The sequence below is a fragment of the Artemia sp. Qi Xiang Cuo genome, chromosome 2 (genome assembly GCF_049724085.1).
Source record: "Artemia sp. Qi Xiang Cuo chromosome 2, ASM4972408v1, whole genome shotgun sequence".
In the NCBI taxonomy this organism is placed as follows: Eukaryota; Metazoa; Arthropoda; class Branchiopoda; order Anostraca; family Artemiidae; genus Artemia; species Artemia sp. Qi Xiang Cuo.
The window spans coordinates 61897655-62019550 of NC_142795.1; the positions used below are offsets into that span (position 1 = coordinate 61897655).

At 36.1% G+C, this 121896-nt stretch overlaps 1 protein-coding gene across 2 annotated transcripts; it reads left to right on the plus strand.

Moving 5' to 3' along the window:
• The first annotated feature begins 60549 nt into the window (after nucleotides 1–60549).
• On the plus strand, nucleotides 60550–121171 carry LOC148955474 (peptidyl-prolyl cis-trans isomerase FKBP4-like). Of its 2 annotated transcripts, XM_089102375.1 has the most exons (9): nucleotides 60550–60615; nucleotides 84006–84289; nucleotides 89782–90045; nucleotides 95523–95637; nucleotides 99283–99566; nucleotides 106569–106738; nucleotides 109540–109728; nucleotides 111313–111688; nucleotides 120937–121171. In XM_089102375.1, exons 2-8 carry the CDS (start codon nucleotides 84016–84018, stop codon nucleotides 111679–111681), a joined length of 1665 nt encoding a protein of 554 aa, XP_088958501.1. In that variant the 5' UTR covers nucleotides 60550–60615; nucleotides 84006–84015; the 3' UTR covers nucleotides 111682–111688; nucleotides 120937–121171. The 2 variants fall into 2 exon arrangements, with proteins under 2 accessions (XP_088958501.1, XP_088958506.1); XM_089102380.1 differs by lacking the exon at nucleotides 111313–111688.
• Nucleotides 121172–121896: the final 725 nt, after the last annotated feature.

Genomic DNA, 121896 nt, shown 5'->3' on the forward strand with positions numbered 1-121896 from the left:
AAAAATTGAAATTTTATGGTGACCCCAAATATATGAAAACCATCAAGTTTAAATTTACTTATCAAAAGCAAAGTGACTGAGAAAATTTGCCCTATTTCCGAAAAAGGGGGCAAACGGCTCCAAAAAGGCAATTGATCCCGATGAAAACTATCACATCAAATTAATTACATCAAGAAATTCTGTCGTACATGTTTCAAGCTCCTATCTACAGAAATTGAAAATTTTCAATTTTTTTTCAAGAAGGAAGACCACGGATACATGTGTATTTTTTTTTTCCTTCTTCCCAGGGGTTACTGCATCGAGCCTGGTGGTTCAATAAAATTCAGAGAGGGACATTTGAACTGAAATAAAAAGTTCTAGTGCTCTTTTTAAGTAGCCAAAAAGATTTTGCAAAAGTAAAATGACGTTTTCTGCCAATCTACGGCACAAACTACACTTTCGACTGGAAGAGGGCCAAGTTACTTTTCATTGAACATTCTGAAATAATCTGATCCTGGCTCTATTCAGGATCTTTTTTCGGGGGTTTTTTACTAAAGCATTTTCTTTCGAGGAGGGGGGGGTGGGTGCAAAAGAACTTCAAAACACACAAAAAAATGTTTATATATTCATTTTTGTTATGTTTTAAACGAGTCAGGCAAAATTTCAGGAGGGGGGAGGTTCAACCACCCCCCCTGGATACGGCCTTGAACCTGATTTAAATCATCTAAAAACTAAATATTGAAGTCTCAGTTTCACAGACAGTAATGAGGCACGATAGCACATTCTTTCCTAAACAGCAGCTTTGTCAACGCTTGCTAAACGGTTAATAAAGAAATTAGCTTCATTTAACCCAGGTTATTCACTTGATGGCTGATAAAATCATGCGCAGTAATGCATAGTGGTGTATCTGATATTGTGGAGGAGGGCCACTGAGTCATTTTTTAGGTGGGGATGGTGTTTGCCTGATGTCTCAGAAATTCCATCTCTATGCCCATTTTGTTAACTTTCCATGAGCATTCAGATAAATACAGAAGAAGGTCTAAAGAGTGAAAGGGTGGTGGGAGTGATGCAAAAGCTATTCTTTAATCTCTCTCCGTTTGGACTAAGCCTAAATATAGGTTCTTCAAGGTGAAAGCTCACCTGTTATGCAGAGAAGGGTTTTCTTTCTAGCGTAAAAGATCACATTCATACTCATATCGGCACAGAAACTGGAGAGGTGGGGAGGATCGTGAGTTCCGTCTGAGAATTTTGCCGGAGGGATGTGACAAGTTTTACCAGGAAATTTATATTTATCGACTTTTAAATAGAAACGTTGGATTTTATGGTTATATTTTATGTATTTAACAGTTCGTGGTAAAAAACTGTAAGTAAGTAGACTTTTTGTAGCAGTAACCAGAACTCTAAATTAAAGAGTTTCAAAGGGGCAAAAGCTCCTCTCGTATTGTGGAGATGATAGTTTATTTCGGATAATTATAGTTTTTGACGAAAAGCAGGCACGTTTAATAGGTCTGGTTTAAGATGGTAGCAGAGGTAGCCCTCCTCGCATTTAGGGCTACCCTAAGAACACCATTAAAATTGAATAGAAGTTGAGTAAAAAAGGCTATTTTTTCAATTGTAAGCAAAGACTGACATTAAAACCTAAAACTAACATCAACTATTCTATAAATGAGGTGTGCTGTCCCTCCACAACCTTCTTTTGTTCATGCTACAGCCTCACTTTTTGTTCTGTTTCTTTAAGAGTGACTCCTCAAACACAAGAGCCGTTGAATTAGATTAAGAAGCATTTTCTAAGGCACAATAAAACTTTAGAGCTAGGGGCTAAGGAAGGGCAGCACCCCCCCCCCCCACCGCATACGGAATAATTTTTATTCATTTTAAGTATTGATGTCGATATTTATTCTGATTTAAAATATTTTAATTTTTATATATAATATTGAATATGATCCTTCTAAGACTTGCTTAGATACGGAAGGTATAAATAATAGAATCCTAGTACCCCTCTTTATAATCAAAATGTTTTAGATACCAGCAATAGTGACATATGCCCCTGTAGAACCAACTAACGGGGACAGTAGTGACACAGACAAATTTTAAATCATGGTTGTAGCTGTGTCTGCAATCTAATAAAGAGAAAACCATAGCCCATAATCAGCAGAAGATTCAAAAGACTTTTTGAAAACAATGAAAAATTGTCGCTTGAAGCTGATTCAGGAATGATAACTGTTACTTTGCCTAGTCTTAATGGTGAAAGTCAAATGTGGGAACAAGTTCATTCAAATTCCGAAAAAGAGCTTGAAGTCCCTCAATGATGGTTTAGGATAAAAAAAAAACTGCACGGTTGGAACTACCATGGCCAAAGACTCATATAGGAGAATTACAATCCCTCATCTTGAACAACAAGGACAATCACTTTTTTATGGACAACAAGGACAATCACTTTTTTATGGACAACAAGGACAATCACTTTTTATGGACAACAAGGGCGATCACTTTTTTATGGACAACAAGGACAATCACTTTTTTATGGACAACAAGGACAATCACTTTTTTATGGACAACAAGGACAATCACTTTTTTATGGACAACAAGGACAATCACTTTTTTATGGACAACAAGGACAATCACTTTTTTAAAGGAGAGACACTGATGTCTCTCCTTTTTTTCCAATAAAAACGAAAATTAATGAACAAAAACGAAAATTAATCAATTAGGACATACTCCTGTGAGTCAAAGTCTAATGAAAATAACAGCTAGAGCAGATTTGTAGGTAGCCTGTGAATCTGTAGCTGCCTATGGACTATCTTTTCAGATAATCACAGATCATGCTATCGAAGGATTGTGCTAAGAAGAGAACAGAAAAATAGTTGCCAATGCAAAGGATGTCAAAATTACTAATTTTGAGACTCAAAAGTGTAAAATTATGCATGACCTCACGGACACATGATTTGTTATTGTCATGGAGAAAATACAAATTTGCCGCATTCACTCTAATATAACATATAAATCATGTCAAACAGAAAAATAGCGTACGAAAGATCTAAAAAAAACATCATTTAAGAAAGGGCTAGTCATGTCTGGCCCTTGTCAAGATTAAATAAAAAAACATGTTTTTTAAACTGAAAGTAAGGAGCGGCATTAAAACTTAAAACGAACAGAAATTATTCCGTATATGAAAGGGGCTGTCCCCTCCTCAACGCCTCGCTCTTTACGCTAAAGTTTGTTATTGTTTAAAAAAATAAAGTTGTGAGACAGAGTCAAACATTAGCGTAAAGAGCGAGGCGTTGAGGAGGAGACAGCCCCTTTCATATACGGAATAATTTATGTTCGTTTTAAGTTTTAATGTCGCTCCTTACTTTCAGCTTAAAAAACTTGTTTTTTTATTTAATTTCTGATCGTTTTTTTAGTTAGTGCAGCTTTTATTTTGGCTCACCATCATTGAATAAGTAAACAAAATTTGCATAAAAATTTTACTCTTCTTTTGCTAAATGGCTATTTCTAAATTTGGTTCTGACGTAATTTACAAATTAACTTACGTAACGAACTTCTATATTCGTATATTTTTCTTCTGGCAAAAATACAAAGTTGCAGATTTTTGCAGATATTAGCTTGAAACCTATGTAATAGGGTTTTCTGATACGCTGAATCTGGCGGTGTGATTTTCATTAAAATTCTTTCACTTGTAGGGGATGTTTCCCCCCTCTTTCAAAAATCTGGTAAATTTTTTTAGGCTCGTAGCCTTTGATGAGTAATACTAAACTTAATATAATATATATATTTAGAATTAGCTTTATAAGTCTATTCTTTTGATACATTTATTGACATCAAAACTCAGTTTTTAAAAGTTTCAGTTACTATTGAGCCGTATCGCTCGTTTTTTTTTTATTACGCATATGCTATTACGTATATAAGGGGATTCTCCCCCTAGTCAATACCACGCTCTTTACGTTAAAAGTTAAAAAAAAATTAATTCACAAACCCCTGAATCACAAAGGCCGTTTAATTAGAATAGATAGCTCTTTTGAAAGCACTAAAAAAAACTGTAGCGTAAACAGCGAGGTATTGAATTGGGGGAGAACCCCCTCATATACGTAATAATTTCTGTTCGTTTTAAGTTCTAACGTTGCTTCTTACTTTCAGTTGAAAAAACGTGTTTTTTTAAAATTTAATTTCTGATCGTTTTATAAATAATTCTTGGAAATCCGGCGCCCCCTTCAAAGAAATGTCCCTTACCCCAAAAAAACATCCTCCACGGAAAGATTTTCCCGAATAACCCCCTCCTCCAGCCCCCCCCCCAACAGAAAAAAAATCCTTCCTGAAAATGTCTGTATACTTCCCAATAACCAATACAATATGTAAGCAATGGGCAAAGTTCATAACTTGCAGCCCTTCCCCTGGGAACTGTGGGGGATTAAGTCATCCTAAAAGACATATTTATTAAATTTTCGACTATGCTGAACAAAATGGCAATCTCGACATTTTAATTGGGTGATTTTGAGAAAAATATGAGCGTGGGAGGGGGCCTAGTTGCCCTCAACTTTTTTGGTCACTAAAAAAGGGCACTAGAACTTTTAACTTCCGTTCCAATGAGCTCTCCTACGATATTTTAGGATCACTAGGTCAATATGATTACCCCTGGGAAAAAGAAAAAAAAAACAAATAAACACGCATTCGTGATCTTTCTTCAGGCAAAAAATGGAAAATTCCACATTTTTGTCGATAGGAGCTTGAAATCTGTACAGCAGGGTTCTCTGATACGCTGAATATGATGGTGTAATTTTCATTAAGGTTTTATGTTTTTTAGGGGGTCTTTCCCCATTTTTTCGAAAATCAGCCAAATTTTATCAGGCGCGTAACTTTTGATGGGTAAGATTAAACTTGATTAAACTTACATATTTGAAATCAGAATAAAAATTCGATTCTTTTGATGTATCTATTGGTATCAAAATTCCGTTTTTTAGAGTTTTGGTTACCATAGAGCCGGGTTGCTCCTTACTTACAGTTCGTTACCACGAACTGTTTGAAACTATTAATAAGCAGATATATTGCCTCAAACATCAAAAATTCTCTAAAAATGCATTAGTCTGCTATTCTTCTGTTCCTTTTCGTTTTTTAAGGAAGAAGAAATTATTTCGAAGTTGAAGCATAAACACCATGTTTTAAAGCTTAAAAACGTTGGAGGAGTTTTAGTTATAAAGTAATAAAAAGAAAATTTCAAATACAAACTCTATATTTTGAAACAATGAAAAACATGTGTTTATAAAACTATGGCTAGAATTTTAAAAAGTGGAAAACAATTTTCTTTTCAAGGCTGAAGCGCCGACAACACATTTAAAGCTAAAGGAAATCGAAAAAAAATTTAAGTTTCAAGAAAAATACGGTGGATGTGGTCAATTTCGGAGGAAAAAGCAATCGAAAATAAATCGAATTTTAATCGAAAATAAATAAAGTTTTCCTCAAGGGTAGGCTTCGGAGGTCCCTCGACAACCTTATTTACGTTCTTCTTAGCTTTTATTATTGCTCTTCGTTTTCTTTTGAATTCTGAGCTCAATATAATCTATAAATTTAGTTTAACATCATCGTCCAACGCCCCCTAGAAGTTCAGGCTCTATATCTCTAGTCAATCTCGGAAAATCAAATATTTACCTAATCACCCTTAGTCTCTTCCTTCCAAGTCATATCTTCCATATCTAATAATGCTTAAATACTTAACTCAAGAGTCTTAGAAACCTTATGAAAATAACACGACTGTCAATTAAAATAATAACGATCTTGTATAACGAATCAAAACTATTGCGGCTCCAGAGATAGTTCATATCTTGCCTATAATCAACCAAATCGAACTTTGAATTTCTATTTTCTATTGGAAGTTATATGGTCACAGCTGAACGAAGTTGGTCACAGCTAAACGAATGTTGGTTCAATGTGAAGACCCATGAAAAAAATCTATCCGCGACCATCGTTATCGGTGTAAACACGGAATTTTGTAGTTCTTAGATAGAGCTTAAAAAATCCGTTCCAGGATCCTCAGAAATAGCAAACTTAGAAATACTTGGTGAATCTTCATCGAAATCACACTGCTGTTTTTGGCTATATTATAAACCATACGCATTTTCTTATACTGATCACTTATGTGGCTAACTTTAATCTTTAAGAAATTTATATATTTGAGAAAAAAGGAGATATTCGATCCTTCTCCCTTCTGTACAGGCAGCAGTATAAATCTCACCTTTAAAACTTCACTCAAATATTTCCATAATAAGAAAGAAGCTGTCCCTTTATAACACCCGTATTGTACGCTGCGTCCAATGGTGTTCATCCAAGTTCAAGGAGGTTGAGCAAAATATTTCCCAATCCCTTCCACATCGATCTAAAGGACCTCTCATGAAAAATTAGAGAGCTGGGGTACAAAACTAAACTTAGAGGTTTCAGACCCCCACCCCCCAAACGTGCTGGTGCTCAATCATAAGATACGGCGCATAAATTAAGGGGATTCAATGTCTTAAAGGATTGCCCTATCTCGTCCATTACAAATTTTTTTAGTTTGTGTGGCCAAACTATTTAGAATTGATTGGGCGGTTTTTTCAGAACTTGTGGTACTTGGATAAGAAATCTGAGTAAACGACAGGAAATTAAAAGCCGACATCTACTTTCCCGGATACCTTAGAAAAAACGAAAATAATTTAACTTGTCCCGTTTCGTGACGGAGGTGGCGTTAATCATATTTAATGATACTTACATCATTAGAAAGTATATATTTTGCTTTTTTTTGGTTATCTGGAGCAGAATTTTCTCTTTAAAATTCAGGAAAGGGCAGTCCCTAAAAATATTCAATCATATTTTGTTGGTAAACATTGAAAATAAGCTCAAAAGAAGTATCATTTAAGTAATTTGACAGCTTTAGGAGTTCCATAATGTTCTAACCACCTTGAATGCAAAGTTTGCCGACACAGGATGTATATTATTTGTATCGTATTTACATTGAATAGACAGCGCTTTGCTTAACAATTAGTAACGTTTTCTTTATTTTAAACTAGACTATCATTACTACTACTACTACTACTAAAAACTTACCGCAGCACCAAGCTGCCTGAGGCCAACACAGCCACGCTCGCTCCTCCTCCATCCCAATCTATTCAAAGTCTCCCTTTTTACACCCTCACATGAAGTTCTCATTTCCTTTAAAACTTTCTTTATGGCGTCCTCCCACCCCAGACGAGGACGACCTGCTTTCCGTTTAGCCCTAGACGGTTGGCCGAAAAGAAAATCTTCGGTAATCTGTCATCCTTCATCCGCAAAACGTGCCCTAGCCACCTCAACCTTTCTTTCAGTATAGTCCTAGAGATCGGTATTGAACTACATTTTTCGTACAGCCTATTGTTTGAAATACGGTCAGTCAGCCGGGTACTCAGAACAATCCTTAAGCAATTTCTCTGGAAAACGTCTAGCAAATCTTCATCCGCTTTTCAGAGCGCCCATGCTTCAGTGCCGTGTTTGACCACTGTCTTCACTGTAGCTTCTAATATTCTAATCTTGATTTGCAAACTTATCTTCCTATTCTTCCAAACTTTTTAACTGTGAAAAAAACACCATGAGCCTTGGCTATTCTACTTTTAACATCTTCACCGCTCCCACCATCTTTACTAATAATACTACCAAGGTAAGTGAAGATGCCCACCTGATCAATGTTTTCATTACCCAACGTCACCTTTTCATCTTCACTTATTCCTAGCCTTAGTGACTTTGGTCACTTAGCCTTAGTAGCTTTGGATTTAAAAATATTGGTACCGTTAAGAGGAGAGGAGATAAAAAAATAAAGGACATCTCCCCCTCCAAAAAAAAACCATAGTGAAATTTTCCTAATACCGAGGAAATGATATAATGGATCAAATTTCAAAACTGTTTAAATTGTGCTGATGTTTTGAAAAAAGACATTTTGAATTCAAAATTCAGATATATTTTGGAAGAAATTTTTCTTTCGAAGATTTGGAAGCTATTAAAAGCGTTATGCGTACAGACCAGTCAGTGCTTAATATTTTAGTGTGGCAGTACCAAAGGAACCCTAAAAGTAATTTTAATCAATTGTTAACAGAAAACCTAGTCATTTTAATAGATTTAGGTGTCATTTTTTCTCCAACATCTCCCGAATAAAGAATAATTAAACTGTGTTTTACTTGGCTTTATTCGTTTCATTTTTTTAAAGAACCGACCCAAGGGAATGTATTACAGTATAACGTCTATGGGTCGTTTATGACGCACTCGCGTGTCAGTGGATTCCCCAACCGAATTGCCAATTAATCACTGCTTTGAACATCATTCATGTAGGACGATTTCCAGAGCATGTATCCACGGAGACTAGAGTAGAGAGGGAGGTGCTACTCCCAGCGGGAGTCCATATATGGGCATAGAGCCACGTGGTTAATGGTTTTCTCACTGAGAATGAAAAAACAGAATTTTTATCACTTGAAAAAACATGAATCTTCTCACTTTTTTGGATGTTTTCTTGGACGATTATGTGTGTTGGTCAATTTATTTGATGTTTTTCATGGATGTCAACATCAATTTATGTCCGTTTTATGGTTTTTGTCAGTGAGAATGAAAAAACAGCGACGAGTACATCAATTTATGGATGTTTTATTGTTTTTGTCAGTGAGAATGAAAAAACAGGAATTTTCTCACATTGATGGTTGTTTCAAGGTCGATTTATTTGTTGTTGTTTGTCCAGGTGTAATGACAATGGGGTGATTTACATAATCGAGGGGAATTATTGATTCACGAAAGGGGAATTAAGAAACAAACATGGCTTCTTTGTTGTTTGGCTAACCTAACCTGCGAAATTGATTTACATAATCGGCGGGGGGAATTATTGATTCACGAAAGGGGAATTAAGAAACAAACATGGCTTCTTTGATCTTTAGGCTAACCTAACCTGAGAAATTGATTTACATAATCGGCGGGGAAATATTGATTCACGAAAGGGGAATTAAGAAACAAACATGGCTTCTTTGATCTTTTGGCTAACCTAACCTGAGAAATTGATTTACATAATCGCTACAATTTATGAATGTTTTTATGGTTTTTGTCAGTGAGAATGAAAAAACAGTAATTTTCTCACTTTGATGGATGTTTTCAGGATTATTGAGTCTAATGGGGAACCGGGTCAATGACACTTCGTTCAAGATCAATTGATTTGTTGTTTGGTGAATGTTAAGGTGTCCAGAAATAGGAAACAGTTAGATCACGTGTTTCCTTCTCAGCCAATCAGCGAGTCAGATACATCGTCCTTCTCAGCCAATCAGAGGGCTGGTTACATATTAGCGGCGGAGGGAATATGAGGAAAGGATTTTTGCTATAGTTTTTATTAGTCTCTGAATAGAATTCAAAGGAGTGAGAACAGTTTTGACTTTACTCATTTGGATATATATATATATATATATATTTGTGATGGCGATGAGTGGAATGTTTACCCTCTTAGAAGTTGATAGTGGAGTTGATGGTAATAATACAAGAGCGCCAAACATTGCGGTGGAAATCACGAGAGGATCACGACTATGTCTGGAATGGGATGAAGTATATGCAAGATATGTGATATCCTTGAGCAAATTTAAAATGGAGGATCAATTATGTTTCGCTGCAAAAGTTGATATAGCACATGTGAGTAGACTTCAACGTGCTTTAAGTGCATTAGTGAAACATATCGAAGACAATAAACTGTATCGCTAATTGTACATGCTTAGTATTATAGTTGTTGTAATTATTCAATAAAATTGTTTTGAAATCGAAAATGTTCCCTTTCTTTTCTGGTTAGGTTAGGTTAGGGCTAACGAATCAGGGTCAGTCTAGAGTCAGCAGTCAGAGTGAAAGGATTAAAAAATGAATAAATTTGAGAAAGAGAGAATTAGATCAAATCTAGTGTTTATGGAAAAACATTTGATTTTGGGTGACGATTTTCTCGAGTTATCTCTTCAACGCTGGATATTCTCTCGGGGAACACTTGACAATATAATGAAAACTGATTCTCCCCCATTGGACTATTGTATGAAACTTTTAAGATGTGACTCAAGTGCTTATACTCAATTTATTGATATATTAATTGGAACAAAGCAGAATAATATCGTGGATATACTTTTGAAAACATTGCCAATGGATTCAGTGTAGATGGCTCCACCATTTGAAAGAGATAACGTCACAGAGTTACTCCTCTCTCCATTCCCCTCACTGAATTTATCGAACGAGGATCAGTTTCGTTTTAGTTGTGAGAGAGTTGACATCGGAAACCAAAAAAAATGTTCTATACATGTCCACTGTGCATGTACACTCTTGGCAGTTATACTCGATATGAGAATTTCACAATTACTGAAGGCTTTAGTGAAAAGAGCAAATTATGGAATTCTTGTAAATTACAAAGCGGCTATGCATTACGAATTAAAGGATTCAATTCATGTAATTAATATATTTATGACTTTCACTCTATGGGGAACCTCTGCTCCAATTGCCACTATGATAAATGTGATCAGTGGGAGAATACTTACCCTGCTATGATTGGAAAGAGTCCCAAAAGTGATTTTAGTTTATTTCTACGAGATTGGTATCGTTGTGGATTTAAAATATTCTGGGAGGAGGAATCTGGTCTACGATTCAACTGTTGGGCTAACAAGACAATTTGTTTTCTACGTCATCGTTGTGATGACACTGCCTACTATTACTATAAACCAAGTGCTTTTTATTTGGCAGTTACCAAATGTGATTCTCCATTTGAAAACACTGTATGTGATATTGCTTCAAATAGACAGATTGAAACTCACGAATTTCATAATATGAATGCAAATAGTATCATTGACTATACAAAGAGATATGACAAGAGTGAAGTTACATTGTACTGTAGAAAATGTGACCCTGACTTTGCAGTCAATCAAGATCAATATACAGTGAATCCAAATGATTTACCGGCATTAGTGGTTCACGACAGTTGCCTATACATCGAAGAAGAAGAAATCTAAAGTGAAGATTTAAAGACATTGTTGTATATATATGCATTTTATTAATAAACAAATTCTCAAACATTTTTTAAGCACTTTACTCGTAGGGCACTGAAATCAATACTAAATAGGTCTGAGAGGATATTTTCCCTAGAAATCCGTTCAGACGTGGATTGTCACTATATATGTGGAGAAACTGCTTGTAAGTATAGTTGTAGCATCGAAATACAAAATATTGTAGTGCATGGAAACCGAAGCTTTTAGTCGTTACATCGTCCACCCTATTTAGATTTTAAATAATAGTTATCTCACTGCTTTCGATATAGTTGCTGATGTGTTACTTGTAAAAGTTATAGGATAGACCAAGAGGATAAAAAAATTCAATTGTCTTCATTGTTTGAAAGATGGACAGCCAATGACCCGTCAGCACAGTCGACGGACTGCTATTAACAATAATCACGCTATTGTTCACACTTTGAATTTTTCCAAGAAAGTCTGAGGGCAGACAATAGGATTTGTACTGGGACATGTAGGGATCCATATTAAATACATTGATTATTTGACTGGCGTTCATGGCGCCAAGTCTAGTAGAACACTGCCTTCGGGAGTTATTTCCCAATAGGTTTCATATTTATTTAGTGAGATTAGTGCGATACTCTCAGCTAATGGATCAGCGAATGTACACTCTAAACGTACACTCCCCGTTCGTACTATACCCATATCTTGTGGGCCAGACAAGTCCAGTACAATGATACAATGGGTTTTAGCAAACATATGTTCGGTTATACCATTTTCAAATAGTTGTGAGTCATGATATAGGGTTTGCATGGTCAACTCATACAATGTTCTATAGGGTTTATCAAAGGATAGAGTGTAGAGTGGGATACCAATTACTTTGTACACAACAGATGAAAGTCCAAAAATTTCGAATTTATTTGGACATCCAGTCCACGATCCTGTTGCACTGGCACTGTTAACAAATGCCAAAGCAAGTTTTGACGGGATTTCACCATTGATAAAGGATGAATCGGTGAAGGTGCGTGAGCCCATTGCAATATGACGTTGAATGGTGATTGTATGAGGAACAAGTAGTTTAATATCATTTACATTGGCTCTCAGTTTTTCCACTGCCAAAGCAACAGAACTCATGACCTGTTGTTTGCGTACATGAAGTATTGCCGAGGTGAGGGAGAGACTTACATCAGGATTGGCAGCAAGTTCTTTTCTTAATATGAAATTGGATGGTGCAAGCGTAAGTTTTATATCCACTTTAACATTGGGCGGAAGCCATTGGGGTATATTAAATATTTCATGATATATTTTTCCAACTAGATGTAATTCACTAGTTGTAGCATTTATAAGTGCAGCTGTACTATCAGTATTAGTAATATATTCATATCCATTGGAGGTGCCTCTCAATTCCTTGTATGACTTGGGTGTCATCAATATGAATTGCATATAGCTTGTATAATTTGAGAGATTATTGCTTGTGCTCACCAGTGTGCCATTGATGTAGACACTGATTTGACGAAATAAATTATGTAATATACAATTTTCATAGGATATTCCATTGTCCCGAATTGGCATTGTATTATCGGATTTCCGGACTTTCATTTGTAAATCTATAAATGTTGAAGACATATTCATAAAGTAGTCTTCATTGGAATAAATTTGAAAGTGAATATTATCGGAGAGGGGTTGTTGAGGATAAAATTGTTCATAATATCCATGCTCGACAAACACATCAACATATTCAGTATTGAATAGATTCAATGAGGCGGTGCTCGATGGTTGAGAATCCTTATGCGGCAGGCATGAAATCTTAGGAAAATAAATCTAGTTTCGATCTAACAATTCGCTTCCTGGGGATTCTTCTTCTCCTGTTTACACTACGTTTCGGCTTTTTCCTTCTTTTCTTTGACAAGAGGGACGATGTCTTTCGTTTCCAACCTGAGTGGAGACTGATGAGTGATGCATTGTTACTCGACCTTTTTAAACCATTTCCATTTTTTTTTAATCTCTCGCCAAGGATTCGCGTACTGCATCTAAGATTTTCCGAAGCACTTTTTTTTAAAATCCTTGCCAGAACGCCAATTGTATAGTGTAGAGGTTGTTAAATCTGTCTCAGCCGGTACAAGATATTTTCTAGCCAGTGGTAGTGAAGAGCGAAACAGCTTAGCAAACCAACTGCCAAGACCATAGCCAGACATTGACGAGCGACCTTTGTAATAGTCCATTCCATTGCCCTGTTGTCTTGGACTAAGAGTATTAACATAGCAGTCAATATCAGGACAAGTGAATACCACTTTTTTACTAGACATCTTGTTGTTGAACGATGGGACGAAAATGGCATGTAATCACAGCCAAACCTTTTGAAATTGCTATGGGATCACCTAATTCAGTTCTTAGTGTTAACTGACAGAGTTCCAAATAGGAAGTGTTTACGGGAATATACTGAAGATGCTTTATATTGTAGTGGTGAATATGTTCTTGATTGGTTTTTCGTTCAAGAACATGTAGGAGGGGAACATTTAAATTACCAAAACGAGATTTTTACACAAACGAGGCGTAGAGAAATATGCATGTTTCCGTGGAGAAGTCAGGTGGAAAGTCAGCAAAAATGAAATTAGTTTTTCCGTCACTTTTACCATTGATTATATTGAGCTTAAAGCCAAGAACATCCTTTAGGTTATCATTAAGAATAACCTTTTCGCTGGCATTAGGTGAACTAATGTAGACCTTGCCCTCCTCCTTTGAATAGTTGAAATGAAAAGCTACTTTTTTACGAGCGGAAATTCTTTTATTAATAGAACGACATAAATCATTCATACAGGTGAGTTCCTCGTAGGGTAATTCAATATATGGATAAGCCATCCAATTGATTTTTTGAATTAGTTCTTGATCACTTGAGGATGATGGTGGCGGCCAATCATATGGTCTAATTTTTATTTCATATTTACTATCCTTTCTCAGGATGTCGTAGGTATTTTTGAGAATACAGTCGACAAGAGCCACTTCATACTTTCCATTGTCGTCGAATTTGATGGTGGAGGAGAGTTTCGTCCAAAAATCACTTGTTCTATTCAAGTTATTGTAGAGAGGATCAGAAACATTGGACATGAAAGTCACAAGGAAATAATTGGGCATTGTTAATATCTTCAGCACTGACCCAAGAATCAAAATCAGAGGTTTATCCTAGCCAGCGAACAAGCAACTGTCTCTTGCCCCTACGAGTACGACTCTTTAATACCTTTTCAATTTGATAAATTGCACTAGTGTTTCTAACTTTTTGCAGTTCATATTCATAAAAACCGCTGAGAATCTCATCATCTTTGGTGTCTCGCAGTCGATATATTGTGGGTTCGGCGTCCATGATTTGGGAAACTGTATAAATTTCAGTGCTTTATAGATAATTATCCTATCCAAAAGTATTGACGGTTCTGTGAATTTTAACAGTGTCGTACGCATAGAGTTTAGGATTCACATTTTTTTTTCTGGGTCTCCATTCGAGTATTGCTGTAGGACATCTTCAAAAGTGTTTTTGCTAAGACAAACTTTCTGAGGGCATGTGTAAGGAAGAGATTGATGGGGCTAATGATTATGTATTCGCATAATCTTATCTAAATCATGAATAAAAGCAGATGTATTTTTCAGTGTACAATATCTTGAAATTAATAGACGAATCGTTCTTATTAATCGTTCAGCCAATGCAGCCTTTATCGGGCTGTGACTATGATAAAGTGTTGTTTTCAACAGAACCTTTTGCACATGGGGATTAACAAATTCACTGCCTCGATCCGATTGAATTTTTCTATAGCAATCTTGTTCAAGAATACTTTCAATGGCCCGAGCAACTTTAACACCTCACTTTGGACGTAATGGAATAGCATAGAATTAACAACCAAAAACACTGATGGACACCAGGCTACATTTGGTGGTTACATTGTGATGTTTCTGAACTGTGTCTAAAGTTAAAATATCAATTTGCATTATATGCAGAGGGAAAAAGGCTTTAGTTTGTCAATATTGTTTGCCACGAAGCCTGTGATTCCGATGCAGTGTGTAACTCGGTTCATTCTCTAGATACTCTTTTGTTTTTTTTAATGTGCTGCCGGAGACAACTTTAGAAAGCGTTTTGGGAGAATTTAAACTTCCCGCTTCACCAATATTTTCATAAACACATTTCAGAACTTCATCCATTTTGAACGTAAACACGTAGTGTAATGTCCACTCCCCTTTTGCTAACTGGAGGCTGAATCAATTCGTCTTCGCCTTTGACTAGCAGCCACAGGTGTTGTAAAATCAGTGCTGCTGCTACTGATAGTATTTTCAAATATTGAATCTTCTTCTTTTTTAAATGGTGGTGTTGGTGTTGTTGGAGGACTATATTCTCTTAGTTTCTTTAGAATTTGCTTGTTGCCAATAAGACTTTTGGGGAAGTTTGATACACTTAGAAAGGTGTATAGATTATTGTCAAAGGATAAAAGTCCTTTACGATTCGTTACCATATCACAAATTAAATCTACAAGATTATAAATTTTTCCCTGAAATATAATTCGTTTCCCTGTGCTGTCAACTTGAACTTGATTATCACCACCAGTTTCCAACATGAGATATGATAATACTCTTTTACTCTGTTCTCGATAGGTCAGTGGCAATAGGTTTCCAATTTTCAATACAATTGAATTCAATTCATTCTCCTTTGATGCTGCTGCAGTATCTTGAAGAGATGATTCCCGTTTAGAGGGATCGGTAACAGTGGCAGCGGCGGGTCTCTCACAATAAGGTTTATGATTGTCCACACGTCGCAATGCATCTTGAAGTAAAAGCAATTTTTTGTCATCGGCAATATTCTCATCATTAATGAATTTGCTTAGATTGTCTTCAAAATGTTCGACGGGTGAGAGGACAAGTTCAAATGGTGTCAATTTATAGGGTTTAGCCTTTCTCACTCTAGAGAAAACTGTTTACAAGTCCTGCAATTATTGGCAGTAAAAGTGTGAAAAAGCTACCGCCAGCTTAAAGGAGACGTTTTCTTTTGAAAATTTTTCCCGGGTTTCTACAAGCCAAGGCGCGTACAGTGGAACGATGTTGCTTTGTCTGTTGTCTAACACCTTCTGACAGTTGAATATTACCCTCGGTTAAAAATAAATAAAGTTCAGATATAAGATTAATGAAATCATTGTCAACACCATGTTTGAGTATGGCCTTCCTGAGTGGAGGTTTTGAAGTGCTTAAAACGGACAATATATTCCGTTGTTCGTGCAGTTTTTTCAATGTCATGATGACAACTAATAGCCTTTTCTATTGCTCAACGTATGATATACAGTAATTTCTCTGTCGAAAATGTCGGTTACTACACGTAGATCCTCGGGTATGCTCTGATTAAGATCCAGCAAAATGTAACCATAGGGCTTATTAGTCACCTGAATGTATGCTGACAACAGAAATTTAGGGGCGTCGGGATATATCTGTTTAATGAGAGTTATTAGAGACCTAGAATCACGAACAACTCGATAGATAATATAGATGGTGCAATTCAAAGCAAGGTTTCGCATACATTTGCTCTGATGAAACAGATTGTGTAGAACTAGGTTTATGGAAATGTGTTCATGGTGGGAGCGAACGGTGAACAGTTGTAGCATTTCCTGTGAGAACTGTTCAATGGATTCAGCCAAATAATCAATAATCAGCCACGAGTTCGGTTCAATACTATTGAAAACATCAAGTCCCCGTATGAATTGTATTGGTATGGTTGTGGCAATAGCTTTTATTTTATCGTAGGGCCAAATACTATAACAATAGTAGATTTTATTTGGTTTTTCCAAAAACATTTTCTGACAATTTTTAATTATTTGAGCTAAAAGTGTTGTTTTCCCCGACATTGAGGGACCACACAGAAACGATCTGAAGGGTGTTTTAAATTGATACATGCTGCTGCTGTTGTTGCTGATAACAGTCGGACTATAAATAACTGTAAATCACATGTGTCCAGTGAATAAGTAGTAGCAATAATTTAATCCCATAGATCTATCTACGTTAACAAGAACAACAACAAAAAACAATATTTCATGGTCATTTATTTGCAACATGAAAACTCTAATTGTTCAACATGAACAACATAAGAATAACACTTTATGTTCAACAAGAACCTGACAATATTTCATGGTCATTTATTTGCAATATGAAAACTCTATTTGTTCAACATGAACAACATAAAATGACACTTTATGTACAATATAAGAAAAAACACTTTTGTGCTTGAACATGAACAGCACTTACTGTCTTTAAACATTTTTTGTCCAGCAAGAACACTTTATGTACATTAGTAGAGTAACACACTTTTTGTACAGCAACAACACTTGAAAACAACAGAAAAAAAACACATGGAACATGAACTAGCACAGTTGAATATTATGAATTTAAAAGTGGGGTCCCCCCCACCCCCCTCTCGGGCTACAAGGCCGACGGCCAGCCATAGGTTGGACCCCCCAATCCCCGGGGCCGGCCGCGGGCCGGATCCCCCCCTCCGGGGCTGCAGCGGAAAAAACTGTATACGATAGTTGTCGTCACTGCTGCTACAGGTTAGGTTAAGGTGGTTAGATTGGGTTAGGTAATTTATGAACAGGTTGAGTGGTTAGTTAATTTATGAACGGGTTGGATGGTTAGGTTAGTTGGTTAGTTGGTTAGGTTAATTTATCCAGACCAAGTTGATTGCGATAGTCTATGCATTCAACTCGGTCTGAAATAAGGTAGTGGCCATGAGGCAGGACACTTACACCATTCTCGAGCACATAGACTTTGTCGGATATACACGAGATTGCATTCTTTTCCACTCTCAAAGTATAATCTTTATGCTGTAGAGAGCGAATTGCAAGCAATTATGATTCTGGCACTAGGCTACTTTCTACACAATCTTTGTGCACGCTCATTTCCAAGTTGCTCTTAACAAAATCTGTAGGTTCCCCTTTACCCACCTGATTTTCATCCCCATTATCTGTTTCAACGCAATAAAATTTGGGACCCGGGAACACCCCCTGAATATGAAATCACTCCCCGTCTCTGATTTTAACATTAATAGTTGGTTGAGGGCTTGACGTTTCACCAACTCGGGGTAGAGGGACGGATTCCAGTTGCTGAAATCCATCCGCGAGCTGATGTGTTCCCCCCTTTCTAGATCACCCAATAAATCCTCGGTTTTTACATTTAACAGCAGAGAATGTGTATCCCCATATTAAACTTGAACCTCCCCCTCCCGTGGCCATTGCACCTTGCACACCTTGTAAAAAAACGACAACATGAGCGTTTTGGAAATTTCAAGTACTGAACTACCTCCTGCTATATTCTTGTTCAGTACCACATTTAGCTTTTTCCTGTGTAGAAGAACCATGCCAGCCTCTATGCTCGTGAACGATGTAAAATTAGGGTCGGCAATAATTCGTGCACACTCTAGAGGGTCAGTCACGACATCGCAGTGAGATCTGTTACGTACGCTTACACACATTTTGCCAAACGCTGAATTTAGAATGAGTTTGTATAATTCCTTCTCTACTTTGGAGTTTGCCCTAGAGCGTTTATCAACAAAAGTGTCGATAAACGTCTTCAAATATGCTTTCTGATTGAACTGCAGGACCCTATGTATTTTGGTGATCTTGAAACCATTATTCACCATCCAGTGCAAAAGCACATGGTGAACAACGATATTCTCCTTAGGGTCCAAATCAGCAATCAGTTTTTGCTTAGAGGGAGTCCACTGCATCCCCATATCCTCAACCAATGATCGATTATAGGGGCTCAGTGAGTCCCTGCTCACGGGTCGATTGATACAGGGAAAAACAAAAACTCTGACTGAGTCGTGAAGCGCCAGTGGAATGTGCCCTTCAATTTCAAAGAACCATCCTTGTGGCCCATTGTCCTCGACGGTGGTAAAGTCGGGGAACTCACAAGGATTCCCAAGCCATTGATAAATACCACACGGCAAAGAGTAGTGAGACATTGCCGAGGGGTACAATGAGTTCATGTCCAAGAACACTGCATTTGACCTTGCACCGGTGCTGTTTTGTCCGCTCGGATCGGTTGACAAGACGCGATCCCCATGAAAAACATACCCTCCCCTCATTGAACGCTCTACAAAAAGGTGCTGATCTACATCGGTGACTAGGCCTATTTCCTCCCTACTAATTTTTAAAATTAAATCCATCACCAAATGTGGCGTTGAAAAATAATAACCTATATCTAGCCCGAACTCTGAATAGATTTGGTCTGTGTTCTTGCAGACTAAATCTAACAGAGTTAAAACGTCACTGGCCGAGTACAGTCTACAATAATCCCACCCATTTTTACAAGTACCCTTAGCCCAAACCTTCTTGGCAAACTCATAATCCTGGGCTGTGCATTCACTGTTGGTGAGTGCATTGTAAAAAGCTTCAATTAGAGGTAGTTTCACCTCGCTTAAGCTAGTGCCAGAACAGTAATAATCGTATGCATATACACCTTTGCAGGTCAATAGGTCATACATTTCACTGTCTGTAAAGTGCTGTTTAGGCAAGGGAAAGCTATCCAAATTTTCGATTTTCTGCACTTGAATCAATTGACTCAATGCCTTGGGGAAGAAACTCATCGGTATCTAGGGAACAGAGTATATTTCAGAATGTATCCTAATTACTGACTGCCTATTATTATAGTCCAATAAGCCTTAAAGTTGAAGCCAATACGGTACTAATGATATAGATAGAATGACTGAATTTCACCGATACGTTTACTCCCCCTCCCTCTTTGTGAATATGAGTTAGGGTTAATAAAATAAATTTTAAGTAGTCCTATGCAGTATGGCCACAAACAGGTATAAAAAACTGTTGTCTCACATTTAAGTTACACGATTGATGCGCTACCCCTCTAAAATTACTACCCCCAGAGGATATTTCCTGCCACAAGTGATTATGGTCTCTGACTTTCCCCCTCCCCCGCCTTTCTCTTTAGTCCCCTTATCCCCCTCTACAAACTCCCCCTTACAAACCCAACATATTTTTTGATTTTTAATCACGAGACGATCCTCTGCAGACAACACCATAGGATAATGTGTATTTCTTAAACTTGAAATAGCACCATTAGCTGTGCCAATTAATTTAGTCAGTGCCTTGATCATGCACTCCCCCTCATCCAATGTTTCTACTATTTCTAACAACCACATGGTGTTAGAATTGTCTCTTTGGGTATGGGCATAGGACACTGCAATAGCTTGATGTTCTTTGATTCGGTTTGGAAATCGAGGATCGTTCACCTCCACCAGTTTAGCTTCAAAATCCAACGAGATTTTGTTGCTCTGGAGGAGGATGATTTGAAAATTTTTAAAACTTGAAACAAACTTATCTACTGAGACTGCTTCCACTGTCCGATAACTATGTCGTGTAAAGTGCTTCATGTGATCCCATAGTTTGATATCACTACGAACTCGTGACAAACTTGTCGGACAGTAGAAACATTTCCCTAGATCCCTACCACCCCCCAGAACTCTACTGATGTTTGTAATTGGGTTACAATGGCCAATTGAATTGGCTAAGTCACTAGATGGTGGTGTGTACAACAACCAAACCCAGTGTTTAACTAAATCATTCCACGGACCCCTCACTGGGAAAACTACCCCCTTCTTTTTTTAACGAACCCCATCTTCAAATTCAGTTTCATACGGAACCTGAGTAACGCAGATATTAAAATGTGCATTAGCCCTTTCAAAAATATCAATGGATCTTAGCGTTAATGGGTATTTTCCCTCTAAACAAGAAAAACCTACAATGGGAAAGTTGGACCCCTCCTTCCCATGTACAGCCAAATCGTCTAAATTCGTCTTGATAGCGTCACGTGCTAGAGGCTCGAATGCTGATATGAGGAAAGCGTACTTGAAACATTTATGATCTGTTTCAAAACAGATCCGCTGGACACCACGACAACCTACTATATCTGGATTATAATTTAAAACTATTGCCCTTTCCCCACCACCTCTTAAAATAAAATCTTTCTTAAATTTACAAATATTCACACTTAAATTTTCAACATAAAGAACTACAGAGCCGCTCCCATTTTCGTTATAATTCTCGAGATGCGCAATAATATGACCTATCCACTCGGAATAAACACCCTCAAAATTCTCTAAATTCGGGTAGATCAAACACATCTCGGAGTGTATATAATGGTGGTAAACTTCTTTTTCCCCCCCATTTAAATAGAACACCTTTAAAACAATTGAAACCTTAACTGAATCCCTCCCCCCTCCCCATAATTGAATTTGGTTCTCCAGCAGTGCACGAATTTTATCTACATATTCATGCACAATTTTCACGGGGTCAAACACAAAATTTCCCCCATAAGTGAATTAAACCGATCCCCAAAAGTCGCAGTGTAAACAACTATTGCATTTAAAATTGTATTAGATAATTGAAATTCGGGAAAAGTCGTAAATTGGACATTACCCCACTCCCCTCCCCCTCTTTTATATTATCAAACCCCCCTCCCCCTCCTCCACTTTGTTTAATATTTCGGGTATGGGAATCCACTTCAGTTGTTTGAAGTGGAAGTAGGTTATCAGTGGGGGGAGGGTTCCTAGTTAATTCATTTGTAAAATCATCCGAAAGCTGTAAGGTGTTTGGACTTAGCAAAGGTAAGTCCCCCTGCTCAACTGCGCTATAATCTACATTTAAAAAATCAGTTAAAAAATCATCAATATTATCTGGAATTTCCAGTAAATTACCACTCCATGGTGAATTGCTGTAGAAGTCCACCGGTGCGTCCTCTCCTTCTCCAACTGATGAGGACGGCGACATGGAATATGGTACCAATGCAACCTATAAATGAAAAATAGCTTATTTTCAAAGTGTTCAAATCATCCCTACTGTTAAAATTTGGATTATTATTTAAAACGCGCTTAGTAGTAGTAGCAGTATGCACATAGTAGCATTTGGTTAATTCACTGTTCCCTCTCCATATATTCTGAAAGTTCCAATTTCCAACTTAATATAAGATATTTACAATCTAAAAATGGCATAGAAGGCAATTTGATTTTGTTCAAACAACTCCCCCCATCAATTTCCACTATTTAATGCCCCCCCCCTCCGAGCCGGCCCGGCGGGCCACCACGGCGCTTCCCGGGCCCCACAGCGCTTCCCAGGCCCATCGGCGCTTCCCGGGTCCCGCCGCGCAAAAAGCTATCTTTTTCTTAGAAATCCCAGCCCCATACTTTTCACGTGAAGAAACAGTTTTTTTTTCACTTTAGAATGATGGTGATAGAATTGAGGCATATCCCCCTCCCCCCTTTCAGCAATGTCCTAAAAAATATTGTTAGACCTTAATTTGAAAATAACTCGTTTCACTTCTCCAAATAGAGATTGCGTAGGCCTGCGCTTAATTATTGCAATTGTCTGAAAAACCGTTTAAATTTGATGGAGAAAAACAATCCCCCTCCGCCCCTTTTCAGCAATGTCATAAAAATATTGTAAGCAATTATTTTTGGAGAATAACTTGTTTCGCTCCTACATAGAATATAGAATTCCAATGTCTTAAATATCTATAGCTAATTTTGCAGACAATTCCGCTATTTTCAGACAAACACAGAATTACGTAAAAAGCATTTAAAACCTAGATTGCCTAACCTAACCGCTAAGGTAAACAAAACAGGAAAAGGGGCGACAAAACTATTTATAAGCTTGCGCGGAACTTTATGTCAAAAATTAAAACTATAATATTCTAACGAAAAATATCATTTTGAGATAAAAAGGCTCTCTTACAGTAATTGACTTGAAATTAGCTAAAAATATTATTAAGAGATAGCGAAGAGATAGCAACAGTTTATTGGCCTACAGTGGGGGGGGGCAAAGAAAATTGGAAAGATTATAAAAAGAGAGTGGTTTGACAAAGCAAAAAAACAAAAAAATTACATTATATTTAGATATCTCTGAGGGAGGGGGGAGCAGAGAAATTTAAAACAATGGTTGGGGGCGGGGGGTTAATATTTTAATGTCTTCGACAAGTTTATATTAGGTTGAAGATATTTCTATGATATTTTCTATGATATTTCTATGAGAAATATATTTCTAGATATAGATATTTCTATCTAGTTTTAGATATTTCTATGAGATAGGTAAGAAAAAATGCTCACATTTGCAAATTCTGGCTGTATTTGAGTGCCCGAAGGCCCAGGCGAAGCATGCTGTACCTCCTGACCTTGTGTTGGTGGGGCAGCTCTTGAAGGTCCATGGAGAGCGGATGGGCCGACGAAGTTACGTTCTAGTGCAGATTGGGATGCGGCTTGTGCAGCAGGACGAGTGACGGCACGGACTTGTGCAGTAGAGCCAGTGATGTCACGGGGTTGCGCAGATGAGTCTGCGGGGATCGCTTTATTATGACAAGCTGCCCACTCTCTCTTTAACGTTCTGCCAGGCTGCATTTGGGCTGCCTCATCCTCTCTCGCCCTCTTCGATGGAGGGGGCAGACATTCTTCATAATTGTCCTTAAAAGAAGAAAAAATTTAGTATGGAAATAATTTCCCCCTTTTTTAAAGAAGGAAAATTAGTATCCCCACCCCCACTAACCATAATTTTGTGTAGAAATCATTTATCACTAAGAAGCCCCCTAAGCCAAATGCAAAGCAAAAGGTAAAATTTGTGAGAACTGCCCCTATTTTTACATTTTTGAGAAAATTTTTTAAATGTTTCCCGTCTATAGGCTTTTAAAATAGAAAAAAGATTGTTAGCCTAGCAGGTTATAGGCCTAAATTATAATCTTGGATGTAAATGGTATCTATGCAATGCACATAATAAAGCTATCTTTTTTCTTAGAAACCCTCGGCCCTCTTACTGCCTAACGCGAAGAAACAGTTTTTTTTCACTTTACAATGATGCTGATAGAATTGAGGCATGGCCCCCTCCCCCCTTTCAGCAATGTCCTAAATATATTGTTAGACCTTAATTTGAAAATAACTCGTTTCACTCCTCCAAATACAGGTTGTATAGGCAACGCTTAATTAACAGTAATATCTTTCTGCATGAAACTGTTTTTAATTGACGGAGAAAAACAATCCCTTTGGCTAAGCCGCAATCGTAAATACACAGGAAAAGGGTGACAAATTATTTATAACCTCGCGCGGAGAGCTTTATGTCAAAACACAGCGGCATATTGCCTAAGAATTGACAGAAGTCAGTGGTCACTTTTAGCTAGGATATAGAATGCTTAAAATTGTATAAATTTAACAAAAAGAGAAGTATTTCCATTGGAAGAATTAGTCATAAACAGAGGGGGGAGAAATGGGTTTTAGGTGATAAAAAGAACATATTTTATGTTTTCTAGCGAGTATAAAGATAGCATAGTGGAGTTTGTATTGGGGGGGGGGAGGGATTTACCTATATATACAGGAGGATGATCAAGGAAAATAATTTTATTTTGAAAATAAAAAATGAAAATGTACTCACATTGTTAATCATTGTAGACGAAGTTTCTAGCTCATCAATAATTTCAGTTGTTCTATCCATTGTGTCACAATACTTTCTGATAATTTAATCACAATACATGTCCGTTATATACGAAATTCCCAAGGGCGAATTGTTATGCAAAGGGAAAATCATATGTAAGCGATCCTCTGATTGGTCTAGAAGGAGATGTAACCGAGTCTCTGATTGGTTTAGAAGGAGACACGTGATCCTGTTTCCTATTCCTGGATCTTAGGATTCTCCCCTAGCGTGCACTTGGCCAAACAACAACAACAAATAAATCGACCTTAGAAAAGGAGGTCATTGAACCACTTCGATTACGCAATCATTCTCCCTGGGGATTCCATGCCCTTATTTGGTGTGAGATTGAGTCTGACAGCAAAGGTGTTCTCCCTACGGACTCAATGCCCAAATATGGTGTGCTGTTTTTGCTGGTACCCCCTTTTCTACTAGTACCTTAAAGTACCTGTTTTGAGAGATTGGTCAAGCCTTAAGCTCTTGCTGGATTTTGTGCGTGAAACTTATATTCGTAAAGTATACTGGGTCTGCATGCCTAATGTGTTTGGTACAATCATTATGCATATTATATACTAAGAATTTTTTTCTAACTTCACAATTTCCAAATACTTAACCCCCCGTCCCTTAATCTGTAAATATATAGCCCAAATTATATTGTCCATCTATTCTGTCACTTCTCTTTGTCTTTTCTCACGCTAAGCTGAAAGAGACTAACTAAGAAAAGCGGTTCTATAATGCGTCAATGAATGCACAACTTGAGAGGTAGGGCGTATATAATACAAGTAAGTGCCTCTGTCTTTTTATTTTTCGAGAAAATCGTAAAAAACCAAATGGTTTTATATTTATTTTTGGAACGGAGAAATAGATGAAGATACGGAATTAGGTATCTTCAGGACATCAAAATAAAATCATATTTATTTACCTTTGGAGCCATCTTAGGTCTATTCATACCTAAAAACCAGGATTATTGTTTTCTTTCTTTATTCAACATTAGGAAGTTATTAGGGCAAAACCACGCTTTTGTCTGTGTTTTCACATCGGACCGTGAAAATAAATTAGCCAAACTGATTAATTAAATTTCACACAGCTTTTCGTGCGTAGAAATTCAAACTTTAACGAAACCACAATGTACATATTATCAATACTAGTAGTAGTTCTACTACTACTGCTTTTATTACTAATATTACTAAGGCTTATGGTATTAATGTGGAACTTTGAGGGACTGCTGAGGAGGGTGTTGGGCTAAATCAAAACATAATATAAGTACATCCAGATTGCTAAATTAGCATAAAAACAATTTTCTGGGAATGGTATTAAGTTTTATTTTTCAGAAAAACTTGATGATATGTGAAATGAAACTAAACAATACTATGTCTTTGCATATTTTCAAAACTACTTACTTTAAAAATTACTGAAAAATTTTCTCCAACATATAAATAGTAAGCTTAACTATGGATTCTTATAGAAAAAAAAAGATTTAAAATATTGTTTTCTTTTCCAATGGAAAAGACTATGTCAATAAAAAACAAACAGAAATTAATTTAAAATATGTTTTCCCTGAGGTAAGTTTTTCAAAGAAAAGTAAAAAGCTAAGTTAAACCAAAAACGAGCAGAAATATTGTCAAATAGTTTTCTAAGCGTAAAAATACCAAAAAGTAAAGATCAATAAATAAATGAAACCCAAAATGAATGGAAACTACAATAAATAACCGAGTCAAACTCAAAGCAAGCAGATCCTAAGGTGAGTGGGACTGACATCCCCCCCCCCATACCTTCTCGAGATCAGAACATAATTTGCACTTTACTGAAAATCAAATACACTTTAAATATTTAGCACTTTTTGAACTTTAAAAATCCAACATTATAAAGACTTTAAGTAATAAATATCTGTATAAACATATATTAAACTGTCAAGCAACATTCATTTGTTGTTTTGTTCAATAATCTTGGTTATGATTTTACTTTTCAATATTAATTAAAAAACTATAAATGAGTATAAATGTTAACTATAAAAATAATTATATAATGTTAACTATAAAAAAATATAAATGTTTTTACTTTTATAACTTTAATAAATCAAATAATTTTAACATTTTGATTACTAAATATCAGTATATGTATATTAAACTGACAATGTACATTTATTTGTATTTTTTAAGTAAAGTGCAAATTTTTTTCTGACCTTGGGAAGGCATAGGGGTTTTGCGCCCAATTTATGTTAATTTCTGCTCGTTTTGAGTTTGACTCGGTTATTTATTGTACTTTCTGTTCGTTTTGGGTTTCATTTATTTCTCGATGCTGATTTGTGGTAGTTTTGAGCTTGGTAGATTAGTTGATTTTATTTTTGCTCATTTTTTGTTTAATGGAGTTCTTTACTTTTCTTTGGAAAACTTATTTTGTGGAAAAAGTTTTTTTTAATTAATTTCTGTTCGTTTTATATTGACATAGTTTTTTCACGGAAAAAGAAAATAACACTTTAAATCTTTTCGTTTTTTAAGACTTTATAGTTTGGCTAGCCATCTGTATGCTGGAGAAAAATTTTCAGCAAATTTTAACAACACACACCCTTTTAAAAATCTGGACACAAATAGTGCTGTTTAACTTTTCATACCTCCTCTAGTTGACCTGAAATGGAAAGCTTAATACCACTCGCAAAAAGTCTGTTTAGTTTATTTGATAGCTTGGATATACTTACACTATTTTGATTTGGTTAAATTTTAAGAGCAAAAGTAGGCCTAAAAGTTTGAACATAATACCCTCAGTCGTTCTTGGGATACTGCTGAGATGCCTTATTGGGAATTAGCACTAACACAGTGCATTTTGATTTAATCTTAAGGCAACATTTAGTTTTTAAACATAATGGACAAATGGAAGGGTGGGAGAGGAAGAAGGATTAGTTGCACTCCAACCACTTTTGACTATTATAAAGGGCATCAGCTGTTTCTATTTTCAATCGAATGAGCCCCTTTCGAAGTTCCCACGACAACTCCTTCGGTACGAAGTGCCCTGTTCTAAACAACAACAACAAAAAAAAATATTACTAATCACTTTCGACTATTAAAAAGGACACTAGCCCTTTGAATTTCAAATCAAATGAGCCCTTTTCTGAGGTTTCAACCACAGCGCCTTCTATAAAACCTTATGTGCCCTCACGGCATAACCTAAAACCCTTTCCCTGAGGGCTTTGGCGGAGTATCCTCCTCAAAAACATATTTTTTATTTGTAAATCAACTACGCTGAACAAAATGGCTATCTCAAAATTTTTATTGGATGTGATTGGGGGAATTATGGGCGTGGGGGGGGGGGGGGTATTTGCCCACAAAACACGTTTGAATAATAAAAAGGGTACTAGCCCATTGAAATTACAATAGAATGATCTTGTTTTTACTTTTCTACGACAACGCCTTATATAAAAAACTTATATTCCCCCAGGCCATAACTTAAAACCCTTTCCCTGAGAGTTGGGGGGAGTGTTCTTCTCAAAAACGTATTTTCTATCTGGAAATCAACTAGCCTACGCTAAACAAAATGGCTATCTCAAAATTTTGATTGGATGTGTTTGGGTGAATGATGAACTTAGGGGGGGCTAGTTACCCTACAATCACTTTTGACTATTAAAAAGGGCACTAGCCCTTTGAATTTCCAATCAAATGAGCCATTTTTGAAGTTTATATGACAACGCCTTCTATAAAATCTTTATATACCCCAGGACATAACTTAAAACCCTTGCCGTGATGGTTGTTGGGGAGTGTCCTCCTCAAAAACATATTTTCTATCTGGAAATCAACTACGCTGAACAAAATGGCTATCTCAAAATTTTGATTGAATGTATTTGGAGGAATAATGGGCGTGGGGGCGGGGCTAGTTCCCCTTCAATCACTTTCGACTATTAAGAAGGGAACTAGCCCTTTGAATATCCAATCGAAAGAGCCTGTTTTGAAGTATCTACGACAACACCTTCTTATAAAAACCTTATATGCCCCCCAGGCATAACTTAAAACCCTTGCCTTGAGGGTTGTGGGGGAGTGTCCTCCTAAAAAATATATTTTCTATCTGGAAATCAACTAGCCTACGCTGAAAAAAATGGCTATCTCAAAATTTTGATTGGATGTGTTTGGGTGAATGATGGGCGTGGGGGCTAGTTGCCCTCCAATCACTTTCAACTATTAAAAAGAGAACTAGCCCTTTGAATTCCAATTCGAATGACCCTGTTTTGAAGTTTCTACGACAACGCCTTCTATAAAAACCTTATATGCCCCCAGGGCATAACTTAAAACCCTTACCCTGAGGGTTGGGGGGGAGTGTCCTCCTCAAAAAGATATTTTCTACCTGGAAATCAACTACGCTGAACTAAATGGCTATCTCATAATTTTGATTGGATGTGTTTGGGTTAATGATGAGCGTGGGGGATCTAGTTGCCCTCCAATCACTTTCGACTATTAAAAAGGGCACTAGCCCTTTGATTTTCCAATCGAATGAGCCTATTTTGAAGTGTCTACAACAAAGCCTTCTATAAAAACCTTATATGCCCCCAGGGCATAACTTAAAACCCATGCCCTGAGGGTTTTGGGGGAGTGTCCTCCTTAAAAAGATATTTTATATCTGGAAATCAGCTACGCTGACAAAATGCCTATCCCAAAATTTTGATTGGATATATTTGGGGGAATGATGGGCTCGGGGGGCTAGTTGCCCTCCAATCACTTTTGACAATGAAAAAGGGCATTATCCCCTTGAATTTCCAATCAAATGAGCCTGTTTTGAAGTTTCTACGACAATATCTTCTATAAAAGCCTTATATGCCTCCATGGCATAAATTAAAACCCTTGCCCTGAGGGTTGTGGGGGAGTCTCCTCCTCAAAAACACATTTTCTCTCTTGAAATCAACTACGCTGAACAAAATGGGCATCTCAAAATTTTATTGGATGCTTGGGAGAACGATGGGCGTGGGGGGGCTAGTTTCCCTCCAATCACTTTCGACTATTAAAAAGGGCACTAGTCCTTTAAATTTCCAATCGAATGAGCCTGTTTTGAAGTTTCTACGACAACGCCTTCTGTGAAAACCCTATATGCCCCCAGGGCATAACTTAAAACCCTTGCCCTGAGGGTTGTGGGGGAGTTTCCTCCTCAAAAACATATTTTCTATCTAGAAATCAACTACGCTGAACAAAATGGCTATCTCACAATTTTGATTGGATGTGATTGGGGGAACGGTGGGCGTGGGGGGGGGGGCTAGTTGCCCTCCAATCACTTTCGACTATTAAAATGGGCAATAACCCATTGAATTTCCAGTCGAATGAGCCTGTTTTGAAGTTTCTACGACAACGCCTTCTATAAAAACCTTATATGCCCCCAGGGTATAACATAAAACCCTTGCCCTGAGGGTTGTGGGGAATGTCCTCCTCAAAAACACATTTTCTGTCTTGAAATCAACTACGCTGGACAAAATGGCTATCTCAAAATTTCAATTGGATGTGTTTGGGAGACTGACTGGCGTGAAGGGGGGGGGCTAGTCGCCCTCCAATCATTTTCGACTATTAAAAAGGGCACTGGAACTCTCAATTTCCAATCGAATGAACCCCTTTTGAAGTCTCTACGACGACCCCTTCTATCTGAAGTGCCCTGCTTCAAAGAAAAAAAATGATAAACTGTACATTGTGTCAACATTGATCTTATATGCCCTCAGAGCTTTACTTAAAACCCTTTCCTCGAGGGTTGTGGGTGAGTGTCCTCCTCAAAAACAGATTTTCTATCTGGAAATCAACTACGCTGAACAAAGTGGCTATCTCAAAATTTTGATTCGATGTGTTTGGGTGAATGATGAGCTAGTTGCCCTCCAATCACTTTCGACTATTAAAAAGGGCACTAGCCACTCCAATTTCTAATCGAATGAGCCCTTTTAGAAGTTTCTACGACAACTCCTTCGATACGAAGTGCCCGGTTATGGAGAAAAAAAACACATTGTGCCCACATCGTTCTTTACTTAGGCAGCGCTAGCGCACTGCCTATGATAGGAGTATTCAGCTCGAAATAAGAATTGTTTTCGGTAAAGTGTAAATTATGTTCTGGTTTTTAGAAGGTATGGGGAGTGTCAGCCCCACTCATCTTTCTGCTTGATTTAAGTTTGAATGGGTTATTTATTGTATTAAATAAAAAAAACAAGTTTTTTAAACTGAAAGTAAGGAGCGACATTAAAACTTAAAACGAACAGAAATTATTCCGTATATGAAAGGAGCTGTCCCCTCCTCAACGCCTCGCTCCTTACGCTAAAGTTTTTATTGTTTTAAAAAATAAAGTTGTGAGACAGAGTCAAACTTTAGCGTAAAGAGCGAGGCGTTGAGGAATGTCAAGAGAGCACTACTGTAAAGGTTTCAAGCTCTTCTGTACAAAAACACGAAATTTTGTATTTTGCAAGAAGAAAGATCACGGATACGTTTTATTTTTTTCTTCGTTTGTTTTTGTTATCTTTCCCAAGGGTGATTATATCGAACCAATGGTCCTAGAAGATCGACAGATGGCTCATTCTAACAAAAATCAAAACTTCAACTGCCCTTTTTAAGTAACCAATAAGGATGGAGGGCATCTAGTCTTCCTTCTACAACCCTTTTTTCCCTGAAGACGCCCGATCAAAATTTCGAGAGATTCATTTGATTCAGCATATTTAAAGGTCCAATAACTATGGCTTTGAGGATGACATGATCCCCGAAAGCCCCCGGGGAAACGGCTGTAAGTTATGCAATTTGCCCATTATTTTTCAAGGTCAGCTTCTTTCAAAACTTATTGTTTCATTTCCACTTATTAAGGGAACTGGGATAGGGTGGTATTCAGAAGAGAGATTTTGAGAATTCGATCAATTTTTGGCAGTGAAGATTTCCCTAGTACAAGACACAAAAAGTCCCACGTTTTGTTCGCATATTCCACCTTACACTAGTGCTTTCAATAAAAATTTATGACAAGTATATGCATGTAAATATGAGCTATCAAACAGGCTCTTAGAAAGCTTTAATACGCATTTTCGGCACCCCATCGGCGTTGGAAAAATAAAAAAAAATATAAAAAAAAGAGTTACAGTTATTGTTGTACCAAGATCTGGCAATCAAATTGCTGGGTAACGTATATTATCTGCAAATCTTCGGATTTTTTTGTCGAGAGGGGTGACTATGGCAGAGCTAGGGCCTTAATTAGACATGAAAATTAGGTAACACCGTTAAGAGTTGTTAAGTTTCGAATTTATCTGATCAAACTTACAAGGCAAGCTGAAAAAAAAAGAAAGGTTTTAGCTTCGATATACCTTAGTCCTTAAGCCTCTAGTATCCAATAAAATGGCAAAATTTTTACCTTTAACCAAATATAGTCAGTTCTCACTAAGTAGTTAAGTTGAACTAATTTAGTTCACAAAAAACAGGTCAAATTTGCAAATTTCGCAAGTAAAATACCTTTACAATTAGCATATTGAAACCGATAATTTTATTTGACAAGCGGTTTCCTGCCAAATCAAAGAAAGCACCCGAAGTGCAACCGAAAGCATGGTTGCCACCGGTGACACTATTGGTACTTTTTTTGTAAAGTGGCACATTTTGGAAAATGTCACACTATTGTCACTTTTTAATAAAAGTGGTATTTTTCTTCAAAGTAGCACTTTTGTACCAAAAAGTATTAAAAAAAAACGGAAGGAAAACTGTCAATGTAGAAGCATTAATACCCTTTTTTCTTTCATTTTTCCATCTCTCTGTTTTCAGAATCAGAGACACTACTGCTATGTTTATGCTCCTACATATTAATCATAAATCTGATGCTTCATCATCATCACAGTGATCATGAATAACAGCCATTTTGGAAACCTGTTGATTAATCACCACCAAAAAATGGATTGGACGCACTTCCTCCTTTTAGCTATTACCTGGTCACGAAGTTTTTAATGTAATAAGTGATAATTTCCATAAGTTTTGTCTCTCATGTACCACACACGAAGGATATCCTAAAGTTTTTGCCAAATAAATTATTTGAAAGAGCTAGTGTCTGATCGACTATTAGTTTTATTTAACATAAAGTCATCAATAGCTGCGAACTATGTTCGCGGCATTCTGTTCAGTATTTTCAGAGAAAAGTTTCAAGTACCCAAACGTATTGTAATAATCCAGATAGTCCATTGTGTTGAAAAACTGGATGAACAAATCTCAATGTAGACGAGTATTGCTGTCCCTTTTTTCCGTTTTCATAGGCAGCGCAATAGGACTGCCTAAGGAAAGAACGATGTTGGCACAATGTATTATTTTTTTCGGACCAGGGCCTTTCGCATCTAAGAAGTTGTCATAAAAACTTCAAAAAGGGCTCATTCGATTGGAAATTGGAATGGCTAGTCCTTTTTAATAGTTGAAAATAATTGGAACGCAACTAACACCCCTTCCACGCCCACCATTTCCCCAAAGACATCCAATCAAAATTTTGAGATAGCCATTTTGTTCAGCGTAGTTAATTTCCAGATAGAAATTATTTATTGAGGAGGCCACTCCCCCCACAGTCCTCAGGGCAAGTGCTGTAAGTTATGCCCTGGGGGTATATAAGGTGTTTATAGAAAGCTTTGTCGTAGAAACTTCAAAAAGAGCTCCTTTGATTGAAAATTCAAAGGGCTAGTGTCCTTTTTAATAGTACAAAGTGATTGGACGCCAACTAACCCCCCTCTTACGCCCACCTTTTCCCCAAACACATCCAATCAAAATTTTTAGATAACCGTTTTGTTCAACGTAGTTGAAAGTTCTGGAAACTAGTTCTTTGAGGATGACATCGGAACACAAAATATAGTAGTACATGGAAGCCACAGCTTTTAGTAGTCAGATCCTGCACTCTCTTCCGATTTTGAATAATAGTTTTCCCACTTCTCTCAATGTAGTTGCTGATGTGTGGAGTGTAGCATGTATAGGATAAGCCAAGAGGATCAAAAAGTTCAATCGTCTTCATAGTTTGAAAGATGCACAACCAATGACCCGTCTGCACAGTTGATGGACTGCTATTAGCAATGATTAGGGTACTGTTGGCACTTTGAATTTTTCCAATAAAGTCAATAGGATTTGTATTTGGACATGTAGAGGTCCATATTAAATACATTGGTTATTTGACTGGTGTTCATGGTGCCAAGTCTAGTAGAACACTGCCTTTGGGAATGATTTACCAATATGTTTGAAATTGATTTAGCAAGATTAGTACAATGCTCTTAGCTAAGGGGTCAGCAAAATTACACTCAAAAAGTACACTCCCAAAATATACCATAATCATATCCTCGATGCCCGACAAATCCAATGCCATGGTACCATGTGTTTTAGTAAACATTTTTTCGGTTTGGTTATACGATTTTCAAATAGTTGTGAATCATGATCTAGGGTTTGCATGGTTAACTCATACAATGTTCTATAGGATTTATCAAAAGATAGATTGTAGAGTGGGATTCCATTTACTTTGCAGACAAGAGATGAAAGCCCAAACATTTCAAATTTATGTGGACATCCAGTCCACGATCCTATTGCACTAGCGCTTTTTACAAATGCTGAGGCCAGTTTCGAGGAAATTTCACCATTGATAAAGGATGATTCGGTGAAGGTGCGTGAGCCGGTGGCAATATGACGTTGATTGGTGATTGTATGAGGAACAAGTAGTTTAATATTATTTCCACTGGCTCTCAGTTTTTCCACTGCCAAAGCAACAGAACTCATAACCTGTTGTTTGCGTACATATAGTATTGCCGAGGTGATCGAGAGAGTTACATTAGGATTGACAGCAAGTTCTTTTCGTAAAATGAAATTGGATGGTGCAAGCGTTAATTTTATATCCACTTTAATATTGGGTGGTAGCCATTGGGGTATATTAAATATTTCATGATATATTTTTCCAACTAGATGTAATTCACTAGTTGTAGCATTTTGAAGTGCATCTGTACTATCAGTATTAGTAATATATTCATATCCATTGGAGGTGCCTCTCAATTCCTTGTATGACTTGGTTGTCATCAGCATGAATTGCATATAGCTTGTATAATTTGAGAGATTATTGCTTGTGCTCACCAGTGTGCCATTTATGTAGACACTGATTTGACGAAATAAATTATGTAATATACAATTTTCAATGGATATTCCATCGGCAAAAATTGTTAATGCATTATCGGATTTCCAGACTTTCATTCGTAAATCTATAAATGTCGAAGACATGTCCATAAAGTAGTCCTCATTGGAATAAGTTTGAAAGTAAATATTATTTTTAGAGGGGTTGTTGTGGATATAATTGTTCATAGTATCCATGTTTTACACTCACATCAACATTTTCTGCATTGAATAGATTCAATGAGGAGGTGATTGAAGGTTGGGAATCCTTATGCGGTAGATATGACATCTAAGGAAAAGAAATCTAGTTTCGATCTAACAATTCTCTTCCTGGGGCTTCTTCTTCTGTTTACAGTACATGTCGACTTTTTCTTTCTTTTCTTTCACAGGGGTGATGTCTTTCGTTTCTGTCCTGAGTAGAGACTGATGAGTGGTGCACTGTTCCTTGACCTTTTTAAACCTTTTCCATTTTTTTCTAATCCCTCACCAAGGGTTCACGCACTGGACCTAAGATTCTCCGAAGCACTTTTTTTTTTTTAAATCCTTGCCAGATCCCCAATCATATAGTGTAGACGATGCAAAATCTGTCACAGCCGGTACAATATATTTTCTTACCAGAGGTAGTGCAGAGCGAAACAGCTTAGCAAACCAACTTCCAAGACCATAACCAGACATAAATGTTCTTGGCTTAAAGCCAAGAACATCTTTTAGATTATCATTGAGAATAACCTTTTCATTGGCAATGGGTGAACTAATGTAGATCTTACCCTCCTCCTTTGAATAGTTGAAATGAAAAGCTCCTTTTTTACGATCGGAAATTCTTTTATTGACAGAACGACATAAATCATTCATACAGGTGAGTTCTTCGTAGGATAATTCAATATATGGATAATTCATCCAATTGATCTTTTGAATTTGTTCTTGATCACCTGGGGGTGGCGGCCAATCATAAGGTCCAATTTTAATATCATTTAGGCGATCCTTTCTCATAATATCATATTTACGAGTATTATGTATCATATGTACTCGTATTCTTTAAAATGAAGTCGACAGAAGCTACTTTATACGTACTGTCATATCTGATAGTGGGGGAGAATTTCGTCCAAAAATCACTTGTTTTATTCAAATAATTGTTGAGAACGTAGGAAAAATTGGACATGAATGCCCCAGAAAAGTCATTGAGCATTGTCAATATCTTCGATACTGACCCAAGAATCAAAATGAGAGTTGCATCCTAGCAAGTGAACAAGCAAATGTCTCTTGCCCCTGCAAGTACGACTCTTTAATATCCTTTAATGTGATACATTTAACTACTGTTTCTAACTTTTTGCTGTTGATATTCATAGAAAACCCCGAAGATCTCATGATCTTTGGTGTCTCGCAGTTGATATGTTGTGGGTGTAGTGTCTGAATTTTGGACAGTTTAAATAGTTCAATACTCCTTAAATAGTTCCCCTCAAAAATATTGGTGGTTCGATTAATTCGAACAGTATCATCAACATTGAATTTCTTCTTTTTCTTCTCATTGACACTACCACTGGAATATTGCTTTAGAAAAGCATCAAATGTATTTTCACTGCAATGAACTTCCCGAGGGCTTGAGTTGGACAGGGATCGATGTGGTCGATGGTTGTATATTTGCATGATTTTATCTATATCATGAATAAAAGGAGCAGTATTTTTCAGCGTACAATATCTTGAAATAAATAGACGAATCGTTCTTATCAATCGTTCAGCCAATGCAGCCTTTATCGGGCTGAGACTATGATAAAGTGTTCTATTATATTTCAATAGAACCTTTGTACATGAGGATTAACAAATTCGCTACTGAAATCTGATTGAATTTTTCTATAGCAAACCTGTTCAAGAATACTTTCTAAAGCATGAGCAACTTCAACACCGCTCTTTGATTGCAATGGTATGGCATAGGCATAGCGACTAAAGACACTGATTGCCACTAGAATATATTTTGAAGTTGCACTGCGAGGCCGGTGAATCTCGTCTAGAATTAAAATATAAGTTGGCACTATAGGCAAAGGTGAAACGACTTTATTCTTTCGAAGCTGTTTGACATAAAGCCTACAATTCTGATACAGCGTGTAACTTGGTTCATTTCCTAGATACTCTTTCGTTTTTTTAATATGCTGCCGTCTATTTCAGAGATAACTTTAGAAAGCGTTGTGGGGGACTTAGACTCTCCGCTTCACCAATATTTTCATAGACAAGTTTCAGAACTTCAACCATTTTGAACGCAAACACGTAGTGTAATGTCCACTCCCCTTTTGCACACTGGAGGGTGAATCAATCCATCGTCGATTTTGTCTAGCTGGCACAGGTGTTATAAAATCATTGCTGCTGCTGCTGCTACTAATATTTTACAAGACTGAATCTTCTTCTTTTTTAAATGGTGGTGTTGGTGGTGTTAGAGGACTATATTCTCTTAGATTCTTTAGAACTTGCTTATTACCAATAAGACTTTTGGGGAAATTTGATGCATTTAGACAGGTGTATAGATTATTATCAAATGATAAAAGTCCTTTACGATTCGTCACCATATCACAAATTAAATCAACTAGATAATAACTTTTTTCCTGAATTATAATTCGTTTCCCTGTGCTATCGACCTGATGATCACCACCAGTTTCCAACATGAGATATGTTAATACTCTTTTACTCTTTTCTCGATAGATTACTGGCAATAGATTTTCCATTTATTCCACTATGGAATCCAATTCCTTCTCCTTTGATTTTGTTGAATCTTGAGGAGATGTTTCCTGTTTAGGGGGATCTGTGATGACGGCGGGTCTCTCACGATAAGGTTTATGTTTGTCCACACGTCGCAATGCATCTTGAAGTAAAACTAGATTTTTATCATCGGCAATATTTTCTTCATTAATGAATTTGCTTAGATTGTCTTCAAAATGTTCCATGGGTAAGAGGACAAGTTCAAATGGCGTCAATTTATAGGGTTTAGCCATCTAGAGAAAACTGTTTACAAGTCCTGCAATTATTGGCAGTAAAAGTTTAATAAAGCTACCACCCGCTTGAAGGAAACGTTTTCTTTCAAAAATTTCTCCTCGTTTTTGCAATCACGTTTTTGCAAGGCACGTACAGTGGAACGATTTTGCTGCTTTGTCTGTTGTCTAACACCTTCTGGCAAGTGTACATTGCCCAGTGTACCCTCAGTTAAATTTAAACAAAGTTCAGATACTACATTAATGAAATAATTGTCAACACCATGTTTGAGTATGGCCTTCCTGAGTGGGGCTTCTGGATTGCCTAAAGCGAAGAATATATGTCATGTTTTGCGTAGTATCTTTAGTGGCGCGATGCTTAGTAATAGGTTTTTCTACTGTTCCCCGGAATACACAATGTGATTTATTTATCAATAATATCTGTGACTACACGTAGATCCTTGGGTGTGCTCTGATTAAGATCTATCGAAATGTACCAGTAGGGCTTATTTGTCGCCTGAGTGTACGCTGACAGCAGAAATTTGGGAGCGGCTGGATATATTTGCTTATTGAGAGTTATTAGCAAACCAGGATCACTAACAACTCGGTAGATAATAAAGATGATACAATTCAAAGCGAGGGTTCTCACACAATTGCTCTGATGAAAGAGGTTGTGTAGAACTAGGGTTATAAAAGTATTTTCATGATGAGAGTGAATAGTTAACAGTTGTAGCATTTTCTGTGAGAACTGTTCAATTGATTCAGCCAAATCATCAATAATCAGTCACGAGTTTCGTTCAATACTATTGAAAACATCAAGTCACCGTATGAATTGTATCGGCATGGATGTGGCAATAGCTTTTATTTGATCGTAGGATTCCTGCCAAATACTATAGCAATAATAAATTTTCTTTGATTTTTCCAAAAACATTTTATTACAGTTTTTAATTATTTTAGCTAATAGTGTCGTTTTCCCAAACATTGATGGGCCACACAGAAACGATCTGAATGGTGTTTTAAATTGGTAAATACTGCTGTTGGCAACAGTCGGACTACAACTAACTGTAAGCCATACTTTTCCATCTAATGAGTAGTAGCATTTTTCCCATAGATCCATCTACGTTAACAAGAACAACAAACACGATATATCATCCAGTTATTAAGTTAAAAACCACTTTTCTGTTAAAAAAGAACACCATTTATTATCATAAACACTTGTTCAACAAGAACAACAACAATATTTTTACAACAACATTTTTTATTATCAAAAACACTTTTTGTTCAACAAGAACAACGCACACTATTTGTACAACTAGGGTAAACATTTATTGTCATAAAAAACACTTTTTTTGTACATTAGCAACAACAACAATATTTATAATCAAAAACACTCTTTGTTCAAAAAGAACAACACTATTTGTACAACAACGTTTATTGTCATAAGAAACACTTTTTGTCCAGCAAGAACATCAACAGTAATGGTGCACACACACACATTTTTGTACAACAGCACTATTTGTGAAAAACATATTGACACTAAAACAACTTAAAACTTAAAATAGCATAGTTGAACACTATGAATTTAAAAGAATACCCTCCTCCCCCCGGGGAGCCGCAATCTGGCCACAGGGGGACCCCCCCTCCCCCGGGCGCCACGGGCCGAAGGCTGGCCGCGGGTGGGACCCCCCCCCCCCCCCCGGGGTCACTGTGAAAAACTGTGTACAATAGTCGCCGACGCTGCGTAGTGGGTTAGGTTTGAGCATTTAAGTTAATTTATCAGGTGAGGTTAGGTTGGGTTAGGTTAATTTAATTTATCCAGACCATTTCACTTTCTGGAAAGTGCTGTTTAAGCAAAAGAAAACTATCAAAATTGTCGCTTTTCTGCACTTGAATCAATTGACTCAATGCCTTGGGGAAAAAACTAAAGGAATCGAAAACCCTGATTTTATTTCAACACATATGCCCGTTATTCACTACCTGCCATTTCAACTCGAGAAGCACCAACTTCTCGTCTGATTTGGGGATACTATTATAGGTAAATGAATTGTTTACCCATGGACTATCTACTCCCCCTCCCTCCCTCTGCATACGTGCCAAAGCCGGTAAACTAAATTTTAAATCAAAATTTGCGTTGTGAATGAAAACCGAAATAAAAACTGCTGGCTTACATTCACATTGCATGATTGATGTGCAACTCCTCTAAAATTACTACCTCCTGATGATATTTTCTGCCACAAGTGATTATGGTCTCTGACTTTCCCCTTCCCCCTAGTCCCTTTCCCCTTAGCCCCCTCTTCAAACTCCCCCGTACAAACCCAGCATATTTTTTTATTTTTTATCGCCAGACGATCCTCTGCAGACAACAACGTTGGGTAATGGGTATTTCTCAATCGAGAAATAGTGCCATTTGCAGTGCTAATTAATTTAGTCAGTGCCTTGATCATGCACTCGTCCTCATCCAACATCTCAAGTATTTCTAACAATTGCATAGTGTTAGAGCTGTCTCTTTGTGTATGGGCGTAAGAGACTGCAATGGCTCGATGTTCTTTGATTTGAGTCGGAAATCAAGGGTTGTTCAATTTCATTAGCTTCGCTTCACAATCCAATAAGATTTTATCGCATTGGAGGAGGTTATTTTGGAAATTTTTAAATCTTAAAATGGCCCTTTCACCCGAAACCATTTCCACAGACTGGTAGCAATGCCGTCTACCATGCTTCATATGATTTTGTAACTTTAAATCCCTAAAAAATTGGGACAGGCAGCTTGGACAGTAGAAACGAACACCCCCCCTCCCCTTTTTACCCGCCCCCCGAACCCCACTGATATGTGTAATAGGATTAAAACAGCCAATTGCATTGGTGTTATTAGCTGGCGCATAAGACAACCAAATCTAATGCTTCGTCTAATCAAATGACGGGCTCGTTACCGGGAACCAGGCCCCCATTTCTTTACACCGTACTCCATACTCAAATTCAGTTTCATACTGAACCACAGTAACGCCGATATTTAAATGGGCATTGGCCCGTTCGAAAATATCAATGGATCTTAGCGTTACTGGGTACTTTCCCTCTAAACTAGTGAAATCTACAGGGGGAAAATCGGACCCCACCTTCCCATGTACAGCCCAGTATTCTAAATTTGTCTTTGTAGCGTCACGTGCTAGAGGCTCGAATGCTGACATTAGGAAAGCATACTTGAAATATTTTTGACCTGTTTCAAAACAGATTCGCTGAACGCCTTGACAGCCCTCTAAATCTGGATTATATTTTAATTCAATACCCCTCGGCCCACTCCCCCCTGTTAAAATAAAATCTTTTTTAAATTTACAAATATTTACGCTTAAATTTTCAATAAAAAGAACCACAGATCCATTCCCATTTTCGTTATAATTTTCGAGATGCGTAATAATGTGGCCTACCCAATCCATAAAAACTGTTTCGTAATTTTCCAAATGCGGGTAGACCACTAGCATCTCGGTATGTACATAATGGTCATAAACTTCACTTTTACCCTCATTTAAATAAAATACCTTTAAAACAATTGAAACCTTAATAGCCTCCCTTCCCCCCCCCACAACTGAATCTGGTTTTCTAACATTGCACGACTTTTATATACATATATATGGACAATATCTATAGTGTCAAATACAAAATTCCCCCCCCCCCTAAGCGAATTAAATGGATCCCCAAAAGTCGCAGTGTAGACGACTATCGTATTTAATATTGAATTTGACAGCTGGAAGTCTGGAAATGTCATAAATTGTGTATTGTTACCCTCTTGTGTATTATATCCCCCTCCCCCACTTTGTTCAACAATAGGGCTATGGGAAACCATTTCATTTGTTTGAACTATGTTCGTGTAATCAGTGGGGAAGGGTTCCCGGTCAATTCCCGTGTAAAATCCTCTAAAAGTTGCATAGTGTTTGGATTTAGCAAAGGCAAGTTTCCCTGCTCAACTGTGCTACTATCTACATTAAAATAATTACTTAAAAAATCGTCGATAGTGTCAGGTATTTCATTAACAATACTTTGCCATTCACTGATTGGTGAATTGTTGCGAAACTCCATAGATGCATCTTCTTCTTCTCCAACTGATGAGGCCGGCGACAAGGAATATGGAACCAATGTAATCTATAAAAGAAAATAGCTTATTTTCAAAGTGTCTAAATCACCCTATTTTTAAAATTGGATTATTATTTACATGTGTCTTAGTAGCATTTGCTTAATTCACTACTACATATATCCTGAAACTTCCACCTTAATATAAGATTTTTACAATCTAAAACATGACATAGTAGGATTTTATTTTGTTCAAACAACCCCTCCAAAAAAAAATTTAATTAATACTCTTTATCTGTTTTGGAAAAAAAACATGATTTGAAACGGATAGCCAAAATACTTGGACTTGATACACAACTCATTCTGCTAGAAAATTGTTTTTTTAAGAAATTTGTAGAGGCAAGATTAACCTTTCGTTTATATCACAATAGAAATTACATAACCTTACTATGACCAGAATATAATGCACTTTTTGGCTTCACTAACCTAATGTAGCAGGGTGAATGCACGTACTTGACATGATTCAAAGGGAGAACATTATATTTCCTTTGGGAGAAAATGTCTTTTAATATCTCTGACATACTTTTACAATGTTGAAAAATGGCGAAAAGACAGGCCTAAAAAAGTTAGAAGAAATAGGTAAATATTTCTATAACAAGGTAGAAACTAGAGGTAAAAAATGCTTATACTTCCTAATTCTGGCTGCAGTTGGGTGCCAGAAGGTCTTGGTAGCGCGTGTTGGAGGGCATCCTCATGACCTTGAGTAGACAGGGGTGGACTTGAAAACTCGGGCAACACATGTTGGAGGGCAAGCTCACAATTATGTATAGGTGGTGCTGTGGCATTGAAAGCAGCCATACACTCTCTTTTTGGTTTTCACCCTTGATGTATTGTTGCTTGCACTGATAAAGCTTGGGCAGATTGTGTAGAGCTGAAGGGCATCGGACAGCGGCTATATTGGACAACTGTCGCCTTCGTAGGGGTTTTATCGCTAACCCTAGCCCTCTTTGATGGACGGGGGCATTTGTCGGAATCATCCTTAAAAATAAGAAAAATTTAGTATAAAATATCGACTCCCCTTTTTACGGAAGAAAAATTAGTACCCCCGCTCCTAACCAGAATTTATTGTCAGGCATAATTTCGTCTAGAAAGTGTTTGTCTCAAAGAAGCCCCTCCCCCCTTTTCAACAAAGCAAAAAGTACAAATTTGCGACTGTTAGAAATGCTCCTGTTTTTACCATTTAGAGAAAACATTAAATACGCAACTTGTGAGAAATAAACCCGAAAAGCATAGAAATCCTATTTTTGCCATTTAGAGAAAAAATCAAATACACCCCGTGTTTGAAATAAACCCGAAAAGCATAGAAATCCTATTTTTACCATTTAGAAAAAAATTAAAAAAAAACTATCATTATTCTTTAGGGCCAGAAGCTGCATCAAATCCAGGCCAATGATTTAAAATCTAGATCTCAAAATAGTCAGCCATAAATATGGTATAATTAAAAGCTAACCAAACACTAAACTTCAGGGTTATACATATATATAACCTAGGCAGTTTCAAAACCTAGGCAGGAACAAAAAATAATGGGGCAAGGACGTCCCTTCCCCTCAATTACCGCCTTTAGGAATAGCACACAGGCTTCATCGCAGAGTGAAGTTTGAAGGTTTAATTCAAAAGGATTTATCATTCAAGCTTAATTTTTGGTAGATTTTTAGTTGAAAACTTTTTAGTTTTAGTTAATTTATTTTTGCAACAATCTTTTACTTTTAAGTGCAATAGGCGATCTATGAAACGTTCACAGGGACTCGAGAAGGGGTGTCTATGCGCCGACCTCTTATAAGCCTGATTTTAGGGCTTTAGGCTAAAAATAATGCAATGATACCGTTTTACATTCTCCGACTCTTCCACTTATGATGGTGTATGAAAAATGCCGTTCTTACTGCTATGTCGCAGTTCTGGATGTTAAAATTGATAAAAATCACGTAGATATGAGAGTAGAGATGCCCCAGAACATTTTAACGGGAGTCCATATATGGACATTGACGGGAGTGACGCAACACACTCATTGAATAAAACGAGGATAACAAGATCACGTGTCTTTTTTAGGCCAATCAACGGCTAGAATACTGGGCTAACAAGGTGACATCACCAGACTCCCAGGAATTTCAGCATTGAATTTACGTAGCTTTTATATCACAATTCCACCTTGAGACTTTGTTTATAATGTCTGTGCTTCGAACCTGAGATAAAAGTTCGTTTGAAAGCATTCAGGAACACACATCAGATAGAATAGATGATTTAGATATTATTGCAACGCATATTTATAGCGTAAGTTCTGTTTATAAGTAATTAATTGAGATAATTGCATGGTAAATTTTTACCAAATCATATTATTGACTTAAGTGGATATACCACTCGGTGCCTTTTTTATGCTCTTTCCGAATATAATATTCTTTTTTGTCGGAAATGAATCTTTGCGCCCCCCCCGCCCCCTATATATTCACATTCAGGGTATATATTTGCACATTAGGGGGATGGGGTTGCATGAAGCAAATATTAATTGTAACTCAGCTAGCATTTTTATCTGAAGACATTGATTTATTTCTACTAGACTACTACTACTACTACTAACAACTCACCGCAGCACCAAGACACCTGAGGCCAACACAGCTACGCACGCTCCTCCTCCATCCTAATCTATTCAAAGCCTCCCTTTTTATACGCGCCCACGAAGTTCAAATTTCCTTTAAATCTTTCTTTATGACGTCCTCCCACCCCAGACAGGAACAAACTGCTTTCCCTTTAGCCCTAGACGGTTGGCCAAAAAGAACAATCTTCGGCAACCTGTCATCCTTCATCCGCACAACGTGCCCTAGCCACCTCAACCTTTCTTTCACTATAGCCCTAGAAAACGGTATTGAACCACATTTTTCGTACAGCCTATTGTTTGAAATACGGTCAGTCAGCCGGGTACCTTGAACAATCCTTAAGTAATTTCTCTGGAAAACATCTAGCAAATCTTCATCCGCTTTCCGTAGCACCCATGCTTCAGAGCCATATTTGATCACTGTCATTACTGTAGCTTCTAATATTCTAATCTTGGTTTGCAGACTTATCTTCCTATTCTTCAAAACTTTTTTTTAACTGTGAAAGCTTTTGAAAATGTCATTTGGTATAAATTTTAGGCCTACATAATGTGCGTGTGTTAACGAGCTTTTTCTATCTAATTTTACTACGATACCAACTATACAAGATCACATGCTTCTTCCTAAACCAATCATAGAGCTAGAAATACTAACGGGAGTGATGCGACTAATATAAGGAAGGATTGTCAGTATAATTGATATTAGTGTGAGAATAAAATTCAAGAAGCGAGAACAGTTTGACTTTACTCGTTTATTTATTTGGCAAGATATATATTTTCAATAATGAGTGGAATGTTTACACTATTAGAAGTTGATAGTGGAGTTGGTAGCAGCAGCAGCAATGATAGAAGAGCACCAAACATTGCGGTAGAAATCAGGAGACGATCTAGACTTTGTCTCGAGAGGGAAGAAGTATCCATTAAGGACCGCAACCACCAATGACCCTAGCCACCAAGGACCTCAACCTCCTAGATCCCCTCTCCCTAACCTCCAAGGAGCCACCTCCTCCCCCCCCCCAAATTTTTTGGGCCCATCCCCCTATTTTTATTTATACTTTTTTGAAGTTTTTTTTTTTTTTTTTTTTTTTTCTTTAACATGATAATTTTATTTCAAATTTAAGGAAAAAGTTATCAGAACGCCATACCTGACCTCATCTTTGACAGGGCTAGATATCCGACCAACAGTGACAATATCAGACTTTCTGGGAGTTTCAGCATTGGATTCATGCAACAGGATGTTGTCGAAATCAAATACCGTACGATTTATCTGCTATGCCATAATTTGTCCATGGGAACATAGTTAAAAGTAATAAACTCATCACTATCAAGATGACCTTGTGACTTGGCCTAGCTTTACTTCTCAACTGTGTTCTGTATAATACACAAGTACCATCGAGCAGTGTTGTCAATATAAAATATGCAATAGCATTTTAGTATACTAAAAAGTTAATACTAATAAAGATATAGATGCCAAGAAAAGAATTTTAATAAAGAAATTCAGAACAATGCTTAGAAATCCTTAGAAATCAACTAGTGACATGATTATGGGATATGAACCAACAAGGACCGCAAGCACAAATGACCCTAACCATCAAGGACCTCTACCTCCAAGGGACCTCTTTCCCCTACCACCAAGGAGTCCCCTCCCTCCAAATTTTTACGGACACCCCCCCCCAATTTCAAAATAGAGGCTCCATTCAGAGTTAAAAATGTCTAAGAAAAAAGTTATCAGAACGCCCTATCTGGCCTCATCTTTCGGGGGCTAGACAAGCGAGTGCTTTGAACATTCATTTCTGATACTTTTTGCCTAACATCATCAAATATGTCTTTTAGAATGTTATCTTTTTTAAAAGACCCCCCCCCCATTTCCTAAATGTTTCCTCATTATGAATGTTCTATTTATTAACCTTAGGCACTTCAGCTATTCATGCAAACATTCACCAATAAAATCCATATTAAAAGAAATTACCAGAACTTTAAAATTGCACACAATGAAAATATCTATTTTCATAGACATTTTTGACTGATCTGCTAAATTAAATGTCTACTGGCTAGATACAGTTCGCGATCGTTCAAAAAATGTTGAATAGTTTATTGTTCCTAAGTGACGCGCTTGGGACACATAAATTAACAAACAGAAAAGGTTTTTCAGCTAAAGTAGGGAACAAGTTTAAAACTTAAAATGAATATAAATACTCTCTATTTTTTAAAACTTCTGACTGTTTCCCAAATCATACCCGGGCCTATCGGAGATATAATTTGAGGTATCGGTCCCTTAAAATCCTGATTAATTGCATTTAAAACATGTAAATAAATAAAAATATTTAAGGTATAGTACAAATGGATTGCAAAAAACACGAAAATAGGAGGAGATATGGAAATGTCAGATAAATTTAGTAACTGTATTTAGTGATTTAATGAGTTTAGGCTTATAAATAATGCCTAAAAAGACATATTTTTTGCCTCGTATAAATTTGAGGTAACGATATGACTTCTTTATTTGAATATTCTCATTTACATGATTGATTTTAAGCCTATTTTTATCTTTCTTTCGACTCTGATTTCATTGAAATAGTAATGATAGCTAAGCACAGTTCCAAACACGATTCATCTCCAAACACCCCTGCTACAACATTTAAATAAAGCAAAAATATAAAAATGCTTTTACCTACTCCCACTTTATAACCACTATCTGTTCGATTACAAATAATTTCGAAACAGAGACAATTTTTTTACGTTTCCAAAATTATAGGATTCTTAAGACTTTACAGCTTTATGAAATTTAATTAAACAAATAGAAAAGGTTTTTTCAGCTAAAGTAAGGAACAAGTTTAAAACGTAGAATAAATATAATTACTTTGTGTTTTAAAAAGCCTCTGACTCGTTTCCGAATCATACCCTGCCCTGCCCGAGATATAATTTGAAGTATCGGCCCCTTAAAGTCCTGATTAATTGCATTTAAAACATGTAAATAAATAACAATATTTAAGGTATAGTAAAAATGAATTGCAAAAAGAAAATGTCACATAAATTTAGTAACTGTATTTAGTGATATAGTAAGTTTAGTCTTATAAATAATGCCTAAAAAGACATATTTTTCACCTCGTGTAAGTTTGGGGTAATGACATGTCTTCTTTATTTGAATATTCTCTTTTACAAGATTGATTTTGAGCCTGTTTTTATCTTTCTTTCGACCTTGTTTTTTTTCAAATAGTAATTATAGCTAAGCATAGCTACAAACACGATTCATCTGCAAACATTCCTGCTACAACATTTAAATAAAGCAACAATATAAAAATAATTTTACCTATTCCCACTTCGTAACCACAAACTGTGTGATTACACATCAAATCCAAACAGAGAGAATTACTACTAACAACTCATTATAAAATAAAGCCACAAGAGGTCAATACAGATACGTTTTGCCACGAATATTTCTGAAAATGTTTAAGGTATAGTACAAATCACACGAAAAAGACATGAAAATATAACCAATACTAACAACTAATCGTATCATAAAGCCACCTGACGTTAAAATTGATATGTTTCATCAAGAAAATATTTGAAATGTTTAAGCTATAGTATAAAAGGCTTGCAAAAACACGTTGATACTACTAGTTCTGACAACCTACTGTATTACTGACCTGAAGACCCCTGAGGTCAACGAAAGTAAGTTTTATAAAGAAAATATTTAGAAAATTTTTAGGTTAAATTATAAATGGCACGCAAAAACATGAAAATACGACTACTACTACTAGAAACTCGCTGTAATATAAAGCCACCTGAGGTCAATACAGATACGTTTTATCGAGAAAATATCTGAAAATGTTTAAGGTATAGTACAAATAGTTTGCAAAAAAACATGAAAATAGAACTACTACCGTACTAGCAACTCACTGTAACATGAAGACACCTAAATGTCAATACAGATACGTTTTATCAAGAAAATATCTGAAAATGTTTAAGGTATAGTATGAAAGGCATGCAAAAACACAATAATATTACTAGTACTAACAACTTACTGCACTACTAAGTCACCTGTGGTCAACAAAAGAATGTTTTCAAGAAAATATTAGAAAATTCATAGATTATAGTATGAATGGCATGCAAAAACATGAAATACTACTGTTACTATTAGCAACTCGCTGCATCATAAGGACACCTGAGGCCAATACAGCTACGTATTATCAAGAAAATTTCTGAAAATGTTTAATGTATAGCACAAAAGTCTTGCGAAAACATGAAAAAAGAACTACTACTAACAACTCCCTTTGACATAAAGACACCTGAGGTCAACGCAGGTATGTTTTATGGAGAGAATATCTGAAAATACTTTAGGTATAGTACAATTGGATTAAAAAAACATTAAGATAGAACTACTACTAACGAGTCACTCGTTTTATCAGGAAAACATTTGAAAATGTTTAAGGTATAGTACAAATGGATCGCAAAAAACATGAAAATAGAACTACTACTAAAAAGTCACTGTAACAAAAAGCCACCTGAGGTCAATACAGATACGTTTTATCAAGAAAATATCTGAAAATGTTTAAGCTATAGTACGAAAGGCTTGCAAAATCGTGATAATACTACTAGTACTAACAACTTAATGCATTACTAAACCAGCTGAGGTCAACAAAAGTACGATTTATCAAGAAAAAAGTTGAAAATTTATAGATTATACTATGAATAGCATGCAAAAACATGAAAATACTTCTACTACTAACAAATTGCTACAATATAAGGACACCTGAGGTACTAAAGTAGAAGTGAGCTTCTAAAGTAGAATTTTGGAAAATTTTGAGTTTGGGGGGAAGGAGGATTTCAAAAACATCTTCCCATAGCATAATTTGTCCTCTAAATTAGATTCTGATATTTGTAGCGCTCTATCTATTACTGCTTTAGAAATATTTTAAAAGCTTCTAAAGTAGAATTTTGGAAAATTTTGAGTTTGGGGGGAAGAAGGATTTCAAAAACATCTTCCCATAACATAATTTGTCCTCTAAAGTCGATTCTGATGTTTGCAGCTCTCTATGTCTTAGCGCTTTAGAAATATTTAAAAAAGCTTCTAAAGTAGAATTTTTGAAAATTTTGAGTTTGGGGGGAAGGAGGATTTCAAAAACATCTTCCCGTGACATAACTTTTCCTCTAAAGTCAATTCTGATGTTTGTAGCGACCTATGTCTTAGCGCTTTAGAAATATTTAGAAAAGCTTCTAATGTAGAATTTTGGAAAATTTAGACTTTGGGGGGAAGGAGGATTTCAAAAACATCTTCCCATGGAATAATTTGTCCTCTAAAGTCGATTCTGATATTTGTAGCGCTCTATCTATTAGTGCTTTAGGAATATTTTAAAATCTTCTAAAGTAGAACTTTAGAAATTTTTTAGTTTGGGGGGAGGGGGATTCCATAAAAATCTTCCCATGACATAACTCGCCCTCTAAAGTTAATTCTGAGGTTTATAGCACTCTATCAATTAGTGCTTTAGAAATATTTAAAAAGCTTCTAAAGTAGAATTTTGAAAAATTTTGAGTCTGGGGGGAAGGAAGATTTCAAAAACATCTTCCCATAGCATAATTTGTCCTCTAAAGTCGATTTTGATATTTGTAGCACTCTATCTATTAGTGCTTTAGAAAAATTTTAAAAGCTCCTAAAGTAGAATTTTGGAAAATTTTGAGTTTGGGGCGAAGGTGGATTTTAAAAACATCTTCCCATGACATAACTTGTCCTATAAAGTCAATTCTGATGTTTGTAGCGCTCTATCAATTAGTGCTTTAGAAATATTTAAAAAGCTTCTAAATTAGAATTTCAGAAAATTTTGAGTTTGGGGAGAAGAGGGATTTCAAAAACATCTTTCCATAACATAATTTGTCCTCTAAAGTCGATTCTGATGTTTGCAGCTCTCTATGTCTTAGCGCTTTAGAAATATTTAAAATAGCTTCTAAAGTAGAATTTAGGAAAATTTTGAGTTTGGAGCGAAGGGGGATTCCAAAAACATCTTCCCATGACATAACTTGTCCTCCAAAGTCGATTTCGATGTTTGTAGCGATCTATGTCTTAGCGCTTTAGAAATATTTAAAAAAGCTTCTAAAGTAGAATTTTGGAAAATTTTGAGTTTGGGTTAAGCAGGATTTCAAAAACATCTTCCCATAGCATAATTTGTCCTCTAAAGTTGATTCTGATATTTTTAGCGCTTTATCTATTAGTGCTTTAGAAAAATTTTAAAAGCTCCTAAAGTAGAATTTTGGAAAATTTTGAGTTTGGGGCGAAGGAGGATTCTAAAAACATCTTCCCATGGCATAACTTGTCCTATAAAGTCAATTCTGATGTTTGTAGTGCTCTATCAATTAGGGCTTTAGAAATATTTAAAAACCTTCTAAATTAGAATTTTAGAAAATTTTGAGTTTGGTGGGAAGAGGGATTTCAAAAACATCTTCCCATAACATAATTTGTCCTCTAAAGTCGATTCTGATATTTGCAGCTCTCTGTGTCTTAGCGCTTTAGAAATATTTAAAATAGCTTCTGAAATAGAATTTTGGAAAATTTTGAGTTTGGGGGAAGAGGGATTTCAAAAACATCTTCCCATGACATAACTTGTCCTCTAAAGTCGAGTTCGATGTGTGTAGCGATCTATGTCTTAGCGCTTTAGAAATATTTAAAAAAGTTTCTAAAGTAGAATTTTGGAAAATTTTGAGTTTGGGGGGAAGGAGGATTTCAAAAACATCTTCCCACAGCATAATTTTTCATCTAAAGTCAATTGTGATATTTGTAGCGCTCTATCTATTAGTGCTTTAGGAATATTTTAAAAGCTTCTAAAGTAGAAGTTTGGAATTTTTTATTTTGGGGGGAGGAGTATTCCAAAAACATCTTCCCATAACATAACTTGTCCTCAAAAGTCAATTCTGAGGTTTATAGCGCTCTGTCAATTAGTGCTTTAGAAATATTTAAAAAGCTTCTAAAGTAGAATTTTGGGAAATATTAAGTTTGGAGGAAAGGAGGATTTAAAAAACATCTTCCCATAGCATAATTTGTCATCTAAAGTCGATTGTGATATTTTAAGCGCTCTATCTATTAGCGCTTTAGAAATATTTAAAAAAGCTTCTAAAGTAGAATTTTGGAAAACTTTGAGTTTGGGGCGAAGGGGGATTTTAAAAACTTCGGCCCACGACATAACTTGTCCTCTAAAGTCAAATCTGATGTTTGTAGGGCACTATGTCATAGTGCTTTAGAAATATTTAAAAAGTTTCTAAAGTAGAATTTTGGAAAATTTTGAGTTTTGGGGAAGGGGGGATTTCAAAAACATCCTCCCATAACATAATTTGTCCTCTAAATTTGATTCTGATGTTTGCAGCTCTTTATGTCTTAGCGGTTTAGAAATATTTAAAAAACCTTCTGAAGTAGAATTTTGGAAAATTTTGAGTTTGGGGCGAAGGGGGGTTTCAAAAACATCTTCCCATGACATAACTTTTCCTCTAAAGTCAATTCAGATGTTTGTATCGACCTATGTCTTAGCGCTTTAGAAATATTTAGAAAAGCTTCTTATGTAGAATTTTGAAAAATTTTGAGTATGGGGGGAAGGAGGATTTCAAAAACATCTTCCCATAACATAATTTGTCCTCTAAAGTCGATTCTGATATTTGTAGCGCTCTATCTATTAGTGCTTTAGGAATATTTTAAAATCTTCTAAAGTAGAATTTTAGAAATTTTTGAGTTTTGGGGGAGGGGGATTCCAAAAACATCTTCCTATGACAAAACTTGCCCTCTAAAGTCAATTCTGAGGTTTATAGCGCTCTATCAGTTAGTGCTTTAGAAATATTTAAAAAGCTTCTAAAGTAGAATTTTGGAAAATTTCGAGTTTGGGGGGAAGAAGGATTTCAAAAACATCTTCCCATAGCATAATTTGTCCTCTAAAGTCAATTCTGATATTTGTAGCGCTCTATCTATTAGCGCTTTAGAAAAACTTTAAAAGCTTCTAAAGTAGAATTTTGGAAAATTTTGAGTTTGGGGCGAAGGTGGATTTTAAAAACATCTTCCCATGACATAACTTGTCCTATAAAGTCAATTCTGATGTTTGTAGCACTCTATCAATTAGCGCTTTAGAAATATTTAAAAAGCTTCTAAAGTAGAATTTTGGAAAATTTTGAGTTTGGGGGGAAGGAGGATTTCAAAAACATCTTCCCATAACATAATTTGTCCTCTAAAGTCGATTCTGATGTTTGCAGCGCTCTATGTCTTAGCGCTTTAGAAATATTTAAAAAAGCTTCTAAAGTACAATTTTGGAAAATTTTTGAGTTTGGGGCGAAGGGGGATTTCAAAAACATCCTCCCATTACATAACTTGTCCTCCAAAGTCAATTCTAATGTTTGTAGCGCTCTATCAATTAGTGTTTTAGAAATATTTAAAAAGCTTCTAAAGTAGAATTTTAGAAATTTTTGAGTTTTGGGGGAAGGGAGATTTCAAAAACATCTTCCCATAACATAATTTGTCCTCTAAAGTCGATTCTGATGTTTGCAGTGCTCTATGTCTTAGCGCTTTAGAAATATTAAAAAAAAAATTATAAAGTAGAATTTTGGAAAATTTTGAGTTTGGGGGAAAGGGGGATTTCAAAAACATCTTCCCATGACATAACTTGTCCTCTAAAGTTGATTCTGATGTTTGTAGCTCTCTATGTCTTAGCGTTTTAGAAATATTTAAAAAAGTTTCTAAAGCAGAACTTTGGAAAATTTTGAGTTTGTTGGGAAGGGAGATTTCATAAACATCTTCCCATTGCATATTTTGTCCTCTAAAGTCGATTCTGATAATTGTAGCACTCTATCTATTAGTACTTTAGAAATATTTAAAAAGCATCTAAAGTAGAATCGTAGAAATTTTTGAGTTTGGGGGGAGGGGGATTCAAAAAACATCTTCCATGACATAACTTGTCCTCTAAAGTCAATTCTGAGGTTTATAGCGCTCTATCAATTAGTGCTTTAGAAATATTTAAAAAGCTTGTAAAGTAGAATTTTAGAAAGTTTTGAGTTTGGGGGGAAGGGGGATTTCAAAAACATCTTCCCAGAACATAACTTATGCTCCAAAGTCGATTCTGATGTTTGCAGCGCTCTGTGTCTTAGTGCTTTAGAAATATTTAAAAAGCTTCTAAAGTAGAATTTTAGAAATTTTTGAGTTTGGGGGAAGAGGGATTTCAAAAACATCTTCCCATGACATAACTTGTCCTCTAAAATAGATTTCTCTATGTCTAAGTGCTTTGGAAATATTTAAAAAAGCTCCTAAAGTAGAATTTTGGAAAATTTTGAGTTTGGGGGGAAGGAGGATTTCAAAAACATCTTCCCATAGCATAATTTTTCATCTAAAGTCAATTGTGATATTTGTAGCGCTCTATCTATTAGTGCTTTAGAAATATTTTAAAAGCTCCTAAAGTAGAATTTTGGAAAATTTTGAGTTTGGGGCGAAGGGGGATTTTAAAAACATCTTCCCATTACATAACTTGCCTTTAAAGTCAAATCTGATGTTTGTAGGGCTCTATCAATTAGTGCTTTAGAAATATTTAAAAAGTTTCTAAAGTAGAATTTTGGAAAATTTTGAGTTTGGGGAGAACAGGGATTTCAAAAGCATCTTCCCATAACATAATTTGTCCTCTAAATTTGATTCTGATGTTTGCAGCTCTCTATGTCTTAGCGGTTTAGAAATATTTAAAAAAGCTTCTGAAGTAGAATTTTGGAAAATTTTGAGTTTGGGGCGAAGGGGGGTTTCAAAAACATCTTCCCATGACACAACTTTTCCACTAAAGTCAATTCTGATGTTTGTAGCGACCTAAGTTTTAGCGCTTTAGAAATATTTAGAAAAGCTTCTCATGTAGAATTCTGGAAAATTTTGAGTTTGGGGGGAAGGAGGATTTCAAAAACATCTTCCCATAGCATAATTTTTCCTCTAAAGTCGATTCTGGTATTTGTAGCACTCTATCTATTAGTGCTTTAGGAATATTTTAAAATCTTCTAAAGTACAATTTTAGAAATTTTTGAGTTTGGGGGGAGGGGGATTCCAAAAACATCTTCCTATGACACAACTTGCCCTCTAAAGTCAATTCTGAGGTTTATAGCGCTCTATCAATTAGTGCCTTAGAAATATTTAAAAAGCTTCTAAAGTAGAATTTGGAAAATTTTGAGTTTGGGGGGAAGCAGGATTTCAAAAACATCTTCCCATAGCATAATTTGTCCTCTAAAGTCGATTCTGATATTTGTAGAACTCTATCTATTAGCGCTTTAGAAAAATTTTGAAAGCTCCTAAAGTAGAATTTTGGAAAATTTTGAGTTTGGGGCGAAGGTGGATTTTAAAAACATCTTCCCATGACATAACTTGTCCTATAAAGTCAAATCTGATGTTTGTAGCGCTCTATCAATTAGTGCTTTAGAAATATTTAAAAAGCTTCTAAATTAGAATTTTAGAAAATTTCGAGTTTGGGGGGAAGAGGGATTTCAAAAACATCCTCCCATAACATAATTTGTCTCCTAAAGTTGATTCTGATGTTTGTAGCACTCTATCAATTAGCGCTTTAGAAATATTTAAAAAGCTTCTAAAGTAGAATTTTAGAAAATTTTGAGTTTAGGGGGAAGGGGGATTTCAAAAACATCTTCCCATAACATAATTTGTCCTCTAAAGTCGATTCTGATGTTTGCAGCGCTCTAAGTCTTAGCGCTTTAGAAATATTTAAAAAAGCTTCTAAAGTACAATTTTGGAAAATTTTTGAGTTTGGGGCGCAGGGGGATTTCAAAAACATCCTCCCATTAAATAACTTGTCCTCCAAAGTCAATTCTAATGTTTGTAGCGCTCTATCAATTAGTGTTTTAGAAATATTTAAAAAGCTTCTAAAGTAGAATTTTTGAAAATTTTGAGTTTTGGGCGAAGGGGGATTTAAAAACATCTTCCCATGACATAACTTGTCCTCTAAAGTTGATTCTGATGTTTGTAGCGCTCTATGACTTAGCGTTTTAGAAATATTAAAAAAAAACTTCTAAAGTGGAATTTTGGGAAATTTTGAGTTTTGGGCGAAGGAGGATTTCAAAAACATCTTCCCATGATATAACTTGTCCTCTAAAGTTGATTCTGATGTTTGTAGCTCTCTATGTCTTAGCGTTTTAGAAATATTTAAAAAAGTTTCTAAAGCAGAACTTTGGAAAATTTTGAGTTTTGGGGGAAATGAGATTTCATAAACATCTTCCCATTGCATATTTTGTCCTCTAAAGTCGATTCTGATAATTGTAGCACTCTATCTATTAGTACTTTAGAAATACTTAAAAGGCATCTAAAGTAAAATTGTAGAAATTTTTGAGTTTGGGGGGAGGGGGATTCAAAAAACATCTTCCCATGACATAACTTGTCCTCTAAAGTCAATTCTGAGGTTTATAGCGCTCTATCAATTAGTGCTTTAGAAATATTAAAGAACCTTCTAAAGTAGAATTTTAGAAAATTTTGAGTTTGGGGGGAAGGGGGATTTCAAAAACATCTTCCCAGAACATAACTTATGCTCCAAAGTCGATTCTGATGTTTGCAGCGCTCTGTGTCTTAGTGCTTTAGAAATATTTAAAAAGCTTCTAAAATAGAATTTTGGAAAATTTTCAGTTTGGGGGAAGAGGGATTTCAAAAACATCTTCCCATAACATAATTTGTCCTCTAAAGTCGATTCTGATGTTTGCAGCTCTCTATGTCTTAGCGCTTTAGAAATATTTAAAAAAGCTTCTAAAGTAGAATTTTGGAAAATTTTGAGTTTGGGGGGAAGGAGGATTTCAAAAACATCTTCCCATAGCATAATTTGGCCTCTAAAGTTGATTCTGATATTTGTAGCGCTCTATCTATTAGTGCTTTAGAAATATTTAAAAGCTTCTAAAGTAGAATTTTAGAATTTTTTAAGTTTAGGGGGAGGGGGATTCCAAAAACATCTTCCGATGACTTAACTTGCCCTCTAAAGCCAATTCTAATGTTTGTAGAGCTCTATCAATTAGTGCTTTAGAAATATTTAAAAAGCTTTTGCGCTAAGACATAGTCGTCCTCTAAAGCCAATTCTGATGTTTGTAGCGGTCTGTGTCTTAGCTGGACCCCAGCACCTCGCCGGCGCATCAACTGAACGCTGCCAACGAGAGGCTCGGTTGACCGCTACTGAAGTGTCACAACGTCGCCGGTACGCCACACGCGCACACCCGCCGGCAGAGGCGGTGGCGTCCGTTTGACTTTGAATTAATTTTGCGGCAATTGATTATGTCACCATCTATAACTGTAATTAACAATAACGCCATCTATGACGTCGATTACGTAGCTGGCAGCATTGGTGGAATCGCTGTTAAACCTTCTTAATGATATTAAGCCACTAAGGAAGAAAAGAGTAAGGGGACTGGCCGCTTGTATTTGTGTAAAAGATACTACTTATAGCTTCCCTACTTCTCCTTGAACTGATAACTTAAGAATAAAATATGGCTATTCAACTTCTTCTGGAATTGAAAGCAAAAATTTATAATAACTTTTGAACTGAAAGGAAAAATTGCAAACTATGATTTTTAGACTGACAAGAAAAATTAATGACTTTGATTAGTTATGCAATTAAATACTTAGGTTGCATGAGTATTAATTGTTAATCTTCTTCGGCTTCTTGAATTTCCATTTTATTTCATTTTCTTGCCTTAAGTCTAAATTATCAAAGTAGGTAAATTATCCTAATTTGGTTAGAAATGGAAGCACCAATATAACGAGTTTTATTGACTAGTTAAGGTATTTCAAGAAAATAAATCAGAGGTTTCTAAGGTGGGCAAAACTCAAAATAACCACTTTGATTGGTTACAAATTTTTCACTAACCCAAAACAATGTATTTTCCAATTATTTCTTGTAAAACGGAGTTAGAGTTCCTTGCATCTCGGATAAATCTTAAACTTCAATAGGAAAGATCCTTGATTGAATTTCCCTCGACAGAAAGGACATAAAAATTCTTAGTTTGACAATATTATTCCCTTTTCCATAGCCTATCTGTATAGCATGAAAACCCCCCTAGCTGTATCTACGACTTGTACAGGATTAAGGAAGTGAAAGAACGAGTAAAAAGGGGATAAGACTCTCCTCCGTTTAACTTTAGAGAATCTATAAGGAGATAAGTAGGATTCTGTTATTGACTTATTTTATAAATACTGTTTTAGTTCAATGAAACACTAAATTGGGAAAAAGCATGCAGACAGTAATTTCTACTCCCTGTTGTGGGTTTTCCCACCTTAAACCCTAGGTTATTCTAAGCTTGTTCCACCAATTATGTGCTTTTGAGAAGACTCTCATTTGAGTTCTTAAATTTAATTAATTGCAGAGTATTTTTATCCTTTACAGACCAGGCCTTAATTAAAAGGAAGTACATAGATCAGAATTTGGTTTACCCATAATTAATGAGACCATTCCCAGGAGTTGATGGAACATCGACAACAAGTCATAAAAACCGTTCAAGAGGCAGAACTCGAATATTAATTGACACGCCAGAGAAAAATGAACTTGAAGACAGGCGGAAAGTGAAGGAACAGACGGACCACCGTGAACCAAAAGCTAGAGAAACAACTAGGCAACAAGCCAAAAAATTTCAGGCTTTAAGTGAAAACTCACAGAGCCAATCAGGCCATGAAACCAAAGAATGCAACCTTCATCTGGATGATGAAAGTTCTGACAGATCGCTTAATTGTGAAACATCTGAAATGTTCGAAGCTTAAGATTCTCTTGATGTTGATGATTTCGTTTTGATTAGGTTTTCTATCGGTAGTGGGTCACAAAGAAAAGTTTTCTACTGTGCTAGGACTCTGTAAATCACCGATGACGAAGTTAAATTAGCTTTCTTAAGAAAATACGGGAAATAATTCTCACTCGCAGATATTGAAGACATAGCTTAAGTTTGCAAAGTTGACTTGGTGGCCAAACTACCTCTCCTAAAGGTTACTGGTGGTACTCAGATATCGAAGCCTGGCTAGGTGACTTCAGACAGTAAGCGAAAACAGAAAAAAAAGATTTTCAGATGTGATATATAAGTAAAAATATGAACATTGGACTAAAGAAACTTCACTACAAAAAAGTTGTTTCGAGCCTATGAAGTCACGAATTGGAAGAGTAGGCTTGAGAACAGAGATTCTCAAAAGTAGATATCCGGTATGACCCCGGTCTCCTCTACCCTTGAGAGAAAGACAGAAATAAAAGTCAAAAGAAATTTAGTGTGCCATGGACACCAAAAACGAAAATTATTTCTGTAAATGGGTTAAGTGGAAACTTACAATATCATATACGTCTTAGAATAAGCAGGATAAACCAGGAATCTAGATTTTAATGAAGAAAATCTTTAATTTTAAATCTTGTTATTTTATACAAGTGTCTACCAATTTTAGAATGGAAGATTTTCTTTTAAAAAACAGCAGAAAATGAGTGAAATAATATGTTATCAACATATCCGTTTTTGAGAATATTCATTGCCATCAATTTATCAAGTCAAGTCAAATGCTAATAAAATCTAATTTTTGTTAAAAAATTTTAACTCGATTTGCTTTGCACTCACCTACTTTTGATAAATCTTTTTAAAGATCTGTGTATTTTTCTCAATGAGTTTAATAACAAATATTTTTCGTTAATTAAATTTAATGTAACCCATATTTTTTGTTCACTAATTTTAAAACATTTAGTTTTTTGGCTAGATAAATATTAATACAACTTACAACTGTGAACTAGATTTTTATTGAACTTGTTTTTGTGACCTGTTTTTGCTCCAACAAACGTAACAAATTTAATTTTGCTCCAAGGGAAGTTATAAATAAGAAAAGCAAGTACTTTTGCCTTAAAAAAAAAAAAAAAAAATCACACTGATTCCAAATCAATTTTTTTTTGTATTTCATTTTTGTTTCTTCATTACTGATCTACTTTTTATCCATTCCTTTTGATAGGCTAAGTTTATAATGAAAAACAAAATTTAATCTCAATGTGGACAGGATTATTCTCCGTGTACTTACTATACATTCTAAGGGTAAAAGAGATCGACAGTTCAACCCTGGGTTCAGTAACTTAATGCAATTGCTTTTGTAAGTACTGGTTTTCAATTTACTATTGTAATTTTTAAATAACATTCAAGGTTGAAACCAATCAAATTCATTATTTGCTTGTTCTGCTTGACTGATTGAGAACTCAATATACTGTTGCTGCAATTCGATCTTTTTCAGATAGAAAATTCTTTGTATATTTATTTTTAGTAAAAGGTATCAAATTCTCTGGTTAGTTTTAAAGGTTTTGTTGGCTTACAAAAAGTTTATTTGGTACTCAGACTGCGTTCATTAGTGTACAATAATTACATAAATTCAATAAAGCAACGGTTTTAGGCCCAATATACCAGGAGAGGGGGAAGGTAAGTTGTATAATTTTTTTTTTTAGTTAATTAATTACCTTCATAGGAGCATACAAATATAGATAAAAGGAATCTAATAACAGAAATTAGGGGTGGGGGGCTCCCACTCCCTCCCCCCCCCTTGCCCAGGCCTAGAACCGCCACAGATGCAATATGTTGTTGCAATTTAAGGGATTTGATACCATAAAAATCTTCCAATATCGTCCAATATCATTCCATATCATAAACTTTTTTGTTTTACGTAATCAGAATATTTAGAACTGATTGGTTGGTCTTAACACACCTTTTAGATTTTGGATAAAAGATTCGAATAAAGGACTGAAAACTAAAAGCTGATAGACACTCAAGTTCAAGTTGTTTAATTCAATTTCATAAGATTAATCTCCAAGAAATCTTATAAAAAAAACCGTTAAATTCCTTCATTTTTGTGCTGGAGATAGAGATATTAATAGGTTCAAAATAGGTTGATCTAATACAAATAATTTTAGAGGGGGCGCATAATAGGATGATCCGATAAACTTGCGTTAGGAGCAAGTTTAATTAACGCAAACTTGAGTTAATTAAGTAAACTGCACTACTTTCAACTACGCTAGGGGGTGGGGGGGATTCCCCCTCTCCCCCTGCATCCGCCACTGGTTCCCTATGGTGCTAACTACTTTGGTTAAAAACCTTGCCAACACAGAGGATATTAAATTTTATAGTTTTTTTCAAACAAATTTTGTGTCTAACCAGAGATTCTCAAAAGCTCTCAATGGTGGTTAGTCTCCTAGGAGAATTTACAAATAGGTCATTTGTCTTTTAGATAGTTAGCCAATGCTGAGATTTGGAAAATATTTTTAAGGCACAATTTGCTCCTTTGAACGCTTGGCAAGTGAATGGCTAAATCACTGGGTAGATTAAAAACGAATAGCAAAATAAATCTTATAGCGCTACCTATAACATTCATTCCTTTTGATCTTTAATTTCGTCCCTTGGTTGTATAGAATTCTAATATTTTATTCTGGAAAAATCTATTCCCATTGACTAAACGTAAGTAGTCAAATGATTGTGTTTATCAGTTGTTAGTTTTGTTTATTTCAAAATGGATTTTGAATTCTTTGTTCAAGTTTTATAAATTGGCATCTTCCTGATATTCATTTATTAGGCCACTGCTAAATCTTTTTCTCTAGGCTATGCTTATGGGTCTGGTAGGCTATTATGTTGACTAGGCTAGGCCAATAGCTTAGTAGGTATGATACTGGTTTTGTACTCCCACTATCCACAGGGAAGCACTATAAATTCTGAAAACAATTTTAAAACATCATAAAATAGGTCTAGCCTAGCCTAATTTGGAAATATAGCCTAGTTTACAACATAGGCTAGCCCTAGCCTAATTTAGCTTGGATACATCACTTAATGCCTTTTCAATGCTCTTTCATAATTTGATAAATTTGGGGCAGTTTATATTACTGACCTACAAATAAAATGAATATATCACTAGATGACTTTTTTATCCTCTTTCCAAATATAATAATTGCTTTACTCAGAAAGTCAATTAGGCTATAAGCATTGGTCAATATCTACCAAAGCATATTATTGAGTTAGGACTAAAGTGAATGCACCATTTGATGCCTTTTTTTTATGCTGATTACAAATATAATAAGCATTTCTATTGGAAATGAATTTCAACCCTCCCCCCCCCCTATAGGGTAAGACACCCAGTAGTTGGACACTTTAATCACTTTGAAAACTTTTTGACATTTAAACTACTCTAATTACTGTATTATACCACCTAGAAACTCAATTTTTGTATCAAAAAATTTCTGAAGAATTTCTGAACAAGTAGGTTACTAATTCAGTTTCACTTTGTACAGCACCTCCTATTTTTGAATTTACTAACAAGTGACAATTCTGCCTAAACTCGGACATACAAACAGCTCATTGTAAATTAGTTATTAAAATAGCATAAAAGATTATGTCTGAGAATAGGCGGGTGGCCGACTACTGGGTGTCTTACCCTATATGCCAATTCAGGGTTAGGTTAGGTATAGCCTATATAGGGGGGGGGGGGCTGAAATAAATTTCTGATATAAATGATTATTATATTAGTAATCAGCATAAAAAAAGGCATCAAATGGTGTATTCACTTTATTCCTAACTCAATAATATGATTTGGTAGATATTGACCTAAGCATTTTACAGACCCTCAAAGATGATACCTTTTTCTTGTATTTTAGATACCACTTATATAGCCTACAATTGTTTGCATCACTATTGTTCAAACTGGTATACCAATAAATTGAATCAAATTTTACAGTGCTGAGTACCAGAAAGCACTTGAAAGCACTAAGTATTGTAGAGCTGCAGTTGAAATATGTTAGCTACAACTATTCTGCATATAATGAAGCAAGAATTGTTGTTCTTAGTCCTATTATGGGTGAATATATTGCTGATCACATTATTGACTTATGAATAAAGTAAATAGGTAAAGTTCTACCAAATTGAGTTAGGAATGAAGTGAATACACCATTTGATGCCTTTTATTATGCTGATTACAAATACAATAATCATTTCTATCGGAAATTAATTTCATCCCCCCCCTATAGGCTATATACCGAACCCTGAATTGGTATTTATAGGGGGGGAGGGGCTGAAATTCACTTCTGATAGAAATGATTATCATATGTGTTATTAGCATAAAAAAGGGTATCAAATGGTGTATTCACTTTAGTCCTAACTCAATAATAGGATTTGGTAGAACTTTACCAGTAAATATACCACTTGATGCCTTTTTTATGCTTTTTATAAATATAATAATTGCTTCTCTTGTAATACAGATTTTACTCCTTTTTAAACACTTTATAATGACCAAAAATATCTAGGTTTTGGGTATAGAAAAGGCTTAAACTATGGATTTCAAACTTATTATTTGATTATAAATAGTTATATAATCCACAAGCATTGTTTTATCACTATTAAGCAGGATAAAATATAGAAAACAGTTTTTCCATTTTCCCCACCTGCCATGTTTCTTCTGTCAGCTTTGATATATTTTTTTTTTTTACATATAGGTGAAATGGCATTTTTTTTTAAAGCTGCCTAATAGAACACAAAGAAAACATGGCAGATTTGTTTTAATTTTTTTAATCAACTTAATCTTGCCAAATCATTTTTTGTGAGTTATACAATTTTTGGAAAATGGATTTATTATGAAATAGTAAGTTTGAAACAAATGTTATAACCCATTTTTATGTCCAAAAATATAGAATAAAATTATTATTTTCAAGGGTCCTTAAACAGGGCTTAAAATTGGATTTGAAAGAAAAGCAAATATTACATTCAGAAAGAGCATAAGAAATGGCATCTAGTGGTATGTTCAGTTTATTTGTAGGGCAATAATATGAACCATACAGATATTTACTCTATTATGTAGCCAAAAATAATAAGAAAAGGTATTGTGTTTAAGGGTATGTAATGGGCTTAATATTGATTTTCCAAGTAAAGTAATTGTTATATTTGAAAGAATAAAAGAGGGCTTCTAGTGGTATGTTCCTCTTGTCCATAGGTCAGTAGTATAAACTGCCCCAAATATACCCATAGTTGAGTACTTGCTTCTGAGGGAAATAACAGTAATAGAAACCAAAAGTTTAAAAATATGTTTCTAAAAAAAAATTGTCTAGTGAGGAAGAGTTGCCATTTGTAGCTGATTTAGAAATGGTAATTATTGTTTTCCTTAGCCAGACTCTCCTTGTAGTCCTTATACTAGATGAACCTGAAAAAAAAAAACTAAAAAATATATACAAGATAGGAAAAAACCCCACTGAAATACAAACAAAGAAAACAGCAAAACACAAAGAAGAATCCAATAAAAATATCATGACTAAATACTGCGAAAATCAGACGAAAAGTGGAGCTGAGTCACTCTATCCTCAGAAAAGAACATCAGACTTGGAAAAAATCATTGAGCCCTGTTTGTTGATTTTATTGCTGAAAATAAGTGTAAAGAACAAAAATCAGTAGTCTTTTAACAGAATTATTCTCATAGAACTGGAATAAATATATGTGGTATATCAATTTCCTGACACACAATTGGAGTTCAACTTAAAAAAATTGAAATTTGACACAATTTTGATGAAAACTGTACCACTTATGTTTTCAACATTGGAGAGTATGGAGTGCAAGTCTATGAAGTTACACCATCTTATGGGTCTTTGAAAATGGGTCATTTAGAGCATGTCCTTTGGCAGGTGTGTAGCCCCATCATTTTTTGTTGGTGGGGGGGGGGGTAGGGACAAGAGGGTTGAGCTGATTTCATAGTTTCAATGTTTAGATTGTCTTCATTTTCTGTTATTGTGCTACTATAAGAAGATGTAAATAGGGATCAAATCCCATTGCTTTTTAAAGTTGAATCTGAAGCCAATGAAAGAAAGCAAGGAGCTCTGCCCTTTCTTGCTTTTATTAGCCTGTTATAACCAAAGAAATTGATACAAATTATATTTTTAACAACATTATATAACACATCAAAGTTGAGAGTTAGACAAAGCTAATTTTTATAGAAATAGTCAAGGGACTGAAAGTTTGGACATCCTTTTGACCACTCACACAGGGCTTAGTTGTTGCTATGACCAAGACTATGACTTGACAAAAACTTACCACTCACATGGTCTCTGAATATCAGTCCCAAGCATAATAATAGTTCAATTTGGATCAACTCTTACATTGCTGAGCCTATGTTCATGCTTATTCTGAATTTAGAGTTCACAGAATACATAGAAGCCCAGTTGTCCTGATCCTGGGACCTCAGGATGCTCTTCCACCTGATTGGGTGGGGGGGTGCACCAAGTGGTTAAAAAGTAAAGATTGCTCTTTCTTTCCTCAAGTCTTCAATTTGACATTTTTCTTCAAGCAATAGCAAAGGAAAGTTATTATTAAGACATTACATAGTTAAATTCTAAAGCATTTTGGAATATGTATATGAACAGTACACACACATCAAACATACATAAATTAAGAGGTGGACTTGGCTTTTACTAAGGCTCTCAGCAATGAGCTGCTGTACTGTACTGTAAACAAGCTTTACAACTGTACTGTACAGCTAAACAACTCCAAGACTAAATCTCACAGTTCAACTATGCACTATTCCAATAGCCCTGTGCATTGCTTCATTCAGTTGCATGTGATTTGAAAATGATATCTTAGCAAATAAAAAAGTACACCCTTTAAATTGCCATTGTTGAAACCTTATACAGGAAAATTACAACCTCCCTCATTGAACAACAAGGAAAAATTACTTTTCTACATGGACAACAGTGATGTCCTTATACTTTTCTTTGTTGCTATTGAGGCACTGGGAAATCATAGAGAGCTGTTTAAGGGCTCGTAAAAGCTAATTATTATATCTTGTCATATTTTGTATATATTAGACATAAAGTGCCACATGGTACACTAAAAGCACAATTTGGGTGACATTTTTGTGGAACATGCTATGTAAATGGTTGCTTCTTATTTATGACACCCCTGTGGAAATTCTCCTCCATGGAGAATCCCCCCGGAAACTTTCCTTACATTTGAAATAGCTGCATTATTTTTAATTTTAATTTGATTGCTGAGTGAAAAGGGTTTGTTGATATCACCCAGAGTGGCTGACAATCTGTGGTGGTCTTCTTCTTCTCTTTCAGCAAATGTTTGCTTTTCAGTCAAGACTATTCAGCCCTTTTCATTTTGATTCACTCTGTGAGCTGAACAGAGCTATGTAATTGGTTGCTTCTTATTTATCTAGAATCTGTTGGTTTCTAGTCAGAAAGGTTTTGTTGGTTTGCAAGAAGTTTATTTGGTACTCAGGCTGTGTTGAGTAGTGTACAATAATTACATAAATTCAATACAGCAACGGTTTTAGGCCCAATATACCAGGAGAGGGGGAGGGCAAGTTATACAATTTTTTTTTTAGTTAATTAAGTACCTTCATAGGAGCATACAAATATAAATAAAAGGAATCTAATAGCAGAAATTAGGGGGGTGTTTCCCCAGTTATCAAGTATTTTGCAGTAGGTTGCATCAAGGCATGGCTAATTGTAGAAAGAGCTAAACAACTCCAAGACTAAATCTCACAGTTCAACTATGCACTATTCCAAAAGCCCTGTGCATTGCGTCATTCAGTTGCATGTGATTTGAAAATGATATCTTAACAAATCAAAAAGTACACCCTTTAAATTGCCATTGTTGAAACCTTATACAGGAAAATTACAACCTCCCTCATTGCAAAACAAGGAAAAATTACTTTTCTACATGGACAACAGTGATGTCCTTATACTTTTCTTTGTTGCTATTGAGGCACTGGGAAATCATAGAGAGCTGTTTAAGGGCTCGTAAAAGCTAATTATTATATCTTGTCATATTTTGTATATATTAGACATAAAGTGCCACATGGTACACTAAAAGCACAATTTGGGTAACATCTTTGGAATGAAAAGGCTGGTCCAGACACATGGACATCATAGAGAGCTAATTGTGAGCTCATTGATTAACTAATTTTTATATTTGGTTGCTCTTTATAAGTTTAACTTAATAAAGCAATAATAAAGTGTCACATGGCATCCAATTAGTACACTTTGGGTTGTTAAAAATAAAAAATAACAAAAAAGGATGTTGTCATTGAAAAAACTCAGCAAACAAATATCCCCCCCCCCCCCGTGGAAATTCTCCTCCATGGAAAATCCCCCTGGAAATTTTCCTTACATTTGAAATAGCTGCATTATTTTTAATTTAAAGTACTTGATAAAATATATGATCTATTAACTTACTTGTTGAGTATTGTTTGATTAAGAATATCCAGAAAATCCGAACAATTCTTGGCAGCATTGCAGTTGGAACCTTACATTAATTAAAACTTGCCAGGGATGCTAGTTGTAAAAAATTGGCTCCAGGAATTTGAAAATTGTCTTCCTCTTTGTATCTTTGTTAAAAATTTTTTTTAGCAAATTGCACAAAGATTTTTGTGTGTGCACAAAACAGGGTATGGGATGTATACATTTGCAGAAGGGGGAGGAGGGGGGGGGGTACTGAATATTTTTTATGTTTAAAATTCCTTTTGCCATGCGAAGTTCGGTCTCCTAATGATGTCTGTTGAAGCTGAAAACAATAGATAAAGAGTATGGGTTAGTAACGCTTTTATGTGTTCATTATAATTTCTAATTGTGAGAAAAATATACATGTTTTGTTTGGATTCACTTTATCATGCTTGCAGCAGACATTTTGTACAGTATACTGATGCAGGGATAAATGTCAAAAAAGTAGTCCTGGCTTTATGTGAAATGTGACTAGTAACGGTAATAATCCTCTGTACATTTATGTCAATTCTTTTTTTTTTGAGTTGGTTAGAAGAGATATTAAGAAAAGCAAAAATAGTAGGAAGTTGGCATGGTATCAAACAGTTTTTGTCAATGAACTGTAAGTAAGGAGCAATGCAGCTCAATAGTACCCAAAACTCCAAAAAACAGAACAAACTCTAAGAGCCTTAATAACAATAAATACAGTGCGTCAAAACAATCGAATTCTGGTGTTTATTCAAAGCACATAAGACTCATCAAATTTAATGGTACTCATCAAAAGTTACAAACCTGAGAAAAATTGTCCAATCTTTGAAAAAGGGGGAAAGATTCCCAAAACATAGAATGATTTTAATGGCAATCACTCCATCAGATTCAGCACATCAGAGAATTTTACTGCAGGGGTCTCAAGTTCCTATGTACAAAAATGTGGAATTTTGCATTTTTGCCAAAAGGAAAATCATGGATGTGTGTATTTTTTTTTTTTTTTCAGGGTTGATCATATTAAACCAGTGATTGTAGAAGCTTGAGAGAGGGCTCATTTCATCGAAAATCAAAAGTTATAGCACTCTTTTAAAGCAACCAAAAATATTGGAGGGCAAATAGCCCCTTTCCCATGCTAATTTTTTCCCCAAAGTCACCAAATCAAAATTTTGAGACAGTCATTTTGTTCAGCATAGTCGAAAAATTGAATAACTATGTCTTTGAGGATTACTTAACCCCCCACAGTCCCCAGGGAAGGGCTGCAAGTTATGAACTTTGTCCATTGTCTACATGTAGTATTGGTTATTGGAAAGTGTACAGACGTTTTCAATGGTTTTTTTCTGGTGGGTGGGTGTCGGGGGGTTTACGCAGGAGGATCTTTCCATGGAGGAATTTTTCATGGGAGAAGGGAATTTTCCATGGAGGGGGAGCCGGATTTCTCAGCATTATTTTAAAAAAACGATCAGAAATTAAATTTTAAAAAAAACAAGTTTTTTTTAACTGAAAATAAGGAGCAACATTAAACCTTAAAACAAACAGAAATGATTATGTATGTGAGGGGAGTTGCCCCCTTGTCTTGTAAATACCTGGCACTTTACGCTAAAGTTTTTAATATTATAAGATTATTTTTAATCTTATTAATATAATAAGAGAATTTGGACCTATATTGGAGATTTGGTTTAAGTATTAAAATTAAAAATTAAAACAACTAAACAATTCCTTGAGCTGATCCCCCCCCCCCCTACTAACTTCTATCACTAAACTATGACCGATTTGACCTGTCTAGCTACAGTACGAATATTATTATAAAAAGTACCAAGTCTTATTTTATTTTTGATGATTTCTTTTTCATGTTTTTCAATAAAGAAAATTCTTGTTTTTCAATGATTCCATTTCTGTCCTATTTGCGGATGCAGAGGATGTATTCATATCTATTTTTGAAAGTTAAAAAAAAAATCTTATCTTAAACTGATAGATTTTAGGAAGCAAAATGCCCTTAACTATCAGGGGAAAATATTTGACCTGAGTAAATGTGGTAAAACAGGAAGTATAGTACTTTTTTGTAATTTTGCCATTAACTGGCCATGACTGAAAGGGTTAAAATATTCTAAAATAATTAATTAACCTATATCATTCATAAATGCAGACCACCAAAGTCCTCCCTCCCACTGGGTTTGCAACATTTGATTTGTCATTGTGGATTTTCTCCCCAATATCCTAAAGATAGAGTCTTGAAAGTGTTCAGTGGACACTTTGCACAATTTGTGCAATCTCTATCCTAAAGAACAAGTCTGCAGTGGACATTTTACTGGTCCTATTATTCATGATGAATGTCAAGGCGTTGGTGATGATGCATGAAAAGGGTTTGTTGATATCACCCAGAGTGGCTGACAATCTGTGGTGGTCTTCTTCTTCTCTTTCAGCAAACGTTTGCTTTTCAGTCGAGACTATTCAGCCCTTTTCATTTTGATTCACTCTGTGAGCTGAACAGAGCTACTGAATTGGTTGCTTCTTATTTATCTAGAATCTGCTTAGATTTCTTTCTGTAAATCTTTTGATTCTAGAAGTTGAAATACAAGCGGATATATATTGAGTTCTGTGCTCTGTGTGAAAGCATAGGCATCTAGACTCTTAGCTGATAGTGAGATTTTGTGGTGTTTGAAGCGCTTTAACAGTTTATATTGCAGGGTATAGCCTACTGTGCAGATGTCAGCATATTATATTCAAATAGGCAATGGTCTATTGTTTCATTTGTTATATTACAATACCTGCAAAGAGGGGAGGAGGGAACTGAGCCACTTGAATTAGGGAACTGCTATGAAAATGCCTGAAAATTTAGCCCATTTGAGCCAGATTGAATTCTATCATAAATTTTGCAAAGGTGTTTATTGGGGAAGGGAGATAAAATTGGATTATTCTTACTTAACATTGCCTCTGATAATCTCTAGTACTAAATGTCTCTAATGGGGATTGGTCTCCCACTTGGCTGGTCAATATTTAGAGTATTTTTTGCAATTTCATCCGCCTGATGGTTACCAGTTCTACCTGAGTGGTTTGAAATATACTGAAGGTAAGTTCTAGTGCCCATTGAAGCAAGAGTATCAATAATGCTAAGAAAGCAAACAGTGTCTATATCCATCTTATACTGAAAAGCGAAATACAGAAGCTCTAGGCCGGACAAAGGTTCGGAATACACAAAAATATTATGTACGTTGGGAACTAAGGGTTTACTATTTATAAGATGCTCTGATTTAAATGCAATGATTATGATTTTTCAATCGTAGACGTTATAAATGGATGATCATACATTTTCTCACCCATTGTAATAATAAGGGATGGTAGAAAAGCTCCAAATGCCACCTTCTCATTCATTTTGGACCAATCAACAAAAATTTGGAAATGGTTTTTATATGTAATTGTATTAAATCCCGGCAAATTTTTTTCTGGTTGAAGGCAATGGGGGTAGGTTCTTTAGTCCATATTGAGAAATTAGTGTTTATTATGGGAATTGACCGACTCCATGGGAGGGTTTTGGGGGAATGTAGGTGCAATAGACTTTGCTGGCACTGGGAATTTCTTCTGGGTATTGGCATATTCATTTGCAATGCCTCTATACATACATTGATTTCTTAACCAGTTATGCAGGGTATGTGAGCTACTGGCTTCAGTTTTTGTCAGATAATTTATCAAAAGAAAGCTTTGTTTTTCATTTATTGTTGATAATCGACTCTCAGTAAGCAGAAACTTAGTACATGTTGGTTTCCTATGACCAAATATGAAACAGATTATATCATTTTGTTTTGTTTCAGTTTTTTGCATCAGTGTCTTTGCACAACCACTATAAACAATGAGCCTGTAATCAATATTAAGGTCTTATATGTGATTTATTAATTGGAGTAAAGTTTTCTCATTACCACCCCAGGGTGTGGATAGTAGTCTTTTTGTTACTCTTATTTTCCTATAGCATTTTTTTATTGTGTTTGTGATGTGAAGGTGGAAATACAGTTTTTGGTCAAGTATGAAACCTAGGTAATTGATTCGATTGTCCTTTGGAATAATTATTCCATTTAGAGTTAGTTTTGCATTATCATTATTTTGCTCATGGCGGAATTGGATGACTTTCGACTTGGTGGGTGCAATGGGTAAATCTGATTTTTAGAAAATTTTTCAAATTGGAAAAGTGACTTTTGCAACTTTGAACGTGCAGTCTCAAAGGTGTTGCCAGTTGACCATAGTACCAGAACATTAGTATATTGTAAATGTGTGAATGGGAGGCTCATGTCCCAGAGAACTAGGGAGAAGAGGAGGTAGCTCAGGACTGCACCTCTGCCATTCTTCAAAAGAAGAATTGGGAAACTACGAAAAACAAGTGTCTGCCCTTTAGATATCCCGTTTCCTCTTATTAGGGCTTTCAGTGACTTTCTCTCAAAGCCTTGTCTGTTATTTTCAATGAGATTACTGATTCTGGCCAATATTCACAAACTTGGAAACAGGGTTTAATAAACCACTTAAAAAAGAAATACGGATAACCTGATTTTGAAGGTGTTCATCCTATTTCTTTCACTCCCATTTTCTCTAAGCTATATGAATGATTCCTCGCAGATTAGCTAAAGGAGAAAATCCTACCTCTCACTGACCTGAGACAATTCGGGAACATCAAATCCACCTCTACATTCCATTACATTGTTTTCTTATTGACTCAATTGGGAAAATTCTCGAAAAACCTAATTGATGGCTATATTTAATGTCTATAGACCTCAAAAAGCATTTGACCTTGTTAGCCACAATATATTAGTTGAGAAGCTTGTAACTGATTTCAATATTGATTCTTTCCTGGTTAAATTGGTTGCCTCATTTTTGTCAGCTAGATCACGGGTAGTCAAATATAAGAGTTATTATCCAAGTTATGTACCTGAACACAGTGGAATACCCCAAGGTGCACCTCTCGGTCCCCTCCTTTTTTCTGTCAAGCGAAATAGCATTGTTAGGGAATCTTCTAACAGTTGGAAATTTGTGGATGATCTAATGGGTGTAGAAAGCAACTACAGAAGCCTAGTAAGTAATCCTATGAGTATTCTCAGTGATATGGCAGATGACGCTGCGGAGTTAGATATGAGAGTAAACCCCTCTAAATCTATGATATTGCCAATTTGTTTCCTTAAAACTTCACCCCTTTCCTCAACTGTATCCCCCCAGATATTTCTGTGTCTTCCTTTAAATTACTTGGGGTTAAATTTTCTCTAATTTAAAGTGGGATATCCACGTGAAAGATATTGTCCATAGAGCTAATGTGTCCATGTCTCTCCTTAAGCTTTCGAATAAATTTAACGTCCCCCCATCCCATTATTTAAGGATCTACACTTCCTTCTTCCACCCGCATCTTGAATATGCTTAACCATTTTGGCATCCTGGCATCTCCCGTGATGAATTAGAAAAATTGAATCTATTCAAAAAAGAGCCCTAAGAATAATTTTTAAACAAGCTATGGTACCATATTCACTCCTTCTAAAAAAAGGGCCAGGCTGGAAACTCTTGAGCACAGGAGAGGAATGCTGTGCCTCCGGTTTGCAAAAAATGCAATAATAAACCCTCGCGCGGAAAACATTTTATGCTTAACCTCCAGGTATGAAAAAACCTTTGTCCCCTTCATTACTGATCAAATGAACCACTAGTTTTTTTGTGTTTTTTTGTGCTGGTGATACCCAAGTTTGTGTCTGTTTGGTTCTTTTGTTCCCTCCCTCTTGCTTATATGTTCTCTTTTAACCTTTTTAATGCTATTTTTATCTCAATCTTTTTTTTTGGTTTTGTATTACTTTTTAGTTTTGTAACTTTCTTACATTTGACGCTTTTATTTACTAATGAATGGCTTTGCCTTTCTGATATTGTTGTTTTTTGCATTGTTTAGACAGTTTTTTATTTGTTGTGCTATTTTCAGGATTTTGTTTTATGACTCCGAAATGCGAATTCGGCCCTTCGGGGCTAGTGATAGTCATTTTTTAAAATAAATATCTTATCTTATCGCACCCTGTGTAAGACCTTTAGTTATTGTAGTTTTGGGTGAGGACTGAGAAGGCTGAACCTACGCAAACAATGAAACTTCGATTTTTTATGAAAGATTTTATAAAGGGTACTAGCTTTGGGGGTAATCCAAGACTTGTAAGTTTCAAACAGCTGGAGTGACCCGGCTCAATAGTAACCAAAACTCTAAAAACAAGAATTTTAATAACAATAGATGCATCAAAAAATCAGATTTTTATATTAATGTCAAATATGCCAGTTTTATTGAGTTTCGATATACCTATCAAAAGTTATAGGCCTCAAAATAATCGCCATACTTTCGAAAAAAGGGGAAAGCAGCCCTCAAAAGTAATAGAACGTTAATGAAAATCACACCGTCAAATTCAGCGTATCAGAGAACCTACTATAGAAGTTTCAAGCTCCTATCTACAAAAATGTGGAATTTTGTATTTTTTGCCAGAAATAAGATCAATGATGCGTTTTTTTTTGTTTTTTTGTTTGTTTGTTTGTTTTTGGTATTTTTTCCAGGGGCGATTGTATCGATCCATTAGTCCTAGAATATCGTGAGAGGGCTCATTTGAACGGAAATTAAAAGTTCTTGTGCTCTTTTTAAGTGACCAAAAAAACTGAAGGGCAACTTGGCCCCCTCCCAGGGGTGGATCCAGGATTTTTTTTTTGAGGGGGGGGGGGGCGCAAAATAGATTGATCCGAAAAAAAAATTTCAGGGGGGGGTGCAAAATAGGTTTATCCGATAAAATTGCGTTATGAGCAAGTTTAATTAACGCAAACTTGAGTTAATTAAGTAAATTACACTACTTTAGACTACGCTAGGGGGTGCCCCTTCGCCCCTCCCCCCTGGATCTGCCACTGCCCCCTCCCATCCTCATTTTTTTCCCGGAGTCACCCAATCAAAATTTGGAGATATCCATTTTGTTCAGCATGGTCGAAAATCTAATAAATATGTCTTTGAGTATGACTTAATCCTCCACAGTTCCCGGGGTAAGGGCTGCAAGTTATGAACTTTGCCCATGTTTTACATATAGTATTGGTTAATGGGAAGTTTACAGATGCTTCAGGAGGGATTTTTTTCTGGTGGGGGGGCGGCGGCGGGGGTTACGGGGGAGGATCTTTCCATTGAAGATGTTTCCTTTGGGGAAGGGACATTAGTATGAAGGGGCGCTGGATTTCCCAGCATTAGTTAAAAAACAATAAGAAATTACATAAAAAAACAAGTTTTTTCAACTGAAAGTACGGAGCGATCCTAAAACTTAAAACGAAGATAAATTATTATATATATTAGGGGGTTCGCCCCCTAGTCAATACCTCGCCCTTTATGCTACAGTTTTTTTTTAGTACTTTCAAGAGAGCTATTTATTCTATTTAACCAACCTTTGCGATTCAGGGGTTTGTGATTCAAACAAAATTCGAACTTTAGAGTAAAGAGCGAGATATTGACTAAATTTCGAGAGCCATTTAGCCAAAAAAAAGTAAAATTAATATGCAAATTTCGTTTTGATTATTCTTGTACAGTGAGCCAAAATCAAAGCTGCATTATTTCAAAAATTTTCAGAAATTAAATTAAAAAAATATTTTTTTTAACTGAAAGTAAGGAGCGACATTAAAACTTAAAACGAACAGAAGTTACTTCGTATATGAAAGGGACTGTCCCTTCCTCAACGCCTTGCTCTTTACGCTAAAGTTTGACTCTGTCAAACAAAATTTCTATTCGGTTTAAGTTTTAATGTTGCTCCTTACTTTCAGTTGAGAAAACTTGTTTTTTTATTTAATAGCTAAAAGGACCTGGTGGTTCACATTGTCATATGCCCCTTCAAAGTCTATGAATGCAGCAGCTAGGACATTATTTTTAGATATGGATTTATTTATTGCATTTGTTAACAAGATAAAAGCATCTGCCGAGGAGTGGTGTTTCCTGAAACCAGTTTGAGTATGAGGTACAGGGTTGCCAACTTTTGGTCAATGAATATTTCCCTTGAGCATCCAAAAATGTGTCCTTTTTAGCCAAATTATGTCCATATTTTGTCTATAATATGTCCATCTTGAAATATCAGAAACTAGTTTTTTTACTACTTGTAAACTTCGTTTAAAGTGATCAATTAACAGCAAATATAATGAAAACGAAAAAGATTCATTTACCTCGACCAAAAGAAATGAACTACTGTGAAAGCACAAAAGTCATACGAGCACATAAGGAGTAAAAAACTTAGTGTCATAGTATACGTTAATCCTACTGCTGAGGGCTCCACTCGGCAGTTGCGCCCAGCACGTGGGTTGGCATCATCATTCGTGGTGAAAACTCTTTGCAGCTAAGAGTATATCTTCTGCAAGGCATAAGGTAAATCCAGAAGTCAAGCGACGTTGCGGAGTGCTAGGTAAGCTGGGTTGCCCTTCAATCAGAGGGGTGACATCCTCAAAGGCATAATTACAATGCTGAACAAACTAGGTGTCTACAAATTCTGATTGGATGCTGGTTTTCGGAACTGATAGGCGCGGGGGGAGGGGGGGGGTTGCACTCAAATCACTTTTGACTCTTACAAAGGGCACTAAACTTTAGTCAAATGAGCCCCATCTGAAGTTTATACGACTACCCATTCTCTAAAACCGTATATGCCCCTGGCGTATGACTTACAACCCTTGCCCCAGGGACGTTATGGGCTGTATAAACATCAAGAGCAGTGTTGTATGTTCTTTGGACCATTTTTAACAAAATTTCTGTTGGATGCATATAGGGAAAAGAATACGTGTGTGGAAGGGGTGGTTCCACCCGTTTCCACCAAGGGTGGAGAGGGGGGGCACTTCAAGGGTGGCACGGCCCTTGTGTTTCAAGAATCGTTCTTTAAAAAATTAGACAAAAAGTCGAACATTAGCTTAGAGAGGGGGGTATTGAGGAGGAAGTAGCCCCCGTCATATACGAAATAATTTCTGTAAGTTTTAAGTTGTAATATCACTAGTTTTGTGGTAGAAAAACTAGTTTTTGTATTTATTTCTGATCGTTTTTCAGATAATCCCAGGAAATCCACCCCCTCTGTGGAAAATTTTTCCACGAAAAATTCCTCTTTATAAAGTTCCTCCCATGCAAAATTCTTCCTCTGGGAAATTACCCCCTGACAATTCCATCCCTGCTGCGAATCCTTCCCAGAATTTTTTTTTGCTTACGATTCTGCCTGAAAAATACTCCTTACCATACTTTTATTTGAAGAAAGACTTGTATTCATTTAGTTCCTGATCCTTTTTAAGGTCATTGGCGAATATCCCTGTTTGGAAAATACCCCCCCCCCCCCGGAAAGTTTATCCCCCTGAATTTTTCCATGAAGAATTTCTCCTGGTGATAATTCCCCCCCCCCCCCCATGGAAATTTCTCCCGTGGAAAATCCCCCCCCAAAAAAAAAGATCCCAAGAGAATTCCAACTGCTGAAAACTTTTGCCTGAGAGTTCCCTCAGAGCCCCTCTACATGTACAATGGGATCAACAACGAGAAAAAAGACAAATAACAAACATTCTGTATACAAATTCTGGTAAATTCTCCCCATGTAAAATTTACCCTGAAAAGTTCACCCCCAGAAACTTCCATCCCAATGAGAAATTCTCCCTATAGAAAATCCATCCCTAGAAGAATCCATCTCCTTCCTCCCTTGGAAAATGTCGGTATTCTTCCCTATAACAAATACTATATGTAAACAATGGCCAAATTTCATAAATTGCGGCCCTTCCTCTGGTGGTTCTGAGGGGTCATGTCATCTCTAAAGACATATCTATTGTACCTTTCAACAATACTGAACAAAATGGCTATCTCAAAATTTTGATCAGACGACTTTCAGGAAAAAAGGGTGTGGGACGGGGGCTAGTTGTCCTCCAATTTTTTGGTCACTTAAAAACAACACTAGATCTTTTAATTTTCGTTTGAACGAGCCCTCTTGCGAAATTTTAGTTTTATTGGTTCGATATGATCACCCCTGAAAAAAGCAACAAGAACAAATAAACACGAATCCGTTATGCTTCTTCGGCAAACACTATAAAATTTCATTTTTATGGATAGGAGCTTGGAATCTCTATATTGGGGTTCTCTGATACGCTGAATCTGTTGGCGTGATTTCCATTCAAATTCTTTGACTTTTATGGGGTGTTTTTCACCTTTTTCGAAAATTTGGCAATTTTTTTCAGACCCACTAATGGGTAACTCTATACTTAAAAAATATTATATATTTGGAATCAGCACAATAAGCTAATTTTTTGGTAGGCCTACATCTATTGATATCAAAATTGATTCCAGATCACCAAGAATCTATTTTTTTTTTTCTTTTGCTAACTTTCTATTTTCAGTTAATAATACTTGATAAATAGATAGACGTTTTGCCTGACTATTGGAAGACGGAAGCGATTGTTAACTAAAAAAGTGCCTGCTTGCCTATTATCTTGACTGTAGCGTAAAAACAAGGAGAAATAAAATCGTTTATAGATGAAAGAATACAAACTTGTAAAGAATTTCATGAGTATCTGCAAATAGTTGTCTGCGGGAAAAAGCAAGCAACTCCGAAAAATAATAACCTTTGAAAAAAAATAACGTTTGTAAAAAAATTAATAGAAAATAAGTAGTTAGGTAAATTTGGTGTAGGAAAAGAAAACAGTAATGGATACAGACTTTTGCAATTTTGTAGGTAGGTATAACAATCTAGTTATAACCAATACGGTGTTTGGTCATAAAATGGCTCATAAGTTAACATTGTATTCACGTGATGGTAAGACAGCAAACCTTGTTTATTAGGTTGCAGTATATCAAAAAATTGCAGAATTATAACAGGACGCGATGATATGTAAGAGTGCCGCTATAGATGTTAAGAGTAAGTAGCGGCATCTAGCAGTACCGATGTTCCGTTTGAAGCTGAAGCTCCGAAATGGTCACTGTTTCATAAGACTTTATGATGCTGGTAGACTCCAGGATAAAAATTTGAGAGAAACTTTCCAGGAACAGTTGAATACCAAACTTCAGAGTTTAAAATTTGATAATGTGGAAGATGGTTGGAATAATTTTAGAAAAATAATTTGTGAAGTTGCTGAAGGTGTATTAGGGAAGAAAGCTAGAACTGCAGCTAAGAATATTAGTGAAAAAGCTTTATATTTAATAGAAAGGAGAAAGGACTTGTACAAGAATTATCTGAGTGATAGATCGTATGAAAACAAAAGAAATGTAAAGAAAGTGGAGAAAGCATTAAAATATGAACTAAGGAGGTGTGAAGTGGAGGCCATGGATAAAATTGCCGACGATCTGGAAAATGCAGCTAGACGGCATAAAAGAAAAATATTGTACTGGCATGTTAACAAATTGAGAGGGAGTAGTCAATCAGGACTTGGACCAGTTAAAGATAGGACTGGGGTCGCAATTAGCGATAAGGAAAAAACTAAAGAGAGATGGGCCGAACATTTTGAGAATTTGCTTAACCAAGATAGAGTCGCAGGAAAAAATATAGAGGGAAATGAAAAAGTTTGTGATACCTTGGATGTGAAGGAAGATTTGTTTTGTGAGGAGGAATTAGCAACAGTACTAAAAGGATTGAAGAATAATAAGGCTCCAGGTGCTGATAGGGTGGTAAATGAGTTTCTTAAATATGGTGGCTCTGAAGTTAGAAAAAAGTTACTAAAGATTATGAATATGATTTTTGAAAAAGGGGAGTACTTTACGAGTCTATGAAAGCCTTACTTTTGCCACTTTATAAGAAAGGTTAAAAAAGTGAGTGTGGTAATTTTGGAGGCATTAGTCTGGTCTCTGTAGGTAGTAAATTACTTAGTAATATGATGCTTTTTAGACTGAGAGATGCCGTAGACAAAGTTTTAAGAGAAGAGCAGTGCGGTTTTAGAAAAGGTAGAGGATGCGTCGACCAAATTTTCACTCTGAGGCTAATAATTCGAGAAGTGCCTTAGTTTTCAAACACCTTTGGTCCTCAGTTTTATAGATTATGAGCAAGCGTTCGAATCTATTGATAGAAGAGTTTTAGTATAGGTTTTATCCTTGTATGGTATACCAGACAAATACATTAAAGTGATTAGTGCTATGTACGAGAATAATACTGCTGCGGTTAAGGTAGTAAATGAGGTTAGCAGCCGGTTTTGTGTTAAATCAGGAGTTAAGCAGGGTTGTTTTCTATCCCCCTTTGTATGGATTATTTTGATGGAATTTATTTTAAGGAGCACAGGAAAGGCAATGGGGGGACCACGGAATCAAATGGGGAGGAAAAAGTCTCCTGGACTTGGATTATGCTGATGATTTAAGCATCCTAGATGAAAGTGTGAGCAACATGAATGAACTTTTAGAGGTTTTGCGAGTTCAGGGTGCTTGAATAGGTTTGTAAATTAATGTTAAGAAGACTAAGTCACTAAGGCTAGGAATAAGTGAAGATGAAAAGGTGACGTTGGGTAATGAAAAGATTGATCAAGTGGGCAGCTTCACTTACCTTGGTAGTATTATTAGTAAAGGTGGCGGGAGCAGTGAAGATGTTAAAAATAGAATAGCCAAGGCTCAGGGTATTTTTTCACAGTTAAAAAAAAGTCTGGAAGAATAGGAAGATAAGTCTGCAAACCAAGATTAGAATATTAGAAGCTACAGTGATGACAGTGGTCAAATATGGCTGTGAAGCATGGGCGCTCCGAAAAGCGGATGAAGATTTGCTAGATGTTTTCAAGAGAAATTGCGTAAGGATTCTTCTGAGTACCCGGCTGACTGACCGTATTTCAATCAATAGGCTATACGAAAAATGTGGTTCAATACCGCTCTCTAGGGCTATAATGAAAGAAAGGTTGAGGTGGCTAGGGCACGTTGTGCGGATGAAGGATGATAGATTGCCGAAGATTGTTCTTTTCGGCCATCCATCTAGGGCTAAACGGAAAGTAAGTGGTCCCTATATGGGGTGGGAGGACGTCATAAAGAAAGATTTAAAGGAAATGGGAACTTCGTGGGCGGGTGTAAAAAGGGAGGCTTTGAATAGATTGGGGTGAAGGAGGAGCGTGCGTAGCTGTGTTGGCCTCAGGTGGCTTGGTGCTGCGGTGAGTTGTTAGTAGTAGTTAAGTAAATTTAGTGCTAGACAAGTAGTTTTAATACTGATTTGGTGAAAAATGGATTTTTTTTTATACAAAAATATGTATCCAGCGAGGAAATATTCTATTTTATGTCATAAATTTGCAAAATATGTCCTTTTTATGTCCCAAATTTCTAAAATATGTCCCTTTTTTGCCCTATTATGTCATTGTGTCCCGACCATGATTATAGCAATTTAGGAGTTCCTGTTTATAAGAAGGGGCGAGGTTCTTTATCCACGGTGTATGTTTTCGTAGCTACTAGTAGCCTTAGCCCTAATTTGTTGTATTGAATTATTCAATTCATGAATTAAGAACGGGTGGGTTATATATTCTGAGCCTGGGCGAGGCTGGTATATAGGATTTATTGAGATTGCGGGGGGGGGGGGTAATGCTGTTATTATTTGATCTTGGCTTATTTGAGAAATGTGTTGCAAATGAGTTTGTCTTTTCATTATCATTATCATAATGGGTATTATATAATAGCTCATACTGTTGTAGGTTGGGGTATGTTTTTTTCCCACAAATTATGAGTTTATGTATATTTGGCTCACGTGTTTCTCTGGAAAGACTATTTGCAAAATTATTCAAGTAATTATATTTAGCATTTATTATAGCCCTCTTGAAATTAGCCTCTGATTGTAATTTATTTAAATATATAGCAGGAGATGTTTTTTTTTTTTTTTAGATTTGTTCACCTAGCTGCCTTTTTTGTTCTCCATTTATTTTGGCATTCATTTGTCCACCATGCTTGAGGAGTGTGTTAAGGGATATTTTTTTTCCTGGTTGTTGTATTGGGGATAACATGATTAGCTGTATTTGTTAGTATGGATGCCAAAACTTCAGTAGCCTATGTGTGTCAGCTGCTACAAGTGAAACATATGATACCTGGGTGAGACTTGTAATTTCATCATTGAGCTTATTTTTGAAAATAGCCCAATTTGCTTTAGTGTTAATTTATTTGGGGGTATGTCACAGAATTTTAGTGGGTTCATTTAATGAAGAAGCTATGGCAAAGTGGTCCGTGCAAAAGTTATCAATTTTATTTATATAAATTTGTATTGACACAATTACACATTACACATTTATTGACACAATTTGTAGGACAATTGTGGAAAATTTGCCACTTTTGGGGTTGAAATATATATTTAGATTTGGAGGGGTAGTAACTATTAATTCAGTATTATTTGAGATGAAACGTTCAATACACTTACCAGCTTTATTTGCTGACTTACCCCCCCCCCCCCCCCACAAAAGGCTGTAAGCATTAAAACCTCCACAAATAATTATGATTTTTAGCGTATTAGAATTACTTATATAGCTGAAGAAATCCATTGCATCTGTAGTTTGGTCATTAGGGTTATAAAAGCTTATTATGTAAGTTCTGGTATTATTCAGCCAAACATTAATTCCAATTGTATCAACATCATTTAAAAAATTTGGAAAGTTAATGCCACAAAATTTGATATTATTATTCTTATTAAAGCTACACAACCTCCATTTCTCTCTGATGACCCATGGGCGCCCATAAGCTGAATTCCAGGGGGGGCAAACCTCGTCTAATTGACGCTTTTAATGCTATATAATAGAAATCTCAGAACAAAAATATAAAAATAAGGCAACATCATTCAGCCAGGGGGGACGGGCGAACCCCCCTCCCCCTCTTATGGGTGCCCATGTGATGACCTATCCTTTCTCAGGATAGTATATCCTGGAGATTTTATTTTTTGGTTTTTGGTCAAGTGGGTTCCCTGAAGGCAAGCAGTATTGATGGAATTATTATTCATAAAAGATATTAGTTCATTTAACTTATTTTCTGAAAGTGATCGTACATTCCACTGAAGTATTGAGATGTGCTGATTTATTGCCTTAGTTTTCATTTGACTGTGTGTCAATGTTTAGATTTGCTAGGAGTAAAGCAAGATCCTTATTTGCTTGAATAAGCAAGTGATTGGGTAGGTACATGTTTGCTAATTCATTTATGATTTTTGCTTTCCGTGGCTGTTGTAGGTTCATAGACTGAACTGCATTAGAGATTAGTATGAAGAGGTATATGGTTTGTAAGATTTAACTGCATTTGTTTGTTGTGTGTCCTAGTTTTAGACATTTTTGGCACTGGATCGGCTTTAGCTTGTAGGGCTTGTAAGGTTTCATTTGTCCAAAGAGAAATATCTAGCCCGGGATATTGTTTTTTCCTCTAAGTGTGAAAAAGGAAGACTTGCTTGACTTTTGGCCATTAGTATCTGGTTTGCCCAGTTGGGTGACATCTGCAACTGGGATAGGGTTGGCAACTGTTTCAGAGAGCCCTTCCTTTAGCTCCTGAATAGGTATTTCTGGAGGGATGTTATACACAACTGTTTTTATTAGGTAGTAGTTTAGGGTCCATAGAGCAGACTTTATTGGGATGTTAAGAAGGGTTTTTAAGCTAATTAGTATTTCTGCTGATTTTGAATCTTGGAGAGCTATTAGCAAAGATCCATCACGGTTAATGTTTAAAGAAAACATGTATTTTAACAATTTGAAAATTCCAACCCTTATTAGAGTTATCTTCTTTATATCAAAGGGGGTATCAGGAGAAATTTTTAAGTATATTCCAAGGTTTTGTGAAGGAGGAGTTGGAGCAAGGGACCTCCTAGAAAGGACCTCTTGAAAGTCATTTTATTTTCATCATGGATAGAGACAAACGCTCCCACCTCCACCACTATGTTATCCATTGAATTTGGCCCATTATGTGAGCTTTGAGATAGTGAGCTTAACCAGCAAAGATGGGGCGTATGCGGAACATTTTCGGTAATATTTGGGGGTAGGGTCCGGGGGGACTTTTTGGGGGGGTGTTCTATGCATTGCCTATTGGAATGAGCTTTAATACTAACAAAAGGAAATTATGATACCAGACCGTATGCACTCTTGTTAAGTTAGGACTTTACCATCCCCCCAAAAAAACACCACAGTGTGGTTGAAGAAGGTTTGGTGCACGATTGGTTGGGTTGACTGCTGATAAATCGTGATAAATTTTCAAAAGAATTTTTTTTTATAAATCTCTTAAAGTGTTGATGTTGTATCGTGGTCTGCAATATCCTTCTCTATTAAGTTTTCTTCTTCTTTTAAATGGGGCTTTCTGGGCTCCCTTTCAGTTTCTCACTGCTTTAGATGGTACCAAGTGACTGCAACATCTTTGGAATCTGTAAGAAAGTTTCCCTTTCTGTTTCTTTTAGCAGAAATCTAGAGTTACATCTATCCTATTTAGATCTTCTTTTAGTTTTTTTTTTTGCTGACTTGCCTGACACTCAAAACAGGAGTTGCTGCAGAGTTTCTTCTGCTGTATAACATAACCAATACCCAGGTGAAGGTGTAAGACGCATTTTGAATAGATCCTTATTGTCTTTAATGCAATGTAGTCAGCTTAACCACTGCCTCTATTTCCTTACAAAGGCAAGTGCTAGATAAAAAAAGAAAAAAAATGATGTATCAGCTCAAATGCTAGAAAGAGGCATCAGAATTATATAGACTCACAGATATGCATTTCTAGGATTCGCGCCTGAACTAGCTTTTGTTTTAGGGAAATCGGCTGGCAGGATTTAACCAAATGTGGCCAATTGCTAAAGTTATAGTTTAGGATTCCCAACCTTGATGTAATCCCTGCAAACGAAAAGCTGCAATGATATCTGCCTCCCCTAAAATTGTTATCTGATGTAATACAAGTATGGTAGGGATGAGACATTAGAATTTTTATTTCATATTAAAGGTGTTTCTGTCTAACCTGATAGGATATAGAGCGTTTTCTACTCGAAGTAACATCATATGAGCTTCTAGGTCTTGTTTCACTATCGCATGAGACACATCCATAGCTGCAGAGAATTGTCTTGAATCATTATTTGGGTAATTAACACTGAAAATTTGTTAATACAAAGATTAAGAAAAAACATTCTTTAATGTCCTTTTTTTATGCTTGCTTTGTACATATAGAACTTTTTCTAGAAATAACTAATTGAATGCAAACATGAACAGACTACATTTTTTGTCTTTACATGGACATAATTATATATTTTATTCTGAAACTTTGGCTCATGAGCTGCAGCTGCAATAGACCTTTATGAACTTTTAGAACTGACCCTTGTTTTCAGGCCACCCACACCCAACACGGAGTTCGACACAGGTTGTGAATATTATCGTTCAACACGGTGAATATCTTCTCAGAATCTGTTTTCAACAATGCTATTTTAGCGCATTAAAATTTTGAAGAACCCGTGTCCAACACGCTTGGAACTCGTAAAATGGAAACGCTTTAGTTTTGCAGAGTTGAACACAGAATTTGAAAACGATTTTTTGTCGAACCCGCTCAAAACATGCTTCAAACCCTGTGTCTGAAAACACAACTCTGGAATTCTACCTGTTTTTTGTTTTTTTCTATTGTATAAAGAAGGATTTTCTTGAGATCTCTGCAATTTTATTTCTATGAAGCAGATACATTCTTGGAGCCTGTGAGGTTTTTACTTTTGCTATGGAGTAACTTTGTTTTTGTTTTTCCAGTGTTTCCAGAATGGCATCGGAAGATAGTATGGATGTCACCATTGGTCAAACTAATTCTACCATGTCAAGTCAAGATTTGATAGTGCCTGGTGCAGGGGCTATAGATATAACTCCAAATGTTGATGGTGGAGTCCTAAAAGAAATATTGAGAGAAGGTGTTGGCGATGATGGTCCTTTCGAAGGAGAGCAAGTTTTTGTCCACTATCTAGGTCAGCTCCCTGATGGAACTAAGTTTGATTCCAGTAGAGACAGAGGAGATAAATTTGACTTTGTTCTTGGAAAAGGTAAGAAAAGTTTTCTTTGTTTGTTCGTAAGTGTTTTTCCTCAGCAGTTAATGTAATTTTAAGCTATCTCTTGTTTTTGTCACATTTACGAATTTGGAATTTAGCAATTAAACTGATTAATAAAGAATAAGGAAATAAAGCAATATCATAAATCTTGATTGTTAAAAGCATGCATGAGTTTTTAATTTCTTGAGTTTTTGGATGTGATCCTGATTAATACTGCATTATTTAACAATAAGGATTTTTGAAGACCACACTGCCCTTCCATGACGCACAAATAACAGTTCAAATAGGATTTGAACTGTTTTGTGTACGTCGTTTAGCTGTAGCTAAAGTGTTGCGATAAATATAGAAGCTGAACATTGTATTTTTAGTTATAAAAGTGTTGGACCAGGAAATATGGCCTCACCAAGTAGTGGTGCCATTGCTGCGTATAAAGATATACCTCGAATAAGTCCAAAATATACTGTCCAGAAAATGATTCATCCATTTTCATTTGTTTCTCAAGATATTTAGAAAATTTAGTTTTATCTCTCCTTTCTCATTCACAGCAATAGTTGGGAAACAGAGTTTTTGATACTAGATATATAATACTAGTTTACGATCTTATTTGATCCATCGTTGGTGAATCTTCAGTTGATTTCATTGGTGAATTGAAGGTTTGGCAAAACGTACTGTATTTGATTCTGATCACTGTGTCAATTTTCTATGATTGGACCAATTTTTTAGAGACTTGGGGCAAACTGCATAGCTACGTATTTTGCTCTAGTGCCTTACAGATTGCTTGCAGAAGTTCAAGATTGTCTCATAGGAGATTAGACTTGATTCTCTGTCTTGAAACTTGAAAGAGGAAGTATCTCAAATTTAAAGATAGACCCATAACAATATATGAAATTCTGAGAGACTTCAACATTTGCAATGTCAAAGATGTTGTTTTGTCAAAGATGACCGTCTTCAGTTGGCCACTAACAAGCCTGATTCGGTACTAAACACAGTTCTGTAGGAAAACGATATTTGGTTCAAACCATCTAGTGATCAAGTGCAAACTTTAGATACCGTATGTCTCTGCAAGCAAAAGCTCTTTATAAAAGCGAGCGAGAGATTACAGGAACTGCGTTAATATACTTAAGTTGACCTAGGTCACTAGGCTCTCAGCTTCCTGAGAGTCCATTTGGTGAGTATATCATGCAAATGGCAAATTAATTTTTATTCATTCTAAGAAACCTACTAATTACGAGATTAACTCAAAATCTTTTTGAAGAAACCATGAAATGTCTCTTGTGTCTGCGAAGAGAGGGTCAGGCAGGATAACTAGCACAAAGGACATTGCCACACACTTTCAATGAACTTGGTTCAATGCATTTGAACCAAGTGCTTCAATGCTTTGGTAGCGTTCAAGACTTTGGTAACGGTCGTGTATTGCAAAACCTTTGTTGTCACGATCCAGTGGTGATGATACTTACCTTATGAATGCAAGGATTAGAGTTAAAATCCAGTTGTGGCAACGCATTTCCTTCTATAATGGCTAAAACTTGTTTCCTTCGAAAGAAATTAGTCATAGGACCAGTTGTACCAGATTCTCTAAATGAAAATGGGCTAAGGCTCCTACAACTCTGCAGCATGCACAACCTTGTGATTACGAACACCGTGTTCGCAAGGAAGGACATCCGCAAATGTACGTGGTGCAGTAACGATGGCCGTACCAAAAAAATGATCGACTACATCATCGTCTCACAGAGATGGAGGTCTTGGATTAGCAACTGCCGCACGTACAGGGCGGCTGAGATTGGTAACATAGACCATCGCCTCGTCGTCGCTAGCATACGATTAAGGCTCAAAGCCCAGAACCAAGACCAGTCAAGATTGATGTCTCTCGCCTCTGCGAGCAGGAGACATGGTCCAAATGCCCCATTGATGTTTTGAACCGCTTCGACGCACTCCTGCCATTTGAAAGTTGTGAGGACGCATGACTCTCTTTAAAAAAGAATGTCCTGGAGTCAGTGACAGTAAATGTCGGACGGAAAAAGCGTGCTAATAATGCATGGATCCAGTCAGATACGCTTGACGTCATAGAGCAGAAACGCAAGGCGAGGTTACAGGGTGACATACCGACTTATAGAAGCCTCAATGGTGTCTGTAACAAACGATACAGCGAGACAAGGAGCTGTTTGTGGAAAGGAAGGCAATTAACTGGAGGGTGCAGCCAACAAAGGTGACATTGGCAATCTGTACAAGCACCTCTGTGATCTCACTGGCGACAAAGCACCCTCGGTTGCATTTGTTATCTCCGTTGACGGCCAACCACTTAGTGACGAAGCTGCCCAGGTCAGCGGATGGAAAGACCACTTCTCAGGCCTCCTCAATGCCGAATCTGTAGCGCAGATAGACCAGGAACTCACCAGCTCTGCCGCCAACACTCAGGAACTGCTTACAAATGACTCAGAAACTTTTCACGCCTGGGACTGGGAAGCTGGCATAATCCTGCCCCTCTGGAAGAAAAAGGGGAGCAATAGAATCTGTTCTAACTGCAGAGGCATAACGCTTCTTTCAGTGCTTGGAAAGTTATTTGCTATGAACCTGCTGGATAGATGCACGGATATCCTCCGAAGAAAGAGGAGAGCCCAGCAGGCTGGGTTTATGCCCGGGAGTTCCACTGTAGAACAGATCTTTACTATGCGCCAGCTAATTGAGAAGACAAACGAATTTGGGATAAAAGTCTACCTAGCCTTTGTTGACAAGGCTGCGTTCGACTCGGTGGATCGCAACTCGCTCTGGCTGATTTTTCGATCTACTGGGATGCCTGACAAATACTGCAAGCTGTTTGAGAAGCTCTTCGAAGAGATGGAGAGCTGCATTCAAGTCAATGGCAAACGGAGCACGCCAGTCGGTATCAAAAGCGGTGTTCGCCAAGGGTGTTCTGCTGCCCCGGAGCTTTTCAACTGCGTCACAGACTAAGTCATGACACGAACTACAAATCGCCTGCCCTTTGGTCTGCAGTTTGGAGATCGGGTTCTGACGGATGCCGACTTCGCAGATGATCTTGCTCTCGTTTCTGACTCAATTGACCAATTGACTGACGCGCTGGAAGTCCTACAGGAAGAGGCAGCAAAAGTGGGGTTGAAAATCAACTGGCTCAAAACTAAGATAATGGCAATTGAGCCCCCGAGCCCTACTCTCAGGTGGTTCGAACGCCTCCTACGTGTGCTGACGACAACCCCAGCCCGAATAATCTATGATCTCGACCCAAAAACTCATGGCTGGTCCCGCCCGAGGGGCAGATCCCAGACCAGGCGGAAGGTTAGTCTCAATAAACTCCTGGAGATGGCCATTATTGCTGTGGACGAGGCCCCAATCTTAGCACCAAACCGGTCAGCCTGGAGGAGCTGAGTTGCGACCCTCTCTACGCCACCCCCAACGCGGCAGGAGCCCTAAGTTAAGTCAAGTAAGTCAAGAAAGAAATTGCCTTATGTAAAAGTAAAGCAGGACCTGTAACATTATGGTGGTAAGTATTCCTGGGAATTTAAAGGTGGCCCTCAAGAAGGAGGACAATTATTTCGTATGAAAGGAAAACTGAACTTTTGAAAATCAAAACAAAAGCAGTCCAACCACACAAGGTAAAAATGACGAAACTGTCGTGACCTTTTTATACGTTTACTATAAGCTTATGACATCAATTGAGTGGGGAAGGGTTTGAGGGGCTCCCCTGAAAGTGTTTTTCGTTTATATTTTGCATTTTTGTTGGAAGAAGGTGGAGTTGCCCGCACATTAAATTTTGAGAAATGCATTCTCCCTTCCCACAACTCCCATAAATTGACGTCAGTAGTTAAAGGGCAGGACAGGAAAACTTTTATTGCCATTTTAAAAGGTAATAGAAGAAAGTGGTAGAAGTCTCAGGCATTTGTAATCTCCCCTTTCTTACTTGGTTCTCGCCTCAGACTATTAGTTGAAAATAATCTAATGAAAATTAAATGTCCTATAATTTCATGCAGTACTCCACAGAAAATTATTGTGTTTAATTTTTATTCATGCGATTCCCAGAGTTTTCTCCTTAAATTTTGTGTGAAAAAATAAGCTTCGTTGTTTTAAAACAGATGTTTTTTCTTTTATCTGGGACCTCAAATGCATAATTTAAAAGATTCAAGAATTTTTACTGGCTGTAACTCCCTATACCCCCACGACAAGAAGGCTTGTGCTTGTAGATCATTGTCTACTTAGACAAAAATGTAATATATACCCTGTCCCTTAGACAAACACCAAAAGAAAATGTTTAGCAGCTAATTGAACTAGAAAGCTATTTAAAGCTAACTATATTTAAAAGTGACTTTGGTTACTCGGAAAGCTTTTGAAGTGCTTCATTGAAGGAGTCAAGAGTTTTCCTAATAATCAAATTAGGACTGGGGAAGGTGTTCAAGTTTCAATCCCAACAACATTTCCCCTAACCATTAGATTTATTCGCTTTACTCTTTGGCCTATAGTATAACTTATACTAATTATAATTTACATATACATCACCTTTATTCATTCGTAATCTTAAATCTTCTGAATCTTAAATAAATATCCCGTTTATTTGACAAATCTACTCGTAATTTCAGTTTAAGTATAATTCCTTCTTCGCATAAATTCTTTTCTAGGTACTTCCTTTCTGGTAGGCCTGTAGTTTTTTCTTTTGATTAATTTGATTAATTATGTTAAAGTAAGTGGCTTGTGCTAGATAATGTTAATTAATATAAATTAATACAGTTAAGGTTTGTATAAAGTAGAGATGAAAACATGGCGTAACTTGAGCATAAATTAGATCAAGAAATACTACAACCCTATCCAATATTTAGAGAAGGGGAGAAGTAACATTAGGAATTTGAACGTACCTTCTCAACTCCCTGATTTTAGCTAAGGATTTATTCCTGAAAGTTTCATTTGTTGAGCTCAGCGAATTTAAGACTTGGCAAAAAGCTGCCTTTCTGTATCTTCACTAAAGGTTTTAGGTTGCATAGGAACGGACTGCAACTTTTGTGTCTGAACAAAGAAGAGCTAAAAAAGGAGAAATCCGATGATCTTGTAGAGATCAACAGTTAATGGAGTTGGGTCTGACGACCTTGTATAGTGGGCCTATAGATTGAAACGTGTTTTTGCTGGTAATATGTATTGATTTTGGATAGTCAGGTGTATTATCTTACTTGTTTCAGTAAAAATAATTTCATTTAAAACTAGATGTTGTATTAACTATTGATTTAAAAAATAAGTAACTTGACTCGCTAGATGGTGAAATTAAATATTACATTGTGTAAATATGGCAGAAAGACTGAGAGTATGGAGTTTATTTTGAATCGCCTGTGGTTTGTTTTCTAGGTTAAATGGTGGAACTATAACAATCATTTCATTGGTCATCCCTGAGATCGTTTAATGCTCTTGGTTATATCTTTCTGTATGTATGCCCCTTTACTGGGAAACCAAATATCATTAAAGGTACGGACACTATATCACTGTTTTTGCAGGTCGCGTGATCAAAGCATGGGATTTAGGTGTGGCGACTATGAAACGTGGAGAAGTTGCAAGATTTTTCTGTAGAAGTGATTATGCCTATGGTGAAACTGGAAGTCCTCCACGAATTCCACCTAATGCAACACTCGTATTTGAAGTTGAACTATTTGACTGGAAAATGGAAGATATTTCAAAAGCTAAAGACGAAGGAATCCTCAGAAGAACACTTAAAAAAGGAGAAGGATATACATCACCTAATGAAGGAGCTCTTGTCAACAGTAACCTTTTCGTTTATTAAGTTTTTTTAAGCAAGTTAAGTGTGATTATACCCGGACGTTAAATTATGAATTGACAACAAAAAGATATTGCCTTTTTTAAACGTTCATGAAGTTTTGGATAAAAACACGAATGAAACATGAAAGCAATTTTGTATGAAAAAAAGGTTTTGAAAGATGTCCCACCCTGTTGCTGCTGACTTGACACATGCCCCACGGTATATAATCGGTAGAATTCGCTAATGCAAAAATTTAGTCATTCTAATTCACTTGACAAAGGAAGAAGGAGAAAAAAAACGCCACTCAACAATATTAAAACTTTCTGCATAGATCTTATATAATTATGTTTAGTCAAATAAATAGCATTGCAAATAATCCTAAAAGCCAAATTTCGCTACTATATATTTTTATCAGCGGAATTTTTTTTTCTCATAATAATGTCTTTAACTGGAATTATTGTCGTTATAAGCTTTTTTGTGTTCTTCTGTAATTCTATATAGATTACACATATAGGGTTGATAGTACTGTTTCTTTGTTTTTTAGAGTTGCTTGTGAACATTGTTATTCAGTATAAATAGTCTGTTCCTGGCACATACAAGCAGCAAGAATTTCCGGAAAGGAAAACGAGCAAAAATAGGGTTTTTAAAGGCCAAATGAAAATACTGGGAAAAACACAGCAAAGCGAATATTTCGAGAGGACCTATTTATCCCATCTATATCAGAAAAATCTGCTCTTTCTAATCAGACACTTCTTTTACTTACAGCCCTTTGTAACAGAACTTCTTTTACTTCCATTATAGAGGTATTTTAATAGACAGAAATATGGGCTTTCCATGGGTGCCCCCCTTTCTCCAATACATGCTGATATCTTCATGGAAGACCTTGAAGAAAGGGCTATTTTGCAAAGTTTTTGTAAACCTGAATTTTGGGTTCGTTTTAAAGATGATATTTCTTATTCGTGGAAGCATGGTGACGAGTCTCTGGGTTCTTTTCTTCACTTGATCAACTCCTTGGATCCAAAACTCAAATTTATTCAGGAATCAGAGGTAGAGAGGCGTCTTCCTTTCTTAGATGTTCTGGTACACCGAAATGATGAATGTTTCGAGTGTGGTGTCTATAGAAAACCCACACATAATGATCGTTACTTAAATTATTCCTCTAATTATTCTCCTGCTGTGAAAAGAGGAGTTTTCACTTCTCTAGTTGATAGAGCATTGAAAATGTGTTCAACACGTTTCTTGGATTTAGAGCTCAACCACCTTAGAGATATTTTATTTGGGAATGGTTATCTAATTAGTTTAATAAATTCTGTAATTGCAAAACGCATTAAAAGATTATCAGATAGTTCCACAGAAAACACAAATCAAAGGGAAAATTCAGTTTATCTTGGTCTCCCATACGTTAAAGGGGTTTCAGACCACATTTAAAAAAATCTCAGGAAAAATAACATTTACACTTACTATAGACCCAGAAAAACTATCAGGTCCCAAATTTATCAAGGTAAAGACCCTGTCCCGACAGGTGAAAACTCCGGTGTCTACAGAATTCCTTGTTCGTGTGGTCTTTGGTATATCGGAAGAACTGATCAGCGACTCACGGATAGATTAACTCAGCACTCTAGTTCAATAAATAATACACTTAAAAAGCGGAAAAAACCAGAAAGTTTTGACACATTTTTGAAAACCCAGACAATACTATTTTGTTTAATCAAGCCAGCCTAATTTCGCATGACAAAGGTATCGTCCATCACTACAGATAAGCTGTTGAAATTTCTAAATACCAACATTTAGGTCTAGCTTTGAACAGAGATTGGGGTAATTTAAGAATAAACGAGTCATATTTCGGTTTTCTCAAAAGAGAAGCCTATATTTTAGTAATCCCTGAAATAAACCTTGAACCACTTTCCCAGACATCTAATCAAACACTTGCACAACCCCTTAGGTCTCAAAGGGTGTCTGCCAGAAATGCAATAATTAGAATCCGAAATGCGATGAATTAGTTCAACTCGTTTGATTGCCTGCTTATGTTGTCTGTAGGCTAGGGCATTGTTTTCTATTCTTTTATTTCTCTGCTGTTTAATATCATCCTTCGATGGCACTTCTGCACTTTGGATGTTTTGTAAAAATCATGCATCTTGGTAAACTGCTTACTTGTATTGCTGTTTGATGTTTGTTTATAATTACTATAATTTTTGGCTTTTATTGAGTTTTATTCATCTTTTAAGTTTTTGGTTTTTTCTTTGGTTCTTTTCACATTGACTTTCTGCGTTTGTTTTTTGTTGTTTTTTTTCTTCGGCACTTTCCTTGGATACATTATTTTGTTTTGCTCTGAAGAAGAGGGGCGTTTGTCCTCTCGAAATATTCGCTTTGTTGTGTTTTTTCAATATTTTCATTTGGCCTTTAAAAACCCCATTTTTTCTGGTTTTTCTTTCTTTATGTTATGTCAGGCCAATGTGGTTTAAGAAATTATCTTCCTGAAAGGCTCAGTGTCCCACGTTAAAATTAAAAAAAAATCGGTGAAATGTATTGCGGTAGATCTTTCTATTAAATCTATTAGGACTCTGAACTTAGTTTCATGTTTGTTGTATTTCTATTGTATGTTCTATTATGTTGGTGAACGAATCTTGTCATTTTAGAGATTCACGGCTCTTACGAAAGTTCAGTTTGTCGCAAAGTAAGGCGTTTAGGTTAATTTTGTTTTTGAAAATAACGCTAAATAGTAGCAAAGAGTAGGATATTTTGGCGTCAAAAATCTTTATATTAATAAGCTTCAGGTAAAATTTTCCAGAATATCTATCGAAATTTTGCTATGATGTATGACTTAGGTAGCAATTTTCTTTTATTTAGCCCAGTATTTCATTTTTTTTTTTTTTTTTTTTTTTAAGCACAAAGACTCACAATTTTTAGGATTATTGTATGGAAAAAAAACGCGAAAAATAGAATGGGAGAACAAAGGAAAAAAAGAATAATTTAATTGTTTTTTTATAAAAGAGATAGAGATAAGTGTGCCGATTATCCCCCTTCCTTCTAATTCTTTATTTTTTTACAATTTCCTAAATTTACTGGAGTTTTCCATATATTTTACCTGATCCTATTGTTTTCTTTTAAGCTTTGCCCCAATAGGAACGTCGTCCTCTTCCCAAGAAAAATTCTTGGCTCCACTCGCTTGCCCTTCGATATTTTTTCCCGTAATTTTCTAAATATCTTGTATTCTATCTTATTTTTAGAAATTTAGTTTAGTATTGTTAATTCATTATTTGAAGGACCTCACTTGGGATTTTTGTATTGAACTTTCAGAAGAAGAAGAATGATTATTCGTAAAGAATTTCTTACCAAGTTTTCTAACTTACAGCTTGTGTCAGAATGCTAGGGCGTATCTGCTGAGCAAAACTTCTTACGTTTGGTGTTTATTTCGCAATAAGACTGTCAAAAAGTATAGGTTTTAGTACTACTACTACTACTAAATTATTGCAGTACCTAGCCGCCTGAGGCCAACACAGCTATGCACGCTCCTCCAAACCAAACTTTTCAAAGCCTCCCTCTTTATACCCTCACAAGAAATTCTCATTTCCCTTAAATAATTCCTTACGACATCCTCCCACCTCATTTAGGGACGAACTGCTTTTCGTCTGTCCCTAGACGGTTGTCCGACAAGGCCAATCTTCGGTAAGCTGTCATTCTTCATCCGCAGATCGTGTCCTAGCCATCTCAACCTTTCTCTCTTTATAGCCCTAGGAAGCGAGATTGAACTACATTTTTCTTACAGTATATTGTTTGATGTACGATCAGTCGGTCGGGTACCCAAAACAATCTATTGGTAATTTCTCCGGAAACCATCTAACAAAGTCTCCTCCGTTCTTTGGTGCGCCCACGCTTCAGAACGAAATTTTGCCACTGTCATCACTGTAGATGACGATGATTTTGCAATCATCGATGCTGATTTGCCGAAGACTTAGCCATTCTGGCGGACTCCATGGAGCAGTTGCTGGAAGCGCTTCGAATCCTACAAGAAGAGGCTGCAAAAGTAGGACTGCAGATAAAGTGGATTAAAACGAAAATAATGGCCATAGACCCATCCTCCCCTGCTGCCAATCCTTCAGTTAGCCTGGATTGCACCACTAGCATCGAAGTTGTCCAAAGGTTCACCTACCTGGGCTCCATAATTTCTTCAGATGGCTCGCTTCTTTCTGAACTACAAGTGAGAATATCCAAAGCGTCTTCTGCCATGAACAGACTGAACCGTCACCTCTGGCGAAAACCAAACATCAGTCGCACAACGAAGCTGCGGATTTTCGACGCCCTCGTCGGCTCTGTGATTCTCTATGGGGCAGAGACGTGGCAAGCTTCAGCCGTAACCCTTAAGGCAATTGATGTTTTTCAGTCGAAGAGCCTGAGGAGGATCGAAGTTTTACGATGGCTCGACTTCGTCAGCAATGAGAAGCTGCTGCAGCTCACCAAGCAGTCTCGGTTTTCGACCCAAGCAGCCGAGCGAACACTACGATGGTTCGGACACCTACTTCGAATACCTACACACGTACCTGCGAAAACGAACCATGACTTCGACCCTGTCAAATCCGTTTGGAAGCGACCTCGCGGCCGACCCAAGAAACGATGATCTGACAGCCTGCACGAGTTCCTGACGATGGCAAATATCAGGTTGAGTGATGTGCAAACGCTTGCCATGGACCGAAGTGGATGGAGGAGGCAGACGTCTCTCTCTACGCCGAGCAGCGCCCGGCAGGAGACATAAGTCAAAAGTCAAGCCATCACTGTAGATTCCAATATTCTATTCTTGGTTTGCAGATTTATGTTTCAACTGTGAAAAAAACCCTGGTATTTTTCAGGAAAAAAAACAGTTACAAGTATCCAGGATGAATTACACTCTTAAACCGTGAAATTGAACGACAACTAGAGAGAACTGATGGAATTTTGTTTTTATGTGCTTGTGATCAACCGTAGTCATTAAATTATAGTGAACATGTCAGATGTGCAGCGCTTGTGACAGTGATACATGCTGATCATAAAAATAACTCAATTAACTCGATTTGGTTAGTTCTTATTTTTAGATTAATAAGCCGATGCTAATAAACTGAGCTGTATTTGAGTCGATCAAGACAGGCCCATGACGAGATTTCCAACTATTTTGAACAAGGTTTTAATTTTAAGGTAGCACTGTGTCAGAATCTTCGACTGATATTCCTGAGCAGTATTTGAGTCGATTGAGGCAGAACTATGATGAGATTTCTAACTATTATGAACGTTGCTTTAATCTTAAGGTAGCATTATATCAGAATCTTTGGCAGCTGACATTTCATCATTCACTAAATGAAATGTTTCGAACGGGGGGGGGGGGAGTATTTGTGTCAGGAAAATTAATTATCGCTAATTTTCTATTCGATCTATTACCCCTGTTCAGTAGACGATACTTACATTTAGTATTTCTGTCTGATGATTCCAACTAATTAAATAAAACTCTTGCAGTTCATATAGTCGGGAGGCATAATGATATCCAGTTTGATGACAGAAGCGTTCAATTTAACATCGGTGAAGGCTCAGAACATGATATACCCGAAGGCATTGAAGTAGCTCTTGAAAAGTAAATCTTTCTTCTGCTTTTATTTGTGTATTTTCATTTAGACCAAGGTAATTTTGTGGAAGAAAGTTCTAGGGTAATAGTGCGATTTTTGGACCCTGAAATAGCTTTTTTGGACGTTGAAATAGCTTTTGCAGAAAGGTGGATATATTCCTTCCTTTTTGAAATTATATTCCTAGAAAAAAAGTTGCCTTGCAATGTCCCTTGTCAGCTTTGTAGAGTCTATTGTCTTCCGAATGTTCAACATCTTATCGTTATTTTATCCGTGCCCCGAAGTTCCTTTTTTTCTTTACTTTAAAAAAAGACTAATCGAACGTACAACTTTTTCCGTTGGTTTTTAGTTAGCATTTCTGCTTCACAGATATTTCAATCACATATACAGCGATCGTCATCAGCAGAAATACTAAAGTATTAAAATTGAAACCAGCAAATTTATACAAAACAAAATAATTAACTTCCGGTTCATTAACTAGATTTTTTTCTGAAAGAGTTCAATAAACTACTGATTTCTATTTCTACTGATTTCTGTTTCTACTGATGGCCATCACTGTATATGGGGTCGAAATATCTAGACTTCTGTGCCTGTTTTCGCTGTCTAAATAAATGGACTCATCCCCATTTGAACGTTTATTTGTTTGTGATAGAAAGACAGTGTCGTCTGGGAAAAGGATACCTAGTTTAAGGTATTACTTCGAAAATAACCTACACCTTATTATAGATCTGACTAATGTGCTATTGAATGTTAGTATGATTGAATTTGTGTATTTTTTGCCACAATGTTGAAGCTGGTGCAAACTTAAAAAAAATTTTTTTAATAAATAATGAATATCGTTTTACAGATGGCAGTTCTTTTTTAGTTCCTTTGCTTTTCTTTCATTGTACTGTTTTGTCGTGAAGACGAAAAGCCATATGAAGCTGTGACCTTCAGGAATAGTTTTAGGAACTATTGACTTCTAAGCTAAACGTCATAAGGTTTGAGTGTGTTTATGACTCTTTTGGTCTAAAAGAACACATTTTTGCAAAACTGTGATCTACCACCAAGCTTAAAATGAATATGAATTTGTCCCTGTTCTAATGGGATAATTTTAAATCCTTCTATGTTGAAATTCACCTCAAGAACAAATTTCTAGATATGACCCTTATCAGATATCAGAATTATTCGTCCTAAATATCTAGAATAGTACCAACCATCAATCACGTGCCTATTCTATAAGTTGGGATATCAAGATGAGGCTAAAAAAATGGGCAATGTCATATGTCTCAAAATAAAGAAATCTAAAAAGGAATTTGGTGCTCAAGTGGTTAACAAGCTTTGGAAGTCTAACCCCTCTAGATTCCACCAGAAGGTCCAGGAAATTATGGGACGGACTCGAAAGCAGCTGACAATCTACGGCTCTGATGGTGAACCTCTGAGCGCTGATATGATCAACACACGAGCTACCTGAAAATGGACCCTTGCACAAATTCCGATCATTCGCCCCCATGAAGTATGCGAGAAGCTCAAACGCCTGGACCTCAGGAAGAGTAGTTACCCTCTAGAAATTCCTATTGAGTTGATAGCTCATTGCTCTGAGGAGCTTAGTCATATTTTGGCTGCCTGTTTCAATCAATGTCTAATAGATGGTACATTCCCGGATTACTTCAAGACAGCCTATATAACTCCCATTCCTAAAATAAAAAAAAAACACTCTCACCTAACGATTTGCGCCTAATTTCAAAAACCCCGTGACTTTCCAAAGTGTTTGAAGGCTTTATCTGTGAATATTTATCTGGAGATCTTGAAGCTAATTTAGACCCTCGGCAATTTGGCTTCAGGCCTGGAACTAGTACTTCCCAGTATCTTGTATGTCTTCTTGACGATCTGATGAAACTTCTCGAGATTGAAGAGACACACGCAGAAATCTTTCTCAGTGATATAGTAAAGGCGTTTGAAAGCATCCAACACCTGATAGCTATTAACCGAGCTAAAGAAATGAGTGCTCGACAGTTTCTTCTGAGAATGGTTGCAAGCTTCCTGCACAATCGAAACCAATGTGTTTCACTCACGCAGGATGAAGCATCCAAATCCCAAGACATATGGCGCGAAGCACCCTAATGGCCAGTCTTAGGACCACTGATCTTTTCTGTTGTTTCTATCCACGTCCTAGAACAAATACACAGTTGCTGCAAGTTTTCTGACGACCTGTCAAGCCTATAATTACGTACATTAGTATGCCTAGCAGACAACATCACCACATCATCAATATTTTTCGAGCTAAAGCATAATCTTGAAGATGTAATGCTTTCTACGCCATATTCTACGTGTTAGCTTTTTAAAATCTGCAATTCCGTCCCAAGAAGACACTGGACTTACAACTAAAGATGAAATAAAAATCCTAGGAGTAATTTTCAAAAGCAACCTGAAATGGGATCCACATATACAGTCTATCCTCCAAAAGGCTTCCCTATGCCTAAAATTCTTTGCTTGCCTAACACAGTTCAATATCCAAATTTCCATTATGCGCAGTCTATACTGTATGTATGTTCGATCGCAAACCGAGTATGCTTGTCCCGTTTGGCACCCAGGTCTAACGGCTATCCAAACCGAAAAGCTTGAAAATATTCAGAAGCGGGCGAGCGAAATAATGCTTGGGGCTAATTATACATCCTATGAGGACGGCCTGCAGAAACTGAGGCTTCAGAAACTATCTGAAGGTGCCACGATCTCACGATGCGTTTCGGAAAAAAATGCCTAAGCTCTGATGTCCATCGCAAAATATTACCGGATTTCCAGGAATCACAGATCAGTCGTCCAAAAACACGTAGAGGAGCCCTCACTTCGTCGTGCCAACTCCTTTGTCCCCCACCCCGAAAGGCATCAAAAAGGTACCTATCATAGTTTGTTCCATACTTCGTCAACCACTATAATGAGGAACTATTTGAAAAGGAAATCTATAAAAAGTTGTCAAAAAGTTTATTTATTTTTATATTTATTTATCTGATCTCATGTGTTATATTTTCTTGTTGTTTGACGTCCGCTGCTAGCTATAAGATATTATGGAAATAAAGAGTTATTATTATTATTATTATTCAGCTTTTTATTGGGAACGGGAGCTGATTTAAAATAGAAGGAAAAACTGGCAAATTGTATTCAGCCTATTCAGCTTTCTACTGGGGAGGGGAGCTGATCTAGAACAGAAGAAAAAACTGGCAAATCGTATTCAACCTATTCAGCTTTTTATTGGGGAGGGAGCTGATCTAAAACAGAAGAAAAAACTGGCAAATTATATTCAGCCTATTCAGATTTTTATTGGGGAGGGGAGCTGATCTAAAACGGAAGAAAAAACTGGCAAATTGTATAAATTGTAATAGCTGATCATCAGGCTATCAAGTAAAAAATTTCATAAGAGGATACATTTTAAGGGGATACATCACCCACTCCTTGGATGCATTACAACATTCTATTTAAATTTACTTTATGTCACCATTTTTCTTTCCAAAATATTTGCTTTAAATTCTAAGGTTGTTTTGTCTCTGCTTTTTTTCTTCTTCCACTTTTTGCTGTCTCTTTTCTTCGTTACTGTCTGGTTCTATTTCTTGTTTCTTCTCTTTTTTGTATTTTTCTTATCTTATATTAAATAAAACTGGCTTTATATCAACTCTTTCCAGATTTAAAAAAAGTGAGAAGTCCTTAGTCAAATTGAGTCCTGCTTACGGCTTTGGATCCAAACCCATGGAGAAATTCAATTTACCTTCTAATGCAGATTTAGAATATGAAGTAGAGTTGAAATCTTTTGAAAAGGCCAAAGAATCATGGGAGTTTGATGTTGAAGAGAAAGTTGAACAAGCCAAGATTTTTAAGGATAAAGGAACACAGTATTTCAAAGAAGGAAAATACAGCCTAGCTAGTAAACAATACTCAAAAATAATCTCATTCTTGGAGTTTGAAAAGAGTAAGTACTAGAGTGCATTTACTTCTTATCTTTAAATAGCGTTTGTTCTTGTTTCTAGTCCCCAAGCCACAATATTGTCACATTTGTCAATAAAACGCTAATGTCTTTGATATACATTTCATATAAATGAAATGTGTTGGTATTTTATTTCAACGTCACAGTTGTACCGCAAAATTTGAAGTTGAAATTGGTTTGTAAAGCCTGTATCAACACTAATTTGTTCCCAAACTGGCGTTGGGGAAATTTTAAACTTTTACCCAAATTTTTACTTTTCCGTTTGCCAGATTTATGTTCTTCTTCTTCTGAAAATCAGTATCTGGAATCCAAAATGGACTATTTTTGGCTTCTAACATTTGTGGTGATGCTTTTATCATCAGTATCGCAGTAGAGAGAATATAATACAGTATCGACAAAGGCTATGCTCTCCGTTAAAAAAAGTGAGATACATTTAAAACCACACAAGATTCATACTTCACCTTCGCGTACGCCCGATTCTGATGTACCCGTTACGAGAAGCCTTTTGAAAAATCTGTTATTGTTTTTTTGTCAGACCACTAGCAACTGAACTAGGCTGTGATGACACGACTCAGAGCCTTGTGACGCGGTATCAAATGTGTTGCATGTTTGGAAAAAAGAAGTTCTACAGTGCATCAGTATAGTCTTGATGTAAAATTGATAGGCTAAACTTTTTTTTTCACGCTTGTGTTAAAACTTATTTTCTTCCAAAAACCCCATAAGTAGTAAGCATGGACACTGTTCTGTTTTTCAGAAGAAACTCAAACAAAATTAACAGGGCTTGAATGAAACAGATCCCCCCCCCCCAAAAAAAAAAAAAAACAGGGCTTGAATGAAACAGAACAGGTCAATCAAAAACAGAAGACCTGTTTCTGTTCTGTTTTTTGGTAAAAATAGTAAACAGCTGTTTTTGTTTTTAAAAACAGCTGGTGGACGCAGACGTCTTCCCCTCCAGACCATGATTTGCCCCTTCCCCCATCCTAATGTTCGGAAGCCATCTTAAGCAAAAGTATGAAAGAAGAAAAATGCACGGGGAAAAAACATTTTTTACTGCCAAATCAAATTTTTTTGTTGCCTCTTGGCTTAAAACAGCCTTTCAAGATTAATTATTTCCTAGCAAATGTATGTGAGAGACAAATCAAAAGAAAAACCATAGTTTGAAGGTAGTTTGCATATTTTGACGGCACTTCTTGCCAGAAAATACTGTTCTAGGCCATCTACTGAATTCATTCATTAATTTAATTCATTCATTTGGCAATTAAGTAAAATAAAAATTTCACAAATTCTGAATTTTGAATAAACTTAGACCCTTTGCGAATTGATGCAAATATAATTATAATTGCATTTTTTTTATTTTTTTTTTTTTTGATAGCTTATTTGAAAAATTCGGTCGCTTTACGGCAGAAAATACTTTCTCCAACCCAATAAATTAAAAACAAGTTTTTTCAACCGAAAGTAAGGAACAACATTAAAACTCAAAACGAACAGAAATCATTCCGCATATGAAGGAGTTGCTCCCTCCTCAATACCTTGCTCTTCGCGCTAAAGTTCTTAGCACTTATAAAAAACCTTCCTAATGTAATTAAACAGCCCTTGTATTTTAGAAGCAGTTCTTAAAAAAATGGGACATACAGTCAAAATTTTGCGCAAAGAGCAAGGTATTGAGGAGGGGGCTATCTCTTCATGTACGGAATAATTTCTATTCGTTTTGAGTTTTAATGTTGCTCCCTACTTTCGGTTGAAAAAAAAAGAACTTGTTTTTTTCAATTTAATATCTGATCGTTTTTCAAATAATGCCAGTAATTCTGGCTCCCCCTCCATAAGAAATTCAATCCCTTCACGGTAAATTCCTCCGTGGAAAGCTCCTCCCACATACAATAACCCCCTCCCTCTAAATTTCCTTCTGGATAATTCCATCCTCGCTCTCGCTGAAATCCCCCTCCCTTCTGCAATAATTCTCGCAGAAGATCAGCCTGAAAAATTCTGCATAGCATACTTTCATTTGAAAGAGGCTAGTTGCCCCCCCCCCCAATCTTTTTGGGCACTAAAACATTTAATTTTTTTCAAATGAGCCCTCTCCCAATTTTTTAGAACCATTGGTTTCATATGATCACCCCTAGGGGGAAAAAAACAACAAATAAACACGCATGTGTGTGCCTTCTTCTGACAAAATACAAAACTCCACATTTTTGCAGATAGGAGCTTGAAACCTCTACAGTAGGGTTCTCTGATACGCTGAATTTAATGGTATGATTTTCATTAAGATTCTTTGATTTTAGGGGATGTTCCTCCCTTTTTTGAAAACAAGCAAATTTTCTCAGGCTCTTTGCCCTTTATGGGTAACACTAAGCTTAATGAGTCTTATATGTTTAAGTTGATATATAAATTATATATTGTTACCACTTCAGACTTCTTTTTTAAGAAGACGAGTGAGCCTGAATCTACCACTATTTCAAAAGCGTAAATATAAAGAAATTCACTCCCCCCCCCCAGGATCTCTATAAATTTGCGCTACTATATTTATGCAAATAATGAAAGGAGAGAACCACGCTTCTTTACAATAGAAACGTGTAACCACTCTTCTTTACGATTTAAAATTACGATTTAAAACACTATTTTGTAAGTTTGAAATTCCCAAATACCTCATTCTAGTAGCACTAAAATGAAATCGAGAAAAGAAGGAAAACAGGTAGAAAAAAAATAGAAGCAGGACAAAATAGGTATTTTAAAAACAGAACAGAACAGGGAAATAAAAATATCTGTTTCTGTTTTTTTTTTGCATGATTAGCACTGAAACAGGAACTTTGAAAACAGAAAAGAAGCAGAAAACAGAAACAGTGCCCATGCTTAATAAGTAGAAGGACTAATTCCCTTTTAATTGGCAGGAAACAAAGATAATAACAAGAAAACAAGATCTGAAGACACAAAGAAAAGAAATTGGAAGGCTTGTGGGAGGTGTGAGTACTTGAGCTGCCTGAAAATAGTAGTTTGTCCTATGGGCTGTATAGTACCAATAGTACCAATCCTACTCGCTTTTGCTCTCTTCTGTACAAGATAAAACTACTACTAAACAAACTCAAAGTGTTTAGTTATCCACGAGAAATTCAGTAATAATTATATTTAGGCACTTTTCGTCTCATGTATTAACATTGGCTTTAAACAGTTCCTTAATATCCCCGGTTTATTTTTAGCCTACAAAATTGACGTTTGACATTATCTACCTGGTGTATCAACCTGGATCAATCAAGGATCACATGTTAAGTCTAAGGGACTAAGTCTCTTAAGTCTAAGTCTAAGTCTCTGGGCAATTTAATCAGAATCTACAATATGGCTGGTCACTTCATTTGACTATATTCTTTCCTTAATAGAATCAAAGAGTTAATCTTTATTCTAAAATGTAGTTCAATATCACACCCCACCCCCACTCCCAATATTCCCTAAAATTTTCCACTTAATACCCGTAGTTGTTCTTGACCCTTTGTTGATGCGCCCTTTTTACAACCTGGATGGACATAATGTCTTTTGATTAGCCCAACATTCTGCGAGAGTTTCAACTTAATACCCCCGGGTGTTCCTGATATCGCAGATACGCTCTTTTGACACCATCCATGCTCCTCATATCTTTTGATTTAGTTCAACATTCTCTGAAAGTTTTTCTCTTAACACCCTGAGGACCCTTTTGAAGACCCAGGATCAGACATGTCCCTCTTTCCCAACAATAAAACCTGTATGTAAACAATGATCAATTTCCATAATTTATAGACCTTGTCGCACGGGCTGTAGGGTGTCATATCATTCCCGAAATTAAAGCTATTGGACCTTTGGACTATTTTAAATAAAATGGTTGTTTTAAAGTTTTGATCAGATGCTTGAAGGAAGGTTGACTAGAATTGGCGTGGGGGGTGATTGGCTGGCTGCCCCCCCCCCCCCCCCAATCCTATTTGCCGCCTAAAATGGAACTGGAATATCCAATTTCCAATCGAATGAGCCCCTCAAAACGTTTTACAACTCCTTCCATGCAAAGTAGCCTGTGGGAAAAAAAAATAGTACACTGAAGCCATATCGATGTCATAATTTCTGTATGTATACAAGCTTCATGTATTTTGCAATCATTTTTGTAATTCAAGTGTATATTCTGCTTTCATACGTTTTACATCGCCTCTAAAAAAATGAATATAATAGCATGATTTTGATTTGTTATAACACCATCAAATTGTTATTTATACAATATATTTTTGACTTTTTTTTTTATTTTACAACAGATTGTTAGTTCAGGTGATAACGCTGTCAATATGTCTGGTAAATACAAGGTGTAATTAAGATTACATGTGGTGTAATCTTGTGGAGTAGCTTTTTGTCAATAGAACAGAACTTGTTATTGTAATCTTGTTCTTGCTCTGTAAAATCAGCGGTTCTTCCTTACTTAACACGTTTTTTAAATACTTTTTAAAATGTTCGGTTAAATTATGGGCTAGATTTAATTCTTTGCTAGGACGAACGTTCTATGATCCCTAGAGTTTGTTCCCTGATCTTTTGTGTAATCTACCATGTATTTAATCTATTTTCGAAAAAGGGGCTATACATCATTGATGAGCTAAAATTCTAAACTAACCAGTAATATGGTTATTCTTAAAATTATTCTAGAGTAGGGGTAGCCAACCCGCGGGCCGCATGCGGCCCCGCGTAAACATTTTTGCCGCCCGCGGGAATCATCAGACTTATATTTTGCGCCCTCATGATGCGCGCACATCTTCGAACATTACAGGTTCGATGTTTCATTCTTAACAATATTGTTAATCGATGTAAATAGTCCAAGCATTGTATTATTATGTTGTATAGCCCCAGTATTATCGATGTTTCATATTAAGCAAGTAGAGTTATAAAAACGCTGAATTACATTCGATCACATGCACTTGTGCATCGACAATTTAAGGATTTTCTGAAAGAAAATTGGATTCTGTGTACTTTAGTCGAGTCAGATGGTTAAGTCGTGAAAGATGTTTACAGTGATTTATCAGATATGTTAAGAAATTGATTTATTTATGAATGACAAACGAAAGTGCTTGCCAGAATTAAGTAATGATGAGTGGTTATTGGATTTATGCTTTTTAGAGGATATTGTCAACAAACTCAATGAATTAAATATATCATTGCAAGGAAAAGATAACCTCACAGTCGATACATTTAATCACATCAGAGCTTTTCAGAAGAAATTGCTGTTATTTGAATCACTATGGAAAATTAATAATACTCACCACTTTTCATTGTTGAAAGAATTTAAGAAATCAAAATGTAACAGTTATATCAAATATCCAAAAGAAATAAGAAAACTTGCAGATGCTTTTGAAAGCCGATTCAATAATTTAGAGTTGGAAAAAATACACCAAAATTTTTGAAATATATTCATCTCCTATTCATGTTGAAATTGAGTGTGTCGCAGAATATCTTCAAATGGATCTGATTGACATACAGTGCAATAATGAATTTAAAGCGCATGTTTGAAAGTTCAGAATCAAAATTTTTTTTTTTTAACATTTACGTCCTAAAAGAAAAATTATCCAATTACAGAAATTTGGCACAAAAGTTGTAAGCGTTTTTGGTTCAACTCACACCTGCGATTCATTTTTTTTTTTTTTTTTTTTTTTTTTTTTTATGAAATTGACCAAACACAAAAGATTTAATAAACATAACGGACGCTAGCCTTCAACACTACAATTACCCAGTTACGATGTGCAAATACCCAAATTGAGATCGACTTGCAAAAGTTAATTGAAAAAGGGGAGGAACAAATATCGCACTAGTGAAATAATTATTTGTCTGTGATTAATTTTTTATTTCATTATTTTGTTAGTATTATATATTTTTAACAATGTTAATTTAGTATCATTATTGTTATTATATTATCTATGTTTATATGTAAAAATAATTGTTAACATAATTAATGAAAATTCTATATTTTTCAACTAGTCACTCCAAAAAATATCTATAATAGGTCTAAATATAATATGGGTATATATAAATCTATATGTAGCCTACGAAATAAAGAAGCACTTCCAAAGTGACCTGCAAGATAATTTGGGTTGGCCACCCCTGTTCTAGAGTGATGCTTCAAATTATTACTTAATTGACTTACCTGCAAAAGCATCTCTTTAGAAAGATAATTATCCTATTTTGTTACATTCTTCTGTTTACACATATCCACAGAATCCTTATTTTCTTTTGATTCCGACAGCATAACTTTTATTACTTAATTTTTATTATATGGAAATTTTCAAAAATGATTCTTTAAAGATCAAGGAGCTGATATGAAATTTTCACAGCAATCCCTAAAAATATGCTGTGATATCTTATAAATGGAGTCTTAAAAAATGAAAGGTGCCTTTTCCAAAATAACTAGGCTCGGGCTGAAAACTGATGTCTTATAATCGGATAAATAGTACGTTTACATCTTGAATTATCGGCCTAAATTACTATAAGAATTTTTAGCTACCAGTTATTGAGCACCAACAATAATATTTTAGGAAGAATCAGAATTCCTGGTTGTTATTCCTCTCTTTAATACAAAATGTAAAATTTTCTTACATTTGAGCTAATCGTAGTCAATAGTAAAACGTAGGTATTTTCGAAGGCCACACTGCATTTCTGTGACGATAAATAACAGTTCAAATAGGGATAAATCATTTTATTAGACAGTGAAAAAGCAATACTAGTATATCTGCTGATGACAGTCGCTGTATATGTGACCGAAATTTCCAGTATTTATTTATTGTTTTTTTTTCACTGTCTAATAAATAGGATTTACACCTGTTTGATCTGTTATTCATCGAATAGCAAAACCAGTCACAATATATAGAATTAGAATTGCCCATAAATTTGTGGAAATTTAGGATTTGGGAGGTGGGGGAGGGGCCGAGACATAGCCCCCGTCTCACCCACGTACATCACATGTTTATTTTTTGCCTTAAGAAAAATCTCCTTTTTATTTAGCTTTGAAAGATGAGAAGCTTAAAGAGAAAGATCAGTTGTTGCTAGCGGCTCATTTGAATGTGGCAATGTGCGCTTTGAAAATGGAGAATCACATTGAAGCCAGGGATAGTGCAACAAAAGCATTGGAAATAGATAGCGAAAATGAAAAGGGTCTCTTCAGAAGGGGAATGGTAAGCTTTTTTCCCATTATGAATAGAATCGTTCGGTGATGGAAAACTTTCACCCAGGGAAAAATTGTCTTTAAATAAGATTTTTCCCCATAAAACTTGTCCCTGGATAATTAACTCTAAAGTAGACTTGATCCTGAAAGAGGAAGTTTTAAAAACTTCTAAGACAGAAAACAAATTTCTCTCAACCTGGAGCTCTACCCATCTTCTGGCATAGACGCACAGAAGGGAAATGTTTACCTGTAGCCAAGTATTTCATTATCAGAGGATCTGCCGAAAGTGTTCTCGGGTGGTGGTTCATTATCAGAGGATCTGCCGAAAGTGTTCTCGGGTGGTGGTTCATTATCAGAGGATCTGCCGAAAGTGTTCTCGGGTGGGGGTTCATTATCAGAGGATCTGCCGAAAGTGTTCTCGGGTGGTGGTTCATTATCAGAGGATCTGCCGAAAGTGTTCTCGGGTGGTGGTAAGAAAAATAATATAAAGTGATGTGGCGATGCATAAAATTTCCCAGATTCTGATCCTAATCCTGTTCCCACCTCAGTATTGATTCCAATGCGATTCCACGAATGCTTTTTTTTTTTTTTTTTTTTTTTTTTTTTTTTTTTTTTTTTTTGTATTAGTATTATATTGTATCGACAATAATCACTAGACTTTAAGTTATCCTAATTAAGTCTGGATATAACAATAGTGTAACACAGGAGACGATTATCAATCATTTGATTTGTCCATATTTTTGGCTTAAAAACTTAAAAGCAAAGAACCTTGTCAAAAGTGAATAAGCAATGTGGTCCACTCAAAGAGACCCATCTTGTTCGTCTATTGATTCGATAAAATAAAAATTTGTAGCCCAATAAGGGCCATCTCGAGCAAGGAACTCGACAGATTATACCTTCACGATGTTACTATCTTCAGGTTTCCTTGTGTGGAGTCTAAATGTGTTTTAATCCAGTGATTTACTTTGTGGATCAAATACGAAAAATACAGAACGATGGAAATAAATGAAAAACTTGAGATAAATATAAACACTTAGAAATTTCTTTTGGATTTGGTCCCAAAGCATACGTTTAGTATTAGTTAAATAACGATAATCGACGAAAATCAAGAATAGTAACTACGTGTGTTAATGTCATATGTCATGAAGTTCTAGAAACAACAAAAATAAAATCAAACAAAAAATGAAGCTCTAAACAGTCTTCAATGAGAATATTGGGAAATGAATATTCCCAAGTTCTAACATAAACAGCTTTAGTTCGTGCACAGACGCGAAATTTGTGTAATAATTGCTTCTATAACTGGTTTATTTATGGCTTCTCTCTTCTGTAACTCGTTTATCAGAATAACAAAATTTATATTTGGCTTGTTAATATTTAATTTGGGAGATAGGAAGAGGATATCCAGGCAAGTGGCCTGTATAATGTTGAGATTTCTGCCAATTTGACTTCCTCCAGTTTGTAATATTTTTCATGTAATTTCTTATTCTTTAGAATTATATAAGAATAATTTCTTATTCTTAGAAATTCATGTAATTTCTTATTCTTTGAAATTATTGGGCCTCATTTATGGATGCATGCCCCAACTGAGATAAAATCTTGTGTACGTAGTGGGTCTTAGTTCTCTGAATCTTTATTCTAGTCGAAAAAAAATCCCGATTATGGTCAAGATAAATAAGAAAATTACTCTTGTATTACCACAGCACTGAATACGAATATTACGTTGGCTTATTGATAGGTTGAGGAAAGGGAACTTTCTTAACTAATGGAAGGAAAAAAAATTCACTGGGCAAACCTCAAGACAAATTAATAATGTGCTCAAACAAAGATCAACGTTGTAACTAAACTCTCTCAAGGAGTCCTAATAAAAAAAAAGAAGTCAAAATGACGTAAAACAACTATCATGAAGCAGTAGCGAAGATTGTCTTATTTATTCACTTGACCTGCTTCATAATAAGGCTGCCAACTAAGCAGCGTTGTTGCAATTAAAAATCACTTCATATAAATTGGATTATCCAGTCTCAGCGACATAAAGTAACAGCTTTATTTGAAGAAAAAGATGCAACTTTATTCTTTATATAAAAGCTGATTTACACAGGCTAAGCGTTCCGAGAGTCGAGGGAAAATTCATTCGATTTCTGATTTGATTCGAATCCTCTGAAGAACTCTAACTTTTATGCCGTTTCATCCTTCCATCACTAGTAACATGCAGATCCGTTACTGGTCATGAATTTTAGGGTACTTTGTTAATAAAGCTCTGAGGAATGGACCCATGGCCCAGAGAGGGTTCTGGGAAAACATCTTCGAAGTTATCACCCCCATTCATTTTTTGCTTGCAACTATAATAGTGTGGACGTATGCTACATGTAACACAAGTGTTTTCCAAACTCTGAAGACGTCAATGTCTTCTAGCTAGGAAGAGGTGAGGGCAGAAACTTGTAAACACCTTTCCACCCCGTAATATAGGGTGTAGATATATTCCTCAAAGTCCTAGTTTGTCCACTTTTCTGAATAAATTAAAATTTACTGTTCTGGAGGAGGGGGGAGCTAAGCACTCAAAGCGCCTTCTTGGTACTTAATTTAGGTACAAGATCTACTTGCGAAAGTTTTATTAATGCAGTACAACAATTCTCAAGTTTATCTGCCTTCTTAGGCCCTATTTCGGGCACAAAATCCATTTGTGATAGCTTTATTATTGTAGCACAACAATTCCTAAGCTATCAATCTCGGTTATTTGGATCTGCTTTTAACTGGGTCCTCACCTTTTTAAGAATTTTTTTCTCTTTCGTTTTCTTTCATTCTCTGTCTTTATAGGCTCATTCTGCTCTGGCCGAGCCCGAACTTGCCCTTAGAGATTTTGAAAAGATTGTTTCAAAAGACCCGAACAACAAGGCTGCGCTTAATCAGATTGCAATTTGTAAGGCCAAAATCAAGGAACTGACACAAAGAGAGAAACAGCTTTATTCCAACATCTTCAGGAAAATGGCGGAACAAGATAAACTTGTAAGTCTGGCTTTAAAATATTTTAATATGAATTTCTTTTGATACCCTTGATATTCCCGTCACCAAGACCACTGGTAGTAGGGGGTACTATGGGACTATCTTGTTAGCCTTTTTAGCCAATGCTTAACCGTAAAATGCTTATATTTATGGAATAAATTGAACACTGGGACATAAATGAAAATCAACTTCCGTTGGGTAGAGCCTGAAGAGTATGGGTAACTTAAAATTGTGGAAACTGGCGCTTGTGTTGACAGAAAAAAACTATCGACGCCATCTAGTGTCTGGTGATATTTGGCATTGTTCAACCTCTGTAATTGTTTTTCTGTTAGAAACTGAGATCAGACACTTATTATTACCCTAGTTACACCAATTATTTTTATAATAATTAATAAAATAATTATTTTTGTTATTACGCTAAAACAATGCAAAATGTCACCAAATGCTAGATGGTGTTGCCATTTTGTTTTTGTCGACACTAGTACCCGTCCTACTCTCACAAGCTACCCACAATCTTTGGGTAAAGCCCTGCTTCTCACAAATGTTCATGTTCGATTCGTTTCTTTTCCTTCTTCGCTTCATTTAGAGAGGATGTTAATCAACTCAATCTACAAACATTGCTGGAGTAACCATTCTGAAAGTCTTTTACGATGTTTACCTGCTAGGAATTTTCTATCTGAATAAGTGTAACCATCATGTCTTAAAATGCACCCAGGCCAAGGCGAGGGAATCGAATTTTCAGTGCCCCTCGCCTCAAGTTTTTTATTTCCTGTCTAAATTTCCGCTTCTTTTTTTTTTGAGCTAGAACTACCAGCACTTATCGGGGAATTTCTTAAAACTGTTCAAGTCATCAAACCATCCCTACTGTCTTCAATATATTTGTATATGTTGGCATGTTTAAGTCTATCCCAAATTTTTATTTAATTAGTAGGATGTTACTTCTATTAATCAAAAACAGAAAATGAATGTCAATGAAATTTAAGCGGAATAAATATAGTTTAATACTAATGCAGTTTTTGCTGATTTTCTCGCTATTTAGTTTTTTTTTTTTTTTTTATATTTCCTAACCGTTCTCCCATACATCATGGCAGCATTCATATCCAAAAAAGCTAGTCTTTGATTAGCATTTATATTTTGATGAGACAGAATAAGCTACTAAACTCTGGGATAAATATTGATTTTTGTACAATTATGTTTTTTCTTACCAAACAGATGAGCACCTGTGGTTTCTGTCTATTCCGGAAAAAGTTACGCTTTTGAAAGCTTGATCAAAAACTTATAATCTATGGTGTTCCTCTTAAACTTATTAAATGGAGAGTTTGTGCAAAGTCTAAGTTCCAGTTCGTGACTTGGTCATGACGTCCAATCAGCTCCTGAAGTATTCTAAAAATATTAAATTTTTCGAAACCTTACACCTGGCTGTTTATTGGGCTCAGCTTTTACGATAGAAAATTGTCCTGTTTATAACAAATTGGTCTTAATTTTCGGTCTGCTTAACTTCGAAAGATAAAATGTCGTCACTTAGTGTTCTAGACTTGATTTACTTTCATACTGAACCTCCAAATCATTAATTGTTTTGGTCTGAAGGCATGTGGAAACAATTCTTGGTCATGTGGCTGGTGGGATGATAAGCAACGTGGGGTGAACCTTGATGTAGATCTAAAAAAAGTAGAGCGTGAGAAGCAACAAGAATTAGAAATGGCGAAGGCGCAGCGGAAGAAGGAAATTGCAGCACAAAGACAAAGAGCCCTAGAAATTAAAAAGGCGCGGGAAGAGGCTAAGAGAAAGGAGGAGGAAGCTAAACGACTTGAAGAGGAATTGAAACAAAAAGAGGAAATGCATCCAGAAAACTCAAATCCTCCCCTAGGGAATTATGATGTGGTGGAAAAAAGTAATGATAAACAGAATGAGGACGCAGAAGGTGAAGAATCTTGTGGAATATTAACAAACGTGTAAATTACAGGTACTGCCGTCTTTTGAATGCTGTCACTATCATGCATCTCAATTGCACTGTAATCTCCTAGTTAACATACGTTTGATTCATTGCAACTCGTTTACTTTCGTTTGAATAGCTAAGCTAACCATACTTATTGGTTTTTTCCCTTGTGCATGATCCAAAAGCAAGTAATATGAATACTGTAACTATGTTTACTTGCACTTTTAAATAATTGGTATTATTTTGGCATAATGCGGTAAGTAATTTTTCTGTTTGTGATCTAAACTGTTTTGTGTTTGGTGTAAACGTCCAAAGGTCGCATGTAGTATGCCGGAAATTTAATGGTTGAAAACGTCAAGTCAAGAGAGAAACATGATTGAAATCAAGGCAATAAACGGTATAAGGTCATTGCCACTAATCACAAAAGGGAAACAAATATCCATAAGAACAATCTATGTTTAACCTGTCATTTTTAGCCTGAAGGGCATATATTGTTTATTTATTCTTTTTTAGATTTATTACATTAAACAAATAAAAAAAGATAAGTTGTATAACATGATAATAAAGAGTGACGCTAAACCTTAAAACGAACAGAATTTGCGCTATACTTTAGGGGGCGCTTGCCTTAATCCCTGCTCTTTACACTAAAGTCTAACTTTGAACTTCGGAAACCAATACATATTTAGAGTTGTCCACCTTTTTTGTTGCAATGTTTCGAAAGATAATTTACTCAATTAGTTGTACTTGCTGAAATATATGAAGTTTGAGCTAGAGTGAGAAAGGTATAATTTTAAGGTGGAGTGTTTTGATAGCCATTTGACAAATAAAAACTGACCTTTATCAGCCATGTATGACTATATGTGTTGTATTCTAATGAATTACCATAGAAGGAACGTTAGATTTGTGCGTAGAGAGTAGATGGCCGAGGGATACCGCACTGTTTAGTTAATCCATGTTGGTGAAACTTCAATGGAAAAAATTCTAATTTACTTAATAATTAGTTTTAATTTTCATAGAATAAATAAATCATAGACTTCATGGTGATTTGCATACAGAAGCAACTCACAACGGCTTAGAGGTATGCTCTATGAAACTTGTAGATTTTATGAACTTTTCCGATGCCTTCAACTCAACAACTGTCTTATAATTTTTTTGTGGTGAAAATTTACCCCCATTTGGGCCAAATCGTGCACTTGTAATTTGTAATACTTTACGTAAGTCCAAAAAGGAACCATAACTCATCTGAACAATGGGAATTATTAGTGTCCATGGTTAAATAAAATTTGGAAAGCAAGAATTGGGGGAAAGTATAAAGCCCGACGTTTTAGATTTTTATATAGTATGCAAATTTCAATAAGTTTGGAGGTGCTTGCGAAAGATTTAACTTTTGATATGTCCTCTCCTAAAATAAATGGAAAAGAACTAGCCTTTAGTGGCACTACTCACAAGAGAGTAGAGATGATTCATTCCAAAAGTCAAGGTTATGACTAGACAAGTTAAGCAGGTTCAAGTTAAAAAACACCCTTGGCAATATGACTCGTTCCTCCCATAACATCGTCCCAATCAAGTTAGGACTAAACAACTTATACACCATATTAACTTTATTCCTTTTTACCTTCAAATTTAATCGCAATAATAAAAGCTTCAACCTGACCCTCTATCCATTTGATAAGATCATCCCTTTCATTATAATTCAACTTACTCTTCACAAGGCAGCCAATACCCCAACCATCAACCACCACTTGGTTCTTGAAGCAAAAATCATAACCTAGAGATGAGTACAGAGAGAAAGACTCGCTAGAATTTACAAATTTTTCACACTATCCTGCAATGTCCAAGCAAGTAGAAAATTCTTCAGTTAATTCCAAAATAGCCAGGTAACTCGTGGTAATTCGGACATTCCAAGATCAAAGTCACAGACTCTCTTCATTTATATCATTATCAAACGGCAACCGAATATAGTAACTCTTTAATTGCGCTTTAGCTCAACAGTCAGTTTATCATCATCACCGACAATAACATCATTCATTTATATCATTATCAGACGGCAACCGAATATAGTCATTCTTTCATACGCTTTAGCTCAACAGTTAGTTTATCATCATCACCGACAATAGCTCTCGATAAATAATCCTGAAGACTAGAGTGATTTAGACCAAAGATCATCATTTTCCACAATGAGGAACAAAAGAAAATTAACACCTCAGAACAGACAAGAAAAAAGAGGAAGAAGAATAAACATGGAACACAGGGCGAACGCAAAGTATAAGTGAAGAAAAATAAAAGAGAAATAAACAAAAAAAGAGAAAAAAAAATAATCAAAGAAATCATATCAACTTTTAGCGCACATTATTAAGCAACATCGTCGATAGACCGTTAATGACAGGGAAGCGAATCACTCGCGAAAAGTAGACAGATCCGGCTTTGACTAGACCATACTTTCTTATTCCCATATTTATCCCGTACTAGCTTCAGAACATCATGTCTTCATTTCGTCAGGTTTTCCAAACATACAAAAATACCAGTGCGAGCTAATTTCGGCTTTCCATTGAAAATTTAGAAGCATGGTCTTTAGACTTGAATGTTACCAGCACAATAGCAATTACTTCCTGTCGATTAGTAGGTTTGTCTAGCTTGAATCCTCTCACTTTGATCTTTGATTAGATATTTCAAGCTCCATTTTATTTGTTATAATTTCAAGGACTACTGACTTCAAGTTACTTTTGGAAGTTTGTTCAGCCCCATTGAACATGGTACTATTTAATCTTAATTCTCGCTCATACTCATCAAGCTTTTACTCAGTCACGTTCATCCACTGCTCAATAAAGGAGCACTGTTTTTTAAATGCTGTAGTTCATTTGAAAAAAAAAATCTCGACTTGAAATAAAAAACTAATGAAAAAAAAATAACGATTTTATTTTCAAACGCCATAAAAACGGTCATGCCGATCAGCGGCAGTTTTTGTCATAGTAAGACACAGAACATATGAAAATCACAGCCATAGCCATCGTCCTGCAAAAACATTGATTCGAAATATCATAGTTTCAAACTAAACACAGTCAAGCGAATAAAAAGAATAATGAACTAAAGAAAATAAATATATACAATTATTGACTAGTGGGTGCAGAATTAAAAATCTTGACGAACGAGGGAACAAAACTACTTGCATACCACATATGCCGTGCCGGTACCGGCTAAATATTTGGTACTGGTTGAGCTACATTTCGCGAGTGCCTTTGGCGCGAAGGGAGATGCTCAGGGGGGAGGATTTCACGAAGCCGTGGATTTTCCAAAATACCGACACCAAATTTTAAACACAATTCATCAGGGCGTGTCGATAGAGTTTAAGTGAAAATTGTTTCAAAAAAAAAGCAATAAGGGACTTTGGGAGATTTTGACACTACCAGAAGAGGTCGGTACTGGATCCTTTCCAGGCGGTCCTTCTGGTCTGAAGTCACCCCGTAATGTCAAACGGGACAAGCATATTCTACCAGCGGTCTGACAAATGTAAGAAAAATACGCAACAGGTGGGGGGGAGGGGTTGGAACACCATGACGAGCAAGGAGTTTTAAAGAAAGGATACCCAGGTTTGCCCGTTTGATCATCTCCTGTGTCTGTTTATCCCACTCCAGGTCATGTGTGAGATATATTCCCAAGAGTTTGATATCCATGATGCCTGAAACATTCTGTAAAGCAAGGAATGAACAGTCCCTCAAAAAAGAAAAAGTTAATACGAGCGATTTTTCACGATTGACGATCATTTTGCCCTCCTCAGCTTGGCGTGATAAACTCGCCATTATTCTGTTTGCTTCACTTGAAACATTCTTTTCACCCAGCTCCAGTACGGATAGATCATCAACGAATTTAAAGCGATCCGACTCATCATTTGCCAACTCGTTAACCATAACCAAAAAAAGTAGAGGGCATAAAATTGTTCCCTGGGGAGCTCCACAGTAAATTGGCTGGGGATCAGAATAGGCTGATTTATACTTAGTTTTTTTACTTCTACCTGAAAGAAAATTTGCAATTATTCTTATCAAATATACGTCAACGTTAAAATTTGTCAATAGCTTGTGGATAAGGGTTCTATGGCAGATCAGGTCAAATGCTTTCTTTTGGTCAATCGCGATGAGGTTGACCCAGCGTCAACCTCAGATGGTTTAAAATCTTATCAAGCAAACTAACTAAGTAATGGCTTGTTGAACTCTTAGGAATATTACTGAATTGCTGAGCGTCAATTTTATGCAGAATAAAAGTTTTCAGCCACCCAGCGATGAAACTTTCATAAATCATGCTAAAAATAGGTGTCATCATAATAGGCCGCACACCAGTAAAATCACAGGGGGCTCTTTTTTGGGGATAGGGGTTGTGAATCCACTTTTCCAATTTCGCGGATACTGGCCTGACATTGTAATCTTGTTGAATATTAAAGTTAACACAGCACTTAGGATAACTCTTAATTTCTTGTTGCAAGACTAATTAACCAGGCAAGACTAATTAACTAGTTAATTAGGCAATTAACTAACTGTTTTAGACCTAATCCTGCTTCCAAAGACTCAAGTCGTAGTTCGTTAGCATCACCAAGTAGGAACATACCACCCATGGGGTATTTACCCAGTACGTAGTCAGCGCTTAATTGAAGTTTTTCCCGGAAAGCTTTTTGAGAACTGACATCTTGTCCTGGCGAATAATAAAAAACACAAACAGCTATACCATTATAATGGGAGGGCAGGCGCTTGGGCTTTGCAAATACCCAAAGAATCTCATCATAATCATCAAGCACAGGTACCTTTATCTGAAAAGCAGGAATTTTCGTATTGATATAAATTGCAAAAGCTCCTCCCTTTTTTCCAAGCCAGTGGTCATCTGGTCTGCGAACTTCACTTGCAATCGACGATCTTTGCGTTTTTGTTGCACTAACTGCGTCCTTAGAAAAGGATTGTTTGCCTCTGTAAGCTGCCAGTTTTTCATCTAGTCTCAAATCATTTTTCTGAGTAAGGTCTTCCATGACGGGCTGGATTTCTTGTTCTGTAACTTTAATCCTGGTAATAAGAGCGGTTGATACCGAAACGTTCTGTAAATTGGTATTTTCTGACGCGTGTCCTTTAAGCTTGTCTTCGCATATCTCTTTATAAATGGTAAATAGTAAATATAATTGATCTGGTTTCGGCGCTAGTTTTTCTAACGGTCTTTACACCTATTTGCAGTTTTTTGTTGCCTCAGCTTTATTGCATTCAAGATACAAAGTTGGTTTCATTAACGAACTGGGTATCTTGTGTACAATAGTAAAAACCAAATAATTTTGATTTCTAGTTTTATCATTTCTTTTCGAATTTATCACTTCAACGGCGCGTACAGACCATTCAGGGTAGCCCCAATACCTAGCTAATGTCAGCTTATGAACGGCGAATTCAGCCATCTACTTTACTAGCCCACATTTAATTAGTAAATTAGCTTCAAAAATACAAATAGTTTGTATCTGTTGGTGGTACCGTACAATTAGTTCAATGAGTCATTCCGAAAAATAGCAGTATCCGATCGCGTACAACGAAAAAGTCACGTGATACTTTAATCTGTAACAGAGTATTGTGAAACTTTTGTAATCAATGAATTAATTATATTTTCAAGCTCAAAGAATCAAATTCAAGCTAGTCAAAAAGATGTTTTCGCTTTAAGATCTAGTTCAAAACTGAGTACAAGAATTGCGAAACGGGAACAGGGTTGTCTTTCTTCCTCCTCCATAGGTTGAAAGTTGAATCTCTCCTTGACTTTCTAGAGGCAAAAAACAAACAGATCATAGGCTACTTCTAACAGAGTTGGGACCTCCTTCGCTCCTCCACATAATTAAGTTAGATCCTGATCCCCGAAAGTTCTAATTAGGACATTAGCTCTAACTTCCCTTAAGTCAATCAGTTCGTCGTAACGAACTGTAAGTAAGGAGCGATGCGGCTCAATAGTAACCGAAACTAAAAGACACAGTTTTTGGTAACAATGGATATATCGAAAGAATCAAATTTTGATGCTCATTCAGAATATATAAGATTCATTTAAGTTTAATGTTACCCATCAAAAGTTACGAGCCTGAGAAAAATTGCCCAATTTTTGAAAAAGGGGAAACACCCCCAAAACATCAATTGATCTTAATCAAAATCGCACCATCAGAGAACCTTACCGTAGATGTTTCAAGCTGCTATATAAAAAAATGTGGAATTTTGTAGCTTTTGCCAGAAACAAGATCACGGATGCGTTTTTTTTTTTTTTTTTTTTTTTTTTTTTTTTTTTTTTCAGGGTTGATCGTATCGAACCAATTATCCTAGAAGGTCGTGAGTAGGACTCATTTGATCGGAAGTAAATAGTTCCAGTACTCTTTTTAAGGGATCAAAAATATTCTAGGCCTGCTGGCCCCACTGCAACGCCCATTTTTTCCCAAAACTCTTCTGATCAAAATTTTGAGATTGCCATTTTTTTTATGCATAGTCGATAGATTTAACAACTATGTCTTTTAGGATGACCTGACCCCCACAACCCCCGGGGGAAGAGGTTCAAGCAATTAACTCAGCTCATTGTTTACATATAGTATTGGCTACTGGAAAGTACACAGATACTTTTCGGAGGGGGGGGGGATTTCAGGCAGAGGGGAGGGGGTTATGTGGGAGGATCTGCCTACGGAGGAATTTTTTGTGAGGGAAGGGATTTTCCATGGAGGGGGAGTTGAATTTCCTTGCATTATTTAAAAGACGATCAGAAATTATAATTAAAAAATTAGTTTTTTCAACTGAAAGTAAGGAGCAGCATTAAAACTTAAACGAATTCAAATTATTACGAATATGAGGGGTTTGCCCCTTCCTCAATACCTCGCTCTTTATGCAATTTTTTTTTTTAGAACTTAAAAAAAGCTCATTATTCTAACTAAACGGCTCGTGTGTTTCATGGGTCATTCTTAAATAACTGGAACAAAAAGTCAAACTTTAGCGTAAAGAGCGAGATATGGAGGAGGGGGTGACCCCCCCCCCCCCTCATATTCGTAATAATTTCTGTTCGTTTTAAATTTTAATCCTGCTCCTTACTTTCAGTTTACAAAACTTGTTTTTTAATTGTAAGTTCGTTAAGATCCGACAACTCTGTTAGATAAATTTCTTGATGACCAGAATTCAGTAACCGCCTTCCCTACATATATTTTATCGGGTGTGAATACCGAACATGCACAACTGGGACGCTTACTTTTAACTTACCCAATTTTTGGTTGAAATCCGACAGCCTATTAGTTTGGTTGTCGTGATGATAATGGTATGGGGCCTTGCTTAAGTCAAAATAGCTATGGACCCCTAAAGGTATAACTAGGACACTTGCTCTTGGCCTTTTGCTAGATATTCTGATGACAAAAATTTACCCCCCCCCCCCCTATTCTCCTCCTACACAAGAAATAGATCTGGCCTCGATCCTTAAAAGTTTAACTGTGACATTAGTTCTTACTGAGGGGTATTAGCTCTGAGGACATTATTCAGGTCAGTTTCGTTTTCCTTTTTGTTTTTTCTTTTTAGTGGGGTTGAAAAAAACAAAATTTTCTTTCTGAAATATTGTTGCACATTCTTCACAGTGCGGAGGAACTTTCCTCAAGTTTTACTATCTTCTTACCGTTAAAAGACTATGAGTTTTCATCCCTATCGTTACCGAGCCAGAGACTGCAGATTACGATAAATGAAAAATAAAAAAATGAAATGGTATTTCATATCCGTGATACAATGAAAGTTCTGCAAAGACTATAGTTTGAGATATTCTAGACTCATGTAAATTAGGACAAAGCTATGGTTACATACGATGGGCCTAAGAAAGGCGAATTATTCAACTCCAAATAATTTAAAAGACTTGAAAGATACTGGAGAATGTTTGATGCGTTAATGGATATTTAACTATCAGCCCTTCCCACTTGTCAGTCACACCAGTTTGCAAGAGTCTACAATGGCATCGTTGAAAAGAGGCTCAAACATAGCGTTCATATTTGTAAAAGAATTTGTTTGCTTTCCTTTTTTTCAAGATCCCGCCCGTGCATTGGGCTACTATTTTCAAGGCTTTTGTATGAAGTGCTGCCCGAATAAGTCAACAGCCACTACTTCCAAAGGGGATGGTCACCTTTGAGGCTTTCCTGTAATTGGAGTGGCTCGTCTTATGGGCCAAGAGCTTAAGCTGTCATTTGAGCAAGTTTTAATATCCACTAGACGTGGATCCGTACGGCAAAGATCTACTTAAGCCTTTCTTTGTCTTGTATATACTTTTTTATATACTTCTATATAAAATACTTTTTATTATACTTTTTTAATACTATTGTATTTTATGATAAAATATTTAAATAAACGTACAAAAATCGAATATAAACTTGTTTTTATATAAATAAAGAGTGACTTAGATTTAGATAGAGCAGAAATTAACATATATAAGTAGGGATATGCCGCTGCCTCAGCCGCAAGTAAACCTTTATGGGATGTGATTCCTTTTTACTTAAAACATAAAATCCGAAAACACCGTTTTTGTTGATAGTTGGCCAAAAATTCAGTTCAAAGGTCAAATGTGCTAAATTTAATAATATATTTTGTATCAACAACCCACTTCTTAGAGCCTCCTCTCCTTCTATTAAATTGTATAATTGTATTTCTAATTGTTGAGGTAGATTTCTAAACTCAATAACCATTACGTATTTGGAGTGAGCATGAAAGGTAGATTCGTTTAATATACGTTGTTTCAAATTTCTATTTTTAGAGTTTCAATTGCTATGGACATGGGCTTCCCTTTACTTACCTGATACTAGCAGGAACGGTTTAATGGAACTTATAATGCAAATTAAAAAAGATATAGATGAATTGCTACACTAGATGGCTTCATTAAAATGGGTAAGAAGAAAAACCAGTTTCTTGGAGTGCATTTTCTGGTAGTCAAGAAGTCAATGGTCTTTTTCTTATGAATTAAGAGGCATATAAAAACCAGATAGGGATTTTTAATCATCTATAAAATGCATATAATGCAATAGCCTCGTTTATTGACATGCATATTTTTACTAATCATGGCAGCATGCAAATAGCTGTCAGTGGTATAAAGAAAGGATTGTCAGTAATACATAAGAAAACAACCAAGCATCATCAGTTAACATAAAAATGTATATAATTCAAAACAGACAGAAATTATGAAGGCTACTGCCTCGTCATCACCCTGCTTTTTAATCTAAAGAAGACAGTTTTTCGTCCTAGTTTAGTGTCTTGTCATTACCTTCTAATTTCTTTCAGAGAAATGAAGAAAAGCCAGAAATGCCAGTTCCTGATGAGTGGTCCAATGGAGAACTCTCAAACGTGACTATGATCGACAGCTAGTCAAATTTTGAATGCGACTTTAGCCAAGTTTTCTTTGTGCAAGCTCTGAATTCACGATTATTATTGGCAAACTTCGTCGTTTAAATTGTGTCTGTTTTCTTTCAGTTCGTGTGAATTTACTGGCAGTTCAATACATTTCTAATTTCATTTACTTATTTGATGGTTTTAATTCCTCTGCACTGAGACTTAAGCCTTATTGAAAGTTGGGTTAGGAGGTTCTTGACCATCACTTTTAAAATCTTTGAGTAGGTGGAGAATTAAACCCTTGGAAAGGCACATTTGGTTTACAAGTTCCCTAAACAAAGTGAAATACTAATTTATTTTTCAGAGGACATTACGATACAGATGTCAACATCCCAAATGTCAAATGCTGCATATTAGAGGTGTTTTTAAGGGGGAAAGGGTTGCGGCTATGAAAACCTCAAAACTACAATTTCAAGTTTTGATATTCTCAATTTATTTTGACAGAGGGTCTTGGGAGCAACACAAGATGCAACGTTTTTGAAATCCTGTCTTTGTAATAACAAAAAAAGGAAAAAACTTCTTCAAAGATTTGGGGGTTTTGAATGGGCTCTTAATTGCTAGCATACCGTCAAAACAATTTAGGGGTCATAAAGTGATGTCACATCATTAAAAAAAAATTGAGTTCTTCAGGGCTGTTTTTTCTGTGTTTTAACGTATATACCTCAACTTTGTTGGGGAGCTCGCGCATGGTCTTGAGCCGTTATAGTAAGGATCTGAAAACGACTAAAGATGTATTCAAATATTAGCTTACAGAAGGAAAATGTAGCTTGACTTAAAACTACCATTCAGTCTGCTCCAGAGTTCAGCAAGTATCGTGTCCGGCACACTGACGCTTAACTAGAAAATCTGATT

Coding starts and splice junctions, on each gene's coding strand:
- LOC148955474 (XM_089102375.1), top strand. CDS start 84,016: ATGGCATCGGAAGATAGTATGGATGTCACCATTGGTCAAACTAATTCT. Junction 99,567..106,568: donor ATTCTTGGAGTTTGAAAAGA/GTAAGTACTAGA, acceptor CTTTTTATTTAG/CTTTGAAAGATGAGAAGCTT. Junction 106,739..109,539: donor GTCTCTTCAGAAGGGGAATG/GTAAGCTTTTTT, acceptor CTGTCTTTATAG/GCTCATTCTGCTCTGGCCGA.